Raw genomic sequence first — 144,179 nt, forward strand, 5'->3', positions numbered from 1 at the left:
CATTTTCTCCATTGAGGCAGTCCTTGCACGGGTTAACTTTTGCCGACATTTAAAAAAACACTGAAAATTTTGACCTCTCCAAATTAAATTTAAACTATCAGGTTTGATAGAGTAAGGCTTGCCCTTTTCAATAAGCCTAATTTTGCCATCCTCAGAGCCTCCTGGGCTCAGATATTAATTTTTAAAGTTTTTATTTCTTCTAAAATGGCGGTCGCGACTTTCTGCTTCCCTTAAAAAAATTTCTTTCAAAAGGCTTCTAAAATAATTATCAGTGATAATGTGCAATAGTATTTACCTTATAATTGTCACCTCTGTCAGCTTCACCAATTTATAATGTCCCGAACACTTTAAAAACTTTGTTTAAATTTTGACCTCCTAGCAATGGCCACCAATGTTTTTCTATGATATTATAGTCCTAGAGTAGACTTGCTGCTTCAATGATTTCCCTTTTTCATCTGACACTTCCTGCTTTTTTCCCCACCAAATCCCGTTTTCACTGGTAAAAAGATCTCGGGATGTTTGACGTATTTCCTGTGTTGACTGTGAGAGCTGCAAATCTGTGACAATGGGGCTTTTCCACCAAAACCACAAGTAGACAAAACAATAAATTCCTTTCCACTTTTTAGCACTGTCTTTTGAATTTACAAAATTCAAATTTTGCCCCTTCTCCCCTTCTTCCAAGCTTTTTGAATCTCTATTTCCCACCTTCTGCTTTTATTTTGTTTAACTTTAAATAGTCCCGGAATGAAGTTAGTCATCAGTACCTTTTTCTGCAGTTATCCAGATCCAACACCGGTCTTGTATAGCTTTAGATGTTTAGCAGTCTCAAAGAAGGTTAGGATCTTATGTCAAATAAATGACTCTGGAAACTTCTGCAAATGATGAATATGCAACGTCTTCAGAGACCCTCAAAGGAGCCCCCCCCCCCCCCAGGACTCCCTTTTAGCCAAGGTAAATCTCCTCAGAGTTTCCTGTGCATATCTTGGACTGATCTCTGACTGAGAAAAGTAGGCAGTAGGCATTAAATTGCCCTCCACTACCATGAACAGAAGCCCCAGCCTGCTCCCCTTCTCAGAAGCAATTCAGCTCAGCATTTTCCAACCCCGGAAGTCCAACCTGTTTCTTATCCTTTCGTGTGTGTGTGTGTGTGTTATCCTCTTATCATCTTCCCCTTATGTCCTTATAGCCAGTCATCACCACCACAAATTTTTCACCTTTCCTTCCTTACCTTAACACAAATTTCCTAAAAAAAACCCTTTGCAATCAATTCATCTATGTTAGTTCATTAATTTATCATACTTAACCAAATTCAAATTAATTAGTTAATCCATTGAATAAACAATTCATATAATAATAACTAATTTCAGAAATAAACACGTCTTGCTATCAGTCACTTTGAATCATCCACAGTGTGGGGAGGGGAACCAAAGCATACAACATTTTCCTTTTCCCCCATGTTATCTGAACAACAACCCTGTGAGGCAGGTTAGACTGGAAGTATGTGACTGGTCCAAAATCACCTAGTCAGCTGCCATAGCAAGAACGGGATAGCAGTTGTAATTCTGAGTGATCTCCAGCCCTCACCTGGCAACAGCTGTTCCCAGGAGGAAAGGCCTCTCCCTCAGAGGCCTGTATTGATACCTTAGAAATTTCACACCAACCTGGAAGGCCTCTGGGCGAGTGGCCCCCCCAGCCTTGCTGTCTTCCCACCCAAGTGAAGGCATCAATTCCCTCCCACCCGCACACCTCAAGGGGAGATGATGTCTGCCATCTGGAAATTCCTAACCTGGAGTTGGCAACCTCTACATGGGAAAAGGACAGTCTTTCTCCACAGTGGGGAGGGAGGGACCAAGCACCTGGAGGTTGGCAACAGTGGTTCCCTGGGAGGAAATGGCTGGTAGCATCAAGCAGCTGACACTGTGAAGAAAGCCATTGCAGGCCTCCCTTTTTCTCCCTCTGAAGTGGCTCCTCCCTGCTGTGAAAAAACATTCCTTGTCAGTTGAAGATATGTTAACTGCTACTGTTTGTGTGGATTAAAGGGAGGGAGGTAGACAGAATGAAATAAAAAGACTGAAAGATAGAGAAACAGAGAAAGAATGAGAGAAAAAACAGAAGGGAGGACATAGAAAAAAAGAGGGGGAGAAAGAAAAATGAGAAGAAGGAAGATAGGGCCCTGAGGAGAGGCGGTAGTAATCAGTAAGCTCCCAGCAGAGGTCTCCCTCAGAGATGGTGTTCTTGCCTGACAGGGCTGATGGTGGGTGAGGGAGAGCAGAATCAGCCAATGGCACGGCAGAGATGGATTGTGAGTCAATCCTGCAAAAATGCGGGGGGTGACAGAGCGGCTACTCAATGGTAGCAGAAAGTGTTGACAGAGCGTCAGCCAATACTGCTGCAGTACAGTCCCAGTGACTACAATGAATCAGGACACTGGAATGTGCCACCACGGCTTTGGTTTTATGACTAAAGGATGTCCCATTTCAAATTAGTCCAAGATAGAGTTGCTAGTTAGGAGTCTGGGAGGGGTGCTATCCTGCAACCATGTGACATCACTTTAGGGGGAAACCTGGAAGTGACATTATATGTCTCTTAGAATCACCAGAAACTCTATGGTAAAAAGGTCTCTACCTTCAGGGCCCATTCAGAGTTTATACATTACTCCCTCCTGAGTTTTATGTCATCTTTAATTATGTGGTGGTTTATAATATTATGTATTTTATTATATATTATTTGCGATTGTATTGTATTTGTGTATTAGAAATGTTAATACTAAATTGTCAAATGTTTTTATCAATGATGTTACCTGCTCAGAGCCTGGACATGGGGTATAGTGGGATACAAATATAATAAATCAAATCTGTACCACCATCTACCTGCTAGAATTATTGCTTGTCTTAGGTCTTAATGTAACATTTCTGAGCAAACAAAAAGTAACACCCTGCTTGTTGTGAGCCTTTAGTGCAAATGTAGGGGATCAAACTTGGAACCTGGTAGACACAAAGCCTGTGCTCTAATACTGAGTCATGGTAATAAAGCCATCAAAAATCTTGGGGAGGGGGGAATTATCTGTTTTATGGAAGACCTTATGAAGTGTTATACATCTAGGACTGGGGTGCAAATTTTGTTTGTTTTGCTGCTAATTCAGACTATTTTTTAAAAGACTTTAAAATAAATAATTCTAAAGATCCTGGGCAGGAGGGTAGAATTTAATATTAAATACTGCTTGTCATGGATGAGCAATCCATGAATACTTGTTCATCCATGAACAAAATAACAATCCATTCATTTTAAAAGAGATTCTAACTTTGTTTCTTCATCAACCTACCTGGCATTTTCTTGGTATCTGCAAAGGCACATGGATACCTAAATTAGTAAACTTTAGAACAACCAAGAAATCATGATTTAGTGAGCAAATTTAATTTAGGATTTCTTGCACTATTGACTTGAAGCTTTATGTTTGACCCAAGAAAAATTAATTTCTTCCCAAACATTGTTAATTACTCTTAAGTGCCAATATCAGAGTTTATCACCAAATAACTGCATCTGGCAACAGAGAAGACAAATTAACAATGTCTCTGCAAACGTGGCTATTTGAGAAACAAAAGCAGGGAAAATCTGTTCTGTACATATTGACCACCAGTGATTGAAGATGGATTAAGTTCCTGTCTTTAATACTGGTGCTTAAATTAAAGAAAGAAATTAACTTCAATCTGGATACCAGGTTCCTGGAAGAGGAAGAAAGGGACTTTGATTTGTCTTTATTAGACCTTTGCTCCAAACTTATCCTCTGGTAGATGCTGTCTAGAAGTCTCTGTTCAAACAGCTGCTTTCACTTTGCCCCCCCCCCCAAGTCAGAATGAAGAGTCGGACACAATGCATTGGTATAATTATGGGCCACTTTATTAAACTTAATAATAAGAATGGCAAGGGCACCCAAAAGTGTGGCCTGGTCAGGGCTAGGGGTCTCAACCCCTGCCATCCACGGGCGAGAGACCCAGCCCCCAGCCGGAGCTGTGTGACACAGCTCCCGCCAGGCCGGCCCAGCAAAGAGGCATGCCCCAGAGGGCCCAACCACCAGACGCACGTCTCAATGGACGGCACCCTCTGGTTGAGCCTCCAGGACAGTCTGCATTTTTCCCACCCCAGGTCATCAAATCCAAAGGTTGATTATGCCAGACCCCTAAGGAGGATTCTTCATGGTCCTCCCCTAGCCACATAACCAAAACCCAGTAAAACCTGCCACCACTAAGGCCAAGTCTCTACTTAGAGCTTAGCACCCACTGGGAGGCCCAAGGCCACCCGCAGCCCTTGCTGAAGATCCCTCAAGAAAAGTATATTACCCTTTTCTGAGAGGTGTACCCCATCCCTTCTGTAGAGGTCTGGAAATTCCATAGAAATATCCGAATGAGGCAGGTAGTGGCCCAACCCACCTTCCAATGCCTTCCTAATTTCCTTGTTAGCTTTGTAACGGGCCCTCTCAATGGCTGCAGGGTCCCACACACTGCACCAAACAAGGCGGGGCAACATGGCCGACCAAATTATAGTGGTCCCAGGCTATCTCTCCCTAATATACAAGAAAATCCTCATGGGCCTACAAGACTAACGCCTTGCCTTTTACTAGCCCGAGATCGTTTCCTCCCAGGTGAATAATTAAAACCTGAGGAGACAGGCCCATACTCCCACGGAATAACAAAGGCAGCAGGCCCGGTCACTGAAGACCTCGGTGCCCCTGCCACTTGATACAAACATGTTGGCTGAGTCCCAGCTGAGAGCCGGCTGAAGTTCTCCGAGCCTGATGCGCGGCCCAAAACACATGGCTGTGGCCACAGATGAGAACTCGGCTCCTCTGGCCAGCAACAACAGCATCTAAAAAGAGAAAACAGTCAAACAAGAAACGACAACCAGTAACATCTCAACCCAACAAACGAAGCTAGGAACTGAGCAAAAGTGGTACATAAGATCTGTAGGTCAATGAGAGCCAACAGCCCAGGCGCCGAATGGAGGAAGCAGGATAACCCATGGCAGCAGCTGTAGAGGCTGCCCCAATTCTAAAGGAGTGCATCCCAAACCGCACCCCGGACAACCCCAGCTCACCTAAAGCCCGTGACATCACAGCCCAAAACTGGTGCTTCGTCAATGGGCTACCTTTATTGTGGCAGAACAAAAACCCTTCCTTGGCCCCCCGCGCTGCCAAATAAGCAGCCAAAGCAGCAACTAGGCACAGCTCTGGCTTGGAGCAGGTGCCAAGGTCAAGCACGGTACCTCGCTGACCCTGATAGGTCTTGGAGCAACAGACATTAATGACCACTTTGCCCTCAGCTAACCTCAGGTCCCGTAGCAACAAAGCATTACCAGAAACATCGTTTCTGGACCGTGCCACTAGCTCACTAACTCTAAGAGCTCTGAAAAAGCTACCAAGGACGCAGCATGAAACAAAGAGGCCTCAAAATAAGAAGCACACACTGTGCCCCAAACCCCCTTCAGACCCCTAAAAATCAAAGGGGAAATAGGTTTCCGTGTGTCAATCCTAGGTCCAGCCTCTCCTGCCCACCACTCTAGCATTTTTCAGAGACTAAAATCAGCTGTCTCTTCCATATAGCCCAGCACCTTACTGGCAAAAGCCAATGCAGACGAACGCCCCCTAATGGATCGCACGGCCAATCCCTTACCTCTAAGAGAAACAAAGTAGCAGAGCAACTGCTCCACCGGGAGGGGCCAAACAATGCAATACCCTACCTCAGCCCTAAAGTCCTCAAACTGCTGCACAGCACGTTCGTAAGACTTCCTGGTGCTAGGTGCAATGGCTAGGCCTATCGCTCTGCAAGCCTCGGCTCTCCAATCAGTCATAGGTCCTGGGGCATTGGCGTTGCCTCTCGATTGGCATCTGGGACTAGATGATGAAACCCCTCCATCTGTTTACAAGAGAGAGCATTGGCCATTATTCACCCCAGGAATATGCTTGGCTAAAAACAATATGTTAAGCTGCAGACAACGCAGAGTGAAGGCCCTCACCAACCTCATAACCTGCTGGGATATGGATGAAAGGGAATTAATGACATGGACTACCGCCATATTATCACACTAAAAATGAACTGTGTGATTGGCCATATCCATCCCCACAGCCAGACTGCAACCAGAATGGGAAAGAACTCGAGAAACGTAAGATCTCGGTTCACTCCTGCTTGCATCCAGGATTCTGGCCAACTATCCACGCACCAATGTCCGCGGAAGTAAACTCCAAAACCCAAAGATCCCGCAGCATCAGACATGACCTGGAGCTGAGCTTCAAGCTTCATGTCATCTCTCCAAAAGGAGATCCAATTAAAGGACTCCAAAAATTCTTGTCATGGTAACTCATGTTCTATGCTGGGGCAAGTGCAAACCTGCCATAGCATCACAAAGCCTACGGAGAAAAGCTTGCCCAGGAGCAACCACTTTGCAAGCAAAGTTAAGATGCCCAACCAGTTGCTCCAGCTCAATGAAGGAAACCTTCTGTTTAAGCAGAAAGGAATGAACCCTGCTCCTTAAATCTACAAGCTTTTGAAGAGGTATCCTGGACAGCTGCCCCAGGGTATCCAATTTAATCCACCAAAAAGATCATTTTTGGGGCTGGACCCTCCGTCTTTTCCTGAGCCAAAGGAACCCCCCGTTCTGCAGCCAGCTCCATAAAGCCTGACAGCAGCTGTGCACAACGCCCTGTCCCCACGGGAGCCACAAAAAGGTAGTTATCCAAATAATGAATATCCTGCAAACCCAATTTTCCCGAACAGCCCACTCCAAGAATGTGCTGAAACACTCAAAAGCAGAACACGATATGGAGCAGCCCATTGGCAATGCTCTGTCCATGTAAAATTGGCCCTCAAAAGAAAAAACCAAGAGCGGACTTCCTGTTTGGCTGGAAGACAGTCTGCAGCTCCCTAACAGAGGGGGATTTTATTGTCACTGTTCAGGGTATTAAAGACCCCTGATAAGGTCTATGCTCATTAACCCTAGGCAAGGGTTAATCCAAGACGACTTATCTTCCTTTAATGCTGTTGATATCGAACTGGAGGAGTCAGGAAGCTGGCTCCTTCAGTTCTTGATGTCCGGCAATGGAATTTGTCAACCATCGTCTGCAGTGACTCTAAAGTGACTTCGGTCACTCAAGGCTGTCGGAATCCAAGCACTCTAGAAGGACGGATTTTAATTGCAAGAAAATTGCAGCCGGGGGAGTTGAGAACATCTAAAAGGTACACTCATCATTCTTATCTTCACTCTGAGAGACTTTGAATATAGTTTAAATACTGAGTGGATTAACAACAGACGAAGGCAAAGCATAATTGAATGGAAAAAAAAAACTTTTACCTTGTTAAGCTGAGCTCTGTGGCTTTGGAAGTGAACAACAGCAAAAAATAAAAAAACCCTTCAAGATAAGAGTGAAAATTGGCAGTCGGAGGCTGGTGACGCAGAAGAAAGAAAAGAGAGTTGCCGTGTATATATGCCCATAAACTGCAGAACCTTGAATGAACTGAGCTGAGTGGGGGCATAGTAGGAAAAGAATTCAGCTTGTGAAAATTGAACGCCGTAAAAATAATTGCCTTCAAAGATATTTGGAGAAAAGACATATTGTTGTGGATTCTTGTGGTTGCGGTTTCTTCATGCAGCTCAAAAAACTGCGAGACTAGACACGAGATCAGTCTAAGCTGTGACAGGAAGTGAAACTAAAAGGGGCTGGACAATAAATCAGAGCCTATAAGGATAACAAGAGCTGTGACATCCGACCTTTGAACTAGGAAGGAATTGAGTCCAAGACTCAGACCAAGAAAGACGAAGAGAGACCTCTCTAGGCTGGAACTGTACCATAGAGAAATAACGATTGCCATTTTAAAAGGGAGAAAAACTGTCAAAATTGTTAAAATTCAATATCTTTGCTCAGGAAGAAGGGAGAAAAACGAAACTAGTCTCATCTGAAAGAACTGGCTCTAAGCTATTGGATTGGATGCTAAACTTTATGTGGGGATTTTTTTAAGGTTTGGTGATTTTTTATATGTCAGTAGAAAGAATAACACGTGCAAGAGCCCAATCATTTGACAAGATGCAGTCTCAATTTGACGCTCTGGAGGCAAAAATGTTAAAAGCTATGGACAAATTGCATTTGGCAATAAAAAAGATATTAAAAAAGAAGTTGGGAGACCTTAGGAAGGAGATAGAGAGTTTTAAGGAAGAGACTCAAAATAAAGTGAAAGAGGTAGAGATGAAAGTGGATACACAGGCCTCTGCCTTGCTAAAAATTCAAGAAAAGGTCATAATACACGACTGTAAGTTGCTGGAGTCACAAGTGCGTCTAAGAGGGGTACCTGAAAAAGAAGAGACAGATTTAAAAGGCTATATGGTGGATATCATCACTGAGTACATAGAAGAAGACCCTGACAGATTTAAGAGTATGTTGGAGGGTGCCTATAGAGTCAACTCAGTTTATGCAAAGAATAAAGGCCTGCCAAGAGACATCGTCATAAGATTAAGATCAAAAGAGGTGGCAGAGAAAATCGTGAGAAAAGGGTACCAAAAAGCCTGGGCAATAGAAGGGAGCAGAGTTAAAATAATGAAAGAGCTACCAAGAGAAGTGATCAGCGATAGGAAAAAGTACAAGAAGCTAACTGATCAGTTACGTGCAGAGGGCACAAGATATAGATGGATAATACCAGAGGGTCTTGGATTTGAACAAAATGGCAAAAGGATTACAATAAGAAGCGAACAAGAGATGCATAGCTTTTTTGAAGAAAATAAAGAACCAACATCATAATGGAGTACAAATTACTATCTTGGAATATAAATGGACTAAATTCACCACAGAAAAGAAGGAGAACATTTCATTGGATTAAAAAGCAAAAATGTAATATAATTTGTTTACAGGAAGTTCATATACAACGCAAGGACAGTAAATTTTTGTGGAATAGAAATTTGGGGTTGGAATTTTTTTCACTAGCAGAGCAAAAGAAAAGAGGGGTGGTTTTTTACATTAAAGAACAACTTGACCCAAAATTAATCTTTAAAGATAAAGAAGGAAGATATATTGCTGTTGAGGTGACGATAGAGGCGAAAAAAACGTTACTACTAGGACTTTATGCACCCAATGGAGCGAAAGACAAATTCTTTAAAGACATAAATCGACAAATGGACGAAGAGACCTATGACCAGGTATTGATGATGGGCGATTTTAATGGGACAATACAAAATAACCTTGACAGATCAAGTCCAAAGAAGAATGATAAAGAAGGGAAGCTGCCCAATTCTTTCTTTGAGTTGATTAAACAGGAAAATCTAGAAGACATTTGGAGAAAGTTCAACCCTGAGGTAAGAGACTATACATTTTTCTCAGCAAGGCATAATTCTTTTTCCAGAATTGACATGCTGTGGGGTTCCCAAGGCTTGGGCCTCATAACAAAAAAAATTGAGATTCTTCCAAAGGTTTGGGCGGACCATAATCCAATATGCTGGTCCACAAAATTGCAAAGAAAATCAAGAAGATGGAGAATTAATGAGGATTTACTACAAAATAAAGACACTGTGTCATTCTTAGAAAAGGAGACTGCAGCATTCTTCCAAATAAATGAAACGGATGATATGGAGTATCAAACAGTATGGGACACTTATAAAGCAGTAATGAGGGGTATATTAATTACATTGAATAATAAAGACAAAAGAGCAAGAGAAGAAAGGCTGTCAGCACTGCAAAATGAAATAAATAAAAAAGAAAAGGACTTAAAAAAAAGACCAGGGAAGAAAAAATTAATAAAAGAAATTACGATATTACAATCCCAAGTTAAACATTTGCTGAATAAAGAACTAGAATGGAATTTAAAAAATTTGAAACAGAAATCGTTTGAAAGTGCAAACAAACCTGGTAAATACCTGGCCTGGCAATTAAAAAAGAAGAAAGAAAATAAGACTATAAATAAAATCATGGCAAATGGGAAAACAGTAGTGGACCAAGAAGGAATTAAAAGAGAATTCTTTAAATACTATGCAAATTTATTCAAGGGTGTGAACGTAAGTAAAGAAAAAGTGGAAGAGTATCTACGAAACATTCAGGTGGCACCTTTGACGGAATATATGAAAAAGATATTAAATGACCCAATAGAGAAAATTGAGATAGAAGCAGCAATAAAAGCAATGCAAGAGGGTAAAGCTCCAGGGCCAGATGGATTTACATCAAAATTTTACAAATCTCTTAAGGATGAAATAACACCCAAACTGTTGAAGTTGTTAAACACGATAAGAGAAGAAGGGAAAATCCCAAAGACTTGGAGGGAAGCTGTAATCTCTTTGATTCCTAAGGAAGATAAAGATAGCACAAACGTAAAAAATTATAGACCAATCTCATTGTTGAATAATGACTATAAGATCTATACAAGAATCTTAGCAGAGCGACTGAAACAATACCTGACCAACTTTATAAACAAAGACCAAGCGGGATTTCTTCCTAAAAGACAAATAAGGGACAATGTAAGAGCTGTTATTAATGTCGTGGAATACTATGAAAAGCACCCGGAAAAGGAAGTGGCCTTATTTTTTGTTGACGCAGAGAAAGCCTTTGACAACTTAAATTGGGACTTTATGTTTGCGGTAATGGAAAAAATTAATTTAGGGGAACAATTTATAAAAATGACAACAGCAATATATACAGATCAGCATGCAAAATTGTGTATAAATGCAGACCTTACCAAAGAATTGAAAGTGAGCAAAGGAACAAGGCAAGGATGCCCGCTATCACCATTGTTGTTTATAATGACTCTTGAAATTCTGTTACAACAAATTCAAAAAGATGAAAAAATAGAAGGTCTAAAAATTAGAAGATTCTCTTATAAATACAAAGCTTTTGCAGACGATATAGTGTTCATAATGGAGAATCCGGTTCAAGTGTCACCACTGCTGTTAGCTAAGATAAAAGAGTACGGAGAACTAGCAGGATTATACATAAATAAGGAGAAATCGAAATTCCTCTGTAAAAACATGCAACCAAATAAAACAAAAGAACTACAAAAGGTGACAGGTTGTGAAGTCACAACCAAAGTTAGGTACCTTGGAATAGAGATAACAATGAAGAACATTGATTTATTCAAAAACAATTATGAAAAACTGTGGTGTAAGATGGACAAAGATTTGATGAAATGGAATAAACTCAACTTGTCCTTACTGGGCAGGATAGCTGCAATCAAAATGAATATTTTGCCAAGGATAATGTATTTGTTTCAAACTATCCCGATTGTAAAAGAAGCAAAACAATTCAACAAATGGCAAAGGAAAATTTCTGATTTCATTTGGGCCGGAAAGAAACCATGGATAAAGATGAAGATCTTAACGGATGCCAAAGAGAGAGGAGGTTTTCAACTTCCCGATCTAAGACTATATCACGATGCAGTTTGTTTGACATGGATAAAAGACTGGATAATGCTGTTAGACAAAAAACCTTTGTGGTTAGAAGCTCACGGAAATAGATTCGGCTGGCATGCATACATGTACTATGGGAAGAATAAAATGGATGGTTTTTTCTCTCACCACTATGTCAGAAATACATTACTAAATACTTGGATAAAATACAAGAAATATGGGGACGAGAGAAAACCACTATGGATAGTGCCAGCAGAAGTAATAAAAATAACAGCTGATTCTGAAGAAAAAAGAGAAATGTCATATAACCAACTGCTTAAGATTCAAGGAGATAAAATTGAATTAAAAACCTCAGAAGAGTTAAATAACAATTATGACTGGTTTCAAATGCAACAAATTAAAAGTTTGATGGAAAACGACATAAAATCAGAGGGAATTAGACGAGAACAAACAGAACTGGAAAGGGTCCTGTTAGGTGACAATGAAAAATTGATATCAAAAGTATATAAGTTATTATTGAAATGGTCTACAGAAGAAGAAGTAGTAAAGTCTCAAATGGTCAAATGGGCAATTAATGTGAATAGAGAAATACAAATGGAAACATGGGAGCACCTCTGGAAGAACAAAATGAAGATATCAACTTGTCAAAGCATTAAGGAGAACTGTTTTAAAATGATGTATAGGTGGTATATGACTCCGAAAAAATTGGCTAAGATAAGTAAGAAAATGTCGGATAGATGTTGGAAATGTAAAAAACATGAAGGTTCTTTCTTCCATATGTGGTGGACATGTGAAAAAGCGAAAGAATTCTGGAAGATGATACAACAAGAAATCACCAAAATTTTGGGTTATGATTTTAAGAAAATTGCAGAGACGTTTTTACTTGGATTACAATTAGAAAAATACCCAAAAGAAGATAGGACTTTAATCTGGTACCTGTTATCAGCTGCTAGGACTTTGTACGCGCAGCTTTGGAAGCAAGAAAAAATACCAGAGAAATGGGAATGGACCATGAAAGTTTTATCGTGGTGTGAAATGGACAAATTAACCAGAACACTAAGAGACTATGATCTAGAGATATTCAAAAGGGAGTGGAGAAAATTTAAAGGATACATGGAGAAAACTTGGAAAGTAAAGAAATATTGGACAATTTTTTAGTTGTAAGAATATATATATGGAACTTTGAGCAGTCAGAAGTGCCTTTAGCATGGATTTGAACTTATAACCTCGGGGAAGTCAACATTGGAGGGAGGGGGGATGGAAATGTCATATGGGTTAATGTGAAAAAAGGAAAAAAAATTAAGAAATAGATAAGTTTTGTAACCATATGCTACCAATAAATTGTTTAAAACGAAAAGAAAAAACCAAGAGCTCAAAGTCAGCAGGATGAACTGGTAAAAGGCGAAATGCAGATTTAATATCGCATTTTGCCAACTCAGCCCCCACCCCGCACTGTTGAACCACGGCAACAGCCTGATCGAAGCTGGTATATCTGACAGAGCATAAGTACTTGGGAATCCCATCATGAACTGACCTCCCTTTGGGAAAGGAAAATGGTGAATCAAACGAAATTCACCAGGTGCCTTCTTAGGTACCACGCCCAAGGGGGAAACCCTAAGGTTGTGCACAGGGTCGTGTGAAAATGGGCCTAAAACCCTGCCCTCAGCCAACTCCTTGGCAATCTTATCTTTTACTACCTGCTCTAAACCCTTAACAGAACTAAGATTCCCAGACATAAATGGGACCCGGGGCCCCTGAAAAGGGATCCTAAAACCAAACTTAAAACCTTGTAGCAGGTAAACGCTGTCATCCCTCTGCGGATACCTGGACAGCCAGTGTTCAAGAGGTCCCACCTTTATCAGACTGGGTCCCTTTTCCAGCCTGATAACTGCCTCCCCCTCCTCCTGGTTTCTTCTGGTTCTTACGACCCCGGACGTTCGGGCAGTTATTGAAGGAGTGAGGCCTGCCGCACATGGGGCATTTGTGCTTGAACTGATAAGCCTTTCTATTACACACTCCCTGAGAACCGAACTCCCAACAAAGCAGACGGGGTTGAAGCGCCTGCCCCGCAGAACTGCAGGAAGAGGCTGCCATAGCAGGAGAGGTTGCAGGTGACTTGGCCACCAAATGACCACTGTCAGAGTGATCGCCCAAATTTGACCGCGCAGGAGACATGACCTGCAGCCACAGCTGCTGGTGAATGCAGTCCCACTGCAGGGAAGGGTACAAAGCAGCCCTCATCCTGAATTCGTTGTACTGCATCCAAGCCAGCCCGCTAAACATTGTGTACCCCTTATAAATTATGTCCATGTACTGGATCAGGGCAGTGGCTCTCCAAGGCTGAGCCCATACAATCACCCCCGCGTAGATAAAAAACCCGGGCAACCAATTGGGCCAAGTCCGATCTTTGCGCTTCTTCATCTTTTCCTTTTCTTCCTCATCCAAGTCCTCCTTGTCCTTTTCTTCCAACTCCCGAAAAAGAAGGGAGAAAATATCTACGTAGTCCCCCTTTAAAATCTTGTCTTTTGTCGCTGGCAACAAATGATCCCCCAAGGGCAAGGCGGTGAAAGGGAGAAGGGATGCCCCAACCCCCCACAAAGAAACCTTCAAGACCTTGCTGCCCTACGCCCAGCCAAACTCCGTCCGGGCCACACTGTCCAGTCGGCCAAGCCCAATTTGAAGACAGACCCAAACCTGTGGGGGAAGGAAACCCAGAACTCACCGCAGGAATGCCTTGCCCAGTAGGCAAGGCATGACCCCAAGGCCCCCAAGGCCAAGCCGGCTTGGCATAGCCCTGTGAAGTATCCCCAGCCTTACCAATGGATCCAACAGGCACCAGCGATGACCCAGCTCTAGCTGCTCTAGCCGATGACACCGTCTGGACCGCCGAGACCCATGGCACTGCCAGCACTGAATGAACCAGACCTGCCCTCAAGGATAGACAACCTGGTTAAAACATTCGCTTGGAGCGCCCTATTAGAAACCTTTCCCACTTCAACCCTTTCAGAAGGAGGAAAACCAGATGCCTCCTCCAACACCAAAAGCCTTTGCAGTATTCTAGCATTGACTACCTCGTCACCCTCCTCATCAGAAGACACAGGGGGTGGAGGCCTCTTAGCCGGAGCCTTAGGGACTTTTTGCGCGGGCTGTTTGCCCTTGGATTTATCAGACTCCTTCTTATCTCAGCAGCACCCACTAGGCCGCCGCCCCTGGAGCAATGACCAAAAACGTATCAAAGAGCAGTTAACCTGCCTCTGGCCGACCCACAAAATGGCCTCCTCACTAGGCTTTCTAAAATCGCCACCCTCCTTTGAGGAAGAAGGGAAGCCCAAAATGGCCACCACCACCCACCACCAGTAGGGTAAGCAAAAAATGGCTGACCCAGCCCAACAACTCTCCCCTCCAACCCCTACAGAGTGTCCAAGCACCAAATGCCAAGACCCTCCAGTTCAAAAGGAGGAAGGGAGAGGGCCGACCAACACCAGCAATGTGCTCCTAAGGCTGAAGGGAAGGGAGAGAATACACCCGCCTGAAAAGAGCTGCAGTCGCAGCTCCAAAAAACACGCCACTCCTACTCCACACCGCTCCTTTCGCACCGCAACCGCCCAGCTCCTGTGGAGTACGCCGCTCTCCTTCCTGAAGTTGACGCTGCTGAAGTGGAAGGGCCTCAAGCCAGGGAGTACCACGACGCACACCCACTCGGACCGATCGTCATCCGAGACTGCAACAGGGAGCAGAGCCTTGGCTGTTAGCGTGGCCAAGCCCCGCCCCCTCAGATTTGCACCCAAATAGGCTGACGATCCTCTCTCTCCTCCCCAGGGGGAGCAAAGCTTGCCTGTGCAGCCTAGCAGCGTTGCTGCAGGCAATAAATTAGCTGAAAAGTCTGACAACTGTATACATTTGCATCTTCAAAGTGCATGGATTATTTAAAAAGTCTCTAGTAATACTAGCCCACAGGGAATCACAGAGGTCTAAGTATATTGCTGACTTGAGGAGTCATGAATTCAGGAACTCCAGGGCAAAAAAGAGGTAGGACTTTTTAAATTTAACTTTAATTACCCCCAAATATGAAGTTTTTGGTTTTAGCAAAACAGGAATTCTCAGTTGTAACCTTCTCTAGAAAGCCTATTATTTAGCAAAGGCATATGGTATAGTCCTCATATGAGCGTGCTACTTCTTAATAAACACAGAAGACTCCTAGAGTCTCAAGCCTTCTCTAATGCTTACTTTTTATGCTCTGGAAGTAGAGACTTTCGGTTTACTATGTGTTAACTGACTGGAAGCTCTATGGAATGTCTGAACAAGCCTCAAAGCATTACATCTTAAGTGTAGAATATCCAGACTGACAATGACCCTGAGTATAGAATTCAGTATCTTGAGAATTTCATTTTTGAAAGAAGCAGAGTTCTAGTCTATGGCATGTAGAAAATTGGTTTTGAAGTATGTAAGCAGTGCTTCATGAAATCTGAGAAACTGAGAAAGGAATGGTATATCCCACATAGGTGTGGTGCTCCACGAAGTTCTTTCTCCCTGCTAGCAGTAGCATAATAAATCATGCAAATAGCTGTATACAAATCAGCTTGAATCACAGAAGACACAGAATTCTATTTTTCACACCTCAGAATTTTGATTTGTGAAAAAACTTCCACCACCATCCATAGAAAAGGGAATTGCAAATTCTACCTCTGACAATCAATTTAGGCAACCAATGTGCTGATTTGTTATGGGAAGACTGTGGTTATTAGAATTTTCCCTCCTATGTTTTACCTCTATAGGTAAAGTATGTGCAAGTTTATTCAGAAAACATTTTTATGACCAGGAGCAAAAAGGCAAAGATACAACATCACAGTCATCTAAAGGAAGGATACAAAATCCCACTGTAAAAAAAAGTATTTTGTAGCCCCCCAGGAAATAGGAATATCACAACACTGACATTAGAACACTTATATATATATATATATATTTAGGAAGAGACACGTTATGAACAATTTGCACATTAATTGTTTGACGTTTAAAAATTGAAAGCAGTTCATTTTATCAATCTCCTCTGAACTCTATCTTGAACTCATATGGAGCTATTTTCACCAAGTGATTGTCTTCCAACGTGCACTCATATGAAAAACACAAATATGAAAAAGGCAGATGCAGCCAGCAGCAACTGATTCACAAGAAGCAACACTCTTTTCAGCAACTACAACTGAAGAACCAGAGACATTTCTAAGTATGCACCTGAAGCTAGGCCACACTCCCCACAAGAACTGGCCCTTTCAGCTTGATCCCATTTATTATTACTTAGAAGGTTTTCTCAAGTCAGTTCAATGGGATTTACTTCTAGGTAAGCACAACTATGATTGCTGCCTTAACGACATGAGCATTATGACTGAGAAACATTCATGCATTCCTTGATTTTTCTCACTCACTCTCTGGGAATAACATGAGTTCCTTGATACTCTGTATCATGTAAGAAGGAAATGAAGAAATAGAGCTTTTCAATGTCACATTTGTCTTTCCCTTCAAGCCTGGTAATTTTTTTTAAAGTATTGCAAAATGTCATTATTGGCATATACTTTCAAAAACCAGGACTGGGGCAATGAAGAATGGATAGGCTTGGTTCTTGTTTAGATTTTATGAAGTTTCAAATGTTTTAACTATCGCTCCTTTTTAAAAAAAGTTATTATAAAAATTATTTTTGTAACAGATTGGGACAGGAGTTCAAAACTTTCAGTAGCTAGATGAATATCTAAGTAACTAAGGTCATTTCCATGCACATGTATCAACAATAACTCATACTGGGCATGCTCAAAAGAGTACTGTGGCTTCCTATACTTTTTCTGTGAAGGAAAGAGCTAAAAGAGCATGGCATTTTCCTCTGTTCAGACAAGAAAGAAGGGGAGTCCACAACTGTACCAAACTCTATTTAAAGGTGGAATTGTTAGATGACAGAGGTTTTTTTAAAAAAGAAAAGAAAAGAAAAACAAAAAAGAAAAGCAACTAATGTATAGAATAATCACAAGAATTTGCAGTCTCACCAAATTTTTGTGATTCTTTCATTTGTACATGGTATTAGTTTCTTTTTACTTAAAAAAAGCTTTAGAGTCTTCTATCACTTACTTGGTTTCAGAAAACCATAATGCACATTGAAGAAATTGTATACATAATGAAAACCAGTTGCTGGAGGAGGAATACTAAACTCTACAACAGACCTAGAAGCACTTTTGTGCACATGTCTGATCATCTGATGTGGACCTTTATGTAGTATATTGTTGAAAGACTAGTTTTTAAACAATTTACTTTGTAATTTCTATGGACATAGACCTGGTTGCATTTGTGATTTATTACAGTGCTTCAAATCTACAAGGCAGCCCAATTTATTAAAAGTGATGTGCAAATATGACCATGTCACCTGAAAAATAAAAATGGTGAAAAACAAAGAAATATATATGTTGCTAACAGTTCTGCACCTATTTTCAGTAAAACAAAGACCATTTTAATAAACACCTGAATAGTTATTATTTACACCATTAATTTACAAAAAGTTATTATCTGTTTAAAACAAAGCTATAAAATAATTAGAAACATATATGCTATAAGGACTATATATTTCTTTGAAACTGGACAACATTTTGGCAATAAAATTGTATCTGCATAATTTTTTTTAAAAAAACATAGTTCCACTGAAGAAAAACAACAACTACAAAATGTTTTTGTTTCTTTTCTTTTAAATAACGTCCACTTTGAGGTAGTTAATTTTGTTGGATCATAAATTAGTCTGGGGGCCATTGGCTATGTATCCAGTTCAGAGAACTGAAAAGGAGGAGTCCTCAAGTTTTCAGCAGCCTGTCCATACATACAACTGTCCCCATCAGGAAACGTCCTGCCCCTTCCGTTATCATCCTCAGACTCAGAATTGAAGTCCAGTGATTCATGAGGATGATTATTAGAGGCCTTTGGTTGCCAAACTGATGGCTGCCTGCAGCCTGGGAAGGAATCAAGCTGATGTCTCCATATAGGTTTTCCAAATGTTCCTGAAATAAGAAGAAAAATGTCTATTTTCTACATATTAAAAATGGACAAAAGATCCCATAGCAAACATTTAGTATTCTAAACTAAGGTTTGCCTTTGGTTATCACTTCATGATGCAATTAACGCAGAATTTAATATATGCTAAAATTTCTTTTATTAAAAAAAACTTCCCTGATCGATGCACAAGGCTTTCTTATGCATAGCTCTAAGTGGACAGGGGATTTCATGTGCATTTGGGTACTTCAGGCATAGCTCCTTAGCATGATCAAGCCTCATCTCTGATGGTCTCTGGAGACCCAACACTGAATCCCCACTCTGTTAAGGAGGCTTATTTCGTGGCCTTGGACAGTCGCTCTCCCTGAGCCAGGAGGAAACTTCTTCACTAATGGGACAACTGATTTTTCTTTTGTGTTCTCTTTCCTCAACAGCTCAAGAAGAAAATCAGCTGTCATATGTCATGCCAATGTTCCCTCTAAGCTGCAGAGTCTTGTGAGCAAAAATTCTACTTTGTAAAGGGTATTAAAGTTGTCAGCTACTGGCATTAAAGTTGTGAGCTACTGCATAAATTATTGCGCTCTGTGGTCATCCTTCCTGAGCTAAGACAAAAATTTGTGAGTTGGCGGCTAAAAATCTGTGAGCTAGCTCACACTAAATCAGCTTAGAGGGAAGACTGGTCATGACATAGGATTGTCTTTGGCAGATGAGATCAGAATTTTTATCAGGTGGGTTATGTTATTTCTTTCAGATGAATGATGAAGCAGTCATTATGTGATCACCAGATAATACTACTTCCAATGTTTTGGTAGAACTCAAACAATTGTACGTCAGTTTCCTGCTCATGAACCTTTCCTGCTCATCTATAGCATTTAAACAGTTAAAAACATACCCAGAAAAGTGCTGCTTGTAGCCATAGAAGGTAGTTCCTGGTTTCTGTTAAAGTCACAGCTGTCCATATTAAGATATGAGTTTATTCCACTTCCTTCATTTGAAGTATAAACAGAAGGAAGCAATTTACCACTTGGAGTATGTATTCCAGAAATGCTGATATATTGGTCAAAAAAATCTTCGGGTGGGTGTGGATACAGGTCAAACTCCTTTTTCTTTAAGCAGCTAGCTTCATAAAGGTCTGCACACGTGACTCTTTGCTCTGGGATACAGCCTTAAGTAAATAAATAAACAAATAAAATTTGGGTTAGCCTAAAGCATAAGAAAAAATAAAGCAATTTAAATTCACAAATAAGATATCTTACTTGTATGGTATACTTCATACACATCTGGCCCACATATATTCCCTTGCAGATAACCACTTCCTGAAATTCCCAGATAATGGCATAAAAATGGATCAGTTACAGCTTCCAGGTCATTTTCACTGCAAGTATCTATTTGATAAGATCCTTGAGAACAGAGAATGGCATGTATTAGTGGTTTGCAGTGTTTGCAGATAAAACTTCATTGCACTTACAGCATCTATTAGTATCACACTAATATGGCCGAGGACCTGCCTACCTAAAGGACCGCCTCTCCCATATGTGCCCCAGAGAGCACTGAGGTCTAGTTCTCAGAACTTACTAACAATCCCTGGGCCAAGAGAAGTTAGGTTGAAGGCTACTAGGGAGCAGGCCTTCTCGGTGATAGCCCCTCGTTGGTGGAACGACCTTCCAGAGATGGTGCGAGCCCTGCGGGACCTGAACCAATTCCGCAGGGCTTGCAAAACATTTCTTTTCCAGCTGGCTTTCGAGATAGAACCTGATTAACCCAACGAGTGGACATCTAGCCATCTTGTGTACATTATGATTACAGCATTTAGCACCTATTTTATATATTTTACCTATTTTAAATAACTTATTTGTAATTGATATATTTAAATTGTTCATGTTGTTTTATGTGAATCATGGGACTCCCATGTCTGTTAGCCGCCCTGAGCCCCGCCTGGCGGGGAGGGCGGGATATAAAAATAAAATATTATTATTATTATTATTCAAAAACCTGTGTTGAGAAGCCCTGGACTACAGCTTTTTCAAATCTTAGTAGCTCTCGGCTTTTTAAGTTGTGGATGCAAAGACCACCGGACCCATTTAATTTTGCTGCGATAGACTAACAGGGCTTCCCTGTAAATTTCTTGTGCACATAGAACTGGATATGCGCTGGGAGTAGAGATGGGCATAAACCAGGAAAATGGAGGTTTGTGAAGGTTCGTGGTTTGTGGGGTCTCACAAACAACAAACCTTTTCATTTAACTAAGGTTTGTAATGCAGTGTGGCTTACAAAAGCCATTTAAAGCCACACTGCTGCCATGGGACTTGCAAGTAGAAGGCATTGTGGTGAAATGGCTTGAAAAAACCATTTAAAGGGATCCCTTTAAATAGTTTTTGCAACCCACACCACCACTGGAGTGCAACTCAACAAGTGAACGCAGAAGGTATTTAAATACCTTCTGAGTTCACTCAATAAGTTGAACATATGAAGCTGCCTTATACTGAATCAGACCCTCGGTCCATCAAAGTCAGTATTGTCTACTCAGACTGGCAGCGGCTCTTCTCTAAGCTGTGGCTTAGAAAAGGCATTTAAAGAGACTGATATGCTTTCTCCAAGCGTCACTGCCGATATGAACCATAAGAAACTACCAAAGTTACCTGGGAGTTTCGTGGGAGTTTTGCAGACATGGGATGGCACAGAGGTTCATGAACCATAAACTGGGCCCAGTTCATGATGAATTTTGGTTTTAACTCAGTTCATGCCCATCACTAATTGGGATTTTCAAATCTTCACCAAGTTCCAAAACCAGCTTGTTAATGGTGTGAAAAGACTTCTGATAAGGAAAATTAATCTTAAACTCCACTCTCTAAATTTGGCTTTCCAGGTAGCCCTCTATAGTCTATATTACAGTATCTGCCTGGATCCTGTTACATGTTCCTAGTCTGTAGGTGTTTATTTCATACGCACAAGGATTTCCTCTGTGTATTGCTACTGGGCATGGACAGACTACAAGGAAGTCAGCCAATCCAGAAGCAGCAACCCAGTGAAGCAAAGATGCTCATCTTTAGGGAATAGATGGTAGACAAGCAGAGTGTATGATAGCTGCCTGCCCTGCATTTTGCTTTCAATGGTAGTTTCTGCATTGCTATCAACCTTTCATTCAGTGGCAGAGTTGAACTTGGTTATGCACAGAATAATCAGACATATTGATTCTCCTTGAGAAGACTAGCAATTCAGAGTTGGTCACTAAGCAAGAGGTCTCAAGGAAGTGCAAAAGGGATCAGTGATTGCATGATGAGGTGGGTTAAGAAGAAGAACCAGAACGCCAGCATTCATTTACATTTCAGAGACTGGGTCTATCTGTAAGCCCCACACTATGGCTAGGACCTGGGTCTTAATACTTTCCAGTCTAACATGATGCCATCTGTGGGTGTAGGAGATTTTATTCTTGATTGTTAGGTTGCCATCTTGTGATCTGATCTATTTTAAGTTTTACTGATGTGCTCTTAATTTTGTAGTGGAAGTTTTTATTATGACTAGGGAAGTCTATATTACAGTATCTGCCTGGATCCTGTTACATGTTCATTGGGGTTAAAGCCAGTCACCAAGCAAGGGTCTTCAAAGAAATATGAGAAGGCCAGTGGAAGTTTTTATTATGACCTGGGAGGTACTTACACCTCAAGTGACATACAATGAATTTAATACTGATGAATAGGCCTATAATATATTTCTCTATTTAATCTGCCAAGCGAACAGTTTCTTCCTACTATGTGGGGAGGAATATGTTTTTCACGCTTCCAATTTATGGAGGATGTGAGGACAAACTTAGCTATTTGGATAGTGAAATTTAGGAAGGGCTTAAATTCAGTCAAAGACTTGGTTGTAGATGAAAGAGAATTTTTTTTCAAATGCAGGACTACAAGGATTTTTAAACTATTACATGGAAATATCCCTAATTTGCATATGAAGATTTAGTTATTTATTTATGCAGTCATGCAAAATAGGTAAAATGGTACCCCAATAGTACCTTTGGCCCAATACGCCTTGGTTAACAAATTTCTCCTTCATATAATGAATTTTTTAAAAACTTCAAAGTGTGATTCAAAAAGTAGATTACAAAATCCCCTGTGAGTTAGAGACAAGTTGGCAAAATTGACAGTGGACAAATCTTTTTAATCAGGCCAGGGTGTAGTTGGCATTCCAGCCTAAGCTTTTTAAAAGGTACTACTGACTACCACTATTGCCATCTGGGTAGCATTGGAGAACCCCAAACTGCAAACCTGAGCCTTATAATGGAAGCACACTAATGCTGAGAATAACCAGTACACTTCGTCCTTAGTAGATGACTGGGAGAACACATGATCTATTAACAATTCCATCTCCTCTGGATTAAGGTTTTATTTATTCAGTTGGTAGACTTTGATAATTTGACACATACCATTGCTATCCCTTTGTTGTAAGAAATATCCTCCCATAGATGATGAGGACAATGATACAAAATGTTGTTGGCTTCCATTCTCTGATGACCCATACCCATCTTGCCTTTCTGCTAGAGTACCTTGGGATGACAGATAGCTTGGAATGTCAGCAGGCAAGTTTGTCTCATCTGTGATTAAGCAAACACACACACACAAAGGTATCAGTGTGCTTCAAGATTCTTGGCAGTATTTTTAAGCTAATGAGCTACACCAGGATAGTTTTGAAAAACTATTCACTTCAGAATTTCAGTCAAGACACACAAACATTTCTGGAAGAAAAAAAAATTATTGAGGGTAACCACACACATATTTAAATGTGCTCTTCTAGTGCCAAGTTTCAGTTTACACACCTGTGTTTGTGATGCTGCAATCTTCATTTCTTCTCCTTGTGTGGTAGATGATGACCACCCACACAAGGGAAGTGCCTACCACACAGCAGACCACAGCTATGATCACAACACCCACTGTGGCCCATCCATCGTCATCCAAAGATGGGGCAGCATTCTGAGGAGAATCACAGGTGGGAGTGGAATGACATTAAGGCGAATGTTGCCTCTCTCTGTTCCAAGTGTATTAGACATTTCACATGTGTACTTCCCAGCATCTTCAAAGTCTGCATCCACAATGATAAGCAACTGATTTCCTGCAGCAAAAAAATGCTTTTCAGTCACTACTAAAATACTGTCATCCTTGGTCCAGTTCAGTCGAGGTGGGGGGCTACCACCAGCAATACACTGCAAGACTGCAGTTTCACCTTTTGTCACAGTTCGGTCCATCAAGGGCCGCAAAAATGAAGGTGTTTCTGAAAAGAAAGCAAAGTGATTATTAGCAGTTATATTTACTGACTCAGGATATGCCTGTAAGGCTTTAACCTTCTGTACCAGCTAGCACCGATCCCTGTAAAAGAAAAAAAATGTGAATGGCCAGGACACCTTATCTCTTCCTGTGTTCCTTAGAGTGTTCCCTCTAGTTGAGTTAGTGTGAGCTAGTGAGCTAGCTCACAGTTTTCTTCCCTCCGGCTCACACATTTTTGTCTTAGCTCAGGAAAAATGGCCCCAGAGCAAACTAATTTATGCAGTAACTCACAACTTTAATGCCAGTAACTCACAAAGCAGAGTTTTTGCTCCAAGACTCCACAGCTTAATTTTTAATTTAATTTGCGACTTATACCCCGCACTATCCCACTAGGCGGGCTCAGAGCGCCTCACAACATTAAAACATTGCAATAACAATAAATAAAACATATCCAATTAAACACAACAGATTTAAAATCTCATAAATATAATATCTAAAATAGAGAATCATAACTCCAACAGTAATACAGCCAGAAGCTACAGTTCGGCAGTTGGTATGACTTCAGCTGGTTAACACCACTTAGCACAGCTTCAGGTCATTGATACCACTCAGACCCTGACCAACTCAAGCACAAGGATAGTAAACTGCTGGTCAGTAAGTGGTCAGTTTCAGGGCTACCAGAAACTTGTCAACCTCCTCCTGAGAGAGCGGGCTGAAGTGGTCCAAGGTCGGACCCAAAGATGGACAAGGGGCCTCCAGTTCACATATTGTATCAATCATGGCTGGGAGGTTGTGGCGGAGCGAAGAGATTTTATCTGCAAAATGATTTGCAAAAGCCTCACAGCCAATAGCCAATTCTCTAACATGTGTGCCAGTCTTCCACTAGGCCATCTAATGGGCCGCCAGTGGGAATCAGATCCCACAGGGTCTTTTGGAATGCCTTAGGGTCCATCAGGCTCTGCGGGTGAGCATAAATCACTTGCTGCCTAAACAGGGAGGGCCCGGAATGCATAGCAGGGCCTTCAAGACAAGGTGGTCTGACCATGGCACCACATCTGTGGTGATATGGTCCACCATAATCTCTGAGGCAAAGATGAGATCCAGTGTGTGTCCAGCTTGGTGTGTAGGAGCCAAAACAATCTGGGAGAGCCCTAACGTCGCCATGGATGACATTACGTCCTTAGCCTGCAAAGAGGCCGCATCCTCCACGTGGACATTTAAGTCCCCCAGGGACTAGGAGCCTGGGATATCTCAATGCCCAGGTGAACACGGCCTCCATCAGGCCAGGCAGGACACTGGCTGGGTTGTTAGGCGGACAGTACATCAGAAGTAGGAATCACATTTTGTCTTACCTAATACAGTTAATGTTGCATTGGTTGAAATACTCCCAGCAGTATTTTGAGCTGTGCAGCTGTAAACACCAGTATCCTCGATTTTGACATTCACAATAAAGAACACATCATCTTCAGGCATCACATGCATGCGTCTCTTGCGTGCTGCTGGGAAGTCTGTGCCACCATCTTTCTGCCAAGCAATCTGGGGCACAGGGTGACCTACTGCAGCACATTCTAGTCGTGCTGTTGCTCCTGCCCGAATGGTAATATCCGTGGGCATCTTGGTAAATGAAGGAAGCACTACAGAAAAATACCAGAAATGCAACTGATTGCAAAATCTATTCATACTTTCTTATTGAATTATTTCACCTTCAGTAGTGTGAACAATAACTTCCTAAACTGTGGTCTTCCATATCTTCAGTTTTTAAGGACAGTCAAGAAAAGATGCATTAAGGCTGAAGCTTCATGACTAATACTGTATGTGCATTAATCAATTTTTTGTGATTTTTCTGCATGTGAAATTACATGCGTTCTCCATATGTCCACCCCAATCCAAAATCAGCTAAAAGAACTAAAAATATTTTGTCCTAAAATCTTTCAATGAAATGTTTATCATGCCATATAATGTAGCTTGTACACAAACTCCTTAAGCCCCCCCCTTATCATTTGCATAAAGCTCTAAAGGTGGCTTCCCTGCAATTTTTTTTAAAAACCCAATAATTGCAAACTCAGTATGTCAAAAAGGTTGTGTCAACTCAAGATGCTTACTGTTCACTGTAAGTTTAGCTTTGACAGAATAGGATGAGCCAAAATGATTTGAAATAACACATTGGTATTTCCCTTCATTGCTGAATTCAATGTTGCGTAGCCTGAGAATGGTGGTGTACTCCATCACTTCACCACCCTGTGCCCTGAGATGTGCGTAATTCTCCATTTCCGCATCATTCAGCAGTTCACCGTCCTTCTTCCATGCAAAAGTCATTGGGGAGTCGCTGCTGCTGGCAGCTGAACATATAAAACTTAAATTGGAACCTTTGATTGCTGATTGAGTTTCAGGCTGGACAGTTATCTGTGGCTTTGGAAAATCATCTGCAAATATGAAAAGGGCAATAAAATCACTATTTTTTCAAACAAAAAAGAAGTGAAGGTGAAAGACAGGACTTGTAAGCTTTTGATTTTGTTTGAAAAAGTAATGTATCTAGAAACAACAAACGCTATCTGGAAGTAACATGTGAGACATTTATTTATTTATTTAACTGAGCTCAAGGTGGGTAACAACAAACTACATAACATTAAAAACCAGTTAGTATATTGTACTATCCTAAAGGAGTCTCTAGACAAACAGTTTGGGTGGTAACACTGATGGATGTTGGTGGACCAAATTCCATTTATCAGGTGCTGAACTCATTTGTTATAGGGTCAGATCTGAAATAAGTGGGACTTTGTTGGGCTGCCAATTTCCAGGTGGGTGAGGACCTCCTGGAATTACTACTGACCTCCAGACTACAGAGATTAGCTTTCCTAGAGAAAATGGCTGCTTTGGAGGATGGGGTGTATGGAGTTAAACCATGTTTACGTCCCACCCTGTCCCCTAACTGTGCAATCCCCGGGCTTTGCATCCCCAAGTTTTCTAATATTCACAATCCAGAGTTGGCAAATAAGAGTGCTTTAACATATACTAAATAATGCAGTTCCAGTCCACTTCAGCTACCATGTGCAAGTAGATTTTGCCATTTCATACAATAAAATCCACTTGCAAAGTGGATTGAAAGTGCATTATTAGGTATGTGTAAAAGCACCATTATACAAGTGGGGATCTGCAAAACTTGCAGGGAGGAAATTCCATTCCCCTCCCCCTTTTATGAGCCTCTTCCAGCCTAAGCACCCATTCTGAAGCCTGGCAGCAGCAGTGTCTCAGCTTGTGCAGAGAACACTACTTTACTTTCCCCAACCCATTCTCATGATCAATGCTCTGAGCCTAGGACCCAGGGGAAAACATGAAAAATCTGGGCATTACAAGCTTCTCTCCCCCCCTCCCAGGTCTACTCAGAGTGGCAGCAGCTCTCCAGGGTCTCAGGTTGAAGTCCTTCTCATAATAAATCACAGCCTTGTCCCTTTAACTGGAGCTGCTTGCATGCCCAAGTAGAGGCTCTTCAACTGAGCCATGACCTGGATAGCCCAGGCAAAAATGTGATACTAATTAAACAAACACTACCTCCAAGAAAAATGGAGAACATTGATAATCCAGAACTCTAGCAGACCCACATGGCTGCCTTTAGCTCAATAAACAAAAGAAAAAAAGCCTCTACCTGGATGCACAACAATGCTTATGGCTAAACCCCTCCCCCTCAGCCAGTAAACTTAAACAAATAAACAATTCTAGCAGACCAAAGTGGCTGGGAAGTTGGGCAGCCCTGCCCTTTGCTCCCTGCATTCAGCTGCAATTTGGAAGGGTGAGGATGGGCATGGGAGGGAGCAGGGGGTAGAGGAGAGATCCAAGGGCCAGATTGAAGCACTGGGTGGGTCAGTTCTAGCCCACAGGCCATAGGGTTCACATCCCTGGTTTAGATAGTGAATGTTGGAATTCCATGTCTGAATTTTGTCCTATGAACTATTCCTTGATCATAGAAAACAACCAAATCAGTGACAAGGTTAGGTAAAAACTTTTGACTCCAACTGCTAGATTTTCATGGAAGTGTATGTTCGTAAAAGCCAGTGAAATATAATAGTTAAGACACTAGAAAGACTCAGGTTCAAAGCCTGATTCAGCCATGAATCTTACAGGGTGATTTTGGGCCAGTCCCTCTTTCTCAGCCTAAGCTACATTACATGAAGCCTGCTCACATGTTAAAGTAAACATACATACATCCTGCATGTACATGCATACATCTGTACAAAAGAGCCAACAAACCTTACGGGGTCACCCTCAGTTGGCTGTGACTTCACAGCACTTTCCACTGCTGCCACCACTCACAGCTCAGTGAAATTAACAGGGCTTTTTTTTTAGCAGGAACGCGCTGGCTTGGTGTCAGGGGCGTGGCCTAATATGCAAATGAGTTCCTGCTGGGCTGCTTTCTACAAAAAAAGCTGTGTGAAACAATGATGATGTCAGGGGGCGTGGCCTATGTGTAAATGAATTCCTGCTGGGCTTTTTCTGCAACAAAAATCCTAAAATTATTATTCTATATTTAAAGCGTACAGCATGTTTAAACACCCATTTCCAGTTTATTTTGAGAAACTACCTTGTATACTGAAATTTATCATCTTTTGATAGCTGGGAGCAGTGCAAATGACTTCCATTCTGAATTATAAAGGCAAGAAAACCTATAAGCATACACTTTTATCTTTGTTAAAATTGTCTCTTTTGTGGGGGGGGGGGGGGGAAGGGTTCTCAGCTTCTTTTCCTTCCCCAGTCTCTAACCTGGCATGCTGAATTAGCTTCTAAAACCAAACATACACAACAAGTTGCTTTCATTAAGTTTAGAGAGGCATTTCAGTATTTTTCTCCTGCTATGCAATCATTATAATGAATGCAAGCAAGGGTATTTGAATTATGATCATTCAGATGCAAGAGCTGAGCATTAAGTAGCACACTATTTCTAGACTGCAAATATATCTTTACGCGACACTTCCCATTGAGAATTAAAACGATAACTGGGATACAAAGATCAAAAAATGTTTATTCAATTCTGCAAATTTGCTCAGCTCACTAAAGAAAACTGAATTCTGTTCTATTTCTGGTAGACGCTGTGCAATAAGATTAATTCAAATAATAACTCTCTCAAGTAGACACTGGGGATTTATTTCTTAAACTACCAGAAGCCATATTGTGCAGATGCTATAGTGAATAGAATATCACAGCGGTTGTGATATACTGCACTTCTGCTGCTCACAGCTGAGTATCTTAATTAAAAATATGGCTCTCTTTTCTAAAAGAGATTTTTGTGAGTCAGGCCCAAACGTGACATGACACCTGTTTCTTTAAGAGGCTAAAAGTAACAACAGAGGAGTCAACCCAGACAAATCTTTAGCCTCTCCCAACACAGAGCTACCATTTGCTCTGTGGGGTAAAGCGTACCAATAACTGTTATATTCCAAACCAGGAGGGAATTAGCAACTTTGGAAAAGGGGGCAAATTGCATCAGGAATTATGTTACTTCAGTGTTTGTTTGTTTTTTAAAACTATTGTGGTGGATAATACAATCTCCTTGTTCCTCTTAGGAAGGAAGTTAATTTCTGTATCTCAACAACATTCATAAATAAGACTGTAACCTGGAAGAACAAAAAGAGGTTTCTTACCAACCATTCTCCAGACATTTATCTGGTGTTATGTATGTAATGTCCCAGGGAATATTCTAGAGCTGTCAGGGGGAAGCTATCCCTCCCATTCTCTTTCCTCAAGAGAATATGAAGTATGCACCAGTCTAAACATATCAAACTATGCCAATGTATTCAAAACACTGTTTACCATATTTTAAGCCTAACTGCATATACATATGCCACCACAAGCCACTGATCTTTCCTTTGTACACACTACGTAAGTATGAAATACACGAAACGGAGTCAATAAAATGTCACTCCCCATTTCAAATGAAACCACAAAGTCTAATTAACTGCAGGTTAGAGCTCATATGCTGTGGGAAGAAAGAGAATTTCAACAGAAATATTCAGGTAGAAGACATATAGCTTGTTAAAGCTTTCCTACAACAATCTCTTACTGAAATATTCTGAATTGAATTTTAAAAAGGGTTGTTTTAACTCACCACACACAAAAACATCAAGGCTGACAGCAAAAATATTTCTTCCTTTCAGTATCTGAGGGTGGGCACAAGTGGCATTTACAAAATTCTGGAAGTTATTATCTACCAGCCATTCTGGCAGCCATTTCAGTTGGCAATCACACAAAAGGCTTGATGTGTTTAAATACCTAGGACAAAAAGAAAAAGAGAATAACATCCAGTTCATAGGAAACAGACTGACTTTAGAGAAGTCAACTTTAACACATTAAAACTGACACAGTAGAAAGACAGGTTGCTTACCTGTAACTGTAGATCTTCGAGTGGTCATCTGTGCATTCACACTCGTGGGATAGAGCACCTGCGCCGATCCCCGAATCGGTATCTGAAAAGCCCGGGATTTTTCCGCACTCAGCGCCAATGGGCATGAACAGGCGTCCCAGTACGCATGCTCACCAGCGCCAGTTCCTTCCTGACCGCTGGAAGCCCCTACTGGAGGGAGACCGTCAGCAGTGGGGAAGGAGGGCGGGTAGTGTGAATGCACAGATGACCACTCAAAGCTCTACAGTTACAGGTAAGCAACCTGTCTATCTTCTTCGTGGTCTCTGTGCTTCACACTCGTGGGAGATTAGCAAGCAAGACATACCTGGAGGCAGAAAGACGGTCAACCGAAAGAAACAGTTTGTAGCACCGCAGTTCCCAACCGAGTCCTCTGCTGAGCATGCACATCCAGCGCGTAGTGCTTCATGAAGGCATGCGGAGAAGACCAGGTGGCAGCCTTGCAGACATCAGCCAGGGACACGCCTTTCAGGAATGCCACTGACGTAGCCATCGCTCTTGTGGAGTGTCCACGAATAGGCCCAGGTAACAGCTTCTTTGCCAACAAATAACAAAGTTTAATAGTCTAGGTAAGCCATTTTGAGAGTCTCTGAGACAAAATCCTGGAACCTAACTTGGGAACAGCATATGAAACAAAAAGCTGCTTGTCCTTGCAAAAAATCTTTGAACGGTTCAAATAAAACAGCAGAGCACGCTTTACATCCAAAGCATGCAATCTATGTTCCTCATCCGAGGAAGGTGTAGGAAAAAAGTGGGCAACCAAACTTCTAAGTTGAGGTGGAACTGGGAGACCACCTTAGGAAGAAAAGTAATGTCCGGAGCTAAAGAAACACCAGCCTCCCGAAAAACAAGGTAGGGATAATCACAATGCATCGCCGTGAGCTCCCCTACACGACGTGCTGATGTGATAGCAACTAAAAATGCAGTTTTCCATGATAGGAGCTGCAAAGAGCACGTGGACATCGGCTCAAAGGGGCGACGAGTTAGTTTGTCCAGCACTAAGGTTAAGTCCCACAACTGCGGGGGTGATCTTGATGGTGGATGCAGCCTAAACAAACCCCTCAAAAACTTTTTGGAATGAGGGTGCGCAAAAACAGAATATCCCTCCACTGGGTTATGAAAAGCAGATATTGCTGCCAAATACACCTTAATGGAGGAAAAACAAGACCAGCATCCACTAAGGATAACAAAAAATCCAAAATTAATGACAGCCCCACCCTACTAGGTGAGACTGAAGGGTCAACTATGAACTGAGTGAATTTCCACCACTTCCTGTCATAGGAAGTGCGGGTGGAAGGCTTCCTACAGTTCATAAGGACTTGATGGACCCTGTCAGAGAACCCCAAGGATGGATGAGCCACGCTATCAGCTTCAGGTGGGGAACGTTGTGATGGAGTACGTGGCTGCCCTGAGCTGAGAGCAGGTCCGGTTCTGCCAGGAACTGGTAGAAGACACCCCCCCCCCCCCGACAGTTGAAGCAGGATCGAAAAGCAGTTCTGGCGAGGTCACCAGGGAGTCACCAGGATGCAGCAAGGCCTCTCGCTTGCTATTTTGTTGACCACCTTCATCAACAACGGCAGAGGTGGGAACATGTAGAGGAACCGGCCCTCCCAAGGAAGCAGGAGTCCGTCTCCCAGAGAAGCTGGATCCGCTCCCCCTCTGGAACAGAACATGGGACATTTCTTGTTCTCGGCCGTGGCGAAGACATCCAGCTGCGGGTACCCCCAAAGCTGGAATACAGGCTTCAGAAAATGCCACTGCAGTTCCCCCTCGTGTGGGGAAGCCCCACCCCTGCTGAGGGAGTCTGCCTGTATGTTGAGGACCCCCGGAAGATGTGCCACCTTCACCAAGATGTCTTATTGGAGACACTCCAACCAGAGGTCCATCGCCAATGTGCAGAGCCGACGAGACACTGTCCCTCCCTGCCTGTTGATGTAGCACAGGGCAGTGGTATTGTCCGTAAGTAGCGCTACAGTCTTCCCCGCCACTAAGGGGTGGAAAGAGCATAGGGCAAAGTGAACCACCAGCAATTTTAGGTAGTTTATATGGAACTGAGTCAGTATGGCGGCCACTGGCCCCCCACACACAGGCCTTCCATGTGGGCCCCCCAGCCCCACAAGGAAGCATCTGTTGTGATAGTCACAGTAGGAGTCGGGAGATGGAAGGGAGCTCCCTGACATATGTTGTTCTCTGACTCCCACCACTGTAGCATCTGAAGAGTCCCGGATGGGATGACGAAGCTCTTTCGAGGTGAGTCTGAGTGGGCAAAACTGGCGAAGGAACCAAAACTGTAGGCCTCTCATCCTCAGTTTCGCGAAAAGTAGCACACTTGTCGTCGCCGCCATCAGCCCCAGCATCAACTGAAGCTGCTGCGCTGTGCCCCACTCTCGCCTCTGTAGCAGTCGTACCAGACCGATAATGTCCCTCGCTCTCTACAGAGGCAGGTATGCACGATGCTGGTTCGTATCCAGCAAAGCCCCTATGAACTGCAGTGTCCTTAATGGAGTAAGGTGAGATTTCTCCAAATTGACCTGCAACCCCAAGGTGTCGAGAAGACGTAGAGTGATGGCAATGTGCACTGACAAACTTTCCCTCGACTTCGCCACAAGGAGCCAGTCGTCGATGTATGGAAAAAAACAACTCCCTGGAGACGGAGATGGGCAGCCACAATGCTCATCATCTTCGTGAACATCCGAGGTGCAGTGAACACCCGAGGTGCCGAATGGAAGGGCTTTGAACTGGAAGTGTTGGGAACCCACTGCAAACCGGAGGAAACGCTTGAACGCTGGATGGATGCTGACGTGGAAATAGGCATCCTTGAGGTCTAGGGTTGCCATCCAGTCCCCTTGATTGATGAGAGGCAGGATTGTTTGCAGCGTGGACATTCTGAACTTCTGGTACAGAATAAATTTGTTCAGATTCCGAAGATCCATAATTGATCTTAAGCCCCCGTCCCTCTTGGGGACCAGGAAGTAGCGAGAGTAAAAACCTCCCGTCCTGGCCTCCATCGGAACTCTTTCTATGGCTTGTTTCTGTAGGAGGTTGATCACCTCTGCCAGCAGAGGTGGGGAAGGGGGTGTGGTGATCACCACGGATTGGTTTGGAATCTGAGCAAACTCTATTTTGTAGCCCTCTTCTATGATGGACAGAGCCCACCTGTCTGTAGAGATCAACTCCCAGGCAGGTAGGAAAGGGCGGATAGGTGTTGAACCAGTAGGGACAATGACGCATGCCACGAGAAAGTCAAAAGCCCTGCTTTTGAGGGCGAGCATCCTTGGATTTGCCAGTGGCCTGAGAACCATAACGGTTCCTATTGTTGCCTGAGTACGATGGTCTGTCAGGCTGGGTGGAGCGAGGTCGCCATTGCTGTTCGGGCAAGAACTTTTGATAAGGCTTCTTGGCCCATGGTTTGTGCCACTGCTTCACCTTGGGAGCCCTGGAGATGGCCTACACACCCAGGTTCCTGGAGTTCTTCAGGCTCTTATCGATTTCCTGCAGTGCACTGTCTGTGGTCGTGCTGAAGAGGCCATCCCCCTCAAAGGGCAAGTCCTCAACAAAGGCCCTAGTATCTTGCTGCAGGGCTGTTGACCATAGCCAGGAGTGCCTACGAATGCACACAGCAGACGTGATGGCCTTTGCCGACACATCCACCATGTGCTTTGCTGCACCCAATTGTTGCTTGGCCACAGCAAAGCCTTCTTTCTGCAGCTTCCTAGCAGCAGCCTTTTTGTCCTTGCTCAGGGAAGAGAGGAGAGGGGTGAGTTGTTCCCATACAGAGTATTGGTATCTAGCCATGGAAGCTGCATAGTTAGATACCTTTACTCCTAGGGCCCCTGCGGAGTAGACCTTTCTTCCCATATTGTCCAGCTTTTTCCCCTCCTTGTCCGGTGGGGATGAGTGGACCTTACGTGCTTTGGATGAAGAAGAGACGACCACTGAGTTCGGTTTCGGATGGGTGAAAAGGAACTCAGCCCCCATCTCCTGGACCCTGTACATGTGGTCCAGCGTTCTGGATGACACCGGTGTCGAAGATGGTTTCTTCCAGGGCTCCTTGACTGCCTGCAGAATCACTTTGGTGACCGGCAAAGTGATTGCTGTGGATGTGTCTCTTTGCATAATGTCAAAGACATTATCATCCACGACGGGTTGTGGTTCCGTCACAGGCAGGGAGAGGGAGGTTGTCATCCTCTTCACCAGGTCACCATAGGACTTCAGATCCTCCGATGGCGAGATAGGAAGATCCTCGGCTGTATGGGACCCTGGCGAAGGTTCCAAAGCACCTTCCTGGGTGTCGGTACCGTTCTCCGAGTCCGCCGAGGAAGACTCCCGGTGCACGGCGTGCTCGGAGAGGATCGGCGTCGATTCCCGGATGGGCGAACGGGTCAATGTCGATGGCCGCTGACGAGTCTCAGCCGCTGGGGCGCTGCACCTCTCCGGAGGGATTGATACCGATGCCGCTGCCGATGGTTTTCAAGAATGGTGCAAAAGCCTCGACATGCAGGACGCCTCCGACTGTTGATCCCACTCCGCAAACTCCCTCAGTGGGAACCACTGATATGGAGGGTAAGGATATGGATAGGTGGGCGGCCACTGACGCTGCTCCCATGATGGTAGCGGTGGGAAACAGCGTGGTGCCATGGAGGGCTCTAGCTCCCGTCTGCCTCTAGGTTCCATCGGGGTAGACGGGTCCTTCGGCGCAGATGCCTCGATTTCGGAGATCGAACCACTCCCACTACGACACCTCGACCCGGATGACGAGGATCGCTGAGTGAGGTCAATCTCCTGCTCAGACATCAAGAGATGGGGCTGTTGAGTACTGCCTCTTGATGCCGATGGGCTGTGGCACGGGGACGCCAGGATCTTCCTCGGAGGAGCAGAGGTCATCGGTGCCAAAACGTCGCGAGAAGGCGATGGAGTGCGGGACCTCTTCTGCTTCTCCTTGGACTTGGCCTTCTTCGGAGCAGATGCTTGGGTCCCCGAGTCATCCCGACGCTTCTTGGCGGGCATGTCCACTGATCCTTCATGGGATCATCTTGTGGAGAAGCCTCGCTCGATTGGCATTTCGGTCACGATCGGGGTCACATCGGCCGATGTGACCGTCGGGGTCGGAGTGTCTGCCATGGTTGATGCTGACAGGCCCGATGCCAATTTCTGAGGGCAGAGTGCCGACTCAGTTAAAGCCGCCGAAAGCTGCGTCACCCGGTTCTTCCGCGTTTGCTTGGAGAAGCAGAGACAGTGTGGGCAGGACTCCACGTGGTGCGCTTCACCCAAGCAGAGAAGACACAGAGAATGGCCGTCTGGGGGGGCAATCTTCTTCCCACAAGAGTGGCAGCATTTGAAAAAACACCGTCTTTCCATAGACGCTAGTCACCCAAAAAACCACTCAGAGTCCTCTGAGGGGAAAAAAACTTTTTTGGGAAAACAAACGGGGGGAAAGGCCCCGAAGGGCAGTCCAGCAAACACACACACAAACTTTTTTTTTTACTATCTAAACTAACTATCTATCTACACTAAGAAAACAACAAACGGGCTATATACAATGATAAAGGCGAAAAAACGATATGCACACAGCAGACGGGGACACGAAAGGCCCCGACCGGGGGCCGACCGGGAACACGAAAGGCAAACCTCTCCGCGCAGCGGTCAGAAAGGAACTGGTGGGATCCCCAAGCTGGCGCCAGTGAGCATGCGTACTGGGACGCTTGCGCATGCCCATTGGCGCTGAGCGCGGAAAAATCCCGGGCTTTTCAGATACCGATTCGGGGATCGGTGCAGGCGTTCTATCCCACGAGTGTGAAGCGCAGAGACCACAAAGAAGATTATGAAGGTGCACAAGTTGTTTATTTATTTTCTTCCTTGCAAGGTTAGGAGTAGGGGCATGCATTCGGTTCGGCTGAACCGAATCAACTGCTGAATCACCCCTGATCCGGCTGTATACGGAATCGCATACAGCCAAATCCAATTGGGGCCCATTATGCAGGAGTGGAGTATGGCTCCCCGTATATTTCCATATAGATATTCGGAAGTATACGGAAAACCATGGAAAAGGCGGGAAAGGAGCTTCTGCAGCCTCAGGGGAGCTGCTTGCCTCCTTTCCCGCCTTTGGTAGCCTTTTCCCACCTCTCCCATAGCCACCCTAGGATCAGGGAGGGGGGGAGGGGGGAAAGGAGCCCCAGCAGCCAATCCAAAGCATGCATTTGCAAAATGCATTGCATATGCATGCTTTGCAAGGCTGTTATGTAGCTGATCCCCCAGCCATCAGCAACATTGTTGTTATTTTGATCTTTTGCTTACTTGGGTATCCAAGTAAGCACTGTTGTCTGGCCAATCACAGAGCAGTGCTGTTTTTTGAAACTGCTCTCTGTAAGGCCAGAGAACCTTTTTAAGGAGTCTGCCTGGCTGGACTACTCCATTGCTGCTGTGTTGGTGTGAGAGAGAGATTGTGCTGTGCTGGCCCTTGGCCTCAGCTGCTGCTGCTGCTCTCTCTCAGCTTTACCAGACTTGCCTGGAGTAGAGAAGATGTCTAAGGCAAGACAGTCTTGGGGTTCTTGTTTTTTATTTTAGTTGGTAAAAGGACTTTTTAAGACTCAGAGTCCTTTTACTTATCCAGATTTGGGTGGTGGGTAGCTTATTTGGGGTTAGGGTTAGGGGGTTCTGCTGGGGGAGGGGGCTGGGCTGGGGTTTTTTTTTGCCAATTTGCCCATATCTTACTTTAGTGAGAGGACTTTTAAAAGTGCAGTATCCTTTTACTTTTCCTGATTTGGGTGGTTTGGATTTCTTGGGGTTAGGGTGAAGGGTTTTTTTGGGGGGGGGGGAGGGTTTGGTAAAGTTCCTGTTAAAAGTTAAGTTTTTTACTGTTTTAAAAGGATTCTGTGTTTGATTTGTTGCTGCTGTGTTGTGCTGCTGTTGTTCCTTTTCTCTTCTGGTTCTGGGGGGGGGTGCTGTTTGGCCTAATTTTCATTGTTTAAAAGGCCACTTTTTTAACAGTTGAGTTTGTGTTGGCCTTCTGTTTGGATCTATTCTCTATTGCTGCAGGTTTTGCATCCTCCTGTCCTGTTGTCCCCCTTTCCCTGGTTCTGGTTTTAGGCGGGGGGGGGGGGTGTTGTTGACTGATTTGGCCTGAGGTTTCTTACTGGTGAAAAGGCCACTTTTTTAACAGTTGAGTTTCTTGGCCTTCTCCTTTTGTCCCTTTTCCTGGTTCTGTTTTGTTTGTTTTTTTTGGGGGGGGGGAAGCTGGCACCTGGGTGAGAGACCCAGATCCAGCAGGCTTGTTGTGCTTGGCCAGCTCTCCCTGTATTGTTTGGGGGCAGGACTGGAGAGCTGGCATCTGTAGATTGTGTGTTCTGTGGCAGGGAAGCTGGCACCTGGGTGAGAGACCCAGAACCAGCAGGCTTGTTGTGCTTGGCAAGCACTCCCAGTGTTCTTTGGGGCAGGGCTGGAGAGCTGGCATCTGGGTTTGCTGCAGCCAGGTCTGCACAGCAGACCTTGAGCAGATTGTGTTTTGTGTGGCAGGGTTCATAGATAGATGTATATAGTGCATTTGGGTCCTATAGAGATTCTCTGGTGTGAAGTTAGGTTTGGCTTTGGGTGCCCCAGGAATTGGACCCCCTGGCCCAAACTTTTTGGGACTTGGGGGGTTTGTAGGGGAGGGCTCCCTTTTTTTTAATGCTGTGTACCCTCTGAAAGTACACACAAGGATGCCTACTTATTCAGTTTTGATTTTACTCCTAGGAGTGAATCCAGAGAGTCAAAATCAAGAAGTGGAAAGTCCTTGGTATAGTATTGACCTGCATTGTAAAAAGCTTAATCTGTTGCATCAATTCTGTTGCCATTTTATGAACAAAGATGGCAGATGGATGAATGGGTTGGCAAAAAGACAGTGGGAAAAGAATGTAAGAGATACGATTATATGTTCCCCAAAATATAAGGTTTTGATAACCCAAGTAACATTCTTATTGTTATTAATTGATAAAGGAATCCCAAGATTTCCATCTTTGATATTTCCACCGATAAGGCACATAGCAAATTCACATAACAATTACATGCCAGAACATAATCTCCTCCCTTCCAATCATTCTTTTCATGTTTGACTACAGCTCTAATTTTCCCCCACCCTGAAAACTCACCTCTGAGCTTTTGTGTCTGTCTGTCTTTTCTTATAGAAGGATTTAGTAATTTTGAATATAGATGGATACACTTTCTCTTTTAGTTGTAATGATCTTTTATAAAGTGCTCTTTGTACCATGTTGGATACACAATTCATTTACCTGTCTGTTTGCTTTCATATATTTATCTCAATAAAAACAATTTTTTGTTAAAAAAAAAAAAAGAATTCCCATCTGATGCTGAAAGTAACTTACATTTTAAGACACTACCTAAATGCACAAGATAACTCCAGTTACATATGCCAATTCAAAGCTACACAGGAGTGTACAGACTCAATGGATTCATGGTATTGTCCTCTCCACAAGACCTGAATTACATCATCATACTGAACGTAAGCAAGCTATCAGACTTCTGTGGTTGGACTGCATATACGCAAATGCTATTTAGTCATTTTGTCCAATGCAGGTAGATGAGCTGGGATCAGGAATGGCCCACTATACTCTTGACACCTGCTTTAGGTAGACTTGTGAAGGAATTAAGAAAACTGGCGAGTGTTTCTTTTGAAAAATATTAAAATAGCATATTTGATTTGTCAAACATTACTTTTTAGAAGCATAACTGCTTTTATTATAGCCCTCTCATTTGAAAATAGTTATACCTTTTTGTTACCTGTCTCTGTGACATGGGAAAAATTGCAACAGGCACAATTTTGCAATTACACCTTCATAAAAAAATGCAGAGATATTATTGCTGCTGTCTCTTACTATGGTTAGTTGGGATATTCAAGCATATGAAGACCAAACAAAGGGAATACAGAAACACTTACAGTTCTTTAAGTTTCTTCATTTGTGAAAATGTGTTTCCTTGTACTGACATGATTGCATTGTTACTCAGATCTCTGAAGAAATAAAATGCACACATATAAACCAAGTTAGGTCCTTTCTGCTCTCACAACTTACTGCAGATTATCCAAGCAGTTGAGCCTTTAAACTTTACTTTGGATTTATGTGCCTGCCATCCATACCAGTCTTACATCATCTGGTATATTTAGTCTGCAGCTGAAATCTAAAAACCAAACTTTTAATGATCAGAGTAGAACATCACTTGTGACATGTATGTGTATGTGGAGGGGGGTGGGGTTGTCATCCAATTTTTTTTAATTATGAAATTGCCCAAATGTAGCTTTGCATTAGCATCCACCAACCAAAGACTCCCTGAGAACAGTGGCAGAGGGCAACACAGCCTGCAATAAGGTGGCTGGCTGGGTTGTGCTGAGGTGTTTTTTAAAAACCATTCAGCATTTTTATTCCATTTACTGTAAACAGCTATTTCTGTGTGTCACCAGGAGACCATGATCAGACAGACCTCTGTCAGAGAGGTTGCAGCTGCAACCAAAACCCACATTTTTTTCTTAATTGGGGTCACCAGTTGGGGTCACCAGGTAAATACCCTTTGGTATTTTAGACCCATAGATCCTCAACTTCTTTGCCTCTGGAGACCCCTCCTCTTGGCTTAATTTCATCAGCTGTCCTTACTGAGACTGTCCCTGCTCTTGGTTTCCTAACTTTCCACCCCACCCCAGTGCTAGACCTCCCCCCTCTCCTTTGGCACTTTAGGCCCATGGATACTCAACTTTCTTGCCTCTGGAGACCGCCCCCACCATTGGCTTAACATCATTAGCTGTCCTTGCTGAGTCTGCTCCTAATCTTGGTTTCAAAACTTTTCACTCCCCTCCAGCACTAGATCCCCCCTCTTTGGCACTTCAGACCATCAGAGAGCACCTTTTCCCCTTGTGCTGATTTTAGTGTGTGGGGGGAGGAGGAGAACAAGAGAATGAACAAGTGGGGAGGGGGGGGGCGAGAGAAAAGCATCACTTTTTACCAAGTTCTCAGATGGCTCTAAGAAACCTATCAGCCATTTGGAAGAGACACAAAAAAATCACCTCTTCCCCTTTAACTGCAGCTGAACTGTCAAAGCATTCCCTGCTAATGGTTTCTTTCTCCATCAATCAGTGATTAGTGCTTCAACTTATTGTATCACTAGACTCAAAGTGCTTGTTTTAAACATGACATTAAAAAGATGGGACACCTTGCAATACTGCAGCTGAAGCAGGGAGGAAGGCGGAAGGTGCAGAGTGGGAGGAACAACAAGCCTCAATCTTACCAGTGAGTTTGACAAAAAAAAAAAGAGGGGCAGGAACAGAAGTGGGAGAAGGGCAGAGCTGAAAGATCCAAGGATATGGGTATGCTTGTGAATGACCTTTGGCTTGGAACTGAAAAAGTTTGCTGCAAAACAACTTTCAGAAAAACCAGGGATACAACTGATTGAAAGCGAACTGAGAGATGAATGGGTGAGAAGCAATGCAGAAGGAAGAAAACCCAATGGACATGCAAGGTGAAAGTGGGAGGAAATGCAGAACTAAATTTAAAAGTCAACAGAGATGCACAGAGAAGCAAGGGAAACGACTGGTGTAGAAAGGAGTTTAGTTCAAATTCTCAAAGTCAGTTTCAAAAAGGCAAAAAAAGGAGGTAGCATTTAAAAAAACCATGAGTATATTGCCATTCCTTAAAATATAGCACTCTCAGCATACACATTAAGTAGGAAGAAAAATGCTATGTACAGATTGACCTTCCTATGGTCAATTATTGCAGTTGTTTGTTTTAGTCATTTTTAGTGAAATATAATGTACAACTACTTACAGGTGTTCAAGTGCATCCAGACCAGAAAATGCTTTCTTAGTAATTGACCTAATCCTGTTTCCTTGGAGCAACCTGGAAATATAAATGGATAATGCAGAACAGATGCAGAGCAGGAGGTGCAGCATTTTTGGACCTTGTCATGAAACTCTTACAAATGTTCTTAGGCACTTCAGTGGAAGTCACAAGAACTATCTTCCTAAGCCACTCACCATCACAAGACATTTAATCTCTAAAACACATACACTTGCCCTATTTCAATAACTAGATAGATGAAGGAATGCCCTAATAGCAATCTCTAAAACAGGGGTGTCAAACATATGGTCCGTGGGCCAGATCAGGCCCACAGAGGGCTCTAATCAGGCCCTCCAGCAACTGGCTGTCATCTGATTCATTTTTCCTTGCCTGCTTTTTTCAGTCGCCATTTTGTGTTTCTCCCCCGACAGGCCAGAGCAGCAAAGCAGCTTTTCCCTCTCCCCCGTCCCTTTTCCCAAAGGGAGGAGGAGGGAGGAGCAGCCTCAGCCAATGAGGGAGCTTGGCTCTATAGCTCTGCTGGTTGATTAAGTTTGCCAGGCTCAATTAATCACTCTGCAGAGCTACTGAGACAAGCCTCTCTTCCTTCTAATGAGTGGCTGAAGCTCATCCCCCTTCTCCTGCCCTGGGGAAGGAAAGAAAGACCCAGAGCTTCCTTTGCCCAGTCCCCACCATCTGGAGAGCTACAAAGAATGCTTTTAAGACTAGCAATGTTTTAGTGAAGGTATGACCTTTTTGCCATGCTACACACAGAGAGAGATAGTTTTGTTGGGCTTGTAACTGGGTCCCCCCCCCTCTTTTTCACTGTACTCATGCCCTCCAGTCTTTCTCAATAGGAACTATTTAGAAGAGAAATATCAACATAAGGCTGAGAGTGTGTTCCACCCCAGGTTTACCCAGCAAATTTGCCTTATTTTTTCTTTCACATTTTCCTTTGATTGGGGGTCTTGAATTTATACTTCCAAGATAGTAGGCTGACACTGACCACTGTACATGGCTGTCTCTCTGTTCTTGTAGTTGTTTTTTGGGGAGAAGTATTTTTTTTTTAGTTGTAGTCATTTTTCTGGGGAAAATTATAGTTTTGTAGACAAGCACATAGCCCTCAGTCTGTACTATGGTGCCTTCACATGTTCTTGACTAGTACTTGAAGCAACTTCTGTGCAAAAGCTCACAATGCCCAGTTGCTTCATGTTCATCTGGTTCTTAGGCTCAAAGCATTGACCATGAATGTCTGTAATGAATGTCAATGAATCAAAAGTAGGTTTGCAACTTACAGATGTGCACACCTGAACAGCACATATTCAAGACTAGTACAGCACAGACACTGTCTGCAGTTTTTGATGCAGTAATTCATAGCAAGAGGTGACATTTATCAGAGACTGTAAAACAAAATATTGCAAGCAGGCTAATACTTTAAGCATGTTTTATTTTAAGGGAAAAAAAACCTTTAATTGTGTGCCTTTGCCCTTTATAAAGTTTATATGTCCACTACCCGGCATTACATTTTATGATACACATGGCTCGGCCCGACAAGGTCTCATTTATGTCAGATCCATCTCTCATAACAAATGAGTTCGACACCCCTGCTCTAAAACATCCTAGCATCTCTAGACTTTCTCCAGGATTTAATAGTATACAATGCTTTTGATTCTTTTTCACCTCCACCTTTGCCATCATTTCTAGCCACCAACAGTAAAATAAAGTAGGTATGTTTGATTACTGAGCTTTAACTGACATTAAGTTTTTATACTACAGAGCCTAGCAGAGAAGATGGTCTTAAAGATATTAAACTGATGAGCACATAGTGGCCTGTAGGTCAATTTTACCCACCGGTTACTATCAGTTCCATAATTCTCCACCCTGCTCTTTTTCATGTCCTTTATCTTTTAATTTCATAATTTGTGGACTTCTGAAGCCTCATCTTGCTTATTGTTATTTAGCTCATGGCTGAACTTAGCCTAGGTCTACCATTAATATTCTAAGCTTTACATTTGAAGATACAATGGAAAGCTGTACTTACAACCATCTAAGTTTGTCAAGTCCAGAGAAAGCACCATTCATATCTTCAATTGTCCATGAGATTTCATTATTTTTGATATCTCTGTTTAGAAAGAGCAAGGGGGGGAATAATAAGACCCACTACAAAAAATCACCCTGACCTGGATACCCCAGGCAAGCCCAACCTCATCAGATCTTGGAAACTTAAGCAGGGTCAACTGTGGTTAGTACTTGGATGGGAGACTGTCCTTGAAATACCCAGTGAGGAGGCAGGGACAAGTTTATTCAGCCATCTCCCTGAATATCCTCCAAGCCCTCAGTAGAGGTCGACATGACTTCCAGGTGCAGACACACACAAACAAGAATACCAACAAAAAATCTGAACAAATAATACTTTTTTAAAATCACAAAAATAATTTATTTCCTAGGAAGAAGCACATTATGAACATTATGAAGTTAGTTCCAAGTCTAAATATTTCTCAATTGAAAAAACTGGTAGGTAGATGACAGTGCCATCCTAAACACAGTTATACCTCCTAAACCTGTTGACTTCAGTGGAAGTAGAAATGCTGAACTCTGTTTAGATTGCACTGTGAATAACTACCTCTGCTAAACAATGCTCAGAAGCAAGCGATCAGGTTTTTCAACAAAGAAAGAAAACTGTAACAATGCCACAACAATTGTGTCAAAGTGCATCATTTGCGGAAAAGGTAAAACATTTATGACATGCCAGAAGAACAGCTGGAAGAGCCAACCTATCATCCTCCACCAGTTACAATGTTAGAAAGGTTCCAAGCACTGAACAGAACTGGGGAAGATTTTTTTCAAGGGATCAGAAGATGAGTTTCACATGTCACAGTGTTGGCACAGGCATGTACTCCCGCAGTGGAGCTAGTGGCATTTGAAAATCAGTATCTATGGAATAAGAATACTAATTTTGGGTTAAAGTTAGGAGCCAATTAATTAATGCAGCCTTTAGAGAATGCAACCACTTTATGCATTTTTTATTCAGTATGTCTACTCTGAAGCAGATTCACTTATGTGAGACAGCTACCTAAGAAAGGCTGTCCTGAAATAAATGTAGTCCAAATGACCTGCAGAGCTAATCTCCTGACATACAACTAAGGAATCTTATGTTTTGATAAGGGTCACCTGACAGAATACAAGAAAGAGGAAACATCATATAACTGCCTTTTCCAACAGCATAATAATGGTTACCATTGCCTTTTGGCATGATCTGTCTACATTTTGTTAAAAGCTTCCAAGTTAATTTAGCTCCTCAGCTGCCACCTAACATGACAGCAATTTATAAAAAAACAAAACAAAACTGGAAGCCAATAAAAAAAAACTAAGGCCAATGATGGCCAAGGTGCCATGGAATGTATTATAAGATCTACAGCTATCCCAGCCTCACCATCTAAAAGAATGCATGCTGAAGACCATTTATCATCCATTCTTCCTTCTTATACTTCTTGATCTTGGCAGAGTGAGTACACAGTGACAAGTCACACAAATTGATTAAGGATCAGAACAATTTACTTGGTAACTAACAGAAAGAGAGAATGAGATAACTACATTATGGGTGGGAAGGATGGAGAGTTCTCTTTTGGGGGAAGAAGCAGGAAACAGCCTAGGACCAGCATTCTGGAGACAAATGAGAAAATGACATAGAAGAAGGTGGTACAGGCTCATGACCCTGCCTAGCTTACCATATGTTGCCCAAAGGAAGAACTTATTATCTTGTACACCTGACATTGCATGTTCCAATAAATAACAGCATTTTGTCCTTTACAAGCTACTATGAAACTTACAACATCTGTAAACTGGAGAGTCCTCTGAATGCACAGTCAGCGATGTAGCTCACTTTGTTGTTGCCAATGTTTAGTCTCACTAGTAGGCTTAAGCCAACAAAACTCGAATCCTCTAATCTTGCAAAACGATTATAACTTAAGTCTCTGTGGGTTTGAGAATAGGAAAAGTGGTCATATTCATTAGTGTGACTTTTAAATCTAATACAACTTCAATCCTTGAATATTTTCAGCATTAATATTTTAACATAGTCTTGTATATTATATCCCATTATTTGTAATATTACTTTGTAAAATTTGTATTACTGCTGGATGATATCTCTATCAATTTTAAAAAGATCACAATAGCCAAGTTGAGCAAAATGGCCGCAAAAAAAGGAAGAAAGCCGAGTATCTTCAGTATCTCTCAACAAAACTGCTGCATGGAACACATAACACAGAAAGCTGTTGTCACCTTGGTAAATTTGTTATGAAAAACTCACTGATCGATAGTAAGTGGTTCATGCTTTGGCTGGGGTCCTTCTCTGAAAACTGGATAGACTAAATAGTAATAATAATAATAATAATAAAACTCCTTACAGCTCACTGAGTTTCTGGCAGAACTCCCAGGCATCGGGGCTGATCCTACTGATAGCATTTTGGCTAAGATGAAGTTGTTGCAACATCCTCAGGCCATAAAGCCAGCCCTTAGTAATCTCCGTTAGGTTGTTATGGTCCAGCTGCCTAGACACAAACACACAAAACCCAGAATGATTAAAAGACTTCATATGCAAGCTTCAGCAACTTTTTAAAAAGGTCTGGGATTCTTGATCCTTATTAAAGACAGTGTCTCTTCTTCTTTTTTTTTACTTCACAATCCTGGGGGGTGAAACACTTGTATGCTATTAACATCATCGTCTTTCCACAGTATTCAAAACTTGCATTGACAATGGAATTCAAAAGGTTCTTCCTAAAGACTATGGAAAAATAAATACTTACAGTATTTCCATGTTGCTTAATCCCCAGAAAGCTCCATCCATGAGTCTAACTAGCCCATTTCTCTGTATTCGTAAAGATTTCAAAGCAGAAAGGCCTTGGAAAGTAAGACCATCTATCATTTTAATTTTGTTGCGGTTCATCTCTCTGCAAAATAATAAAAAAAAAAAATTCATACTTTCTTGCCCTTAATCAAAGACATCTTTGATCTGTTGTTATCCATCTGATACAAGTTCTACCAAAGTTGTGCCATAGCCTTGCTTTGTTCATCCTTCCTTAGCTGCTGTTAAAACCTTTGCCTGAACTACAATCATTATCCTTCTAGACTTCTGTGCCCTTCTTTACACCTTGCAGAATGCCTCTACAACCCTCACTTGGATTACTTTCTCTTTCCTTTTAAGTTGCTGCCTTGACTCTTACATTCTAAATCAATGCAAATCTGCACTGGATATCTCTTTTATTCTCCTTCTCCTGTTCTGTTCTTTCATAGGGTAGCCAGCCTCCAGTTGGGACCTGGAAATCTCTCACTTTTACAAGTAATCTCCAGCTGGCAGAGATCAAGTCCCCTGGAGAAAATGGCTGCTTTGAAGGATGGACTTTATGGCATTGTACCATGCTGAGGCCTCTGCCCCTCTCCAAATGCTGCCCTTTCCTGGATCTACTCCCAAAGTCTTCAGGTATTTTGCAACACAGACCTGGAAACCCTACTTTCTTGTTCTCTCTGATCTTCACAAGGACATCAGTAGCCCCTGTTCTTCTGCTATGTTTTTTTTCCTATAGTAGGTCTTCCTATGTATTTTATCCTTTAGACTTTCCTCTTTCACAAAACATTTCCTAAATCACCTCCAGAATTTCACCGTCCCACTAACAATTTACGTCTACATACTCCTCTTGGGCTAAAGTCACTTGGGCAAGTTCATTCAACCAAAGTTACTCAGCAAGTCGTTGTAAGCCAAAATGCCCTCAAAACGAGGTTGGGGAATTGACAGGAGGGCACCTGGCTTAAAAAGGATCTTTCAATCTATGTATACATGATACACGTCCAGAAATTATTGCTTAAAATTACCAGGGACACTAATTAAGTAAAAACAATTAAAATTTATTCCAGAAAAATATAGACACACATACAAGATAATAAATTCATAAAACATACATACAGTCCTAAGAAAAATAGAGAGAGATTCAGAGACAATACAAGGATGGACAAACAGGGTGATAATTACCGATCGTAGTCTTCAAGGAAGGCTCCAATGGTGACGAACAAGGACTAGGGGGAGGGGACCCTCAACTGATCAGGAATCGGGGATGTATCTAGACAATGGAACTGGGGTACTGCTAGATGCACACCTGTGGGGAGCTGGACCATAGGTTATAAGAACTATCTTGAGCCCTTAGGGGACGGGAGGTACAGGGGCGGATGACAGTGGTCAGCTGGTACATGACCTCAAAAAAAGGGGAGGCTCCGCAATGACCATAAGAAGAAGAAGAAGATGAAGAAGCTATTGGATTTATATCCCGCCCTCCACTTTGAAGTCTCAGAGCGGCTCACAATCTCCTTTATCTTCCTCCCCCACAACAGGCACCCTGTGAGGTGGGTGGGGCTGGAGAGGGCTCTCACAGCAGCTGCCCTTTCAAGGACAACCTCTGCCAGAGCTATGGCTGACCCAAGGCCATGCTAGCAGGTGCAAATGGAGGAGTGGGGAATCAAATCCGGTCCTCCCAGATAAGAGTCCACACACTTAACCACTACACCAAACTGGCTCTCCTTTAGTGGTTAAGGGCTGGACTTATGCATTAGCCAATAGCCAGTTTATTGGGGGCACCTGATTGGCTGCCCATATCTGGCCAATGAGCAGGCTTGGCCCTGGTAACCTGATTAGACTTCCAGATAACAATGGGCCAAAGGGGAGGCTCCAGGATGACCATTAAGGGAAAGAATGGGAGAAATTATCGGGGTGGGGGGGTGATTAAAACTATCAAGCTTATCTAAAAATGTGACAATAGATGGCCAAATTGCTACCTAAGGTAACACCCGATCTATACAAAGACACTTGGCTCTAGGTGAAGATGTTCTTCCTCTTCTTTACTCCTCTGCTGGCACCATCCTTTGTCTTGGGTTCCGTTGGACAAAAGCTTAGGCAGTCTGGCAGGATCCACAACTAAGATAAGCTTGATTGCCTTATGCAGAAGTTGAAGCAGCTGTTGGATACATGAGTCTCTTGCTTTGCTGTAATGGAGTCAGGAAAATAAGATGGATTCTGGTGGTGTTAGCCTTTGGTTCATGGAAACAGGCTGGAAACTGTTTGCCTGTACAGTTCATGGCGGTGTGGCTTCTTCCACTGCAATAGCCAAGACTGTGCACGCAAGGAGTGGCTGGAGGCTCGTCTGTAGTTCTGGCTAATACCCATCCAGAGATGTAGAATGCTGCTGCAAAGCTGAGGCTTATAGTATTCACATAAGCCTTAGAAACTGTGGGCAAAGTCCACTTCTTAGAGCAGATGTGTGTGAGTCAAAACTCCAGGCACTCTGGCAACCATACTAGTGATCATGATGTCCATGTGTATGAAAAGATGTCCATGTGTATGAAAAGTAGGGGTTTTGTCTTACATTTTCCCCCCTTCAAGACTTCCATCCCCAAATGAGGACGGTGTCTTGACTAATATCACAGTCCATAGCTGGTCTTGACAGGCGACGTTCTTGCTGGGAGCCAGGTGTAAATCAGGGTGTACCTCCTAACTAAAAGTTGGAGCCACTAAGCTAAACTACTCAAAAATGAAATTTAAAAGTCGGGATCCAATAGGCCATAGGCTACTTCCTCAGAGACTAAGATGTGGGGACAATCAATCGTAACATCATTGTTCAATACCTATGGTTAGTTCAGAACTATTGAAATAAATCTGGAGACAATTCTGTTAAACTTGTTCCCTTAGTTATAAAAACTAACACAACAGAGAAAAACTTATCTAAATTCCTAAAACATATGCCAATGAGAGAAAAAGCAATAATACCGAGCATGTGCAATATGAGACATATGTAGGCAAGTTAGACTATGTAATGAATTAGCTCATGTACCTTTATGGCAAGCAACTTATTGTGGTAGAGGTGATCAGGATGACACATTCAAACATAGATGAGAGCATTGCCAGAGATGGGCAGTCCATACTGGCTACATTGTTTGCATTAGAAAAACCATTTCATTGTTCATTTTTCCATCCCTAGTACCCAGCGAAATCTGTCCTTATTGTTGCCAAAAAGGAATTCTTCTTGTAACCCAGCATGGAATTGGCAATGGTGCTTTTCAGCCTGTATCACCTATGGTCCATAGAGCAACAGTGGACTTGGGGAAAGAACCAAAAAGGAACCAAAAACATTCACATATGACAACATGGAAGATGATTCTGTACCATTGTAGGGAGCAGTGAAAGCAGATCAAAAATGATACATTCAACTATGAAGAAAGGAGTCTTAAAAAGCTATTAGTAAAGTGTCCTCCTGTCCAGGGTATGGCAACCAGTGAGCTTTTACGTCACAAGCTTACACATGTCATGATAGGGGCCTGCATTGGGCAGGTTTACCTATTACACTAAGCATTCAGGACTATAGAAGGCTTTTTCCTTGTCAAGGAAGGAAAAGAACATACACAATTCAGAAAACACAACCCCAAATATACTTTGTTGCAACATAAAACTTAAAATAAAACATTGTGCACAAGGTTGTAGCTTCAGGGAAATGACCAGAGTTGGGGCGTCCCCCATACAATAAAAATAGTCCCACAAGGAGGGACAAAAAATCTTTGCTATAGCTTTGGAATATAATAAATTGTCAAAACAATAGAAAAACTTCAAAAGCAAAAACTGAGGCCTTGATAGAACAATGCTAGCTAGCTTTATATGAGAGGGATCAGACCCAAAATGATAGGTGAGCTAGATCAGAGAAATTAAAAACCTGGACATAAGTGAGGTGATCAAGTCCCATTGAATCCAGTTTTTCTCTGTGCCAAAAACCTCTTGGTATAGATTTCAACAAAACAAGAATTCTGAAAAGCAACATAATGGTTAGACATACATAAAACAATGAGCAAACTTAACAAAACAATGACAAAATCCTAGAAATCAAATTCTGGTTAATACACCTTGACAAACACATAAAACAATTATTAAATCTACATATACTAGCATGATATATATATATATATGTATGTATGTATGTATGTATGTATGTATGTATGTATGAACTTAAGAGAAAAAGTGATAAGGAGCTTGTACAGCCAGGATAAGGCTTGTGTGGCAGTGCAAGGATGTAATTTAAACTTCAGCAGAAAGAGATTTTACATCAAAATTGCAAACATAAAACTTCAACCCATTGTCTCATATAAGACCCACTAGAAATTAAAAAAAAAAATATGAGGGAGAGAAAAACATTATCAGGGTAACTGCAGTTTCTCTTCCTAGGCACCTAGAGGCATGCTGTTGAACAAAGGAGGATTAAGGTGAACTGAACAAGCTGAATTTGGCTGAGTTTATTTCAAGAGGGTCTGCATGAGATTTGTCAAGCAGTACTATATTGGTTGTTGCTGCTCCTACAGCTGGAGGTTTTACTTTCTGTACTTTCAAATTTAAATTACAGACTTTCTCATTTGAGGTTAGCTGTTCTGTGTTGCTGTGACCTTTGAAAAGGAGAGGCAACACCTCTTATGTTACAAACACTGAATTTGATCTCTTCTGAGGCTCTGCAAAAAGCTTTCCTAGCCAGCAATCCACCGGAAGATACTGGAACAAAAAGTTCTTTACAAGAATGGTGGAAAACAAAAACTATTATTACTTAAGGAGACTGAATTAACTTTGGATCAAAGACTAGGCTTACTCTTTCTAAATTTTCTAGAGGAGGGGAATTCAAGATCTGGGTGTTTTCCTATTTGCCTGTGACAAAGGTGGCACCTGGAGTTTTCCATCTCTCAGTCACATGGTTAAGATTTTCAAATGGCCAAATCTCTTCTTACCTCTGACTAAACTTATAGATCTATTTTTATATAAGAAAATGGGGTTGCCTCTCAAAGACACTGAGTTGCTTGTACTTTAAGGAGAGACCTGAGATAAACAAAAAAATAATTTCTCAGGGCAATGCATTTAAAACTCTATTCCTTTGCCTTAGTTACTTATCAAATCTTTACTACTACAGATTTCCATTGAGCAAGAGAGAGAACAATTAGCATTTCTTCCTGATGGAGGAGGAACATGAGTGATGAGCATTTGCAATACTTTAGCCAGCTCTATTTGGGCTAGTCCGCAGGCACTCCGTACAAGCTCAGAGGCTATGCCATTTAAAATCCATGGAACTGAGGCAATAAATATTTTCTGACTTTATAAGCAAGAGAGAAAGATGGACTTGGGAATTTCACAGATTTTCATTCAGCCAAGTTGAAAGTTAAAATGGTCAGTTTCTTACATTTTGCTCTGAATGCTTTCAATTAACAAAAACTAGTTCAACCTCTCTTTCTCAAGTACTTGATTCTGGCATTTTAAAGGGTTAAACTAAAGATATTACATCAAACTCCCATTACCCTGCAGAGAAAACTAACTCTGCAGGCTAGAACCCTTGCTGGGATTCCAGGAGATCTCCAGGCCTCACCTGGAGAACTGGCCTGGTCTAATTGTAGTCCAAATCAGTGCTTTTCTGTTTCCTTATTTAGTCAAGGGAAAAGATGTCTTTGTTACCTTTAAACCTTACAAAACCAGGTTTCTCTATTCTAAGAGACATTCAAGTTTAAAAGTTAAGATTTTCCTGGGGGGGGGGGGGGGGAGGGAAGGTTCAGAGACAAAGGACTCTTGCCTGCCCATGTGGGAATACCATTCTCTGAAGTTCCACAGAATTCTGGCTTTCAAGTTTCCCAAATGGGATGAGCTAAGGATAGAAAATTTCTGGCAAAAAGAACTGAGGTTTGCTCATGTGGGAGTGTCTGGAGCAAGTCCTTGCTAAAAGGAATACCTTGTGCCATGAGTGTGGAACTCTGTATAGGCTCAGAGACTACATTTCCTTCATGATTCTGGGGTAAGAGAACAGAAACAGGGACTGTTTTCTCATTTTCATGGGGGAAAGAAGTCTGGGGCTGCACAGCTGGGTTTGCCCTGCCATATCTCCTCTTATCCAGCACTTCCAGAATTTTCAGTCTCCTCTCTGTGGCCCTGCAAGACTCCAGGACATTTTGCAGGAGACTGGCAGTTTCCTTTTAATACTAGCTTCTAACTTTTGCTGAAATTCCTGATTTTTCTTAGCAAGCTGCTGGATTTCTGAATTCTTTTCATGAGTAGGATTTGTAAGTTTCCCTACCTTTTCCTTATTAGGGAAATCTTCCAAAGCAGTAGCCTTGGGGAAGCTACGTCCATTTTCTGCAAATCCTGTGGCTTTGGGAGCCATGTGCTCTGGTGGCTTCATGGCATCTGAAAGGGCAGTGAGTAGCACATGTGTGGGCTGCTGATCAAAACAGGTCATGTCTGCTCCTGTGGATTTAAGCTGAGACCAAGCTGCCATTCTGACTTTGTCTTGAGGGGTCCGCTGGGCAGAGTGAGGACAGGGTTGTTCTAAGGCTGACTGTGTCTGCCTAGGAGCATAAGCCCGCCTTGGGGAAAGCTGGGGATGGCAAGAAGAGTTGGAACCAAGGCCATTGTTTTGGAACTTCCAGTTCTGGCTTACTTCTCCATGCCCATCTTGTTCTTGAATCCAGTAAGCAGGGTGCCTGCCTCTGCTATTCTTATATTGTGCCTGAGTGAGCTGTGTTTCTAAAACAGCAACTTTCTGTTTAGAGACTTGGGCATGCTTTAAAGCAGTCTCCAGTCTGCATTTGACCTCCTGGAGAGTGTGGGTTAGCTTTTGTTTGTCTACTAGGTACTCATATTTCTCAGCCCTGAACCTTTCTATCTCCTCATAATCACTTAATCTAGCTGTGTAGTCTTCATGAAATATTTCCCTTCTTGCATAGTCAGCTTTCATTTGACTCTTTTTTAACATGAATTTGCCAACTTGGTAGAGATTAGCCTCTAGATCTTTCCAGGTGGTTTCTCTCATGGCTGCTATGCCTAACAACTCCTGAGTGGGTATATTGAGACCTGTGATCACATCAGATATGAAATCTTGATTTTCATAATCTGGTTCCCCACTGTTTTTGGGTAAAATTATTTTAGCTGCTGCTGCTAGGAATTTCTTCCTGGTTAAATATGCAGTGGGAGCTTCGTCAGCACTCTGCACAGTGTGGTAGTAGATGTGCCTTATGGTATCTCCATACCACGTGTAGGATATTACCTCAGCCATCCATTCTAAGATGGTGGTATTAGAAGGGTTCTGGTGATCCATTAAATTTTCTACTATGGCTAGTTCTGGGCCTGAGATGCATAATCTCAGCACCTGGTTTAATTCAGTTATGGAGGCTTCTTTGTAGTGAATTCTAGCTCTGGCCATCCACAACACTGAGGTGTCTATGTTATACGGACCAAGGTAGCTGGCAGTCATTTTAATATTCTCTGATCCCCAAGATCTAGTTTCCCTTACAATATTAATGGTTTCCGACCCATCTCCCTTCGCTGTGGTAATCTTTTTAGTGAGTATGGGTTGAACTGAACAAGATTCCTTAATCTCTTGTGAGTCTGTTTCCTCTTCTTCCTCAGACTCCTTGTCTGAGGAGAAGTCTATAAGCAAGGTTGGGGTAACAGCAGAGATCAGGGCTCCTTTGAGCTCTAGCTTTTTCTTTAATTTCTCTATTTCTTTTCTACACGCTTCATGGCTAACTGCATCACGGGCCTTTTTGTTTTTCTCTGCAAGGTACTCAGCTGCATGTTGCAATTTGCTAACCTGAGCTTGGACTTTTTTCCAGTTTACTCTCAGTTATAGTGAGCTGTTGCTGTGCCCTTTTTAAGGCTAGCATCGTTGAGCTATGGTCATAGCACGTTTTTCCAGCTTCAGCTGATCTATGTTTAGCCTCAACTGCTCATTTTCCTGCATTACTCCCTGCATTTTGGCCTCATGCGCTTTCTCAGAATCAGGGAGTCTGTTCTGTGCTTGTGCTATCTCTACTTAATGAATTTTTTGCAAATTTTCCACCTCGGTCTTATGTGCTTTATGCATTTCTTCTACCTCTTGTTCATGCGTTTTAAGCATGTGTTCTGCTTTCTCATGTTCCCTTTGCGCTAGCTGTTCCTGTAGCTGTTTAATAACGGCAGAGCTATCTCTCAAAGCTATAAATAATCCTCAAAATGCAAAAAGGTCCCGCTTAGTGGGATTAAGTTTTGCCTTTATGCAGTGATCTTGGAAAGTACTTCTGAAGTAGGGATCGGGGCTCTTAAAAGATCCTGCCAGCCACAGATTGTTTCCCTTCTTGGCTAGCCATTTCTCTAGTTTTAGAACTTCTTTATTTTCCTGTGCTAAAAATGCCATGGCTTACACTTTAGTTCCTCTCAAAGTTCTTACTTTACTTGCAGGGCTGGTTTTCCTGCACTAGGTGCCTAGCCACAGGCCACCAAGATTAACTGATGTAGGAGCTTTCCCTGGCACTTTCCTGCCTATTGGAGAGCAAAGAACTTGCAGGAGACCTCTGTGTGTCTCACAAGTGAAGGAGGGAGTTGCAACACTAACAAATGTGTGTGGCATGGGCGTATGGCCTTGCACACATTGCTGGCCTCCTCAGGAGGGGTTTTTCTCTATCCTCTGCTTCTAAACCAATCAAAAATCACTGCCCCTGCACCTTTCCTTAGTGGGGCAGTCCTGAGTTCACCAAAAGGTTTTAAAAGTCTCAGAGCTTGAGCTTTTCCTCAGTTGGCCCTAAGCAAAAAGGAAATTTTTCGGCTGGGAAGGGAGCTTATCTCCTCAGACCCGGGACAAATTAACCCTAAGGGAGAGCTTCTCGCTCCTTTCACTAAATTCTCTTAAAGGCACAGTACCAGAACTTTCTCTCTGGCTGTTGCATGCACATGGCAACAATCACCTCTAATGTGGAAGTCCCTGCATGTACATGCCAGGGATTTATTACTTTACTTTACTCTAGATTTTGCTAAGATGCATTGCTGCTTGGTGCTTGGCTTGCTAAAAACCAAGGGTTAGAAGCCTACACAAGACCTCTATGACTTGTGAGGTAAACTTAAGCTACCTGGGGGAACCAAAGCCCTCAGAGAGCATGGGTAGGGGTGGAAACGAAAGCTCCTGGAGTGGAGCCTATCAAAAGAAAGGTTTCTCTAACCCTGTCCCTGCCAGGAGGGTTCAGGTGCTAAGAGGAAGAAATAGCAGCATATTTCCAGATGCTCTCTGGCTCTTATATGCTATTTTCCTAAGAATTTGGAGGGGGAGATTTGTAAAACTACTTGCTGACTGCAGGGATGTTTTTCCTGCAACTAAGTTTTAGGGTTTGGGGGATGGGCAGTTCTTAGCCCTAAGGTGATGCACTTATAATGTCAATTACAATTGGGAGATGCTGTGTTCTGCAGATCTCTCCCTCTCTAGTTTTTTTCTTTTTGAAGCAATGCCCTACACTAAGGTCACTTGCGGAAGCACAGCAGACCCCGAGACTTTTGGGGGGAATCAATGCCCTAACACTAAGGTCACTTGCAGTTAGCAGGAGCGGACCCCAGAACTTTTTTTGGGGAAGCAATGCCCTACACTAAGGTCGCTTGCAGCTAGCAAAAGTGGACCCTGGGACTTTTGGGGAAAGATGCCCAGTAAAAGCTGATCCATTTAACTTGCCCAGCCCTAGGACTTTTTCAGTGTGTGTGGATGCGTGTGTAATGTGCGTGTGAGTGTGTGTGTATATGATAGATGGTGCTCAAAGTAAAGAGAAAAAGGGGAAGGGGCCCTATCCGATCTTGAAACAGTCCTGACCTATCCTCACATTCCCTCCCCAGATAGATGTGCTGAGAAAGGCCTTGGGACAACAGCCGGACTTCACGAGATTCTCCCCTTGCATTCCAGGCAAGCTCAGCCCCTGTACAGGTGATATCTGGCCCTCTGGGTGCAGCTAGAGAATCTGCGCTGAATGATAGAGCGGGAGCAATCCAACCCACAATACAGAAATGCTCTCTAGAGCTGTTCACACAAGTTCAAAAATCATTCATTCACACAACAGTCTAGCTAGCAAGACTTTCTGGATGGTGTATTCCCATGTCTGGCTGTCTGAAGACACGTGTGTTGACTCACATGTGTTCATACAGTCAGGATTCTGCCCAATGCTTTCTCCACCAATATCTGTAAGCCAAAATGCCCTCAAAACGAGGTTGGGGAATTGACATGGCTTAAAAAGGATCTTTTAACCTATATATACAGGATACACATCCAGAAATTATTGCTTAAAATTACCAGGGACACTAATTAAGTAAAAACAATTAAAATTTATTCCAGAAAAATATAGACACACATACAAGATAATAAATTCATAAAACATACATACAGTCCTAAGAAAAATAGAGAGAGATTCAGAGACAACACAAGGATGGACAAACAGGGTGATAATTACTGATCGTAGTCTTCAAGGAAGGCTCCAATGGCGACGAACGAGGACTAGGGGGAGGGGACCCTCAACTGATCAGGAATCGGGGATGTATCTAGACAGCGGAACTGGGTACTGCTAGATGCACACCTGTGGGGAGCTGGACCACAGGTTATAAGTACTACTTTGAGCCCTTAGAGGATGGGAGGTACAGGGGCAGATGACAGTGGTCAGCTGGTACATGACCTCAGAAAAAGGGGAGGCTCAGCAATGACCACAAGGGCTGGACTTATGCGTTAGTCAATAGCCAGTTTATTGGGGGCACCTGATTGGGTGCCCATATCTGGCGAATGAGCAGGCTTGGCCCTGGTAACCTGATTAGACTTCCAGGTAACAATGGGCCAAAAGGGAGGCTCCAGGATAACCATAAAGAATGGTAGAAATTATTGGGGTGGGGGGTGATTAAAACTATCAAGTTTATTTAAAAAGGTGACAATAGAGGCCAAATTGCTACCTAAGGTAACACCTGGTCTATACAAAGACACTTGGCTCTAGGTGAAGATGTTCTTCCTCTTCTTTACTCCTCTGCTGGCACCATCCTTTGTCTTGGGTTCCGTTGGACAAAAGCTTAGGCAGTCTGGCAGGATCCACGACTAAGATAAGCTTGATTGCCTTATGCAGAAGTTGAAGCAGCTGTTGGATATATGAGTCTCTTGCTTTGCTGTAATGGAGTCAGGAAAATAAGATGGATTCTGGTGGTGTTAGCCTTTGGTTCATGGAAACAGGATGGAAACTGTTTGCCTGTACAGTTCATGGCGGCGTGGTTTCTTCCACTGCAATGGCCAAGATTGCATGCAAGGAGTGGCTGGAGGTTCGTCTGTAGTTCTGGCTAACACCCATCCAGAGATGCAGAATGCTGCTACAAAGCTGAGGCTTATAGTATTCACGTAAGCCTTAGAAACCGTGGGCAAAGTGGGCAAAGTCCACTTCTTAGAACAGATGAGTGTGAATCAAAACTCCAGGCACTCTGGCAACCATACTGGTGATCACGATGTCCATGTGTATGAAAAGTAGGGGGCTTTTTCGTGTCTGCACTGGTATCAGGGAGGCCAAGCTGATGAATGAATAATAATAAAATAATAATAAATTTATTTTTGTATCCCGCCCTCCCCCGCCAAAGGCAGGCTCAGGGCGGCTTATACTAGGGGAGGGAGGGGGGCTCTCACCTTGCGTGCTTTCACACACACTAAATAATACACTTTGCAACTAGATTTCACTGTGCGAAATGGCAAAATCCACTTGCAAACAGTCACTAAAGTGGATTGAAACCATATTATTTAGTATATGTGAAAGTGTCCCTAATGTATCCATTTTCAATCCCACCCTTCCTCCAAGGAGCTCAGAGCAGCATACATAGTTATTTCCTTCTCCAATTTACCTTTCCCAAACCAGTGAGGCAGAACAACTAGTCCAAGGTTGCTCTTTGACCTCATGGACTGGTGAGGATACCAATCTCATTTTTCACAGTCCTGATCTGACATTATATCACACTGGCTTCTTCCCTCTTTGCAGCCAGGCTGTTCTGACACGGTCTGTCAGAAAGTGATATAAAAAACATATCGCTTAGTGATATATTAATATATCACTAGTGGGCACTTAGTGATATAAAGAAAAGCAAGAGGAAATGCTAAATATTTCTGTTACATCATGAATCACATTAGTATAATGGCACTGCAGGGTCCTTATTCCAAGTACAGCAAGATAATATTGATACAAAAATTGAGGAGTATGCAACCCAAGGAGTGGGGTCTCCTTTCTTTCTGCAGGCAGAAAGCTTTATGTAGTTGCTGTGTGAAAGTGTTTGATGTTCAAGCACTGCCAAAGGCCTTCAAAACTAATCTAAAACCATCTGGTGACTAAAAGGTGCACTCACAGATGTTGCAAATGGGAAAGTTTAAACATCTTCTGTGGGATGTATGCAATTCGGTTCTTATTCAGCTTCAGCACTTGAAGTGTGCTAGATAAGTTGTCAAAACTGCCTGGTTCTAGGGAAGCAATTCGATTACTGTTGATATGCCTGTGGAATGACAATGATGTAATGTTAAGAAAGTTAACACAGTATCATGCCCATATTACCTATTAGCAGCTACACACAACAACTTATTCATTGCTTTAACAAGGTCCCATCAGTGGTTAAGTGGCAATCTGAAAGCAAACTGTTCCACTCCCTTCCATCAACTGCTATGGTTCTCAGAAGACAGGAATTAACAATGCTGACCCAACAAATCAGCTCAGTTTCTCAAATAATATTTCAAAGACTGAAAGATGTTCTTCCAAATCAAGTGTAACTTCAGACCAACCAACATTTATCATTTTACAGTTTTGACTCTGTTATTTCTAGCAGCCTAAAACATACATTGCAGGACTCTTTGTGATCCACAAGATCACATAAAAAGCTATACTGGACAAATTAATAAAAGAATTTCAGAAACAGATTAATAATTTGCAAGCCAGCAGAAAACACTCTGTATTAGAACTGAAAGTATTAATCAGTTGGTGCAATTAACAGACCACATGATGGCAGTGGATTTTAAATAAATGATCCACAGTAAATAGTGTCACCCAATAATGATACAGAACAACTGCAGATATTTCTTGATTCATACAACTGTTGCTCTTTGGAGACATTTGTTTTGCAGTAAGTGCTGATGCTGTCCTGATCTCCTACTGTTCTTTCGATGTCCACATTTAATGTTGTATCTGCATAAGGCTTATCTATACATCACAGAACAGAGTGTACCAATCATGTGGTTTGCGCTTAGATGTAGTTCAAGTCTATATTTACATCCATAGGCAAATATGATATCTATTGTGTGGCCATCAGGTGTACCAGGAGAATGGCAGGCCAGTACTATCCCAGTCTCTTACCATGGATAGAAATGAATTAGTGGATAGGACATGTTTTACTTAGCTAAGGGAAACTGTTTTATCCACTACTTTAAAAGTATTACATGTACTAAAGTTCTGTAATCCTCAAATCAGTACAGTAAATAAATTGTTTAAAATTAGAGGAACCTGTCCTAACATTTTTCTGGATAACTGGAAAAAAAATATATTAAACAAAATGTAACTTACAGGTACTTAAGTGGCAGAGGAGGAAACGATGCCATAGTAAGTGCAGAAATATGGTTGTCACTCAAATCTAAAGTTTCTAAAGACTGAAATGGTCTCAGGTGTTCAGGCAAGATGTCAGAAATCTTGTTACTTGTCCTAAATTAGAAATTAGTAGTTATATATCATTTTTTTTTTGTATGGCACTTTTAAAGAACGTATTTACAAAAATATCTTCATTATAAAGCAGAGCTATGCATGAAACATGCTTCTTCTTAAAAACTGCCCCATTTCTTTCCTCAATTACAAATTCAGGAAACTGTTCTGCATTCAAGTTCTAATTGCATATTTCTGGGAATTTGGTACTAAACTTGGATCTCTGGCTATCCTAGTTAAGGCATCTATTGGTCTAATTCCTGCAGCACATATAATGTTTTTAAAAGCATGAAAACACCATGGTTATGCTGCCTTCTGAACATAGGGGGCCCTGCTTACCTTCTATTTCTCTGCCATTTCAGGGTCTTCTTGAAATGTCTACTCTTTCTCCAAAATAAGTTTTTCTTTAAAATAAATAAATACTTATTTTAGAGAAAGGGTTGATATCTCAAGAATATATGACAACAAAATATGTGGCAACTGTGCTGCCAATAAGCACTTAGGTGGAAGTTGGTTGGAAGAGATTATTTTTTTGTTGTTCTGTGGCACAGTCAAGTCCGACTCTTTGCAACCCCCATGAACAAAGTCACGCCAGGCCCTCCTGTCTTCCACCATCCTCTGAAGAGATTATTACTTACTACTAAAAGGCTACAAAAAAGGCTTTAAAAAGTCAGAAATTGTGGATTAACTGGCCTGCATTCCAGATGTGTAAAAAAAGAAACAACACTTTATTACACCTCCAACATTGTTCTCCTTCACTATCAGATTTCACTCTCTCTACCCTTTGGTGCAAGTCATTTTAATTTAACTCTTTGTTGGAAGGTCTAAATATAAACACAGGTTATCTTTAAACAACTACAAATGATCTGGGTGTCAGATTTGCTGGCAACCAAGGCATAGTTAGATAACAGATTAAAGAGTCTTTAGTTTAGACATTAGTTTGCTCATCAGGTAATTACTAACTAGCTACTAAAACTGCCAATTACTTGAGTGACAAATAAAATTTTCCCGCAGTAAAACTATGCTTTGGCATAAACCTGCAATTTCCTGAACTGCACGCCTCCTAAATTGCAGCGTGAAAGCATTCAGTAAGGGAGAGGGCTTACACACTGTGTTCTTTGTGTCAGCGCTGCTTCATGAAATAGAAATTTCTTGCAACTAGAAGAATAATAGTCCTTGTATCATGCATTTAGCTATTTCTAATGAGCCTGAATAACACTGCCTTCCAACCAGACTTTAACTAATTGACAAATTATTTCAGGTAGCATGGTTCACAGAAGACACTCAGTGGGTCATTTCTGACTGGGATTATAGGAAGAGAAAGTATATTCATTTATTGACTATCACTAGACTAGGCATTAATGGTTTACAGTGCATTCCTAAGTAGCGTAATAACTCATCAAAATCCACTGAAGTCAATTATCTTAGAAGGTGTAACTCTATTTAGGATGGCAATCTCATTTACAGTATAACTCAAAAACAGAACTAAGTAATGAAATAGGACTACATTTTGTTGGTGATCCAAAAGATGCACTTGGAAGATATTTAAACACTCACTACAATCCTAAGGGGAGTTACTCCAGTCTAAAACACCTAAAGAGTAAAATCCTAAAGAGAGTTAATCCAGCCTAAGCCATAAAAAGAGTGCAATCCTAAAGAGTGTTACTCCAGGCCATACCATTTGAAATGAATGAGCTTAGACTGGAGCAACCTTGAATAGGATTGCACTGTAAAACTCCAGAGGTCCTTTGAGATTGCACCACCCCTTCCTTAACCAAGTAGCATCACAAGAATTACAGTAGTTTTCTCTAAATGAAAAATATTCATTGTTAACAATTATTAGGCAGTTAGTGCCAATTTTATTTATTCATTACATTTTTAATCCTGCCTTTCCCCCCCCGTTATGGAATTCAAGGATGATTACACAGAATCTGCTGATTACACAGAATCCTTTCCAGCAGTAGTTGATTCCTCCAGTGCACTTCAAAACTCAACACAAATATCAGACCATCTAATGCAATCCAGGGGACAGTCAGCATAATACTCTCTGATTGCAATAACACACACTAGATAATTCACTTTCAGTGTGCTTTGCAATTGTATTTTGCCAGTTCACACAGTAAAATCCAGTTGGAAAAGTGCATTGAAAGTGGATTGGAAGTGCATTATGGAAGTGTATTGGAAGTGTAATATGGCGAAAACCACCACAGAGATATTACCACTTCCTTAATTCTCATATTTTTCAGTGCTCATGCCTGCAGACAGCTGGTCTTGCTGGGCAGAAAGTGTGAACTGAAGCCACTTAGCTATTTGTGGGGAAGAAGGAATCTATCAATCCCGTGTGTTCCAAGACATTAGCTTCTCAGATTAATCACTTATTCAGTTGTATAATTTATGAATTTCACAGAGCATCCTCAAAGCACTGCATAGATAAAATCTAGGAAAGCCTGTAGTTCTCCTGGAATTATGACTATTTCCAGACTATTCAGATCTGTTCCCCTGAAGAAAATGGCAGAGGAGGAAGAGGAGGAGCAGGAGAAGGAGAAGGAGGAGGAGGAAGAAGAGGAGGATTAAATACCGTATATACTTGAGTATAAGCCGACCCGAATATAAGCCGAGGCTTCTAATTTTACCCCAAAAATCTGGGAAAACTTATTGACTCGAGTATAAGCCGAGGGTGGGAAGCGCAGCAGTTACTGGTAAATTACAAAATTAAAATACTGGTAGATACCAATAAAACGACATTAATTGAGGCAGTAAACTATTGTTCTGCAAGTAGAAAAGAGGGTCAACCTAAACAATATGGTATCAACAATAAATAAAAAGTACAAAACCTTAGCTCAATCAGCAACTACGGTAAGCTAAAACACAAGAGTTCAAGGTTCTGGCAATCCCTCGGGTGTTTGCTCAGTATGATTCAATTCAATAAGACTTTATGAGTATAGCAAACTATACACTTCGTGTCAAAACATCTACAAAGGACAGATCCCAGAACTCCCTTGTGAGAGGGGAAATAGAATACAATTCATCGCTGCCCTGAAGTGCTAACGCAACTCGTGTTGGAGCTCGGCTTTTCTCTTGTCATTTAACACCACTCCCACACCCCACACCCCCAAAAATAATAAAACTGGGTTTCCCTTTCACCAGCAGATTCACGTGGGTAGCCATATTGGTTTAAAGCAACAGAACAAAGTTGGAGTCCAGTGGCACCTTTAAGACCAACAAAGTTTTTTTTTCTGGGTACAAGTTTTCGTGTGCACGCAACACTTCTTCAGTATCTGAGGAACCAGTATTTGAAGAAGTATGCAGGCATACGAAAGCTTATACCAAGAATTAAACTTCAAAGGTGCCACTGTATTCAAACTTTGTTCTGCCAGTAGCATGTATCTCTGAAATACCAGGCTGGGAGTAAATCTCTCTCCCTCAATGTTTTAAAAAAGAGGACTAGGAACCTGTCAATGCTATCTAAATCCATCCTCTGAAAATGTCAGACGGACAACAGAAGTAAAGCTCAGAGTTCATTTTATTTATTTAATATCCCTCCTTTCTCCTCAGTAGGGAACCAAAGTGGGTTACATTATTCTTCTATCCTCCATTTTATCACAACGAAGTAGGTTACGCTGAGAGCGTGAGACTGCTGCTGTTGGGGGGGGGAAGCCCCTTCGGAGCGGCGGGATGGGGGGCTGGGAGTCTGGCTGGGGCTGAAGGGGGTGTCTTTTCCTTGGATGGGGGGGATCGGCGGCGCCGAGGCTCAGAAGCAGTCGACGAAGCACTTGAAGGTCAACCTGAAAAACCTCATGTGTTCAACGCGGGACGCGAGAGAAGCGGGAGTCCGGCAGCCGGGGAAGGTCGGATCGGGCGGCCCGGAGGGGGGGAAAGACCCCCGCGGTAGCCCACCTGCAAACGCGCCTGGGGGAAGCGGGCTGTGCGCCCTGGGCGCATGCACCAGCGCGCCAAGTCGAGGCTCGCCTGCCTCCTCCTTGGCCCGGCTGCAGCGAGCTTCTGCCGCTCACCTCTCTCGGCTGGAGGAAAGAGAGAGACTGGGGGGGGAGGGCCCATGACGTCAGCAGCCCTCTCCCTGCCTCCCTTCCCCCTCCCCTCCTCCCCGCCGCTGCTGGCGTCACAGCCGCCGCTTTCCTTTGCAACGCCGGTGATGCCCTGCATGCGTATTGCACGGGCGTGTGCGCGCCTGTATGCCGGGTTGCCAGCGCCAGGTGGGGAAAGTTCCTGGAGATTTGGAGGGGAGGGGGAGAATCAAAGTGGGGAAACTTCGCGCCAACTTGCAGCTGGCGGCAGGTGAGCAGGGATCCCCCTTGGCAATGCGGGGACCCCCCAGACCTGGGGCGACCCTCCCCCCCCCGCCCCCCTCCCTACGCCACTGGGTAAGAAAGATTGCTGAAATGGCCTCACGGCCGCCATCTCCCCGCCCGCCTCACGGCCACCATCTCCCCGCCCGCCTCACGGCCACCATCTCCCCGCCCGTCTCACAGCCGGAGGTTTGCCGCGAATCTGGTTCTGCATTTGCGTTCAGAACCCCGGGGGGGGGAGACCCTGAAAAAGTTACTCCCGCCGCATCTCGGGAAGGGGATTGTAGCTGCCTCACTCACGTAGGCGGAAACGTCTGCAATGCCTTTCGAAACCCTGGCTGCCGAGGAGCTGCCAACGCAAACACCGCCATCTCCCCGCCCGCCTCACGGCCGCCATCTCCCCGCCCGCCTCACGGCCGCCATCTCCCCACCCGCCTCACGCGTGAGTCGAGTATAAGCCGAGGAGGGGGTTTTTCTGCCCAAAATTTGGGCAGAAAAACTCGGCTTATACTAGAGTATATACGGTAATTGGATTTATACCCTGTCCTTCACTCTGAATCTCAGAGCTGCTTACAATCTCCTTTACCTTCCTCCCTCAAGACTCATATAGTATATCACATTCTAGGTGAAATCCTTCTCCAGGCACCACCAAGTCTCCAGGGATTTCCCAGACCAGAGGTGGCAACCCTAACCTTCCTTATGAGCAGGGAAGAGGGAAGAGGATTATCATTTTGTACTGTGCTGAGGCATTCGCTTCCCAAGTTCAGCATGACTGGATACAAAAATCATTTTTAAAAATGGCAGCAGCAGTTTTCATTTTGGTACATATTACATTGATTCATTTTCATTTTTTCTATCAATTTCAGGCTGGATCTAGGTGGACAACCATGTTGGTCTGAAGCAACAGAACAAAGCTGGAGTCCAGTGGCACCTTTAAGACCAACTAAGTTATATTCAAAATGTGAACTAAAAGAACACTTCATCAGAAAATAGTATGGAATTAGCAGTCCTACGTATGGGAAGTGGGCAGTGAATTAATATGCAAAATAATGAAACTGTTTTTAACACATTAAAAGAATAACTAGTTTGGTTCTGGTTATTGTTGGCCCGGTTTCAACTGGGGGAGCAGCAAAGGCAATAAGCATGTCAGAATTGGAGACTGATGTCTATGTCATTAGGTTTCTCAATTGTGAAAAGTAAATACATTTAGAATCTGTTGTAATGTTCCATTGGTCTCCTCTAAAGCATGGGTTAAAATAACATTTTTCTGTCAGAGAGATCTCTACTCTGTTCAAATAATACAAAAACACATGTTGTTACTTCTATGTCTTCCATCCATCTTGAATGACCTTTGCAAGTAACTCTCCTGGAAGGGATCCCCTGCCAAATTTCAGAGGTAAGAAAAAAGGATCCCAGTTTCATAAGGAATTAAAAGCAGCAACAGGTGTTTAACACAGGTAACAAAAACGGCAGGCGCAAGGAGACCTTTGGCATCGCACAAGGTCTGCATCTGACAATCTAAGGGAGCAGGCAGAATCACAGGGTGCGATCAGATGGGAGTTTTGCCCCACCATAGTCTCCCCACTCCCAGATTAAAGAGGCACATTCACATGTGCACATCTGTCCCCTGCCACACAATTGCATCTACCTTGTGCTATGATGCCTCAACTCCATGTTTAATAGCCACTGGGTATCTCCTTGGTGGCAAACTCTTTGCCGTGCCCCTGTGGTACATTTCTGGGGTGTGCCAAGCACGTGCTGCACATGTGCAGGAGCGATGTGAATGCTCCTCTAAGTGTGTATATGGCCCATGTTGGGGACAGTCTGATTGCTGCTGCATGCCTCAAATGGCACCAGCTTTTTTTAAAGCTGAGATACCACCTTGGTAACTTCCTAGTGTGATCCCACCCACAGACAAGGCACCTGGCACCTTAAGAAGGTTGGCATGTTGGTAGTCCAAAGAAGTGCATGAGGAGCCTCTCTGGGCAGTCACTCTTTTTGAATTAAAATTATCGCTATTACTGAGTAAGCAAATCCCTCTGAAGGAAAATACTGTGAAGGTGCAGAAAAACATCTGTGCAGAACTGCATAGTGGGCAGAGGGAGGCCTTTGGTCCATACAGATGCAACGGATAAGGAAACAGTCTTCCCAGCACCTTCAGCAGTAGTCCAGCCCACTAATAAAAAACCCCAACATAATTACCAATGGCATTGTGTGTAGAACAGCCAAGAGACCCTACGATTGTCTGGCAGCCAGAAATTCTTGGTCTTTTAGTATTATGTACCACAGCAACATCACCCCAGAGTCGAAAACAACTAGTGCTTGCACAGGGGACGACCTTTACCTTTCCACCCCTAGGTGGTGAGCTAAACTTGTTTTGAAGGCAAGAGATGTTTCAGCGATGGTTTGCCATTGCCTGCCTCTGCATCACAACCCCGGTATTCCTTGGAGGTTACCCTTCCAAATACTAGCCAAGCCCAACCCTGCTTAGCTTCTGAGATCGGGCTATCCAGGTCAGGGCTTCCACTAAATAAAGACCCATAACAGCCAACAATGATACTGAGGATACCAGAAGCTCTACTTGCACTCCAAGAATCAAAATAACTACTCCAAGAGGCACCGTGACTGCTCCCAAGAGACACCATAATGGTTGGTATGGATAGCTGCTAGATCATGGCAGGTCAGGATATGTGATGGACATAGGCCATTGAGGTGATGGTTAAGAGCAGAGCTATCTGTGCAGCTCTCTGTCAGTATTCTCTACCTCTTTCCTGCCAGGGAAGAGTTGATGCTGCCACTTTGCATCTAGTGCAGCCTGCTTGATCTGTATGTCTAAATACAGAAGATGTTATATAAATGCCATGAATCTACAGTACTACCTGCTGAAAAGAAATAGTACCTATAATCCTGTCCTGTAACTTTCTACTATGATAATAATCAAGGCTGGGATTATCTGGTGCTTAAAATACATTTAATGGTCAGAATAAAATTATTAGGAATATAAAACATTTCACTGGAACCACTGAGCTTCAGCTGTAACACCCCATCAATCCAAATAGAAAACTCAATCTGATGGCAGGCAAGATTCCCATGGGGGCTGCAATTATTTCTCCCTGCAACCAATAAAGTCAGCACACATCATGTCTTAAACTATGAAACTAAAATTCAGCAGAGTAGCAACAAAGCACTGCATTTGCTCATTTTAAGTTGTACTGGTCAAATCCTTGGGACTCCTGCCTGATTCTAAGAGGTCCCCCGTGTTCCTAAATACAAGTTAACTCTGTTCTTTATGAGCTCCCTTCTTGCTTTACTCGTCAGTGTTTTGCTTGGCAGTGTTTCAAATTTGATGTCAGACATTCCTGGCTCTACCTAAGCATTTTATTTTGAGAGGCAGCATTGTGCTGTGATTGAGGACTAGAGTTACAAATGTTGTCCTGCATTTTATTTACTTTCTTTCTGCTTTAAGAAAGCGAGCACCTCCTATTGCTTCGTTGTTAATACCAGCTGATGGCTTCTAAGTATTGCAACAGTGCCAACAGGCAAGTCTGATTCAAATGCACTCCCAAGTTTCTTTCTGTTGCCTTCATTCTTCCCAGTTTGCTTTTTAGCCCTCATTTCTCTAGGACAGGGGTGGCCAAACAGCGGCTTGGGAGCCACATGAGGCTTTTTCAACTCCTGGAAGTCAAGGAGGAACTTAATGTGGGCGTACTCTCAAGTACACATGATTAGCATTGGGACCTCTGTCAGCCTCTGAGCATTGACCCATAGGTAGACAACTATTTCTGCCATGTGTGAAGTGGGGAAGGAGGGGAAAATAGGCAGGCTTGCAAGCTCTTCTCACCACCGCAGAGGTGGCCTGGAGACCTAGAGCAGGGAAAGAGAGCACAAGAGCCAAGGGAGCCACTGGAAGAAGGGACAGAATTAAAGAGGGCTGCACAGGGTTCTCCCTTAGTTTCATAGCTCTTGTAGGAGATGTATTTACTAAACTTGGTGTCAAGGCAGAGACATGCATAATAATGCAAACAGTGGTCAGTGATTTATATGGTGTGTATGTGTTTCCTTCTCCCACTGGTGCCAAAAATCAATTCCCTAACCTTTCCCTATGCTGGTCTTATGGGGACTGTTATTCCCAGCTCTTGTTTTTTTTAAAGTCTCATTCTACCATGGCCATGTTGTAAAGTGTATACATATGTATTTTATCTTTCTGTGCAAAAAAAGTATTAAGAGTTTTAATAAATTATAAAACTCTTATTTTTTAATATATATTTTAATTATAAATATTTTTTTAAAAATTAAGAGTTTTAATAAAGGTGCATGAGTAATATTTGTTCATGTCTTATGGTTCTCAAATATCTGATGTTTATTCTATGTGGCTTTTACATTAAGCAAGTTCAGCCACCCCTGCTCTAGGACTTCAGTTTTCACTTTCTTTGCAATACTGTGCTCTTCTGTGATGTCATTTATTTGATCCACTTCAACCACTGCATGTTTAGTTCCTTTCTGCCTTCTATTCAGACTTTTTTCTCATCTAAGTAGCATTAGACACAATGAAACTTTTAGTTTCACCTTGAACCATGCTGAAGAGCTTGCATGGTTGCCTTCCTTTCTGCTCTAACCCTTTGTTCACTGCCTCTCCCCAAGTGACATTTTACAATTTTCATTCTTGGGTCTTCTTACAAGCAGATTCCAAGAATGAAACCTTGCCTGTAATTCAATATGTTACTCTACCACCTTCTTCTCAAGTTCCCAATTTCCACAATCCTTTTCTTCCCCAAAAGGTTATTATGCCCTCAAATTCACCATAAGCCATTGCAAATTGATGTCAATTTAAACACAATCAAAACTTTTCTGCTTATTTTACACAGAAGATTTTTAATCTTGTGTTCTAAATTTTAAATTATGATTATTTTTCAGTTAGACCAGAAAACCCAACACAGTCAGGGCAAATTCACACTTGTATGTTAATCATGGACAGAAATGTCTATTACTTCAGTCCTCTTCACTAAAATCAGTTCACACATGCATTTCATGCATGCATACTTACAAAGGTCAAGTAATCAAGTAGCTAGAGGCCAAGTAATATGTGTGTGAACATATCCTCAGTTTTTAACTATGCAAACCTAAACTGTTACACCCTTCTAAGTCCACTGACTTCAATTTACACCATGGTAGATTTATGCCAGTTGTGGGGGAAGCAGAGGGCCATTTGGCCTAGGCTTCAAGCTCAAAGGGGGCATCCAACTCAGAGACTTGTTAACTTTTGGGATTCTGACTTCAATGGTCTTAGAAGGGTGTATCTATATTTAGAAGAGAACTGTAAAAACCCCCATGATGCTCATTCCATCCAGTGATTGCTAACATACATGAACACCCATCACATATTAGTCACTTCAGGACTTTTAATTGAAAACTTTAGTTCCTAGCCACCAAACTATGAATTATCATGGAAGAATTCATGTGCATCAGACCTACATTTACTATTATACACAATTATAAGAACTTGACAATCAGTAGGACTGGCCACTGCACAAACAAATTAGTGATTCTGCACCATACTTCCCACTACACAGTAATTCTCATACAAATCACAGAAATCATCCACAATAATCCACATCATCCACAACCAGACAGCAAAGGTAAGCAAGATACTATGTGCTGAATGTGCCTGCAACATTCAAGGAATTATGCAAGAGTTATTATTCAAGGAATTATTCAAAATAAATAATGTATATATTTTGAGGTCTAATGTAAATATTTAGAGGTAAATATTTAGAGCTATATGTTACAGTGAGAAGCAGACTTGCTGAGAGAGTTTTGACAAAAACTGCTCTTGAGAGGAACAGCTCTGTGAGAACTTGTGACTGACTCAAGGTCACATCAGCAGGTGCATGTGAAGGAGTGGGGAATCAAACCTGATTCTCCCAGATAAGAATCTGTGCACAACTGCTGCACCAAACTGGCTCTCAACTGAGTGGCAATGGGGAGCACCTGCTGGGGGCATGGCAACCCTATTAAGAAGGCAAAAGAGAGGGTAAAGCCCTCTAAGGCTTCTACTCACTTTTATAAAACCATTTTGGTGTAATGCCTAGAGTCTCAGACTGGTACTGGATAAAAACAGACTCAAATCCAGTTAACCAAACAGCAAACCAGATTACTTTGGGCCAATTGTCAATTCTCAACATGAAAACAGCAACACAGAGAAGAATACTTCCTGACATTTTAAGGCCTCACAGAAATGTTAAATAAAAACTCAGCGTGTCACTCCCAGAGGCAGCAAAATGAAGGTTCTGAGGCAGCCGGCTGAGGGTACCTATCATTCTCTTTTTCCATTGCAAGAAATAGTTTCTTGAGGGTCTTCAACAGCTTCTTGTAGGACAAATTAATTAAGGCAAATAATATTCTAAGCAGATGACAGACTTCCCAAGGCCAATTAACTGCTCACTTATGTACTATATATGCCCTGTCTAGAACAAAGTTAAAGTGGAATAATAAAGGCACTTACTGCATGGTGCTCTCTTAAAAATTTACACCATGGTAGCATTATGCCAGTGGTGGGGGAGGGGAAATCCATTTGGCCTGGGCTTCAAGCTCAAAGTTGGCCGCCAACACAGATATTCGTTAACTTTTAGGTATTTGATATGTTTATCAACATATTTTACATACATCCCTATTGCATCAAAATGTGACACAACGGCAAAGCTTAGAGCTGGAAATTTAAAGCAAAACAAGATAAATCCTTTCAAGTCAATGTGCTTAAAAGGGTGTAACTATGCAAAAGACTGCACAGTAAATTTACTGCATAGGGTTGCCAATCCCCAGTTAGGGGCAGAAGATCCTCTGATTTAGAGGCCCTCCTCCTCCTTCAGGGTTATCAGAAAGCAGGGGTGGGGGAAAGAAATGTCTGATTGGCACTCCATTATATCCTATGGATACCGATTCCCATAGGTATAATGGAGAATTGATCCGTGGGTCTCTGGGTTTCGGGGGGAGGGGGCTGTTTTTTTGAGATAGAAGCACCAAATTTGCAGCATAGCTTCCAATGCCTCTCCTCAAAACACCCCCCTCCAAGTTTCAAAGAGGTTGGACCAGGGGGTCCAGTTCTATGAACCCCAAAAGAAGGTGCCCCTATCCTTTATTATTTTCAAATGGTGGGAAAGCATTGAAAAGGTGTGCGGTCCCTTTAAATGTGATTGCCACAACTCCCTTCAGAGTTCAATTGTGCTTGTCACACCTTTGCTCCTGGCTCCACCCACAAAGTCCATAGATATTTCCTGAATTGGACCTGGCAACCCTACGCATGGCTGAAGCCAATCCTCTATTTGTTTCAACTCTAGGGTCACCAAGTACCATTACATATATGCACCCATTTCAAAACATATACTTCATCCCACTTATGTCTAGGAGCCAATGGAAGGTTTTATATAAGCCATATGCCCTGCTCTTGACAAGTAACATCATGGCAGGGAATTACAAAGAGCAATAAGACTACAAGGTATGTATTTGCAAGGTGTGTTTTGCAAAATGCTTAAACCCCATGACAGATGTCTCACAGGTGTTTCACTCATCACCTTGCATATTGCAAAACTCCATTTGTGCATAACCTTTGTTCTTTCACCATTATATGCCTGGTACATTTTGTAAGATGTTGGGAAACCAGATCATATTACCGCATACACTTTCATCTGGCTTGGTTAGACTGGACATAAAAACAAGCTGGCTAAAATGCAGTTACAAGCTACACATTGAACTTCTGGAATATCATTTTGCTCCATGACTGAATATAGTTAATGTGACTAATTGTACAACACATGCATTCCCTTCACATTCTCAGTTCTACCTAACAGGTTAGAGTCACAAGTGCATAAGGGGATGCATTGCACAACCTAAACAGTATGCTCTGAACACCCAAGGAAAATGTCCCTGATTTATGAAAGCACTTAAATAGGGATTTAATCAAAGGAACACAAGAAATTTCACCAAAATACAACTTACCAATATCTTTTAAAAATAAGTCTCTTGGCAAACTGCAAAACACAGGCAAAAACAATATTTTGGATGACAAATTATTCATACAGTCCTTTTATATATTCTGGTTAGAAAATCTGTCCCTCTTTTAGGTTTTATTTATGTACCAGGAGTAAGGCCCATTGTGAAGAAAAATACAATGGGCTCTAGAGGGAGGCTCTGGGTGAGTGCCCACCACCCTTGCTGTCTTCCCACCCACCCAAGTGATGGCATTGACTCTCCCCCACCCCCCACACACCTCAAGGGGAGCTGATCTCTGCCATTTAGAGAGCAATTGTAAATCTGAGTGATCTCAAGTAGTTCCCCAGGAGGAAATGGCATTGTGCCTGTCTGAGGTCCTATTCCTCCTCAATCCCCACCCTCTCCAGGCCCCACCCCTTAAATATCCAGGAATTTTCTAACCTGGAGTTGGCAACGTATCTCCTTCCCTTTATCTGCCCCTCTGACTTCAGGTTTCAATTGCCTTCCCCTCCCTGCTGCCTCTACATAGGAAAATGACAGTTTTTCTTCACAGTGAGGGGAGAGGGGACCAAAGCAGTTTATATTATTCTTCTCTCTCCCTGTGTGATCTGAACAACAACCCTGTGAGGCAGGTTAGACTGCATGTCTGTGACTGTTCCAAAATTAACCAGTCAGCTTCCACAGCAAGCATCTGGGTCTGGTAGACCCTGCTCTGATGCCCTAACTCGTATGCCCTCCTCAAACTCCGCCACAGAATCTCCAGGGATTTCCCACCAACCTGGAAAGGTACCACTAAAGGCCTCTGGGTGAGTGCCTCTCCAACCTTACTGTCTTCCTACCCACCAAAGTGAAGGCATTCACTCACCTCCCCCCCACACACACACACCTCAAGGGGAACTGATCTCTGCAATCTGGACAGCAGTTGTAACTTGGAGTGGTCTCACCTGGATATTGGCAACAATGGTTCCCCAGGAGGAAAGGCCTCTCCCTCAGAGGCCTGTAGTGATACCTTAGGAATCTCCCACCAACCTGAAAAGTTACCACTAAAGGCCCCTACCCCTGGGTGAGTGGCCCCCCAGCCTTGCTGTCTTCCCACCCACCCAAGTGAAGGCATTAATTCATCCCACACACACACACGCCTCAAGGGGAGGTGATCTCTGCCATCCAGAATTTCCTAACCTGGAGTTGGCAACCCTGCAGCCTTTATATGGGAAATGGACAGTCTTTCTTCACAGTGGGGGGACCAAGCACCTGGAGGTAGGCAACATGGTTACCTGGAAGGAAATGGCTGGAAGCATCAAGCAGCTGACACTTTGAAGAAAGCCACTGCAAGTCTCTCTTGTTCCGTCTGTTTATCTGCTGGTGTTGGTGGCCCCTCCCTGCTGTGAATGAACATTCCTTGTCAGTTGAAGAGATGTAACTGCTACTGTTCGTGTGAATTAAAGGGAGGAAGGTAGACAGAATTAAATAAAAAGACAGAGAGACAGAGATACAGCAAAAGCATGAGAGAAAGAACAGAAGATGGAAGTAGAAAAACAGGGGGAGAAAGGAGCAAGAGAAAGAAAAATGAGAAAAAGAAAGATAGACAGGGCCCTGAGGAGAGGCAGTAGTGATCAGTAAGCCCCCAGCAGAGAACTGTCTCCCTCAGAGGTCAGTGGCCTTCTGATGGGGTTCTTGCCTTATGGGGCAGTGGTGAGCGGAGGAGAGCAGAATCAGCCAATGGCTTGGCAGAGATGGATTGAGAGCCAAGCCTGCAAGAACCTGGGGAAGGCTGCAGTGAGTGTGTGACAGAGAGGCTACCCAATGGTAGTGGGAAGTGGTGACAGAGTGTCAGTCAATAGTTGGTGCAGTACAGTCCTGGTGCCTGCAATGAATCAGGCCAGAATTCTCTATCTGGGCATTTATATCCCTCTTCTCCCCATCCGGGGCTTCAAAAATTGGCTTCAAAATAAATACAAAAGCAGAATTTTAAAACAGTTTTATACCTTTGCCTTTGGAAATCAGTTCAATCAAACAGCCCTAGCCAAACAGCCTTTCTCATCAATACATTATTGGAGTGACAGTATGTGTGTTTTCAGTGCTAGGGTTGTCAATCTCCAGGTGGTGGCTGGAATTCTACTGGGATGACAACTGATTGCCAGGTGACAGAGATCAGTTCCCCTGGAGAAAATGGGTGGACTCTGGCATTACATCCCAGTGAAGTTTTGCCTCATCCCAAACCCCACCCTCCTCAGCTTTCAGCCCCAAAATCTCCAGGTATTTCCTAATCCGGAGCTGGCAATCCTACTTTACATACAGGCAGGCTGATTCTGTGGTGTGAAGCAATACAAAGTATGCATACTTGAATGCAGATCATGCTGATTTCAGCACAATTTACTTAGGCAACATGCTATCTAGGGAGTAAGTTCCTGTTTAACAAAATGGGATGCTTCCTAGTTAATACACTGAGGCTCAGATTGTAAAATTCATAACCCCAAATATCAGGCCTCACCTTAAACTGCTCAGATGAGTGGGCAGCGAGACAAATGCAAAGAATTTTATTAATGACTGCTAGTAGCCTTTGTTGAACCTATCTCTGTCACTATTTACCCCCAAATCTCCATGTCACATTAAAATTACAGTACTATTCAGCTGTGTAATTACCAAACTATTAACTGATCTGTTCTATTGATCCTGTAGTGGAAGGGCTCTTTCAGAACAATCTTGCAAATAAATCTACAGCACTTATTAACTCAATGGTTTTTAGTGTCCTGTCTGCTGGCACATGTGGTTGTGGTTAAAAGCTAAAAAGAACCAACTTTCGTAAAATATCTCTGTCTGGTCTTCTGGAGGCAATTTTTGCTTCAGAGGTGAGAAGGTGAATGACTCTCTGCCAGCTTGTTCTACAGCAAGGGTAGGTTGAAGCTCTTCTCAGCCTGCTTCCACTGTGTTTGTCATCTGGGCCAGAAATAAGAGCATCAACTCTTGTGTTAATTGTCTACACTGGGAGTGAATGAAGTAGCCTGCCCCCCCCTCCCACCCAAGTAATTGAGTCTGGTACCTGGAGGCATGCCATGAGTACAAGTAACCTGCTTCTATTTGTCCAACAGCATAAAGTGAAAGAAGAAAATAGCCAGCTGAATTTCACTGCCTCTTTTATGTCTATGGACACTCCTATATCTATTCTGTTGACTTAGGAAAAACTAACCATGACAAAGGTTGAACAGTCTTCCCATTTCCAACCACACTTAAAATAAGAAAACATGGAGCAACCTGATCAGTACCAAGTCATCCACTCTTTATTGTTCCACACAGAATAAATCAAAACGAAATCACTAAAAGATCTTTAGTAGAAAATAAACTAATTTTAATTCAATCTCACAAACACCTACTTCCACCGAGCAAAAAATACAAATTACAACCACCAGTTTGTAAAATCAACTAGAAGAAAGAAGCATCATTTCATCATTTATTTATTTATGTGTTTCTTAGATTTTACTTTTAAGCCACCCTTCTCTGAAAAACAGGGTTCAGATTTTACTACTACAACAGTAGTAAAATCTGCGATGATTTCAAAATTAAGAGAACACATAAAATACATTTAACAGGAACCTAAACCAGTCTGATGGCCATGATTTGTAGAGGAGGGAGGCAGAAGAAGAATGCCAGACCATGGGGAGTTATTGCTGTCCTCAGCCAAATGCCTGGGGGAACAACTCTGCTTTACATGCCCTGTGGAATGGCAACACATCCTGCACGGCACAAATGTTGTTTTACAGAAAGTTCCACTAGGTAGGAGCCAGGGTAGAAAAAGCCCAGGCCCTGGTTGAGGACAGCCAGATGTCTCTTGGGCCGTGGACCACCAGTAAGTTCTTATCTCCTGGAGATATACCAGGAGATGCAGTCCCAAAGGTACATGGACCCCAAGTCATTAATGGCCTTAAAGGTGAATACCATAACTTTAAATCTGATGCAGTACTCCACTGGAAGCCAGCACAGCCCGTGCAGCACAGATTGAAGGTGTGCCATACCAGGCCGGGGGGGGCGTAAGGACCTGCATGACCGCATTCTGGATCAATTGTAGCTTCTGGGTCAGCCTCAATGGCAGCCCTACATAGACCATTACAGTAGTCTAGCCAGGAGGTGACCTTTGCATGGATTACCATAGGTAGGTTAGGACGATACTGGTAAGGGGCCAGTTGTCTGACCTGGCACAGTTGAAATAACACCATTCTGGCAACATTTGTGATCTGGGCCTCCATTGACAAGAAGAAGGCATTCAGAATCACAACCTAGACTCTTGACAGCCAGTGCCAGTACTAAAGGCACACCATCAAGAGCCAGGAGTCGGCACCCCAAACCTCTGTCCCCCATCCATCCAGCCATAGAATCTCCATCTTATCAGGATTCAGTGTCAACTAACTTTTCTTTAACCATCTCACTACAGCCTCCAAACCCTCAGCCAAATTTGCAGGAGCAGTATCTGGCCAGCCACTGATCAACAGGTATAGCTGGGTGTCATTAGCGCCCTGGTGGCATCCCAGCCTAAAACTCTGCACCAGTTGGGTGAAAGGGCGAATGTAGATATTAAATAACATCAGAGGGAGAACTGCTCCCTGAGGAAACCCCACATATTAGTGGGTACCTAGTTGGCACTCTCTCTCCCAGCTCCCAGGCCCTGCACGTGGGAGTAGGCAAATTAGGCAAATGCCTAGGGCGCCAGCTTCCAGCAGGGGTGAGGGGTGAGTATCCCCTCCCCACTTGCACCATCCCCAAAGCCTGGAATTCACTTCCCCTCTGCAGCACCCACTGAACTCGGCCAGAGCTGCAGAGGGAAACTGACCAGGAGATGCAAAAAGAAGAGCACAAAGCCCTGCCAAGGGATGGGTGCATTCCAAGGGCTCCCTTAACTCTTCTTTTCACATTGCAAAGGAAGCCAGCAGCTGCTGCAGCTAAGGGGGGGGGGGGGCCAGGGCATGGAAAGCACAACACATGAGGGCGCTGGGTCCAAGTGCTCCTTCACCATCCCACAGCTTCTCCACACCTTTCCCAAAAAAGCGCCCAGAGTCCTCCAGATTCCGATGTCACGCTTCTCACATGCACACATTTTAAAGTGGCAACAACCTTCAAGGCTTCATTCCAACATGGCAACCCAACCTAGATCAATCTTGTTAGAGGCGAACTGTGATTTTATTTCAGCGTGGATTGTGGGACTAGTGGGAGTCGCAGGCTCTAATCCTTACTCATGTTATGGACCAAAGCTTTGCTGGGTGACTTTGGGGCAGGCTCAGACTAACCTACCTCACAGGGCTGTTGTGAGGAAATGGAGGAGAGGAGAATAATGGAAAAGCCGCTTTGGGTCCTCACTGGGGAGAAAGGAGGGTACAGATCAATTAAATACATAATAAATATACAAAATCCCCACATTAGTTTTTTCCATTTCTTTAGCTACGATAAGCAGATCCTCACTTGGGCAGCCATTTTACATCAGAGGAATGCACAGAGTGGTGTTTTGCAAAGCGGACTCTAAGCTGAGGGAGGCATACAGCTCACATTAAAAATTTTATTAAGAGTCTTTAAGGTGCCGCAAGGAGCCCGTGTTTTATTTCTGCTCCCATACACTTAGCGGGTTCTGCCCTCTCTGGAAACAAACTAATACCAGGCTCCGATCTGAAATGCTTTTATATGGAATGTCCCGTCGAACTTTCAACACATAGACTTGGGGCACTTACCAATTCCCCGACATCTATCCTGCTTCCCAGTCATCCCAAAAGATCAAGATCTCAGGACCCCCCACCCTACCCCCATTGTGTTCATACACCATGTCCACGCAAAATCACAATCCACGTGTAAAAACAGACAAACCCCTCCCCCTCCACACGGGAGCCTCTTCTGGGACATCTCAGATGGTCACTTTACACGGCATCCTACTTTCTCCTCTGGACTTGCCCTCCCTGGTGTTTTCCTTGTCTCCAGGCTGTATTTGTTTCTGCTCAACACAAGCTAATTTGAACAGGCCATCACACTGGGCATGCAGCAGCAGCAGCTTCTCCAACCAGTTGCCCCTAAAGCACCCATGGTGCGTGCACCCCTTTGGAAAATGGCAGGTGCCCAGGGCCCCAGCAGATGCCTGCCATGCCACCGCCTTGCTTCCCTCCACCCCTGGTGACTGGGAGGCCACTCCGGGGCTGGGGGAGGACTGACTCGTGTTTTTTCTTGGCTTTAAGGGGTTGGGGGAGTTCCAAGTCAATAAAAAAACAGGTTTCCCCTCTGCAGAGCCCACCAAACTCGGCCAGAGCTGTGGAGGGAAACTGACCAGTGTTTTTTCTTGACTTTAAGGCATCAGGACAGTTCTCCCAACCTTTTAAAGCCAAGAAAAAATGGGGCTTTTCCTCTCCAGTGCCTGCCATACTGGAGGGGGACATACTGGGGGGGGGGGGGCACATATTGGGGTTCTGCCTCTAGCAACAGAACCCCACGCGCCAGGCCTGCCAGCACCACCCTCTGTCCTTGACCATGGAGAAATGAGGTAAGCCACTGCAAGGCTACCACATGAACTCCTACATCAGTAAGGTGGTGGGTCAAACGATTATGATCGACCATGCTGAATGCTGCCATGATATCAAGCAATAACAGCAGCGCCAGTCCACCTCAATCCAACTGTCTGCAGAGCCTGTCTGTAAGGGTGATCAGAGCTGGTTTTGTCCCATGGCTGGGGTGGAAACCAGACTAAAATGGATTCAATACCAATGTGTCATCCAGGAATTTCTGGAGCTCTTTCTGCTGCCACTCTTTCAGATTTAAGACTGGGTGGTAATTGGAAGGATCCAAGGTTGTTGTGTTTTTTTAAGGCACAACCACAGCCTCTTTCAGTCCCTCTAGATAGACCCCTGAACCCAAGGACAGATTGATAATGTCTACCAGAAGACCCCATATTCCTTCACCACTGGCATTCACCAGCCATGAAGGACACAGGCATGTGGTCAGTTTAACGGTACCCAGAATCCTGTCAACATTGGCTTGGGAGAGCTGGCTGAAGCTGTTGAATACTGAATCCAAAGATGGCCAAGGGACCTACAGTTCACATAGGGCAGGGGTGGCCAATGGTAGCTCTCCAGATGTTTTTTTGCCTACAACTCCCATCAGCCCCAGCCATTGGCCATGCTGGCTGGGGCTGATGGGAGTTGTAGGCAAAAAAAAAACATCTAGAGAGCTACCATTGACCACCCCTGACATAGGGTATCAATATTGTCTGGGAGGCTGTGACTTTATCTGAAAAAACCTCACAAAAGCCTCACAACTAATGGACAAATTCCTAACATTTTGAGTTTTCTCAATGAGAGAAGTTACAGATGTAATTACCTGAACTTTCGCATTACCTTGAGGCAAAAAAAAACTAGGGATACATAGAAAATACTGTGAAAGAGTAGGCATTTAAATACAGTGTGGTTCTGATAGAAAGTCAATACCATCTGAAAGTCAAATACTTCTGAGAAATGACAGCTCCATGCAAATTGGAAAACAGTTATATAACAAGACTTTCCATCACTCTTGATATCTTGGTTGACTCTGTCACAGCTCAAGGGTAAATGAAACTGAAACGTATTTGTGTGTGTCCTCTATGTCAAGAAAGAGTGGTATTGGCTGAACAGCAAGTAAAAGTTGTACAAGTGAGGTTGTCAGTACTGTACCTATTTTTCACATTTCATTATTCTCTCTCTAGAACAGTCAATATGGGATCCAATACTTCTGACAAGCATTATTTTTCTTACTAAATAAAGAAGCAAGTTGCTTTCCCTCATAGTTGCAACCCAATTTGTATCTATTTAGATTAATTTATTAGATATTTATATCTCGTTTTTCTCTTTGTGCTGTTGGTACAAGGGTGTTATGTCACTTCCAGAGGAAATCTAGAAATTACATCAGTCCACTTGAGGAGTCACTAGAAACTCTATGGTTTACCACAGCATCAACCCAGCAGTGCCCCTCCATCTGCCCATCTCTTGAGACTCCAGCTGGTTACCAGCCAATGGTTGCCAGCTACTACTTTAGTAAGGTCATTATAACCATTAAAGGGAAGACTTATCTATTTATTTAAAACATTTATTAGCCACCTTTCTATCCTGAAGAACTCAAGGCAGCTTATAAAGTAAATACAACACCAATTATGAAAACAGCTAAAAGATTACAATTGAAAAACTCATTTTGAAAGGTGAATAAATAAAAACTAAATTAGTTAAATGCAGTCCTAATAAAACTGTCTTCAACTGCCTCATGAAAACTGTGAGGGGCCAGACTCACCACTCTGAATAGGTTGTTCCATATCTACTTCTTTAGTGTATGACTGTTGTTGGGGAGTCTGTAGAAAGAGGGAATATCCTGAGGAGAGGAGGTACTAACCCAGGGTGTGCCACAGGGATGTCAACCCAAAAATATGAGCATAACTCAGTATATTTCCTTCAGCTCCTGTTATAGCACTACAGGAAAACATTTTAACCTGCCTTTCATCATGGTTCAAAGTGGTTTACTATAACAGTTTAACAATATGTCCAATTAAAACCAAAATAAAATAACAAACTCCAAACCTCTGCCTCCCGCCCTCCATTTAAATCTTATCAAAAGCCCTAGCAAACAAACAATCCTTACAGCACCTCCTAAAGATATCTAAGGAGAGGGTTCCCGTCTCCTCCTCAGGGAGACCATTCCACAAAGCAGAAGCCACAATGCATAAACCCCAGGCTCTGGTTGATACCAGAATGGCCACTCTAAGTGATGGGGTATACAACAGATGGCTGCCTGATGACCATAGCTGGCAAACAGAGACATATGGAAAGAGAAAATCCTTCAGATTTTAGGTCATTGGGTCTACTAAAGAATTGGGGGGGGGGGTGTCAAGAGATTAATAATTTCATTTAACAGTCCCCTCATCCACGTTTCCACTTATCTGAGCACTAATATTATCTGGATAGCATAATGAGATCATACCTATAGAGCTGTAGAAAGAATCCCTATTGCATTAGTCTGATTCCATGCATAGGCAAAAGTGCCATATTTGGTGAGGATACTGGTGCTCCTTATTGAACATATGAAGCTGCCTTATACTGAATCAGACCCTTGGTCCATCAAAGTCAGTATTGTCTTCTCAGACTGGCAGCGGCTCTCCAGGGTCTCAAGATGAGGTTTTTCACACCTATTTGCCTGGACCCTTTTTTGGAGATGCCAGGGATTGAACCTGGGACCTTCTGCTTCCCAAGCAGATGCTCTAACACTGAGCCACTGTCCCTCCCTTATACCAATATCCAAAAGAAGGGAAGGAGGCAGTCTGAAACTGAAAGGTTTCTTACCCCATTAAGAATCTAATACTGTAAAAGAATATTAATAGTGGTCACTGAATTCTGCTTTGGGGTGGTGAATGACTGTTTCATTTACTAGCTTGGTTCAGCATCTAGATTTTTTTAAAGACTAAAGCATTTACAACTCTGGTAACTCAAGTCTTTATTTACAAATGCGTGTTTATTCCCAAAATTTGTACCTTATCATTCTGCCCTATCAGGACCACCAAGTATCACATACCAAGTGACACTTAACAGTGTCAGGTATGAAGGGTACCAACTTAAAGTCTTGCAGCAGCTAGTGTAAAGAGGAAAAAGATGCCAAACATAAAAAGAAAAAAAAGTTTGTCTTTCAAAACAAGCCAAATGTGTGATGGAGAAGGGAAAATCTGTTACAAAAATGGCTGGCAACTGGCAGGGGAAAGGGAAGGCAGCATGGATGGGAGAGAACAATGTCATGCCAATTGTACAATGTCACTTCTGGCATAAACCTAGAAGTGATATGTACCATGTCTATGTGCTTCGCTCTAGGATCCTCCTGAACTCTATGGATTTACCACAGAATTTTTGAGGATCCTGGAATACCTTAATGAAATCACTTTCAGGTTTGTGCCCTAATGATAGCCCAGTACCCATTTCAAGCAGATGTAACAATGCCCTCTCAGTTCTATGTCACAGCTGTGTTTACTTTCTTCCTGGGCATTATTTAAACAAGACCAGGCTTGTATGATGAAGCTTTGACCAAGGAAACATAAAAGAGCAAGTATATATCCACAACAACCAACATGGGAACTAACACAGAGAGGTCATGCAAGTGCTGTTTTGTAGGAGTTGAAAATGTGGTAACTGGCACAATACTGGCTGAAGCTAGGAACAACTGCTGCTGAGTTCAGAAATGCAGAGCACTGATTTGTCTAACCAGGCAAAAAAGAAAACACTTGGGCAAATTCTGCTCTAGGACATATTTGCACCTCTTGAGTATGGTGCGTTACAAATAAGAGTCAATATTTGCACTGGCAAAGAAAGAGGGATATTTTAAATGAAAAATTAAATGGGAGGCATGTTGATAGGTCAGAGGAAAGATGAAGAACAGTATCTATTAGAAATAGAATAAACCATGAGTTTAAGTTTGTTAACATTATTGTCTATTCTACCAGGTTCTTTTTCTAGCGAGCTCCTCTGCATATTAGGCCATGCCCCCTGATGTAGCCAATCCTCCTGGAGCTTACAGTAGGCCTTGTACTAAGATCCCTCTAAGCTCTTGGAGGATTGGCTACTTCAGGGGGGCATCGCCCAACATGCAGAGGAGCTCCTGAAAGCCCACATATCACATATGAAAAATCTAGCCCCCCACCCACTCTAGACTTTATGACAGACAAGTCCTTAGTCACAACAGCTAAATGAAACCTTCATGTAACTCTCCAAACACCAGTACTAGGAGACAACAACAGTAGGCTTTTGGCCTCTGTACCCTGCATGATGGCTTTCAGAGAACATCTGGTTGGCCACTTAGGGAAGCAGCAGGCTTAACAAGATGTACCATTGCTTTGACCATCACCCCTGCTCTTTATGATAAACTCTATCACTGAGACAAAGTGAGCTAAATAACACATTTTTAAGTACTCTGTTTCTACAATAGTTCCTCCCTAGGTGAGGTGAAATATTTCTGATGGGATGATCAGGGGAAAGTCAATGTTTAGAGTCTATGGATTATAGAAACAGTTTATCAGTAAGAAAAGCTAGCTTTGGGATTTTCTTCCATTCAAGGTTTTTTTTTCGGGGGGGGGGGGGATTAGAAGTACCCGCAAAGGATGCTTTCGTTCCAGTTCATTATTCCAAAATGCTGATTGTAAAAAGTTTCAAAAATAGAACTATTTTGCAATATACAACTCTCATGTAATTTAAGAGGACTCTTTGTGATCCTTCAAATATTTAAGAAATGCAAATAAGCAAATTCCTAAAATATCCCAGTTTAGGGATACAGCATATAACCAGTGCTCCTTCTAAGCTGTTAGTGTGAGCTAGATCACAGTTTTTTTAGCATCCGGCTCACACATTTTTGTCTTAGGAAAAATGGCCCCACAGCAAACTAATTTAAGCAGCAGCTCACAAAACTCCACAGCTTAAGATGGAGTATTGCACATGACTGCTAACTACATTAAAAAAAAAACCCAGTAATTTCAATCCAGAATTTTTAATATTAGAAAGACAGTGTTCACTCTGTTGTAGCACATAGCTGCAAGTTTCCACAAACAAACAAAAAACAACACCATTTTCCATAAGGGTAATAAAAAAAACCTCCACAAAGTTAAAAGCATATAAACTTTAAAAGGCTGTTCAGCCTTTTTCATTGGAGAATTCAAGGTAAATTTTCAGCAAAACAGGGTAACACATATTTTTTACTTATGGCCATAATCTCCATGCAATAATGGGTCCCGATTTGTAGACTTGTTCCTGCCGAACAGAAGGGCAGAACATTCTCTTTTGAAAGTACAGATCCTCTTGGCTGTTGGGTAGGAAAGAAATGAGGCTTGGACTGGGTTATCTCTCAACTGGATTACTGCAGTGCTCTCTACTTGAAATTATCTTCAGCTACTGCAGAACACCATTTTCCTTTTTAACAAGGGTGTCAGGCCATCAGCACATCATGCTGATCTTTCCTTTCCTTTAATCTGATTAAAGCTCCTTGACTAAAAGTCTTGAGCAGTCAACAACCCATCTGTTAAGTAGCACCATATGGACATAACACTAAATCAGGGGTGGCCAAACTGCAGCTCAGGAGCCACATGTGGCTCTTGAAGTTTCCACCACCCTGTTGTCTGATTTGGAGATGGCATTTGTCTCTTGAAACCACTTCTCCAAGCCAAGCCAGCGGGTGGCTTGCAGAATGCATTTAATGTTGCTTTCCTTCCACCTCTTCTCCCTCCTCCCTCCACCAATTTGCCTGCCTTCCTATCTTCTGGCTCTCAAATATCCGACGTTCATGTCTTGTAGCTCTCATACATCCGATGTTTATTCTAAGCAAGTTTGGCCACCCCTGCACTAAACCAATGGAAAAATCTCATAACAGCAAAAGTAAGGTTTGGAAATCTGTCAGCTAAAAGGAGTGAAACTAGCGTGTGATGACACAAAGATGAAAAATGATCTAGCTACTGTGTTAAAAACCTATTTCTAAGGTTAACATTTATTATTTGTTTGTTTAAATTTTTATTCTGCCTCCCCCCTCCCCCAAGCGAGTTCAGGGCAGATCACAGTGACAGTACACACCAATTTAAGCACAATAATGCAATACTTAAAACAGTTTAAAACAAAATAAATTAAACAGATAGCTATTGGTTAAAATACAATATTCTCAGATGCTAAAGCCACTGGGTTGTTAGAGATCTTCTGGGCTGCATGGAAGTGAAGAGCTTCAGCAAGGGAGGCCAACTTGATTGGACGCCCACCATCTCATTCAAAGGCCTGGCAGAACAGCTCCATTTTACAGGCCCCATGGGATAGTATAAGGTCCTGATCTCAAGTGGGAGCATGTTCTAATCTCAAGCAGGAATATGTTCCACCTGGCAGTGGCCAGGGCAGAGAATGCCCTAGCCCTGGTCAACAGATGTGTTTTGGGCCAGGGACAGCTAGTAGATGTTGGTTAGCCAAGCATAAAGCTCTTCAGGGTACACATGGGAACAGACAGTCTGTCAGATATGTTGGTTCCAGGCCACATGGGGCTTTGAATATAAAGAGGACACTCCAACAAAATATGTATTAAAGTACCAGTCTCAAAACAGCTTCATTTGTTGCCTGTGTGTTTCTGGGCTCAATTCAAGATGCTGTTTCTTCTTATTAAAATCCACTTCATGGTCCAGGGCACACAAACTTGCTTCTCCTTATATACCCCAGCTCACCAGCTTGGATTTGACCAGTGATATCTGCAATCACTGACTTTGGTGGGGACTCATTCCTTCATTGCGGAGATCCCAACATTATGCAACTGCTTCCTGGAGAAACTCCAGCTTGCCTCCTCCTTTCTGCTTACCCAATGAACCTATGAAACTATCAGCTTTCAACAGGCTTGTAGCTAAAAGTTCTGTATGCCTGTAGTGGGGAACATTTATTGTTTTATGAGTGTTTTGGATGGTTAACCTTCCAGGCACCTGTCGCATCAACCATCACCAGTGGTCTGACCTAGCCTCAGATCGCAAAGCATGGAGGCACACCATCCACCAGGCTGTCTCTTCTTTTGAGAATGCACGCTTAGCTGGTCTTGAGGACAAAAGGAGATTGAGGAAGAATCGCACTGCTACAGCACCAACCCTAAATTAGACTTTTCCCTGCAGCTACTGTGGCCGGACCTGCCTGTCCCGCATTGGTCTTGTCAGCCACCAGCAAGCCTGCAGCAGACGTGGACTATTGCACCCTTCTTAAATCTTCGTTCGCGAAGCCAAGCCGAGAGAGAGGATGGTTAACACAGTTTTCATCATGGTCTATTGATTTATTACTGGTGTATTATATTTCTGCCAGTTTCCTGCATGTTTAACATGTGTTTATTGTTAGCCACTTTGAAGGGAGTTTTTAAAAAATGGAGTTTATATATTTCTAAGTAAACAAATAGAATTACCTCAAACAAGACATCAGCATTCCAAAACTGACCACGTTAACCATCATCCAGTAACTATATGCACAACAGCAAGAGCTAGATAGTAAAAGGAGGAGATAGTCCATATAGGTCAGGTCCTTGAGAATACAGGAGAGTCAATATTTTTGGAATGCAGTTTGTCCTTGATGGAATGGGGCACAGAAGTGCAATATGTAGTCAAAGCCCAAACCAGAAAAGCTTTTTCCCCATTTTATTAGGCTGCACCTAGGATATCTAGTTATACCATATAATTTTTTTTGTTTCACATGGTCACCTCCCCTTTCCCAGCACATGGTTGTATACTATCTACTTTAAGCTACCTGTGATTTTAAAAACAACTTTTTTTTGGGGGGGGGCAATTTTTGCATACAAATCTCATAGTATTTAGAGTATCTAGAATATAAGAATTTCCTCTGTAGAATTGAGGAAATCTGTGGATGACTGCAGTTCACCCAGAAGTGCAAGAATCCAAAGCGAATAAGGGAAAACTTGTTTCAAATGTAAATGAGTTACTCTTCACTGAAATATAGAGTCTGAGGTGATTTATAATTTGTAGCCAAGCTCGAAGGGGAGGTATAGTTATTTCACAATATCGTCTAGGGTTGCCAACCTCCTTGTGGGTAAAAAATTAGAGAGAAGTGACTCAAGATAGCAACCAGTAAACAACCCAAACAGGTTATAGTGACTCGATGCGGCTCAAGGCCGTATTGAGCTGTTGCCTATTTGAAAAATAAGGAGACTGTTGTCTATTTTTAATGTTCTACAAGAAGTGTAATTTAACTATTGAAGGAGGAAGAGCTTGAAGTTGCCTTCCAATTGGAAGTTCTTAGAATTTATTGGAATGTGTAAGTAATGTAACGAGGCAGAGATTTTTGTGGAAAGTTCCATTGGAGAAAGGAATGTAGAGTGCACCTTTGCTGGAAGAAACTTCGAAGCAAGATATGAAGCTGGCCTCCTGTACATTGGAACTCTACGACTGGAACTGTATCAGGATGTAATGGACTCAGTATTGCATTGAGAGTGTTCCGTTTTGCGATGTACAAGTGTTTATTATTGGTTTTACCTACAAAACTGTTATTGTAGTGCATTATTTTTGTAGTAATTTTGTCACTATAACTTGTTTGGGTTGTTTACTGGTTGCAACCTCCATGTGAGGCCTGGAGATCTCCTAGAGTCACAATTGATCTCTGGATGATAAGAGATCACTTCCCCTGGATGAACTGGCTGCTCTGGAGGGTAGACTCAATGGCATTATAACCTGCTGAAGTCCCTCCCCTCCCCATGCTCTACCCCGCCCCCCCCCCAAATCTCCAGGAATCTACCTACCCAGCACTGGCAACCCTATCCCCAAAGAAGCCTTTAGACAAGGGGTGTCAAATGTCCAGCCCACAGGCCAGACCCCACCCCCTCGCTTTAATCAGGCCCATCAGGCTCTTTTCTCCCCCCTCCTGTATGGTTTTCTTTTGAAGCTCAGAGGCTACTGAAGTTCCCAGCTCCTTCCTCCTTGTCTTTGTAGGCTGAAGCAGGAAGCAATTCTGGGCTTGCAAAGCTGCAAAGAAAATGAGGAATGGACTTTCCATTAAGGTCTCTGTGCTTAGATAGTCTATCTGGGCACTGAAGTAGTCTAACATTCCATATTTTCCTTGCAGCTTTGTCTGTGCTGCAATGTATTTTAATGGAGTGGATCTCAGTTTCACTTTTCAGCATTTATATGACCAATTAAAAGCCGTTCCTTCCTGGAATTGTTGCAAATAAAGGGTTGATGGTTTCAGTCAGCATGTCCCTGCTGAATGGACCTTAGAACTGGTGCTGAGCAATGTCTTCCCAAACTTGTAAGTGGCTTAACAGTGCATCAGGGTAAGGGTTTGGGATGGGCACATGTTAGCATTCAATGTGTGGGCAAGGATAAACAAGGCCAGCGGCAGCCTTTGGTTGAGTTTGGAGCCAGGCTGGATTTGCCAGAACAAAGGCAGCCATGGACATTAATTGATGACATAGATCAGCAGATTTGAATAACCTAATTAAACCCACACTTGTCTCAAGTCTTCATTTGGGTACTGGAGGAAGAGATTTCACTCTGTGTCTTTCATAATTAGGAATCTCTTGGTCTTGTGGAACCCTTTGAAAGGGCAAAAATATTTCCATAATGCTGCCATATTGCTTTGTGATGGATCATATCTAGAGACACTGCCTGCAATTCTCAAAACTAGTTACAAATCTCTAAAATTTCATAATTAAATTTTACAGTGACAAGATCTTCTTTGCTCTCTCATGAGTTTTGAAATTAGTGAGGAATCAGATTACTGAGGCAGCCCAGAGGGATGGATCTGATGTTATTGTGATAGATAACGGTTAGTGTGAGTGAAATGCAGAGTGAACATAAGGCACTACCCATTCAATAGCTCTCTAATGCCTTTTGTGTTCCTCTGCAAGTTGAGCTCCTACTCTGGTGACAAAGAGGGGGGCTTTCATGTCAAAGCACCCATAATGCTTCTTTTTCTAATTCTAACCATTCTCCACAAAGGTCATAAGGTGCATAGCAAACACTTGTAACCTCAACTGAGTTCTGCAGAACACAATACAGGAAACCCTCTGAAACCATTCAGAGGCACTGCAGGAGTTTCAAAGTACAATGGTAACAAGACACCTCTCAGGCAGCCCAATCACGCTACATAATAATTCAATCCTTTTTTCTGGGTGGCATAATAAAGTTTTTTTTTAAAGCAAAATAGCACACAGTGTGTTTTGTCAGCTGAATAAACTAACTCAAGATCCCAAATTCAAGGTAGGGCTTTTAAAAGAAAAGCTTTACACAGCTGCAGAGGAATATTTTTATGTTTCTTGAAACTGAAGTTACATCTCCATGGAAATGAAGACAGCTAAGGATGCTATCAGAAGGTGCAAATGATATTTCTGAAAGTTTGGCAAGGAGGAGTCTTAATAATCAAACCTGTCAACATTTCTTGTTTAACAGTAACCCTTGTCCTTTTACTGTGGCATTCTAGGGTTTGCATCACATGGATTGATCTCTGGAAAGGCTCATTTTACTGACATCCTGGTCCATTCAGGACTCAAGACTGGACATTTCCATGGCTGGGTCTCACAAAGGCTGTTTGAAATGGCTTATCCACCAAAGAGTTCTGCATGCCAGATTTCAACTCCAGCACCACTGATTCCTAACACCCAGTGATGTCTTAGCCACATGGAGAGAAGCAATGGATATTATGTGGATGGAGTGGGAAAGAGCACTAGCCACAGTCAGTGTGACAAAATCAACTTTAGACAGGTCTTAGAAACTGAACTTTCATATTTATATTTGAGATTTTATTTAATTAGTTTTTTCACAGGTTCAGCATCACTGGATCTTGTAGGAGAGGGGGATTCTGCTATATTCCATTTGCTTTTCCTTTTTAATGTTCTCCCCCAGTCAACTTGATCCATAGCAAAACCACACCACTATCAAATGTCACTTAGCTCTTATTCAAACAGAGTGCAGCAGACACAGCGGCTGCACTAAGCTGACTTGGCTGACCCAGAGTTAAAACAATACTATAATAAGTCAGCAGATGTAAGCAACTGAATACTGATTACTTTAATTAACAGAACAGCTTCCCAAAATGTACATATTGTTTTAGCCCTTTAGGCTCCTTTGCCAACAGGCAATATAGAACTTGTATTCACTATTATTTTCAAGTGTTTTCTCTCATTTAAAATATTAAAACTTCTGTGTGAAACTACTATTGTAATTAATATGAAAACAAATTTCCCATCTAAACAGGCTATAATGAAAACTCTCCAAAATTTCATTTCATCAGCTTTCTTTCATTATTGCAGTCTTGACTACTGCAGCCACTTCCACAAGGCAGCAGGCAGTTTCCTAATCAGGGCATGAACAGCATTCCTTAAAAAGAGAGAATGGGCGAGAAAGTTCTGGGCATTCTTTACAGACAGCAACATGTAGCCACTAGAGTTATTCCATTCCTAAAGGATACACAGTCAAGTCAGGCTTTGCCTTCTGCTCTCTTCCCAATGCAATTCCACAGGGCCCGCAGGCTTTTGGTTAAGGACAGCAACACCCCCCCCCCCTCCACACAACACCCCCAACTGCATTTCCTCTCCTCCCTGCCCACAAAGTGGCCAGGCAGTCTACAAATTTGGAACATAAATTTTAGGAATGCGATCTTGGAACTATTTTTAAATTGGTCTTTTTTTTACTTTATTAACTTTCTTATGCTGTATTTAAATGTTTGTGTATCTGTTTTATGGCCTTATGCCCCAGAATAAATAATGACTGCACTGCTGTGTCAAACTTTCCTTTGCAGTCTGCACTCCCGCTTGCCAGACCTTATCCTTTGTTCAAGTAAGTACTCCCTGCTGCCTGCCCAGGTGCCATGCCCTCCTGGTGCCACCAAATGCCTTTGCTTTATCAATCTGCCTCCTCCTCATGCTAGGGATGCCAGTCCCTGGTGGGGGAAGGCTCTCCCAGTTTTGAGGCCTTCCCTCTGATGCCAGCCAGCTGTTGAGTGGGGTAAAGCCCTACCTCCAAAAGTCCTCCATGGCCCCATGAGTGCTGTCCACACCCACCCAGCCACAGTCGCAGCTTCCAGGAAAAGCACACATGGCCAAATGGGGAGCTGCCTACTCTTGCCTTCCAAGCCCCGATCTCAGGGCTTAGATGGCAGGAGTACACGGTGTCCACTTCCCTCCCCCCCAGCCATTTACAGGGAAGGTCCCTTTAAATGCTTGGGGGAAATGGAGGAGGACATGCACACCTGGCACTGCATTCCCAGAGCAATTATGTCATTCCACATGACGTCATCACATTGAGAATGGCCATGCTCCCTCTGGAACACCCCCAAATCCCCCTGCTGGGGACAACTTGGGACCTGGCAACTCTATTGTAGCTGCAGTGCCGAATTCTCTCACTGAATGCCGCTTTCCATGTTACTGTGTGTTTGGAATATTTCCTATCAATTCTTCCATACACTTTAATGTTAAGTATGGGCACCTTTCATTGCCTCAAAAAGAGGGACTCTTTTATTCTATCTGTCTGACATTTGGCAGTGTGCAGGTCCCTGCAAGCGCTGACTTCCCACTCCACCCTGAGTTTTGTCCAGTTTGGACAACCCAAGAAAGGGAATGGGGGCTTCTACTGAAAACAATGGGAAATAATAACAAAACAAAATTCTGAAAATGAACAATAATGAGACAAAATTATACAAAAAACCCAAGAATAATTCTCTTTTTGGAATTAATATCAAAAATGAAAGAAACAAAAGAAATCCCCATGTACACACCTAGAAATTACTATCACTGTTTTAAACTGGATGTTTCCCACAACTAAATATACATTTTTTTTTAATCAGCAAAGAGATTGGTTATAGAGAGAGATTGGTTAGAGAGAGAGATGCACAATTTTATGTTATACTAAGTGGTGATGTATCACAGACAATATATCCTATATCAAAATGGTTCTAGGAAAAAAAACCAAAGAAAAAAAACCCCACAGACATAAATGCTCACAGGAAAAAAGCCCCCATGGAAAAATGCCCACATGGAAATAAACCCACATGGAGAAAAGTCCATACTGAAGGAAGTCCACATGGAAAGAAGCCCCCATGGAAAAATATGTAAAGCACCATAGACGTCTATAATTGTGGAATAGGGTTGCCAAGTCCAATTCAAGAAATATCTGGAAACTTTGGGGATGGAGCCAGAAGCAAGGTTGTGACAAGCACAACTGAACTCCAAAGGGAGTTCTGGCCATCACATCTAAAGGGACCACGCTCCTTTTAAATGCCTTCCCTCCATAAGAAATAATGAAGGATAGGGGAATCTTCTTTTGGGGCTCATAGAATTGGACCCCCTGGTCCAATCCTTTTGAACCTTGGAGGGTATTTTGGGGAGAGGCACTGGATGCTATGCCACAAATTTGGTGCATCTACCTCAAAAAACATCCCCCCCAGAGCCTGAGATACCTGTGGATCAATTCTCCATTATACCATTTTTTAAAATTAATTCCAACTATGTTTATTGATTTCTTCCTTCCAAATACTTGCCAGAGTCAGTCCCACTTAGCTTCTTAGATCTATGAGGCCTTAACTACTTCTGCTATTTAAGAAAAAGAAACTATCACAGAGCAGTCAGTAATTTGCCTAACCCAAAACCCATACTTTTTGACATTCCTGAAAAGTATAGGCAACTGAAACGTCACAATTCTGATGTGGAAAAATCCAGACAGAATTCTGGTTTTAGGTGATAGAGATCTTATGCTTGAATTAAACAAAGATACCATCTATGGAGATGGCACCTTGGATAAAATGTCAAATATGTTTTACCAGCTGTACACATCGCATGCCAAGGTGGGTAATTTTTACTTCAAAAAAAAAACCATGGACATCTATAATAGAATATTTGAAATAATGAAGCTATGGATTCCAGATAAACTATTGTGGGGGCACAATGCTCTTAATTCCTTGTTCCATTTCAGTCACCCCAGTGTGTGGTCTCTATTCAATGGACTGCAGAGGGACTCGGCTTGTCACAAACTAACACTGGCTAATGCACAGGCAGGTCACCTAGAGCAGTGGTCCCCAAACTTTCTGGTCCCACAGGTCCCCAGGTCCGGCCTGTCCACAGCGGCCCCAGGGCCAGCAGCGTGGGGGCACCATATTTACTCCCCGCCCCTCCTCCTCCTCCTGCAGCACCTCCTTCTCCCCGCACATTCAGCTTTCAAAAAGGGGCTGGGGGTGCAACGCGGGGGTCTGCCTCCAATAGCAGAACCCCCTAGCGCTGGCCCTGTCCCCCCACTGCAGCACCTTCTCCTCCCTCCATTCGTACAAATGAAAGCCCAGGGAAGGCAGCGGTGAAGTGCTCCGTGGCTTTTTAAAGGCCGACCCCTCCCCTGTCCCCCTCCCCCTGTCAATCAGATGATAGATGGAAAAACCTGGGGAAAAGTGGAAACGAGGCAAAAGGTAGCGCAGCTTTTTCAGCTGGTCGCTCACGCAGCTGCCACGGTTTTTCCATCAATCATCTGATCGACAGGAGGAGGGGGGACGGGGAGGGGATGGCCTTTAAAGAGCTGCGGAGCACTTCACTGCCGCCTTCCTTGGGCTTTCACTTATACAAACGGAGGGAGGAGGAGAGGCACTGCGGGGTAAGGTGGGTGGTGAGGCTGCGTGTCGCTGCTGGGGGAGGTGTGGCTGCTGGGCTGTGCCGCCCAGTTGCCAACATGCCACAGACCGGGACCGGTCCGTGGCCAGGGGGTTGGGGACCCCTTGCCTAGAGGTAGAAAAGAGGAAATATGAGGCACTACATTACATGATTGCCACTTCTATGCAACAGTATGAGCAGGTGGAAGATAAACTTAGTTGCTAATTTGGCTAATTTGCAATGAAGAATTATAACTGATAGATCCCAGTAGGCAGCCGTGTTGGTCTGAAGCAAGAGAACAAAGCAATAAACAACTGCACCTTTAAGACCAACTAAGTTTTATTTAGAATGTAAGCTTTCGTATGCTCTTAAGCAGACTTCATCAGACAAAATGGGAATGGCAAGCAGCAATACTTAATATAAGTGGGCAGTGAGGAATCATGGGAATGTTTTTAGCAGATTAAAAGAATCACCAATAGGGATCTGTGTTTGTTAGTGTAGGACAAAACAGGGTTAAAAAAACATTGGAGAGTGATAAAAAGCAGACTGCTGTAGTAGCTGCGGATGCCATAAATCTAGGTAACATTGTTTACTAAAGAAAAAAGCCCTGGTAGATCCCCTTTTAAAAATCTGGAATCCAACTAAGCAGATCTTCAGGATGGGCAGTGGGGACTGGAATCAATCCCCTCCACAACTGATCAATGAGATTTTAGCTTCACAGAAAGACCTGAACATGTACAGACTCTACTGTGCCACACACTATGCTGGATTAGAGTCAGCCTCCTCCTCCTCCCATATCTATCATATACCTCTGCAAGCAACCACTCATTCAATAAGGACAAGCATTTTATTCTGGGCAATAAAAGAAGTGGCTGGTTGTTGGAAGACTATCTTACACAGTTAGAAGCATGCTTTGGGATTTATGAGAGCTGAAGTGTTGCTTTCGTTCACTGAAAAGAGTGAGGAGGACAAGGGTATTGGGATTTTGGTACAGTCTGTGCAAGGTGACGAATTTCACACAAAGGTCTGAGCACCAAGAATCATGAAAACATAGTAACACATCAAAGTAAGTATCCTACACTGTCACTTTCTTGGCAACATTTTAATTGCAATAGCTAAGTCAATCTTTCCTGCATTTATGAAGTTAACTTTATATTATTTTTGTATACTCAAGAATTTACACAGATAAATTTTTATATACCAATAAAAATATATATATATAAGCCAACTTACAAAGACAGAAGAGTAATGTTTGCTGAAATAGTCCCCAGATTTGGTATGGCTTTCAATTCATTACCACTCAGTTTTCTGTCAACAACATAAAGAAAGTCAGTTGACCTGTAAACAAGTGATGATTGGTCTCTTCTGAGCTTTTATTCCCGTTATAATAACTGAACACTTCCTAACAAAAATCTTTAATCACCACTAAATTATACACAAAAGCCCCCTTTAAAAAAAAAGTAAAAAATGAACTATAAAATACTATTTTGTGGGATTACACTTGCATATCTGAACAAATATCACCATTCAAAAACAGTAGAGACTTACATTTCTTGCAGGTTATGGAGATGATTCAAAGAACTGGGTTTGATTGAAGACAATCTATTGTAGCTTAAATCTCTACAAGATGATTTTAAAAAAAAGTCAGTACTGCCAATACAATGTAATCTTGAATAACTATAAAAATAACAAGGCCTCAAGATCAACATTTTGCAAGTAATACATCAACCACTACACTTTGATTCTGTTTTCCTTTCCATTTTGTGGAACAGGGAATGCAGTAGATCACCCAAAGACCTTTTATCTGTCCTTTTAATGTGATACATGGACATATGAAAGTTTTACTACATTAAGTGAGGCCTGGGCCTCCATATACAGCATAAAGATATGACTGAATATTGAATGGTCCACTGGATTGAACAACTTGACACTGCAGGAGAAGGACTCCATTTCAATGCTCATTAAATCATTAAAAAGTGATATCCCCATTTTTTTCCCTGTCAAGTTTCAGCTCTATGGTGAACCCACAGGATTTTCAAGGCAAAACACATTCAAATGTCATTTACCACTGCCTGTCTCTGCATAGCAACCCTAGATTTCCATGGAAGTCTCCCATCCAAGAATTAATTAGGGCTGACCCTTCCTGGGCCTTCAAAATCTGATGGGATCAGGCTGGTCTCAGATATCCAGATTAGGGCATCCCTATCTACTACCTGGTGTTATTATCCATTCTAATGGTGGTATCATCCAGTCTGCCTCTGGTGAACTTTATTGTCTCATTCTCCTCTTATTTAAGGTCCACCTTAAAGGCTATTTTCATATCAGCATATTGTTTCAGTAAAAATTTTCTGAGATCAATGTGGCAATTACTGTGTGTGCACAATTCAGCATGAGTGCTTTTTTTAATTCCATGAAATATTAAGTGTTTTAATGTTTGACACATTACACTAACATTATGAACATGCTATTTTCCAGTGCTTTTAAACATCTCATTATTTTCCATTATATAGAATGTTTTATCTTTTTAAAAGTGTTTTCTCTACTGAGTACATTTTTGTCCTACCCAAGGAGCTCAAGGTGGTGTATAGTGTATACACTGTTCTCCCTTCTTCTATTTTATCCTTACAACAATCCTGTGAAATACAAGTCACACAATAAGTTTCATGATGGGGTGGCAACTTGAACTCACACTTCTCATATTCCACCCTGACCATTTAACCACTTAATTATTAAGTGGTTGGTTTTTGTTTGCTTCTTTTCTTGCTTTTTTGTTTTGGTCTTCATTGCATAGGTTATACCACTCCACTAGGCAAAGCCTGAAACCTTTCTCCAACTGAAGTGGCTCTTTCTTGAAACTGAAGAGCCAGTTCAGAAGCCTTCCTTCCACCTAGGAGTTTCCTTCAGTCCAAAATTAGGACACCATCCATTGTTTTATTCTTTCTTTTCTCATTTCTAATTGCTGTAAGACTTACTTATAATTGAAGTCATAGTTTAAAAACACAAAGAGGGGAATACACAAACTGATTTTTCTGTCTATAGTCTGAACAAATGATACTAAACATTCTACCATCTGAAAACTCCACCATCCCACTGTGCCATCAGGTGTGCTGAATGTTTAGACAAAGTCCAGCTCAAATGCTATTTTCACATCAGTTTGTCATTTTAGTAAACAAATTCATTTTCTGAAACCAATGTGGCAACTTTTGTGTGGGTGCAAACCACACATATCAGCCAAACATCCCCCCCGCCACCACCACCACCAAGATAGCCTATGGGATCAAAGAATGTTGTTCCAAACCGGTGCCATCTGGCAACCCTAGCATAAAGTTGGTACTCAAGTTATAGTTTTCCCCTGGGAAACCTGACTTTGCAAAGTTGAAGGGTATGAGGCTGGGTGGCATGCTCTTTCATTCACGTGTCTCTGCACCATTAATTCTCACACATAAAATAGCTTAACATGAACCATATGTAAGTATCAGAATAGGGGCCTGAATAAACACTCCAGCTTCAAGGCATCAATATTTCAATGTAACTGAATGGAAGAGCACTGTCTGCCACAAACGTACATCTGCCATGTGAGCATAAGCCTACCTTCTGCATGTCTTATTTCTCTTGATACATCAGCATACAGGTCTTTAAGCTACGACCTTAACTGGTATAGGTGGTGAGATGCAGTTCAAGCAACCTTAAACATGACTGAAAGTGATCTGAGCTAGCAGATGTTAAAAGAGTGCAAGGACTTCCCCTGTTTTGTATCCGGCTCAATACTTTGGCTTTAGCTCACAGGGACTCAAAGAACTATGCAAAGAACTATGCAACACTTTGAAATCAAGGAGATTAAAGTCAAATATGTTTCTGCACATAAGGCTTAGGCATCAAATGACTGTAACAAAGGGCTTTTAACATTCTGCTATTAAAAATGTGCTCTGAAAAAACCTTCCTTCATTTTACCCGCATTTAAACACACACGCACAGAAACACACTACTCTACAAAGATTTATTTAAAGCATGCTTGCTGTAGGACCCACCAGACAGTAACAGACGTGAGTGGATTTGTTCTGCAGAAGTTATAACATGTGCAAAAAAAAACCTGGCAGAGCTTTAAACTATAAAAATCCTGCAATTACAACCACTGCTGTGCATGATCACCAAACTGGTGCCAGACACTTTCACTCGGAGCTGAAGCTCACCATCCATCTGGAGTCTATCAAGGCAGCCGTGAGCATAACAACTTGCATTACATTTCAGACTAAATCCATGTTTTCTGACACTGCTGATATCTACAGATTTTTCCACGCATTGTCCTGCTGTTTTTTTTGTTTTTTTTTTTAAAAAGAGCACAAATACCTCTCCAAAGCTCACACCAGTTTCCTTAAATCAAATTCAGAAAGTAATGACTCCTCTCCAGAAGTTATATAATGAGTCGTTATTGTGCAGTAGCCCAAATCAAACAACAATTACCAAAACTTTAACAGGGCTGCCATTTATACTGTATCTAATTTTACAGCCTCTGGAAGCAAAAAGGAGGGAGGGATTTCCCTTTCAAAGAGACAGAGTTTCCCACAGAACTGTGAGGAATGGGCTGTGAAAGCTAAAATCCTTGAAATCCTTTTTTTTCTTTTCTTTTTTTTTGGGGGGGAAGAGTTCTGAAGTTCTGATATGATTAGTTTTTAAATACACACCTTTTTATAGTTTTAAAGACAAAAGGAGCCCTAAAAACATCTTGCTACTAGTAGAAAAATAATGTGAACAAATCTCCCCTTATAATTTAGAAGCAGTAGCTGGCATCCCTGTAGTGATGGAAACACAGATTTTCCATTCCCAAACCTCCTCCTTCTCCCTTCTCTTAAACCACAGCACATAGAAAGAAAAATCTCTGCTCACTAGTAGAGCTTTTAAAATGATCCATATATAGGGCTGGCTGGACTGAGTACTTGGTGCATACATCTAAAATTGAGGCACATTTTAACAGGCCTAGCTTCAATAAACTATTTCTGACATAACATGTCCCTCACTATACACCATCACTATACACCATCCTTGTCACACTCCATGATATCCTGGGTTGGGATAGGAAGAGGGCCAACCCAGGAACAGCCCCAACAGAGGCTGCACTTTAGACTCTAGGATGAAGAAAAAGAATAACTGGGCCTAGGGTCGCCACCTATGGATTGAGAAATTCCTCAAGATTGGTGGATGGAGGCTGGGGGAGTGAAGGGGAGGGACTTAAGTGGTATATGATACCATACAGTGCACCCTCCAAAGCAGCTAGTTTCTACAGGGGAACTGATCTCTGCAGTGTGGACACCAGTTGCCATTCTGGAGATCTCCAGGACCCACATGGAAGTTGGCAACCCTACATGGACCCCAAGAGCTCCTTAAGGGAAGGTAATGTTTGCCTCTTTGGGAGCAGAGGCTGCATCCAAAGCTGAGACATTTTCTGGAATAAAGGCTACCTTAAATCTAGGCCAAGACACCCAGGAAGTAGACACAGCAGGAATAAAGGGAATAAAAGGCTAAGGCTTCCCACCTTCCTGGGCAGAAAGTCAGGTAGCTAGCCAAGCCAAGCCATGGGATACCTGCTCTCCATCTAAAAGTAAACATCTTTCTACATAACGTCCAGACAGACAGACTTTTGAGATACAAGATTTCCCTGTGCAGGTAACCTTGGGTATGGTTGCACTTTACAATCAGCGGTGTGGTTTTTGAGATGATTCAGTTCTATAAGAAACAAAACATAATGCACATCTTAATAGCTTACTCCTCAACAGTAATTACACTTGTTACTCGAGTAGAACAAAGAATATTGAAAGTTCATTAGTTCGTATTTGCTTCCATTAACTTGTAACCTGAAGAGAGATATCTATGTATGTTAATAACCACAACCAGCTCAAGGACTGTATTAAAACTGTCAGATAGATGAAGGCATCTTGAATATTAAAAACCTTAACAATTGTGTGTATGTGTGTGTGTGTGTGGGGAGGGGTTGTTTGTCATTTGAAAAGTGAATTTTATTTCATGAAAGAGGTCAATACTCCAATACAGAACAAAAACAAGTAATAAAGGAGCTGGTGAGGTTTTCATTCTCCTTTTACACTTGAAGTTACCTCAGATTTTGAAAGGAGAGAGTTGCAGTGGCAGCCCAGGACAACAGCCAGAAAATGAAACCATAAAAATATAGAACAGAATTAAAGTTGCCCCTTCAGAAACTTTGATAGTTCTTGGACAGGGGTGGTGGGGATTTCCAAAGGCTGCAATTTTTACTAATGTAAGACCTTCCAAGGCTGCATTGTTCACCGCTCACAATGCTTATATCAACTCAAAGTTACTAAAACTTCGTAGTAAAGAAAACAAGGCATTTCTTTGCAAGAATAACTTCAGATCCTAATTCAATCTGCACATCATTTAGGGGCAATCCTCACCTCCTACCTTGAAGAAGCCCAAAACCTAAATCTTGAAATTTGAAATGCAAATCCAACTACAGTTTCTTAATCAATTCCCTGTGGGGCACTTAGACTTGCTAATTCAGCAGAAAGAAGGAAAGCTAAAAAACAAAGAAGCAGCCTGTAGCAGTTTTAAGACATAGATCCAAAGTGACTCATAAATCAGCATGCTATGTTCAAATTTGAGTCTGGAAAATACTGAAGAACAGCTGTGAAAACTATCAGAACTCTTCTTTCTTCCCTGGCAATTCTGGAAAGGGTTAGAAAATGTAAATATTGAGCTGTAAGACAAACATTAGTTGAAACCATCCTTTAGATTTCCCCTTCTGCCTCAGTGACAGCTTTTACATTCCTAGAAAAAACCTGCTAAAATAATCCAGATTTTGAAAAAGAACTGAAAATAGTAAAGTTGTCTGGCAAGTGTTCCTGGTTTTATGCTCCTCTGCTCTTCATCCTAAATTTTCAAACTAATAAAAAGAAAATTCTTGAATACTTAAAAGAGTATTTATTCTTACCCTCTAAGTAAAATCATGCTGCAAAGGTATTTGTTTACAGAGCATCACAAATGTTCACTAGTTGTGATCAGATTTGCTTTTAATCAAATATTTTACTCCTTTATTGAGAGCCTGTAGTAAAATTGTATTAAAACTGGCCAGTTTCCACAAACCAGAGGCTTTTCCCTATGTCAATTACAAGAGAAACCACTGTTTTTACAGTGCATAAAGATAATACAATTTCAGTCTTCCAGCAGTCAGGTCGAAAACAAATTCAGTATTTGTAGGATTTTCTCCCATCAAACATTAAGAATAAAAGAACAAAGTCTGAGTCCAGAGGTACCTTTAAGACTAACAAAGTTTTATTCAATGTCTGAGCTTCCATGTGCATGTACACTTAAATACTTTGGTCTTAAAAGGTGCCACTGGACTCAACCTTTGTTCTTCTGCTTCAGACCAACCTGGCTATCCTCCTGAAAATAAGAATTTAAATTATTTCACTGATAGTTTTAAATCACACACACACTGAACACATGGATCCGTCTTATACTGAATCAGATCACTGGTCCATCAAAGTCAATATTATCTACTCAGACTGGCAGTGGCTCTCCAGCAGAGGTCTTTCAAATCACATACCACCTGTTCTTTTAACTGGAGATGTCAGGTATTGAACCTGGGACCTTCTGCATACCAAGCAGATGCTCTACCACCAAGCCATGGTCCCTCCCCAAAGCAGAAGATGAATCCTCTATCAAGATAAGTCACCTAGCTATCTACCAATGAGTCTTGACTACTTGTCTTAGTGGGAAAAACCAAGAGGACAGATATGGAAGTACAAGCCTTTGTCTTAGTGAAAACCAACCACAATAGCTACAGAACAGTTCTTTGTCTAGCACCTTCAATTCTGCATTTATTTCTCCCAAGCAAGTGGCATTGATTACTGGAGTCCCTAAAGGGTATAGATAGTATACCCTAAACAGGTATACTCAAAAGTAAGCCCATTTTATTCAATGGGGCTTACTTCCAGGAAACTGTCCTTACAATGGCAGACACAATCCTATGCTATTTAGTTAGAACATAGCGTGCACATAGCAAAAGCCTAAGCATGTTAATTCGGAAGTAAGCCCCTGGATTCAATGCATTTACATCCTAATGTACATAGGTATTGCACCTAAGTAAGGTATTTACCACCCAGTGAAAATCAGCAGGATTTACTCCCTAGAAACTTATAGGATCTGGCATTTAGAATTTTAAAGCTTAAAATTTTTATTCAGTCATTGATTATTAACAGTATATTTCTAGCATTAAAAACTTGCAAGAAGTAACAGAAAAATCCCACATTTCACAGCAACCCTTTTTTCAAGAAAACAAGAAAATCAGAATTTCTCAAGGCATTTGACACAAAAAAGGAAACATCTGCACTAAAACTACTAGACCACATGGCTTGGTGACACCTACAACGACATAACCCTGTGAGCTTTAGAGCAAGTGATGCAGCTATCCAATGAGCAATCACAGCAGGGTTCCTTACAAAAAGCCAAGTGCTTATTTATACAAGTGGAGCCCATTTTTCACACTCCTTGTAAAGGAATGTGTGTGTACATATGGACAATTTACATCTACAGGGGAAATCCAATTAGAAAGCCTTCACTGTGGTAACAAAAACAATACAGAATCTGCTTTAGTAGACCTTCACTCAATTGTCACAAAAATGTCTTATTTCTTAAGTCACATTTTAAAAATTTATTGGGATTTACAATTAATACTTTTTTGAACAATTAGCTTGAATTGATTCTGTTTCCACTGGTTTGCTATACTGTAAAATGTATTGCCCAGAAGAAAAGGCAGTTGATTGCTGAGTGGATTTTTTGTTTAAATGCTCATTAGAAACTTGTCAAAAAGGAATGATAAACTTTCAATTACTTTGATTTGCACAAAGTTAAGCAAATCCTGGAACGTATTCATCAGCTACCAACTGTTGTTTCTTAAGTAAAAATGTAGTTTATTTCTACCTTCTTCAGGTACTCACGGATTTATTCATTCCCATTCAAAGTGAGGCCCAGATGTTATTTCAACACTAACACTTTTTTTTGAATGAAGCATATCCCCCTCCTCAGGAGCAAGTGAACAGAATTAGCCACAACTAATTCAAAGCCTTCCTGTTTACTTTAAAGTTCTTATCTCTTTTTGCTTCTGAAGCCAAACAGAAAATTAATATATTTATCTAGTTGTTACTTGAATGACAAAGGATTAGAACCAAACAATACTCCAGTGTACACCAATTATTTTCTTACTTTAGAAAACTTCAAGTTCTTAAAATTTTGCCCTGTGTAGCCACTGAAAGACAGTGAATAGTACAACATGTTACAATGTCAGATTAAGAATTATATCTCATGTGCAGTGTAATTAGTAACACTTTCAGAACAATGGGAATGAGAAAACCAAGCACAAAAGAATGGATGCCTATCACACTGCAGAGAAGATTGTATTCTGTTGATAAATAATGATGTGCATAAAAGTGCAAGAATCTTCAGATTTTTGAAAACGCTCTCAACATGCACGAATGTTGTTCAAGAACCAAGCTAGGCCCAACTCCTGCTTCCACACTATCATCGAACCATTTTCTCAAATACTTAGTTTTAAAAGCTAACTAGTAAAAAGAAAGTGTTCAATTCTTGGAGATAATCAGCAACCCTTATTCTGAAGCATTGTACTCCATATCCATCTAATTGGCAGAAAAATCAGACATTTACTCTCTTGATTACCAGCACCACAGCATTTCAATATTACCATATTTTATTTTCATAGAGCCAGAGACTTGGAGGAGCAATACAGGCCATTTAGTCCGACCTCAAATTATTAATTTTCATTAATCTACCTGTGGAAACATATATCATGAAATTAACAGGCCACAATTTTCCATCAAATGATACATATCAAGCATGTATGAAAATACACAGAACCCAAACACAATTGAGAAAGCCCTGGAAAGTTAGGATCACTGTACACTACTTAGGGCCACTTCACACATGACATTCTTGTGAATTAACATTAGTAATAATTCTATAAGGAGAAATCTTTAAATGAAAACATTATTGGAAAACATGATTGCCTCCACTTCTCAATTATATGCACATGTGGTGCTCTGAATATGCAGGCAGGTCATGGCCTGTGAAGATCTATATGTAACATAAATACATGGAAGTGTCCTCCATGCTCGAGTACCGTAAGCAGTTCAACGAGTGATGGTCTGGAAAAGTATGGGAAAGAGAGTTAACTTCCCCGGTGACAAATTCCAGAATGGCAGCTCTGTTCTTTACATTAAACACACGAAGCGTCTAGTGGCACCTTAAGGATTAACAGATTCATTGGGACCTAATCTATGAAAATGTAAACCACAAGGGTGCCCAAACATTCCTTGAGAGATCATTATGCCCATGTGGCCCAGGGATCCACCATCCCTTCTATAATGTCTAGAGAAAGTAAAGAAATCCGATACTCCGCGGAACAGAAAGCGGAGGACCACATCCATATTTTTATATTTTGCATTGTTTCCAAGTTTTAAGTGTTTTATTACAGTCCCCTCTTACAGATTTTAAGCGGGCGCGGGGAGTGGTGGGGGGAGATGCACGAACTTCTTCCCCATGGCTGCTAGTCCTCAAGCGTTAGAGGCAAAAGGCACGGCGCGCCTCCTAGCGCCAGGTACCATCAGCTGGGTTCCGCGCTCGACCCAGACGCAAAACCTCCGTCCGAAGAGATACTCACAGCTGCTCAATCCACGCCGGAAGCGACTCGGGCACTCGGATCAGCTTGAGGCGGCTGCAGTCCACCAGTTCTCCCAGGCAGCGGCATGGAGCCGGGCAGCCGTCGGCCAGCCACGAGGAAAAGAGGCTATAGCAAAGAAACAGCCACGGCGGCGGCGGCAGCAGCAACTGGTGCGCCGAGAAGCTCATGGCTGGAGCTACCCGCGAGTTCGACGGGAACTCCTCCAGCCGGATGGAGGGAAGACGGCGCGGAACCTCCGTCGCTTTCAGGGAGCTTGGCGGGACCCCACCATACCCCTCCCCCGCTAAATCCACCACCAAGGCTTCCCGCTGCACAGCCAACTCCAGACACTTAGCAAAACTTTTCCACCAACTTCTGCCCGCCTCCCAGCCCCTGCCTGGACCAGCGGAGCCCGCCCCCTGCCATGTGATAACAACTCCTGGAGCAAACGGAGGGAAGGCGCAGCAAGCCCTCCACCGGTCTCGACTGTTACATTTGCAGGCTAGCCGAGGACTGATGCACTAAAACGAATGATAGGATTGCCAATTGGAAACAACGAGAGAGGCTGGATTGCCTGTTGGATATAGTGGGAGCCAAGATTGCCAATTGACTTGCATGGGCTCCATTGAAATACATTGCAAAAAAAAAAATCGGTTGCAAACAAAATGGGGGATGGATTTTGCAGGAAACTCTCTAAACCCAGGTAAACCTACAAGTGTTCTGGGATGGAATTGCCATGGGGTAGAGTGGATTGCTAGCCCCAGGGACTGGCACCGGTGTTCTAGGACTGGAATATCAGCAGGCAGGGTGGATAGCCAGCCCTTGGGACTAGCACAAGTGTTCTGGGACTGAATTGCCAGCCTCTGTGACTACTAGAGGTGTTCTGGGATTGGATTGCCATGGGGCAGGGTGGATTGCCAGCCCCTGGGACTAGATTACCAGTAGGCAGCAGTGGCAGACTGAATCTACAAATATTGCTTGCCAGGAGACAAAGGGGGGCCACCCACAACTGTAAGGCTATAATTTAATTTGTATAAAAAAATAAAATTTTCAAAAAAAAATGTGGAAAAAGGTACAATTAAAACTTTTGCAAAATAAATGTGGAGAGAGAGAGAGATATTAGTAATTACAGTGTGCATATATTGTACATTTTACTGGCAGTGTGCAATAGATATTAAATGTAAACACAGATTGCATTTTCTCCAGGGGAGCTGATCTCTGCCAGCTGGAGATCAGTTGTAAAGGTGGGAGATCCCCAGGCCCCACCTGGAGGCTGGCAACCATAAATGCAATGTAAATTTTAGTTGCATTACAGTAATCATATTAGAACTTCTATTATATTTTCAAGCTACTAAAAGGACATGAACATTTTAACATATTGTTTAATGTTTAAGAAGGCCCACTTCATCAAGGGCCCACTTGCCATCGGGCAAGCTGACACCCTGGCCAGTCCGCCACTGGTGGGCAGGGTGGATAGCCAGCCCACAGTGGATTGCCAACCTCTACAACTACTTACAGGTGTTTGTGGACTGGATTGCCAGGTGATAGGGTGAATTGCCAGCCCCTGGGACTATTACCGGTGTTCTTGGACTGGATTGTCAGGGGGCAGCATGGATTGCCAGCCTCTGGGACAGCCACATGTGTTCTGGGATGGGATTCCCACCTCCTTATTTGTTCCTTATTTGAGACTTATTCATAACTACATACACACACACATATATCTTCTAGGGGACATATGCTGTTTCGTTGCCCGAAGTGCAATCTTGTAATAACTTAATAAAGTGTTCATTTTACAGAGGATGCCATAATGTTAAAAGCAGCATTTTAGGCCTCTCTTTTCTATACAGCATTCTACACTGACCAAGTAAACGATGTGACTAAGAGCCTATATATAGAACTTTGAAAGTATGATTACAGGACGTGAGCAAAAAAAAATGTGGTAGTCCAGTATTTACATGTCATTTTAAAAATTAAAGTCAGAACATTTGACATAAAAAAATGCGGTACTTATTTGATGAGAAGAATGCAATAGACTTGTGTATGCAAGTAATCACAGAGACTCAGCATAAAGCTCTCTAACACTACACCTCAACAGTTCCTGACTAATCATAATTCCCACTCAAGGTTGCTCCAAACTCTTAAAAACGAATTATCATGTAAGAAATGGACAATGCAACATTTATTTAGTATGCCATCAGGTTTGAGGTGTAGTGTGACAACAAGTCATTAGTAACAGTTAAATAGGAATGAAAGCAGAAAGCACTACACAATTCTCCAGTAGGCAATTCAATTTTTTCTAGAAGCACTCCAGCAATTAGTATCAGAGTATAGAATTAGAAAAAGAAAAAACAAAACAAAGCCCATAAAATGCAACTACTTTTAATTTGTGAATGCCTGTATGCAGCATTATGGAGTACTTTCTAGCAAGTCGTTCTCAGTAACAAAAACAGATTAGTACAGTTTATAATCAACATACAATTCAGTAGTAGCCAAGAGATTATCCAGATTTTAGTTTATTAAATCATATATATACAATAGTATGTATGATAGTATCTCCCAGTGGAGCTCAGGTAAATTCTTAGCGATGTTTACCAATCTGAAGGTATTCAGATTTTTTTTTCAAGACCTAATCACAAGTTGGAATGCCTTCTTTTCTGACATTTTCTTCTGTGTACCAAAAAAATCTTTGGACTTTTAAAAACATTGCAAAACGTTACTCCAAGGACTAATCGGGATTACCTAATGCTGTACTTGTTATAAAAGTTCAGCCTGCACTTCAGCAAACTTTGTTCTGCCATTTCAAGTCAGCCTGGCTACCCACCTGGATCCATACTCAGAAGAATTATACCCTTCTAAATTCATTGATTTCAAGGGACTTTGAATTATATAACTCTCTTAGGGTGGCAACTTTATTATTTTTCTTAAACACCAGCCTGGATGAAGCCTTCTCACCTCCTTTGGCAGCCCATTCCACAATGTACATTTAATAACAGAAAAAAAGTGCAAGCTCTGGTAGAAGATCATCATGCTACCTCAGGTGGAGGAATAGTGAGAAGCACCTGACCTGAGGGGATAGCTAGCATAACTTTCCCCCTTCCTTCAAATTACATCTTCATGAAATGCAAAATTAACATGTATATGTTGTCATAACAACTAGTTTGGGTGGCCCTAAAAAGGAGTAAGATAACCCCAAGAAATCTGTGTGATGACTAAATAGAATGATCATATTCAGAGGCAGTATGTCAAGGAATACCAGAGTGTGTGGTAGAGGGGGCACTGGGAGAGGGCTATTTCTTTGCATGGTGACTGCTCAAGGGCATCTGGTTGATGTCTATAGAAATGGGTTGGTGAACTAAATTGACCTTTGGTCCGATCCAGCAAAATATTTTTTATGCTGTAATGAGGACAGAAAATTCAACTTTATACTGAAATATCAGAATACAGCCCACTTTTCCACATATGTATAAGCAACCTTTCAGCTCAACAAATTTATATGAGCAGTTGATAAACTGGGAAGGTGTGTGACAGTTTATGCCACAACAAATGAGTTAGGGCACAGACTCAAGATTGTAGATTATGTAACTCAGTACCTTAAACACTTGGCCAATTAAAAAGATGGGAGAGAAAGGTGAATTTTTGCTATTTCTGGGTAACAGATTCTAATTCACTTTAGTGTATATGAATACGGAACCAGGTGTAGAGTTCTTTTCAGATTCATTAATGCAAAATATAAAACTGATGAGAACATTATGCAGATCTCTAAGGTACTACAGCAGTGTCCTTTTGCTGCTACAGATATATCTACTTACCTGGAATGTAGCAACTGTTTTGCTCTCTCTGAGTTGATATTAATATAGTTGCCTCAGGTTAACAAGCCCTTCATTAGTCATAACTCACATTGTCTCCAAGACCTGTGGAGTGCACATCTCACTTCTGTTTTCTGTTTCCTTTGGGTAATCTAAAATTTTTGTCATCCCCCTGACATAATCAGTATGATATAGACAAGATCATGTGCTGCCCTTCAAAGTAATGATCTCCAATATGGTGCCTCTGAGTTGTCATAGTGTATGTTGAGATGTTTCCTAGTGCCCACTTGCTTCTTTCCCAAAGCAAAATACTAATCTTGACTTTCCTTTCCATCACTGGAATAGGAGGTACTTGAGAGATCCCAGGAGACATCACCTTTAGATCTGAAGCACCATTCGGTAGGGGTCCCCATCATTGGAGCATGCCTGGCTTGGCACCACCCAAGCACCACCCAACATTTTGTATTTGCCTCTCCCATGGCAGCCCGAGGTGTGAGAATGCAGACTGTCCTGGAGACTCGATTGGAGGGTGCCTTTCGCTGAGATGTGCGTCTGGTGGCTGGGGCCCTCCGGTGTGTGGCTCCCTGCTGGGCCTGCCTGACGGGAGCTGTGACACACAGCTCCGGCTGGGGGTCCGGGTCTCTCGCCCGCTAAAGGCAGGGGAACGGTCTGTGAGACCCCTGGCCCTGACCTGGCCGCAGTTCTGGTTGCCCTTGCCGGTTATGTTTCAATTAATAAAGTGGCCCATAGTTTTTACCAACTCATTGTGTCCGCCTCTTTATTCCAACTTGGGGGGAAACAAAACAAAGGAATATTGTGGCACTATAAAGAAGAACCAATTTATTCAAACAATGCATGAAAGCTTTCTTGGAAATGCAGTGACGAGAAAAGCACACATTATGTCTGTTCCTCTCAATGCATGGACTAACCAATTTGTGTAATTTGGGCAACAAATGTATTTTTCCATGCACATATTGCTTTGGTACACATGAACACCTACTTTCAAATATCTGGGACTCTGTTTATCATACCAAAGCCATATACATATGGAAGATATGTATGCTACCTTGTTCACACAAAAATACAACTACACACCATAGGAGGCTGACATAGAGCACACATTATCCCATGATGTGTGGTTGGGAATGCCAGAATCAAATGTCTGAAAAAAAACTAAAACTTGCACATATCCATGTATTAATCTCCACTATGGAGATGTTTTTAAATCAAACACTTTTAATAGTATGTTGCTAAATTAAGCCCTAAACAGAACTTCCATGATTAGCTTTTAATATCTGCTCCCTTTTTAAAGTACCCTAAAGCATAATATTTTAGCCTCAGCTTAACGTAATAATTACCCAAGTTCCCAAATTCACTGTTTCTATTTCTTTGGCTGGGCAGTCCCTTTTCTTGTTTTTGTTGTCTGTCCCACCCAGTTGTTTAAATGTATATAGGTATATACTGACCCAGCCTAGAGAACTGAGGGACTGACTCAAATCCTTTGTTTTTCTTTGTCTGATAATGGTACATGCAGGGCTTTTTTCCCCCTGGTGGAATGCAGAGGAATGGAATTCCAGAACCTACTAGTGGCAACAAAATCCTCAAAAAATATCTAAAAGGTCATGAGGGGCACCAGTGTGTTTCTCCTTCATTTCCCTCTGGAGAGTTCTGGCACCTCTTTTCCAGAAAAAAAAGCCCTAAAGAGGCTAATATTAATTCAAAATTAACAAACTTATTTCACTTTTGAGGGAAAATAGTCAGGTAGGTATCAGGCTTAGGACTTAGAAGGAGAACAGACAACAGGACTGAGATAACTTTGTATAAATATAAACAATAGATAGTTTGTCACAATCAAATAGCTGTTTTGTTATACAGACAGACCTTAAAACTGGAGAGTGATCCTTTGGTAGTCACTGCTTGAATAAGCAAGTGTAAGCTTCTTCATCTCAAAAGTTCCAATTTTCCTTCTTAATCACTTGGTATGAGGAGCTATTTTCCTCAAGGAAGGGTTACTCATCCCATTTCCAGATTCAAGATCCTCCTTCATTTTCTCACTCTGCTTAACTCTCCTTCATTGTTCTCACACCACTCTCAACTTTCATTCCTAACTGCCACTCTCAACTGACATTCTCAGATGTAGAATACTATTTGAATCCTGTCACTCAACATTCTCAGACTGAGTTAAAGCATTAACCATTTACTGCCCATTGCATATCCATGTACTAATCTCTAGTCTTGAGATGCTTTTCAACACCAAACACTTTTAATAGCATGCTGCTAAATGAAGCCCTAAATCGAGAGTGTAATCAGCCTGCCCATGACTTTAATCCAGTCTGTGGCTCTATTCTCCCCCCCCTTCTGTCCTCAGCTTTGAAGATGGAAGCTGCCAAAGTTCCCAGATCCCTTGGCTTTGTTTTTGCCTGCTTCAGCAGGAAGCTCTTCTGGGCTTGCAATGTTGCAAAGAAAATGTGGAATGGATTTTCCATTAAGGTCTCTGTGCCCAGAGTGACTACTTTGGAACTGTTTCTAGCAATAGAAACAGTATTCTGGGACTGAAATGACAGCCCACAGAATAGAATGATGGAATCTGTGTTCTGGGACTGGAATGACAGTGTGCAGAGTGGAATGACAGTCCTCGGGTTTAGCAGCAGTATTCTGGGAATGGAATTCCACTCTGGGGGCCCTCCTTCCTATCCCAGAATGCTTTTGCTACTCCCAGGGACTGTCATTTCACTCTGGGGATTGTCATTCTAGTCCCAGAGTAGTCTATTTGGGCTCAAATAGTTTAAAGGAAAATCTATTTTGAAGTATCCTTGCATCTCTGTCTGTGCTGTGGTATCTTTCAATGGAGTGAAGCTCAAGTAGTTTCACTTTTCAGTTTTGTATGCTGCCGAAGCTGTTGCTTGGCAGAGATGTCTCCTTGCAAAAAAAAAAAAAAAGAGTTGATGTTTCGAGCCAGCTTTTGTCTGTTGAATGGATCTGAGAATAGGTGCCTGAGTGAGTACTCTAACCTGGGAACCCATAGACAAAGGGGGACATTACACTAGAGAACAATGAGGAGACCAGGGAGGGGGAGGGCTTGCAACGCCCATTCATTTCGTATTTTCCTAGGATCAAAACATTTTATATTTTTAGTTTATATTTCTAGTTTCTGCTGTGATCCTTGTGCTTTTTCTTGATGCTTTAATTGAAAAATTGTATTGCCAAATCCCACTATTCCCCACGTTTCCATTTCAGACAGGCATCTTTTAAGGGAGGGGGAAGGTTTGGGAGGTGTCAGTTATCAAAGACTGTTAAATAGACAAAATATTGCAAGTGTTTTATGCATGTATTTTAAGTTAAGTTAAAATAATATCTTTAATTATGTTTGTCTGTATCCTTCATAAAGTTTATATCTCTGCTACCTGGCATTACGTTTTATGAAATGTGTGGCCCAGCCACACAAAGTCCCATTTATGTCAGATCCAGCCCTTGTAGCAAATGAGTTCAACACCCTGTTCTAAATAGAATTACCATGATCAGCTTCTAATGTTTGCTCCTTTTTAAAAAAAGTATCCCAAAATGTGAAGTATAACTTTAACCTTGGTTCAATAAAGAAATGTACGTAAATGAAAAAATGAGACTTGTCCTGTAATAAGCAAGGCTACAATTCATAGAAAACCATGCCCAGGAAAGAGCCACAGCTTCCTTTGCCCAGTTCCCTGGATCCCATGGGAGAAGTACAAAAAAGGCACCTTTAAGAGCAGGGGTGGGAAACCTCCGTCCTGAGGGCCGTATACGGCCCTCGAGATCACTTGATGTGACCCTCGGGGATTGCTGGGCCAAACCAAGCCATGTGGCAGCCTCCCTGGGGCCTGGCTGGCCAGCAAAGATTGTGAGGCCTAGCTGCACTGTGCAGCAGCCTCCCCAGGGCCACAGGGCACAGATGTGCTGTGCGGCAGCCTCCCTGCGGCCTGGCTGGCCGGCCAGAATTGCTGCAGGGCCTGGAAAAGTTGAGGTAAGTTTCTCCGTCATTTCTTTATTTCCCTTTCTTTCCATTTCCCTTTCTTTCACAGTTCAGGTAAGTTTCTCTGTCATTTCTTTCTTTCCCTTTCTTTCCATTTCTTCCCCCCATTTCTTTGTTTCCCTTTCTTTCAATTTCTTCACCATTTTTTTATTTCTCTTTCTTCTCCTCTTTCTTTCCTTTTCTTTCCATTTCTTCTCCCATTTCTATATATCCCTTTCTTTCAATTTCTTCCCCCCTTTGTTTACCTTTATTACCCTTTCTTCCCTCCATGTCATTTCCCTTTCTTCCACCCATTTCTTTATTTTCCTTTCTACCCCCTTTCTCCCTTCCTTTCTCACTCTCTGTGGAGCCTGAGTGGTGGGCATTATGAAGGACTGCTGCTGGGGTATGTGGGTGCCTTTAAAGGTCTGCTGGGAGCAGCTGCGGTTTCTGCATGAAGGGAGGGAGGGGTGGCAGGGGTGGGGGGTGGGAGCCAGCTACCACCAGTTCAATTTGCACTTGATTATCCCAGATGGTGTGGCTTAGTATGCTAATGAGCGAGTGACCTAATATGCTAATATTAGGGGATGTGGTCTAATATGCTACTGAGTTCCTGCTGGGCTTTTTCTACAAAAAGCCCTGGACCTATGCATTTGCCTAGGGCGGCAGGCCGTGTGTGTGTGTGCCAGATTAGGCTCTCCCCACATGACTTCAAATAGAAAAACAATCTTGCATTAATTTTGTTGGGCTGAATCATTCTCTCTCGGTGGAGCACTGTTTTTTAAGTTGATAATTTTTTATGGCCCATGAATGATGTTATAAATATCCATATGGCCCTTGGCAGGAAAAAGGTTTAAGAGCAATAAGAGCTAGCATTTTAATCATGTTTTAAGTTGTTTTAAAAATATATTTAATTGTTGTTGTCTGTGTCCTTTATAAAGTTTATTTCTCTGCTACCTAATCTTAAATAGGTACACACATGGCCCAGCCCGACATGGCTTGGCAAACCCAACATAGCTTGGCCCAACAAGGTCTCATTTATGTCAGATCCGTCCCTCATAACAAATGAGTTTGACACCCCTGCTGTAGCATTTGGTCAGAGGTCTATGATTAAAACATAGAATTTGGGCTGAATGCTGGAGTGTCTCTGGTGATGATTCAATTACATCACCTCTAGTCACCCTGGAAGTGACATAATTGCAGAAGTGGTGATATTGCCTACAAGGTCCCACCAGAGTGTCATTGGTTATCATTATTGTGCTAACAACCCTATGCAGGATGGAGATGGTATTAGTCGCCCTTACAGACAACCTAAGAAGGCATCTGGACCAAGGCGGGTCAGCGCTGCTGATTCTTCTTGACCTATCAGCAGCATTTGATATGGTCAACTACAACCTATTGACCCACTGCCTTGCTGTTGCGGGGGGGGGGGGGGTAGCCTTGCAATGGTTTTCCTCCTTCCTCCAGGGATGGGGACAAAGGGCGATGCTTGGCGAGCAGACCTCCCTGCGGCACCCACTTATATGTGGAGTGCCGCAGAGAGCTATTCTCTTGCCCATATTATTTAACATCTATATGCGCCCCCTTGCCCAGATTGCCTGAGGTTTTGGACAGGGCTGTCACCAGTATGCTGTTGATGGATGGCAGACCGTCTTCTGCCCCTGAACAGCTGTCCGAGGTGTTAGGAGCCATGGCTGGATGGTTACAGCAGAGTTGACTGAAGTTAAATCCAATTAAGACGGAGGTCCTGTACCTGGGTCGAGCGGGGGTGGGTTCGTGCTTCCAGCTCCCAGCCCTGGGCAGTGCTGTTCTGGTACCGGCCCAACAGGTGAAGAGTCTGGGGGTGATTCTGGATGCCTCTCTCTCCATGGTGGCCCAGATCACAGTGGCTGATGGGTCTGCCTTTTTCCATCTACGGCAGATCAGGCAGCTAGCACCATACCTATCCCCCCAAGACCTGGCTACAGTGACCCATGCAATGATGACTTCCAGGCTGGACTACTGTAACTCGCTCTACGCTGGCCTACCCCTGAAACTGATCCAGAAACTGCAGTGGGTGCAGAATGCTGCAGCTCGCCTGCTGATTGTCACCTGTATGGATGAGCATACAGCCAGTGCTCTGTGACCTGCACTGGCTGCTTATAGAGTACCGGATCCATTTCAAGGTGTTAGTTTTGACTTTTAAGGCCTTGCACGGCCTGGGACCAACATACCTACGGGACCGTCTCCTCCCTGGAGGTCGCTTCGTTCAGCCTCCCAAGATCTTCTGATAGTCCCCAGCCCAAGAGATGCCCATCTTGCCTCTACCAGGTCCAGGACTTTCTCATTTCTGGCCCCAACCTGGTGGAATCAGCTCCCTATGGAGATCCAGGCCCTACCTGGCTTGCTGGCCTTTCATAGGGCCTGCAAAACAGAGCTGTTCTGCCAGGTCTTTGGATGAGACAGCAGGCATCTGTTTATCGGTTGGCCTCCCTCCTACTGCTCTGCTGCTCTACTGCATTACTGTACTGTGATGCTGCATTGTGGTACTATTTTGTGCTATACCATCTTGCTATCATATCTTGCTGAATCATCTTGCTGCACTTTGATGAATGTTGTAATTTCTTTTATTATGATTTTATTGTGATTTTATTTCTATTTGCTGTACTCCGCTTTGAGCCCCCAATGGGAGAATGGGCGGAATATAAATAAACAAATAATAATAATAATGCACAACTTACAAACAGACCCAGGGTGTGGCTCATCTTCACAAGCATTGTACAAAATCAATGTGCAATGCAGAAATGAGAAGCTAAGGATCTTGTTTGGAATAGATTGTAAAATAAATAAAAAGGATAATACTGATGAAGGAAAGTACAGCTGATAATTGTTTAAATTAAGAAACCAAATGCAAAGGAAATCTTGTACAGCTTTTCTGTTTCTTGCAGCAGCCAACCAGATGCCCCTACAAAGTCTGTGAATACAATCAGGAGTCAACAACTCTCCTTCACTTTTGCTCATTCCAGAAAATCGTATTTAGTGGCCTAGTACATCTAAATATGGAAGTTCCATTTAGTCAGGATGGCCAAAAACCATAGAGATGTATCTACTATCTAATCTTTTTAAAAAGTAATCTCAATATTTTATGGCGGTAAATTCTATAAATTATTTTAAGGTCTGGAGAGAAACTGTTATCCATATATATCTCCTGGTCAGTATAAGGATACTTTGCTCCTCTTGTTTGAGTTTTTCTCTTCCTCTACCCTTTGAAATTCTTGAGAAACTGAGTGTTTTTTCCTTCCTTAAGGCATAAAAATATCAATTGATAATACTTTTAATTTTATAATAGCACTAAAACTTGATGACCATTTACCACAGTTCCTGTGATTACTCATTGCAATTTCACTTGCCTTTGAGGGGAAAAAACCCCAATAAAATGTATTTAAATAATTCCCTAGTAATTGCAGATTCTTTTCTAGTGTGACATAAGTCCATAGTGAATGCCCTGAAATGCATGTAAAATTCTCCTTTGTGGTAGTAATTATACTTTACTCTATGTGATCCAAGACCCAACCGTGAAAACCAAATTATGCATAATTTGAGCCAGGCTGATTACAGCTAGCAAAACCATATGAACTCTCTCTGAAAGCTTTGCCCAAGGCACCAAATGTTCAGCCATTTGTAGCATTCAATGAAATGTGGAGTGTTTGTCTCCATTACAAATAAACTCAAGCATCCTTCTGGCAATTCATGTTCAGTAACTTTTGCTAATGTCTTTAAGATTTGTCCTTCATATGGTAAATGGGAAGTTAAATGCAGTCTCATATAGGGGAAGGGCAATAATCAAACATGCATCACTACAGATATCGAAAGAAAGAAAGAAAGAAAGAAAGAAAGAAAGAAAGAAAGAAAGAAAGAAAGAAAGAAAGAAAGAAAGAAAGAAAGAAAGAAAGAAAGAAAGAAAGAAAGAAAGAAAGAAAGAAAGCCTTGCGCATAACAGCAGGATGCCACTCTCATAGAGATGCAACTTCAAATTTAGTAAATGTGTTGTCTAAAGGCAGCCTTGTGCTCTATATAAATTGCAAAGGGCAGGGAAGAAAAACAATGCGTTCTGGATTCTATTAATCAGAATGCTAGTTTGTATAGAAGACATTACACAGTTGTGCGATTGTATTTAAAGCTACAGTGACGACAGTATTTGAACATCAGAAAGATAAAAGGAGTCTGTCTTTCTTTCAGCATCCAATATAGAGTCTCATGAAGTCTCTTTGGAAAAATTACTTCTACGAGATCTGACAGAGGATGCCAAAAGAGTGTAGTGATGTGCACTTTAAATAAAGGGAAGTAGGCTGCAGCTGTACAACACCAGAGTGCTATATTGGTAATCAGCATGAGAAGAGATTATTTGTTTCAATGGCACTCTTCATAATCAGAAGACATATCATTAACTTTATGTTTAAAAGTGGTTGCTGTTGTTAATTATTCAGTCACATTCGACTCTTGGCAATTTTGTGGACTAGGTCTCTCTACATCTTCTGATTTTGTACTGTTTCTTTGAATGGTTCCATGCTCAGACTGGTGTCAACTTTTTTGGGGGGGTGTCCTGGTTTCCTTTTGCCACTAACTAGGATTGCCAGGTCTTACCTGGCTGCTGGTGGGGTATGGTTTTCATTTATGCAGCATGATGACATCACCCAGATATTGCCCCGGTTGATGTCATTGTGCCAGGCACATCATTCTGGTACCATAGGGTTTTTACCCAAATGCTGGAGTGTCTCCCCATGTGATGTACCCTGCATGTTGATGTCGTTTCTGGGTGATGTCATTGCTCCGGGCACGTCAGGAGCTATTGGAGCTCTTTGGGAGCTGAAATCCCCACCACCACCACTACCAGCCAGCTCTGTGCCCGGTGGATTGGGGCCCCCAGAACTGGGGGAAAACTCACCCCCAGCAGGAGGCTGGGAACCCTACTGGTAACCTGTCCAATGGTAAGGCTTGCAAATGTGAGTAAAATCTTATTGTGTACAGTTTTGGTTGCTGCATACCAAATATGATTTTGAGTAGGTGGAAAAAGTGCAGAAAAAGAGCCTTCTTGGTTACGGCCCCAATACTTTGGAACACCCTCCCAGAAGCCATCAGGGCCCTGTGGGACTTATTGCAGTTCTGCAGGGCCTGCAAGACTGAACTGTTTTGAGTGGCATATAACATCTAATGGGAAAGGGCTGCCACCACATCTGGATCTATCGCACTTTAGTATTAACTGTCTAGGATCTGTACTCACTGAGAAAGGAAAATATTATATGATCTGCCTGAAGTAGCACCATTGCAATTTATTTGATTGATTGTTTAATTGTCTTAATATTGCTTATTGTTTATTGTGTATTTTATGCTGCTAGCCACCTTGAGTCTGCAAAGAATGGGTGGGATGTAAATATAACGTAAATAAATAAAATAGATATGTAAAAAAAATGCATGGTATAGAGAAAGTGGATAGAAATACATTTTCCCCATGATGCTAGAATTCATGGTTATCCTATGAAACAGACTGAGAGTATATTCAAGACAAACAGAAGAAAGTACTACTTCACACAACAGGAAGTTGACTTATGGAACTCACTGCCACATGATGTGGTGATGGCCACTAGGTGTATTTAAAAGAGGGTTGAATAGATTTGTGGGGGATGGTTATGTGACTGGCTGTGATAGTCAAATGGGACCTTTAGGCTTAGAGGTAGAATGCCTTTGATCAGCTGGGGAGTGTTTGTGGGTCCTGCTTGTGACATTCAACTGAGCACTTTTGGAAACATGATGCTGGACGAAGGACCATTAGTTTGATCTAGCAGAGCTGCTGATGGTTAGTCAAATTGATACCAGAAATTACCTGATCTATCCCATCCAGAAAATATATTTACATTTCATGTATGTTTCTTGACATTAGCAGATGTATTGGCAAGAGCGCTCCTATGTCCTTGATTGTTGCTTGAGATTGTTGCTACAGTCATTAGAGTGTTGGACTAGGATCTGGAAAACCTTTAAATGCTTTTTGTAAGCAGGGGCCATGTGCGCCTGAATTCCAAAAGGAAAATTCACTGCTTGGAGTTCAGGTATGTGGGGCGCCAGCATGCCCATTTGCAAAAAACATTTAAAGGGAAGGTTCCCTTTATGACTTCTGGGTGATGGCTCTTGCAAGCTTCCATGGGATTGTATCCCTAACTTGATGCTGTCACTTATGTGTGATGTCATCATGTTGGAGACATCCCTGTCCCTTCAGGAATGCCCTCCCAAGTCCACTGCCAGCACTAAGTGGTCTAGTTCCGCCTCGATTTTTGGTTTGAGCACAAATGGGACATTCCTGGCCTTCATTCTAATCGGCCTCACTTGGGGGTCTAAGGACACTGACGGCCCTTTGTAAAAGCCCAAGGTACCGTCGAAGACCCTCCCCAAGTCTTTAGGAGTTAAGCTATGCACTCCTGTGACAGCAGATCCCAAAGGCACAAACCATGCCAGACCCAGCAAACTAGTGCATTGGCTTCCCACCACCAGCAAGTCAAAAAGTCCATCAAAATTCCTGTACTGCACCCGGAACTTTCCCCACCCCCTTATTTCTACATCATTCCGTGAAAAGTCTCTGAGGATGAACCCCACAAGCTGGAGGCGCGGCCATCCGTTGGGGCAGATTTCCCTGAGGGTCTCCTCCAAAATAATTGAATGGATGATCCTGTGTCCAATTCCATCAGGCAAGGGGCCCCCTCTAACTTAACAGTCATTTTGATTTTAACTGGGATGTCCAAGGGCAGATGCAGTACCTGTAGTGGTTGGAGTGACGTGGTGGTGTGGCGCTCCATCTCGTGCTTTGACTCTTTGTGCACGGGTAGTCTCCTCCAGGTCTCTTTGGAGCGGCAGACTCAGGCGATGTGGCCGACCTTTCAACAGTTCTGGCAGGTCCTCTGCTTGTGGAGCTCCCTGCAGCTGGCGCAGGGAGTTGCGATGGCAGCCTGAGGTGGCATGGTGGTCAGGCGCAGCGAGTAGATCGGAGCAGCTTCCACATGGTGGGCTGTGGTGGTGGGCCTCCTGGAAACCGGTGGGTTTTGTGGCAGATGGACCTCTGTGGTGAACTGGTCTGATGCTTCAGCGGCGAGGGCCTCTTCCATTACAACCTGGAATGTGGGGTCCTTCTTGGCGAGGAGCCTCTGTTGTATTCTTTCATCCCAGAGGCCACACACTAGCCGGTCCCGAAGGGCTTCCTCCAGATTGCTGAAGTTGCAGTGGCGGGCCACCCTTTGGAGAGCCGTAATGAATGCCGTAATCGACTCTCCCACTGCCTGGTTCCTTCCGTAGAACGTGTGGCGGGCCACTATGATGGAGGGTTTGGGCACGAAATGCTCTTGAAGCTGGTCCAAGATGGTCTGGTACGGCGTGTCTTTGAGGTCGGCCGGAGCCAACAGGGAATGGGCGATCTCGAATGTTGAGTGACTGCAGATGCGGAAGAAAGTGGTCCTCTTCTTCGCATCATCTGTGATGTCTGCAGACTCCAGGAAGAAAGCGAAGTGGGAGGCGTAGAATTTCCAATCCTCGATGGTGGCATCGAACTCATCGAAGTGTCCTGGAGCGCCAGCCATGTCGTCTGGTGGTGGCAATGCGATGCACGGTGCTGGATGCAGGGTTCAGCAATGCGCAGTGCAGTGCTGATGGCCGGGGCTTCTCACTCACCAGGATCCCATCCTCATCACCAGCAAAATGTACTGGGTTCAAAGCATGAGGACACCAGGAGATATTGAATTCAGCTCTTTATTCAGTGATTCAGCATAGTAAAGTAAAAACAGAACTGGCTTGCAGGGCCAACAGCCCTGCTTATATGCATGCAAATAACCCCACCCAAAAACCCATTACAAACAACTATAGGCTAACAGCTGGCTCAACGATCCCTGATAGGCTTCCTTCCTGCATCCAGGTGGCTATTGTTCTGGGGTTTCAAGCTCAGCCAAGTCTCTGCTGGCCCTAAGGCCAAACTCCAGTCCCAATACATAACACTTAGTTAACTATATTTCTGTGGTGTTTCCATTAAATTGAAGGGAGTCACACAAGCATGTGCTGCAGTTAAGAGGCTGAATAATCAGTCTATTATAGGACGCTGTTTCTGGTGATTACTCCTTCAGTCTTCTGGCAACGTATCAGTGTGTTTACTCCTCTGACAAGTTGGGAAATAAATTTGCTTCACTGAGGCATCCACACTCTCTTGGTCTGAGCATCCATCCAAGTAGCAATAAAGGATGTATTATGACTAGATAAACAAGAAATTGGTTAACGAGTTTCAAATTGCTTATTGCCTAAGGAACATTTTAAATAAACCTTCCTTAGATGTTACTTCATTTTTAAGACTCGAAGTTTAGTACACACTTTGAAATGGAGTGAAGAAAGGCTAAAAAGATTTCCTTTGAAGCTTAAAGGACATAGGAAAGCACATTTAAAGACAAATATTTTTCTTTGATTTGCACATTCTTTCATTTTTAAGATGTGAAAAACAATCCTGTGAAACAAAAAGAACAGTCCACCAGCTAGATTTTAAAACCTGCACTGACAACCCAGATCTGCATTCTTCATTCCTTTTCATCTTACGTTCAAACAAATTTCACTCATTTAATCATACTTTTGACTAAATCATATTTTCCCTATTTGCAAACTTGTTAATCCCACTAAATATGGCATTCTTTTAAAAAGAATATTGTCTATAGATAGACTAGTAAGTGATAAATACCACTTGCCAGGAGAAGCAATGTAAGAGAAGAAAAAAGGATGATGATGGTTTGGGTCTAAATATGAGACTGGCTCTAAGAACTGAATGGTTCTGGGGGCAAAGGCACCCTCAGGAGAACCCTTGACACCCTCTTTCCACTCAGTAAGCCTGCACTAAGTTCCTCCTCAACCTCTGGGAGTCTCACAACATGTGTGAAAGAGCTGCATGTGGCTCCTGAGCCACAGTTTGGCTACCCCTGCGTTAGTCACATTGATTTTGCAAGGTCAAAGAAAGGTGCATGGGATTGCAGCCCTAACACAATGTTGAAGAGACAGCAGCTTAACAATGATCGGAGTGGTGTGTTTATGGGATATATTTTATGATAATACCATATTATGTTTTTCCGATAGTTTATTTTTTAGGATTGCCAGCTCCAGGATGTGAAATTCCTGGAGATTTGGCAAGTGGAGGGGGGGTTGGGAAGAAGGGGGACCTCAGCACAGTACAATGCCATTGAATCCACCATCAAAAGAAGCCATTTTATCCAGGGGAACTGATCTCTGTAGTCTGGAGATGACTTGCAATTCTGGGAGATCTGCAGCCTCCACCTGGAAGTTGGCAACCCTATTTCCCTACCATTTTTGGCCTATTAAATAGTATGCACATGAGGTTCCTGTCATTTGCACCTGAAGTTATTGTGGAATGCTAGACACAATCCACAGTCATTAAGACCTGTATGCCATTGAAGCCTACAGAGGCCCTTCTCCTTCCCAAGCTTGCTGTGCTACCTTGATAACTTCCCCGGCAAGGCTTTAGTATTCCACTGATGGTGCCCAGTTTCCCAAATGCCTGTTTGGGTATCACAGTTCTACGTATTGAGTGTACTGCTTGACAAGCACTGGTGCCATATTGTCAGCCAGCAGCCGCAGAATTATTATCCACACTCCTGGCTGTACTTCAGGAGTATTCAGCATGTGCAGGCTTTCCTAGATTTATCATTAATTTCCAGCAAGATGGATGGGGGTAGAAGGAACTCTCCATACATTCCTTCCTTCTTTGGATGATGGCATTCAGTCTATACATATACTGAGGAGACTGCTGGATCAAGACTGTAGAATTTTGTTTAAAATCAACATTTCTTTCTCTGCTTTTCTTTCACTTGAACTGAAACAAGTTATTCCAGAAATACTGATCATTCTCCCTTCTGGCATGGAAAACAACCACTACTGAGCATTTGGTTAAATTCAGACACACTGTGAGATCATATGAAATTGTCTTATAATAAAACAGCAATTTTTATAGCAGAGACTGAATCTGTGAAAACACTTGAAAGATTTAAGCAGTCCAAGATGTCTGGTATATTTAAATGTCTGCTAATGTTTTTGTTTTCTGTGTTTTTATTGTCATTCTTCTTTGGTGCTTTATTTATATGGCTCCCCCCCCCCCCGCCCCTTCTCAGGATGGAATAAAAGTAAACTTTGGAATATCCTAATTCCAGCAGCTTGTAGTCCAATGGTTGAGACTGTATAATACTTTCCCAAACCAGGACTGCGCATGAACATGCAGCAACTTGAGGGAAACTTTTAAATATTCAGGAAACATGTTGCAAGATGGTACAGGATTGATTCTAAGAGGTCTGGCAACAAAGATGATAAAATACAAGTTCCTCCAAACTGCCAGTTTCCCTCAGGCCCAGATATTTGCTGCATAAGTAATTTCAGTTGAGCAGCCCAGGAACATCACTTTGATCAATTGAATAAAAGGCTTGAGAACTTTCTGGAACAACTATAGGATGGGGACCATGCTTGTTTTAGAGAATATGGTGGAGGTGGGGAGGTTATTATATTACCGTCTGAATGCAGTCGTTCACAACGAACTAGATTTTCTAAGGAAATTCTTGAACCTTAAACAGGACAAGGGATGAAATGTGATTTTCAGAGATTCTAAGGCTGCATGAAAATACTTTAGGGGTGATTTGAACACCTAACTGTTTGCAGATAGCAGAATTCTACTCCATTAAAATGCAAGGATGGAGTAGAGCATGTGGAATATATTGCACATCTCATTCTAAGCATAGGCAGGGAGGCCTAGACCAGCAAGACCTCATCACCAATATATGGATGATGGCACCCAGCTCTATCTACTAATGGATGGCCATCTGGGCTCAGCCCCAGAGAAGCTGGGTGGAGTGTTACAAGCCATGGCTGGATGGCTGCAACACAGCCAGCTGAATCTGAATCCATTGAAGACAAAGGTTCTGTACTTGGGCTGTGGGGGACTGGGACTGGAGATCAGGCTCCCATCCTTTGGTGGGGCTCCCTTGGTGCCAATATTGGGGGTGAAGAACTTGGGTGTATTCCTGGATGCCTCTCTGACTATGAAGGCCCAGGTTGCCACCACAGCCAGGTCTGCTTTTTTTCATCTGAGATGGGTCAGGCAGTTGGTCCTGTATTTTGCCTCTCATGACCTGGCTACAGAGGTGGAGGGAAGTTAATGCCTTCACTTAGGTGAATGGGAAGGCAGCAAGGGTGGCAGGCACTTGCCCAGAGCCTCCTTCTAGAGCCCGTTGTATTTTTTTTCCACAACAGGCCTTACTCCTAGTTAACCTAATAATTTCCATTCAGTATTTATAATAAACCATGAGATGTTTCTATATGATCTTCCCCACCCCTTTTGGCTGGACACTTGTCTTGTGTGAATGAGCTTCCTAGTCTGGACTCAGAGCCCCTCAAGATAGTCAAGGATAGGAGAGAAACTTCTCCGTCTTTTACCAAATGATGAGCTGTTGACTTTGGTTTTAACACATGGCCTAATGCTCCCTTCCCAAGTACAAACAATGCCCAAACTTGGACTTCACACAACATCACACTCTGTTTTAATGATCTTTTTTTGCAAAGTGATGGGGCTCCATTGAAGGACTGAAATGAAGACTGGGACGTGGATTTAGCAGACTAAAAGATTTCAGCTAACTGCGGATTTTCACAGTAGTTGAGTTGTGAAGCTTTGATTTGAATTCCATGCTTGTGTTTCACACTTCAAGGGGCAAAACAGAAATGTGATGCATGTAGCAGCTGCTACAATATCACAGCATGGGCAGGTTGAAAGAGATGACTGGGGAAAGCCCACTTCCCACCCCCTTCTCATCTCTGGAGAAAGCAAAGCAAAACAAGGAATAAACTGCCTAACAAATGCAGCCTTTAATCAGTTGCAGCCAGCAAAGTCTCCTGCCCAAGCCCAAGGATGGTTGTGAAAGAGAAGCAGGAGGAGAAAGAGTGAGAAGACAACAGGGATATGGCTCAAGCTGAAAGACCAGCTCTGCCACTGCTAAGGAGGAAGAGGACTGATGTTGCTCAGATCTGAAGTGCTGTTTGGCATCAGAACATGTGATTAGCAGCTCCATGCTGTTTACTTAGCCAAATTCAATTTACAGAAGTCAGCAAAATAGAAGAGCAGATGGTACCAAATAATCATGCACACACAAACAAACACACACACTCACAACTCACCTGCTTTCTAAAGCATCTGCCTTGAAGTTTTAAAAGGACAGATTCTGGCTCTCTTAAGAAGTTATACAAGAAAAGAAGAGATGCCAGAAGAAAAAGATATACAAGGAAAGAAGAGATGCCAAAGGAAAAACTGTGATCCTGTTCTCCTTTACTTGAAAGTAAATCCTGAGTTCAGTGGCTCTTTTATACCAAAATAAATGTACATAGGACTGGTGCAACATTACATTGGGAATTGGCTCCTCAGTCTTGATTAGCATTTTATTGCTAGTCTTGTACTGCTAAAAACAAATTTAAATGGGAAAAATAATTTAAAATGGTGGTTGTATGACAATACAGGAAGGGGGATGGCTGAAGATGGTTGAATGGATGGGATGACTTTGATGTGAGTGGAAAGTGGGTATCAAGGGGCTGCAAAAGGCTGGAGGGGGGACATCCAATGAAATTATTATGCTCTTGGATATGCTTCAACTTGGAAGCAAACAAAAAATAACATCACTGCATAAGTGCTCTCAGAAAAAGCAGGGGGAAAGCAAACAGAAAGTGAAGCAAGCACAAAAGGGAGAAAAATATATGCAGAAAGGATTTTTAAAAGCCCAACAGACATGTACACTAAAAGCAATGGAAAACACTAATGCATAATAGGCCAATGTTTCTCGAGAGAAGCTAAGATATTAAATATTACTTCGCAGTGCAAAAATACAAAGGTTATTATGGATACTTGTTCCCAGCCTCCACATTGTCATAATACTTAAACTCATTCTGAATGTGCATCTCAAAGATCTGAGGTTTAAAGACTGGAGAAAAATGGAAAAGACAATATGGAGATAGGGTGTGTGTAATACTTTCTATCTCTTTTTGTGTTAGAAATGTTTGGAATAGACTATACGCAGGGGTGACCAACGGCAGCTTTCCAGATGTTTTTGCCTACAACTCCCATCAGCCCCAGCCAGCATGGCCAATGACAGGCTGATGGGAGTTGTAGTCAAAAACATCTGGAGAGCTACCATTGGCCACGCCTGGACTATAGAATGTGATGATCAAAGTGGACCTAACCAACTCAAATATTAGGAATCGTAGGAGGGATCCATTGGCAAGGGTGCCAAGTGGGAATCCAAGCAGCAAGCTGGGTAATGATTAAAAGAGGTCTAAAAGATCTGCAATGACAAATAAATCAGTACCTGAGGTACACAGCTAAAGATGAGCTGAGTACAGTATGGAGGGCTGAAGAGCAACTCTTGTGATGTCATGAAGAGTAATAGATACAAAGGTATGATTTTCATGAGTTTTGAAGGTGGCAGGGCATTTGAAGTATGAGGGGAAGACTGGCCATTAAGGATAGTGGGGAAAGTCTCAGCAAACTGATGCCCTAGAGGAATGCTACCCCCCAGCTCTTGCTTTGTGAGAGCAGCCACTCCTCACTCCATGTGGGGTAAGGAAAGAAGAACCCAAACTAAGCCCACTGCAGGGGTGGGAGGAGGAGACACCAAGCCAACCCCAAGAGAGACCAGGGCAAGAGGTCACCTATGTGGTGTGTGGCCCGACTGGGGGGGTTAGCCAGGACATAGGCAGAACCCCTTTCCAGGGCCATTCTTTCCTCTCAATCTGTCCCTCAGAGTAAGCCAAGGAAGTGAGGGAGGGAGACTTGAGGCATGTTCAGGAGGGGTTTTCAAAGATGAAGTCTTTCCAAATACAAAAGTCTAGAGCAGAAAAAGAATTAGGATATCCCTGAAAATTATTTTCTTTAATTACACACTTTGTATCTTCTGTTAGGCTAGATCAAGACCAGGAATATATCTCACAAATTGATTATAGCAACTTTGACCATACTAAAACTAAGAATAATATCTGTGGAGCTAGTTCTGCCTAATTGAATAATCTTTCTAACATCTTTCTGGGCCTTGGCTGCGACTTTCCAAGGCCAAACTAACTTGCATTTACAGTTCCACAATTAACATTTAGGTCGTTTTCGCACTTACCTTATTCCGGAGCGACGTCCCTCTTCACCGCGCAGCGTCTGCGCGGATTTCGCACTACTTGCTCCGCAGAACCCGGAAGTCCCACGGCTTTTGCGTTGCAAATGTAAACTGGTTTTTGGCGGTTTACATTTGTGATGCAAAAGCCGCGGGACTTCCGGGTTCTGCGGAGCAAGTAGTGCGAAATCCGCGCAGACGCTGCGCGGTGAAGAGGGATGTCGCTCCGGAATAAGGTAAGTGCGAAAATGACCTTTGTCATGCATATACTGACTGCTCTTGCCCGTCTCTTGGCCAGTTAAACCTCCTTTGCCTTGCACACACTCCTTTTTGATGGATGCTCATCCAATTATTTTTGCTAAAGAACTCTTTAAACAAAGGAGTTTTTTTTGCCATAGGTGGCAGGACAGGTGGGCTGATCATAAACCAAAGAGAGGTTGAGAATGTAGCCACAAAATGGAGGCAGAATGTCCATGCCAACACTTTTGTTTTATAGCATCCTTAGGATCTGAACAGGATAGTTAGACAGAGATAATATGCAAAGCATTTGGTCTCAGGAATTTTTTCTCATTTTGCTTTTCAAAGGAACTGTATCTAATAATGTTACATTTCCAAGGCTGACTGACTGTAAACTGAAAAACAGCATTGCAAAAATGATGTTGTACTTATATATGTTTCTGATTATCATGTCAGTTTATACATACCTCTTCATCTCTGTTTATATAACCCAGTGTTAATTGCTAGCAGTCAGACCCCTCCTCTCACTGAGGAGCAGTTTATAGCTAGAAAACTATAAACACCCTTCATCCAATATCATCACAAATATAATGAATGCAATACACTGCCTGGCTCAAAACGACAGAAAATGGATGTCAGCCAGAGACAAGCCTGGATATATAACTTAGATGTAAGAATCACCAGCTAATGACCTCCTCCCATCCCAGAGAGACACATAATTCAGGACAGTGGGTCTCCCAAGAATAGTCTTGACAACACCCAGACTCACTTCCCCTTACCTATTTATCCTAATTAAGCAACAACGCTATTCACCAAACCTGGTAACTTTCCCCACCTGGTACTCACAAGGTCATTCCATCGACACCTATAATTAATTTTGGGTAAACTCATCAAGTTTCTCTAAAATCATTGTCTAACCTTGAAAAATCCATTAAGTTATTGTTTCTGGAGCAAACATGTCAGCTTGCCCCAAGGAACATATTACCCCATATTTGGAGTCCCTAGACACCAGTGCGATGTGTCTGTGTTCAGTGACCTTTGTGTATACCCTCAAGTCCATTTCATAGAATCATAAAATCACAGAATTGGAAGGGGCCATACAGGTAATTTAGTCCAATCGCTGTTCAATGCAGGATCAGTTTAGAGCATCCCTGACAAGTGTTTGTTTGGTTAATTTGATTTTTAGCCTGCCCTTCCCGTAGAACAGGCTTAGGGCAGGTTACATCATAAAAACAATCAACAGTTAAAAAACAATTTAAAATATATAAAATCTAAAATTACACAGTTACAGTAGAGACTAAAATGGCAAATTCTGCCTCACTCCAGCCACTGCCTAAAGACTGTCAGTGAGGGAGCTCACCACCTCCCTAGGTAACTCATTCCACTGTTGAACAACTCTTACCATAAAAAAGTTTTTCCTAATATCCAGCTGGTACCTTCCAGCCCTTAATTTAGACCCATTACTGCTAGTCCTATCCTCTGCTGCCAACAGGAATAGCTCCCTGCCCTCCACTAAGTGACAGTCCTTCATACATGAAGAAAGCAATCATGTCCCCCCTCAATCTCCTCTTCTCCATACTGAACATTCCCAAGTCCCACAGCCCTTCCTCATAGGGCTTGGTCTCCACAGCCCTGATATCCTCATCACTCTCCTCTGCACTTGCTCCATTCTGTCCACATCCTTCGTGAAGTGAGGCCTTCAGAACTGCACACAATACTCTAGATAAGGGCTGACCAATGTGGCATACAGCAGGACTATGACATCCTGCAATTTGGATTTTATGTCTCTGTTTTGATACACCCCAAGATTGCATTAGCCTTTTCCGTTGCTGTATTGAAATAACAGCTCATATTTAACTTATGGTCCAGCAGTACTCCAAGATCTTGTTCACATACACTGCTACTCAAAAGTGTATACCCCATCCATTATTCCTTTTCCTCAGTTTTGTTACCCAGATGTAGAATTTGGCACTTACTGTTAAATTGCATCTTTTTCACTTCCACCTACTTGTCCAGTGTATTCAGATCTCATTGAATTCTATACCTTCTGTTGTGTTCGCTACTCTGCCCAGTTTGGTGTCATCTGCAAATTTTAATGAGTAGCCCCTCCACACTCTCATCCAGATCATTTATAAAAATATTGAAAAGTACTGGGCCCAGAACAAAACCCTGTGGCACTCCACTGGACACCTTCATCCAGATGAAATGCCATTGACAACTACTCTTTGAACACTGTTCTCTAATCAGTTCCCTATCCACCAAAGTATCCTATAGTCCAGTCCATAGTCCTCTAGTTTACACATCAGAACATCATGGGGAACCCTATCAAAAGCTGTACTGAAATCCAAGTAAAAGACATTAAAAGCTTTCCCTCAAATTTGGGTTTTCTTCTCTCTATGAAATGTTGGTCATTTTGCTGCTGCCTCCATATACATCCTTCTTCAAGACTAGTACTTATAGCCTTCCCCAAAATTGCTTTCTCCCCTCTCCTCCCTGATTTCCTCTTAGCTAGCTTGTGTGTCTTAAGTGTATTTGTGCATTTTGTCCTTTTATTTCTCTTTTTAATTAAAAACTTTTTTTTGGCTGAACATCTGCCTGGTTTATTTGAGAGTTCTCTTAAGGGAAAGATTCCCATAAATATTGGTGGAGAATCCCAATTACCCTCCTCTTGCTGTCTCCTTAAGCTAATTCTCCCAATTAAATAGAAGTCTGCCTCTTTGGGTAACACAGTGGCTGGCTGCATATGCACTGCATATCTTGGTCACAAATATATATTGCTGCCCATTGTGACACTAATGTTCAGTGGTGCCCTCCACTGCCAAGTTTTCAATGAGCAAAATCTATCATGGCTGGACAACCATAAGTCACAACTGCTGCTTTTTAGCTGCTGATGCAGGGCCAGGCCAGCCTAGCAAATAAGGCTTGTTCCAATACTGTGCATCCAAACTCCAACCCAAATCTCAAAGACTGGTGGTCGCCAAGTCAGTAGGTACGGATACGGCACCACTTCCTATATAATTTTTTTTGTTTTATTTTTATGCCCTAATGCTGTAGATTTTTCTTTTGGTGCAGTAGCAAGTAGTCATCCTAATGAAGCTGGCTGATACAAAATCAGACCACTGGTCCATCTAGCAAGTTATTTTCTACTTAGAGTGGACAGGTTCTCCAGAGTCTTGGGCAAAAGAAGTATTCTAGAAATTCTTTCCCTGGAGATGCCAGAGAGTTAACCAGAGGCCAACTACATAGGAAGTATATCTACACTGAGCTATGGCTCTTCACCTCCAAGGGTGAGTTTTGTCTTTATTTTTTATTTTACAAATCCCCACTTCCTGTCTCCTGTCTCGGTGCTTTATCCCACTAAATTAGTATGGGTTGTGGGCCAAGTCATTGTAATTTTTCCACTTCCCTTTGGAGACCAGCAGACACTTATTAGGAAAGATCCTTGCCATTATAATTTTTTTCTTTCTTCAAGACTAGGGGAGGGAAAGCAGTAGAATGGAAGTATAGCAGGGGTGACAGGTCTCCTGCTATAGTGAGAGATCTCCCATCCCCAGGATCCCCCTCTTGCTTGTTGGAGTAGCAGGAACAATATTAATGGGAAAGCAATGCCACCATGTTGCCATATTGTCCCTTTTGGCTACCTACCTGTAAGTGATGTCATAGTGTCATGACTATGCTCTAGGAATTTCCAAATCTCTATAGCTTTTACTGTATTGATTTGGGAAATTTCTAGAGCATCATTGCAACCTTGCTTCTAGGTGTAGTTTCAGAAGGTAAGCATGTTGGTCTGCAGTAGAACAGCTCGATTGGAGTCCAGTTGCACCCAAACCTAGCACAAGATTTGGAGAGTCTAAGCTTTTGAGAGTCAGAGTTTAGACCAGGGGTGTCAAACTCATTTCTTATGAGGGCCAGATCTGATATAAAAGAGACCTTGTTGGGCCGGGCCATGTCAGGTTGGGCCGGGCCATGTCGGGCCAGGCCATTTGTATACCTATTTAAGATTAGGTAGCAGAGATATAAACTTTATAAAAGGCACAGTCAAACACAAGTAAATTTTTCAGTATGCAGCTGGCAGCCCTCTATATATGTTTTTGCTAGAATTCTTGTTCAGCTTGTTGATCTCCCCTACCAAAGGTTCCTTTCAGAAGGAGAAGGGGTATGTTCTATCTATCTATCTATCTATCTATCTATCTATCTATCTATCTATCTATCTATCTATCTATCTATCTATCTATCTATCTATCTATCTATCTATCTATCCATCCATCCATCCATCCATCCATCCATCCATCCATCCATCCATCCATCCATCCATCCATCCAATGTATAACCCACACTTCTCTCGAAGGCTCAGGGCAGGTGACAACAAGCAATAAATATACAAGTTAAAATTAACACATATAATAAAATAATATAACATTCTAAAAACAGGCTTGAATTTTATAGATGGTGGTATCCAATTTTATCTACTCTCCCAATTGCATCCCTCAGTTGACAGACAGACAATTTAGCAAGTCATTTTCAACAGGGCCATTGCAGCAGGGAGGCCAAATAATGATGAATGCTCACCACCTCAGTCAAAGCCTGGTGGAACAGCTGTCTTACAGGCCTTATGGAACTGCAACAGTCCAAGCAGATCCCTGATCTCCAATGGGAGCCTTGGCCTAGGTTGAGGTTAGGTGGATGTCTTTCAGGCCAGGAATTACCAGCAGATGTTGATCCATAGAGTGAAAAGCTCTCCGGGGGGTATATAGGAAGAGGCGGTCTCACAGATATGCTGGTCCCAGGCTGTTCAGGGCTTTGAAGGTCAAAACCAAAACCTTGAACCAGATTTGGTACTCATTTGGTTGCCAGTACAGCTGGAAGAGCACCAGTGCATGCACTCCCGTATAGGCACTGCAGCAAGCAGGTGCGCTGTCACATTCTGCACTAGCTGGAGTTTCTGGGTCAGATTCAAGGGCAAGCCCAACGTATAGTAAATTGCAGTAATCCAATCTGGAAGTGACCATTGCATGGATCACTGTGACCAGGTCCTGGACGGAAAGGTAGGGAGCTGGAAGTTTTATCTGCCAAAGATAGTAAAAGGCAGATCTGGCCACCACAGTGATCTGGACCTCCATGGAAAGTGAGGCATCCAGAATCACCCCAAGGCTCTATACCTTCAGCACCAGTTACAGTAGTGCCCTACCAAAGGTCAAGGGCCTTATTCCCATATCCAGCCCGCCTTGGGCCAGACACAGGACCTCCGTCTTAAATGGATTTAGTTTCAGCTCTGTTGTAACCACCCCATCATGGCCTCCAGTGCGCAGTGCAGATTTTCTGGTGCACAGTCTGGGTGGCCGTCCATCAACAAAGCTGGGTGTCATTGGCATATTGATGGCACCTCAACCTATGCCTCTGTAGTATCTGGCCAAAGGGGTGCATGAAGATGTTAAACAACATTGGTGACAAGAGTGCTCCATGTGGCACTCCATATTCTAGTGGGTACCATTGGGAGATTGTGTTATCAGTTGCCACTCTCTGTCCCTGACCCTTAAAGAAGGAGGAAAACCATTGTAAGGCACTCCTATGTCCTTCACTCCTTCACTCCTATGTCAACGAGGTGGGAGGTCATAAGATCATAATCGACTGTGTCAAATGCTGCCATCAGATCTAACATCAGCAGCACTGACTCGCTTCAATCCAGGTGCCTTCAGAGGTCATCTTTGAGGGTGACAATGCTGTCTCCACCCCATGGCCAGATTGGAAACCAGACTTGAAGAGTCCACGACAGACGCTTCATCCAGGAAGACCTGGAGCTGTCTGGCAGCCACTCTCTCAACTACCAGGAACGGTAAGTTTGATACTGGGCAGTAGTTGGATGGAACCATAGGTTTCTTCAAGAGTGGTCATACCACAGCCTCTTTTGATCCTGCTGGAAAAACCCCTGACAATAGGGACAAGTTGACAATCTTTTCCAGGGGGACCCAGGCCCCATCCCTGCAGGCTTTGGCCAGCCAAGACAGGCATGGGTCTAGGAGGCATGTGGCAGGCCTCACAGCTGCCAGGACCCTGTCAACATCATTTCGGGAGAGCTGACTTGAATTGGTCCAAACAGGGACTAGAAGGGGACTCCAGTTCTGTGATGGCATCAAATGTGGTCCAAAAGTCCTGGCAGAGCAACATGATTTTATTTGTGAAATATCTCACAAAAGCCTCACAGCCAATGTTCAATTCCTTATTGTTTTGTTTGCTCTGTAGCAAAGTAGTTAACAACTAAATAGAGAAAGAAGAAGAAGATGATGATATTGGGTTTATATCCCACCCTATACTCTGAATCTCAGAGCGGTCACAATCTCCTCTATCTTCCCCCCACAACAGGCACCCTGTGAGGTAGGTGGGGCTGAGAAAGCTTTTTACAGCAGCTGCCCTTTCAAGGACAACTTCTGTGAAAGCTATGGCTGACTCAAGGCCATTCCAGCAGGTGCAAGTGCAGGAGTGTGGAATCAAACCCGGTTCTCCCAGATAAGAGTCCACGCACTTAAACACTACACCAAACTGGCTCTCAAAAAAAATAATTGGGGCAGGTGCAGGTTTGCAGGTGCAATGGAGGCTGCGTAGAAATCTCTCTTTGTGGTCTTCATTGCCACCTCACAGGCTTTCATAAGCATCCTATAAGATGTTCTTGATGCTTCGTCATGAGTACACTGCCATTTTTCCAGCTATGCCAGTTCTCCATCAGCTCATCTAATGAGGTGCCAGATTTTAAATATGGTTATCTATTATGTTATTTTATGCATTTTGTATTGTTTTTTTTTTCTTTTTGCTATGCAATTTTATCTATGTAATTTTTGTTAAATTTTCTACTTCTATTTTAACTGGAGCTTAGCTTGAATACCTGTGTACCTGATAATGTTCTTGTCAGTTGGATCTGGTCACTGACCATAATAAAATTGAACTGAACTGAGATGGAGGGCCCTTCACCTGTTCTGACCTTTTTGGGTATTGAAATTAATACAATTCAGCAGACATCCAATTTGCCTCACCCAAAGTTAGATGACTTGCAATTTTGTTTATCTCCCTTTAAGGATAAGAGAAAGGTCACCTTTTTGGAGCTCCATCAGCTAGTGGAATATTTGAGCTTTGCTGGAAGAGTTGTCACCCCTGGCCGTGCTTTCTTTATGCCATGCTATGGCCAGATTGCATAGCTCACATCACAGGCTTCACATTAATAAGGGGATGTGTAAGGATTTGCTGGTCTGGAGAACTTTTTACAATTGTTTAATGAGGTCTCCTTTTGGCAAGAGGACTTGAGACTGGAAGCCTATTTACAGGGTAATTTTGATGCAGTTGGCTCTGTTAAATTTGGGGCTTACTTCTTTGGTTGTTGCTATGCTGAACAATGGCCAGATGACTGGATCTCAGGTGACATTTGCTGAGACCTTACTTTTTTAGATTTCCCATTTTGGTGTCACTCTGGTTTTGGGGTAATAAGATGGTCAACACCATGGTGCATTTTTGATGTGGTAACTTGGCTGTACTTTGTGTTATCAATTTCCTTACCTCTCGATCAGCTAGAGTTATGGGGCTGGTGTGGTCCTTCATTCTGCATTGCCTCCAGCTGAATATCTTGTTTCCTGTCAGGCATGTCTCTGGGGTTAGTAATGGGATGGCTGATGTTCTGTCCAGGAATCAGATGGAGCGGATCCATCAGCTGCCTCCAGAAGCCAACTTGCAGCTGGCACAAAAGCCCACAGGCTGAGGCATGTAGGGTGATCAGCCTAGCAAAACTACCCAGTACTCAGAAAGCTTATGGTAATGCAGTTTGTCAGTTTGAGGCCTTTAGGGTGGAGGTAGGGTTTCTGAGTGCTTGGTCTGTCCTGGTGGACCATTTAAAGCAATTTGGGGTGATGTTAAAAGATAAGGGATTGACAATTAAGCATCAGGGGTCAACTGGCCACTATGGCTTTTAATAGCAAAGGCCAGGGTTTGACTGAGTTCACTGGGGACTTCTGCCTTTTCAAGATGCTAGAGGGCTGGTCCTGGGAGTTAGGGGCACACAGAGATGACCAGCAACCTCTCTTACCTGCAGTCTTGAAGGCCTGTATAGGGTTTGGTCCAGTTTGTCACTATGAATATGAAACTGTCTTATTCCAGGCAGCAGCTTTGATGGCATTTTTTTTTTTTTAGTCCTGTGGGTCAGTGAGCTGGTAAGGTAATCTCAGTCGGATGGTTCTGATAAAGCCCTCTGGCCCAGTGACATATGACTTGTGGGGGACCAAATGGCCATCAAGGTCTGACAGTCTAAAATGAATCAGAAGGGCAACTGAACTAAGATTTCTCTGGGCACTTGCTCTTCATCAATACATAGGTTACAGTAGCCAGAGTAGGCTTCCCAAATCCCCCGCCTTGCCTGGTGACCCCTGCTTTGGAGCCTTCTTCCCCCGCTAGCCAAAAATCTGGAAAGCGGGGGGGGGGGGGGGGGGAATGGCGGCCCTTCTCACCCAGCCCCGATCTCAGCAGCTTTTCCTTGCCCTGCTATTCCCACCCAGCCCCAATCGCAGCAGCCTTTCTTCAGTTTTCCCAGGCTGCTTCCGGTCCCAATCAGCTGGCTGGCGGGGGAGGGGGGGAGAGAGGGAGCCCCGCCTGCAAAGGACCATGTGCCTTTGCACCTCCAGAGGCTTGACTTGAAAGGCTTCCATTTAGGATGGTGTGTCTGTGTGTGTTTCTGTGAAGAAGCTGGCAGCAAATGGTGAGTAGAGAGGCTGATCCGCTGCTTCAGACTGGCCAGAAAGAGCGGGGGGGGGGGAGAGGGAAACATTTTCATTACTTCCTATGAGATCAATTCTCATAGGGTATAATGGGGAATTGTTCTGGAGGTTTCGGGGGCTCTGGGGGAGCTGATTTTTGAGGTAGAGGCACCAAATTTTCAATATAGTATCTAGTGCCTCTTCCCAAAGTACCCCCCCAAGTTTCAAAACGATTGGACCAGGGGGTCCAATTCTATGAGCCCCAAAAGAAGGTGCCCCTATCCTTCATTATTTCCTATGGAAGGAAGACATTTTAAAAGGTGTGCTGTCCCTTTAAATGTGATGGCCAGAACTCTCTTGGAGTTCAATTATGCTTGTCACACCCTTGTTCCTGGCTCCTCCCCCAGTGTCTCCTGGCTCCACCCCCAAAGTATCCTGGCTCCACCCCCAAAGTCCCCAGATATTTCTTGAATTGGACTTGGCAACCCTAAGCCAGAGGAATGGCCCCTTATTCCTCCATGCTGACAAGACGCCCTTGACATAATACCAGTTTTAGGCGGTGACATCCAGGGCCTTAGCCAAACTGGTATTGGAGGGAACTCAATGTGGCACTCACTCTTTCTGGACTGAGGCAGCCTCTACAGCCACAGGCTTTCCAGGCCCAACTATCCAGAAGGTGAAGAGGTGGCGCTTGTTCACTTACCAGTCACACATCTAGCCTCTGGTTCCCTTGTAGAGTTGTTGGCATTCATTTAATGGTTGTTGTTGTTGAGATTAGGTTCCTTGGGACACAGAGGCTGCGGATACTGACTGCTGGCCGCAGCATGATCTTCTGGGCATCCTACCAGGTGGAACATACAGTGATAAATTCATAACTGTGTCTCAGTGATCAAGCCACAGTAGAGTGGCAGGGCCAGTGTGCCTTCCAATGGTCAGGGCTGATGCCCCTGTTGTTTGTGGGGAGGAGCAGTCTCCCACAGATGTTTTGGTCATTCACCTAGGGGGTAATGACATTGGAATAATCAAGGAAAAGGCCCTGATCCTGCAGGCCCAGGTGAACATGCATGATATTGTGACACATTGGCCTGCAGTAAGCCTTGTGTGGTCTGCCGTCCTTCCATGCAGTTTATGCAGAGGGGCATGGGACCCACATGGAATTGAGTGGGCTCAATGGAAGGCTAACCATGAACTCAAGAAGGCTATGCAAGGGGAGTTGGGGTTCTAAATCCCTCACCCAGGAATAGCCTTGGATTTCCCCATTTGTACAGGGATGACAGGGTCCATCAGTGAGAATTTGACAATAGACTCTTCTTAGATGAACCGTGGCAAGGGCTCAGGACAGGGCTTAAGCAGAGGCTTAACCCTTGTTTGTGGCAGGAATCTGTCTGGCTTTGTTAGGATTGGTGGGTACCAGCATGCAAATTTCCCTTTCCTGGGGGAGTGGGAACATCTGAGAGGAACTGACCATTGGTAGGAGCTTTTGGCAGGGAATACAGACAGCCTGCAGAGTACCCCTTGATAGCGCCTCTGCTCAAGATCTGTGGCTTTGGTTCTGGTCCTTCAAGGGGTAACTCTCATGCTTGGCCACCAGACAATGACAATGCTATGACTGGCTTGCTCCAAGTGCAGGATGGCTCACCCATTACAAAGCAAGGAAAGGGATCATAAGGGGGGGGGGGGAGTCGCTTTCCCTTTGTGTATGTGTATATATATATATATATATATATATATATATATATATATATATATATATATATATATATATAACCAGAAGTGAGGGGGAGAGAAGCCTTCTCCTGTGCGGGCTTCAAAGCATTAGATGGCGTGCTGGCCACATTGAATCTGGTAAGGCCCAGCCTTGATGTGACACGGCTCTGCACACTCTGATGGGGGGGAGGCGATGGGGCCTCCCCCCCATACAGGGGCGGGGGGGGGAAAGGAGAAATAAATTCACATCAGAGAATCTTAAGTCTTGAGTGTCTAACCAGGCATAAAATTTCATCCAATATTTTCTTGCTTCTTCTTTAGATCTCCCAACAGCTGGGATAGAAAGTCCAGCTCTGCTGTTTCCAGAATTTTTCCCACCAAGTCCATTCTCATGGGAATTTCCTGAGATTTCCATCTCTGCGCCAGGAGAATCCTAGCTGCTGTGTTAAAGTGTGCCAACAAATGTCTCATTTCTTTGAAATAGTCCTCAGGAAATATGTTCAATAAAAATAGTTCTGGTTTGAAATGAATCTGTTTCTTCATAATCTTCTGTAATATTTCATGCACCATTTCCCAATAACCCTTCACCATCTCACATGTCCACCACATATGGTAAAAGAACCAACCTGTTTAGTGCATTTCCAACATTTGTTAGTCATAGTAGTATAAATCTTACACAATTTCTGTGGAGTCAGGTACCATATATAAAACATTTTATACAAATTTTCTTTAAAAGCAGCTGACCTAGTTAATTTAACATTAAGCTTCACAATCTCTCCCATTCTTCTAATGTGATATTATGACCAAAATTTTTTGCCCATTGGACCATACAACTTCGTCTTGTGTCTTCATTTGAGTAGATATGCATATAATTTGGAGATTAGTTTTTCCTGTGGACCCAAAAGAATTTTGTCAAATAGATATTGTTCTGTATTGAAACTTGTCACCTTGTCTTTGACATATATGGATTCAACTTGCATTCTCAACCACCAGTTCATTTTAACATCCATATTTTCCAGCTCTTCTCTGGTTTTCAGTTGATTATCTTTTCCCAACAGATCATCATACCTATAATTCTGATTTGATTTTAGGAGATTTGGATGAGTAAATGCTTCTACTGGAGAAACCCATCTTGGAATTTTTTGATAAATTCTAGTCTTTAGCCATGACCACTTATGGTACAAGGATTTTCAAAACCATTGATTCTTAAAATAGGAATGGCCTTCAAGTCTTTGATACTATAAATATGCATGCCACCCCATAGTGAGATCATATCCTTCTAACAACAATTGTCTCTTGTTATTCAGCAGTATCCAGTCTCTTACCCATAGAAGTGCAGAAGCTTTATAATACAATTGCCAGTCTGGAAGTCCCATACCTGCTTTTAATTTAATTCTAGTTTTTTTGCCTTGCCAACCATATTTAGTGAACACCTTGTTCAGTTCTTGGAAAAATCCACTATTTAAAAATATTGGAATAGTTTGAAACAGGAATACTAACCTTGGGAGGATATTCATCTTTATTAAGGCTATTCTTCCCATTGAGGATAGGTTCAAGTCATGCAATTTTTCCAAATCTTTTTTTAATTTTTTTTAAGCAGTTTGTCATAATTATCTGTTTTTAAGTTACTACACTTATTTGAAATAACAACACCTAGATATTTGATTCTTTTTTCATACAAAAACCCTGATCTTTGCTGGAAGGATTGAATTTGTTCCATCATCATATTCTTTGTCAGAAATTTTGTTTTGTGATAATTAATCTTTAATCCTGCTCAGTGACCAAATTGTTTAATCTTATTTATAAGATAGTCTATTGAGTCCATCGGTTGTTCTAGTATAAAGACTAAGTCATCTGCAAAAGCTCTAAGTTTGTATTGTTCATCTTTTATCAGAGCTCCCTTTATACTTGTATCTTCCCTTATTTGATTATTCAATACCTCTAGAGATAAAATAAAAAGTAGAGGTGACAATGGACAGCCTTGTATTCTACCTTTTTGAATGTTAATTACATCTGTTAGTTCGCTGTTCACTGTCACCCTTGCATTTTGTGAAGAATATATTGCTTCCACTTCTCTCAAGAAGTTTTCACCACATTCCATGCCTTTCAGTTGCTGTAGCATAAAATGCCAACGAACATTATCGAGGATCTACTCAGCATCTAAACAAATGAAAGCCATTTGTTTCTCTGGATGAGTCTCATAATATTCCAAGTTATTACAAACTGTTCTGACATTATCTTTCAAATATCTTCTAGGAAGGAATCCTGCTTGATCATAATGTATTATAGACTGTAGAATTTTCTTCAAACGTTGTGCCAGTATTGCAGCAAAAATTTTACAATTCACATTTAAGAGGGAAATTGGACGATAGTTTTTAATATCTTTCAAATCATTATTTTCTTTTGGAATCAAAGATATTGTAGCTTCTTGCCATGAAACTGATATTTGGCCTTCCTCATGAATCTTTTCAATAAGACGCTTAAATGTTAAGAGCAATGACTTTTCATAAGCTTTGTAGAATTCTGCAGGTAATCCATCTGGACCCGGAGTATAACCATTCTTTTGAGATGCCATTGCATCTCCAAGTTCCCTTATTGTTATTGACTCATTGAAAGTTTTTTGTTGTTCTTCTGTAAATTTATTGAGATTATTTTGGTTGATATATTCTTCTAAATCTATTTTATGAACTTGCTTATCTTCATATAATTTTTTATAGAACTGTTCCACAATTTGACACATTTCTTGCTTTTGAGTTTTCTCTTTGTTCTCATCTTTCAGTGTCATAATTATTCTTTTGGCCTTTTCTTTTCTCATCCTATAAGCCAACTGCCTTCCAGGCTTATTGGCATGTTCAAAATTTTTTTGTCTAGCATACCTCCATTTAATCTCCATCTCTTCCATAAGAATTAAATTCAATTTGTGTTGCATTTCTTTCACTTTTTTTAAATCCATGTTTTGTTGGCTGTTTTTCTAAGATTCTTTTCAGCTTCTCCAGCTTGTGGCATTAAGTTTTGAAAGTTTTCATTTCTTTTTTTCTTTTTCTTGATACTATATCTAATTGCAAGGCTCCTATAGTAAGCTTTAGCGGTGCCCCAAACTACTTGCATCTTTACCTCTGGTGTTATGTTCTGTTTAAAAAAAGATTCCATTTCCACCTTAGATTCTTTGAGAAAGTCTTTATCTTTCAAAATTGAAATATTTAGCCTCCATGATCTTCTCATCTGCGGACCTTTGAGCTTTATCATTACAGAGCTATGGTCTGAAATACCTTTTGTTTGAATTTCTGTGTCAACTAAGTCTTTAATCATACTTGCAAAGAGCCAACACATATCAATTCTTGACCAAGTTTGATGGCTAGAGGAATAGTAAGTAAAATCTTTGGAGTTGGGCTATCTTGTTCTCCATACATCAACCAAATCCATCTCTTCTGCTAATTTCCAAAAACTTGTTGGCAACTGAAGACCTTTACTTTTCATATGTTTGCATTTTTTTGTCCAATTGTCTGTCAGAAATTGCATTGAAATCTCCTATTAGACAATATTCTACATATTCCAGATTTGATAATTTAAGACACAAATCTTGAAAGAATTTCTCTTGATGATCATTTGGGGCATAGATATTTGCCAATAATTTTTTTTTATTATCCACTGTAATTTTCACTAATAGAATTCTTCCATCTTCAGAAACATACTGCAATTGTGGGTTAAATTTATCTTTAATATATATTGCCACTCCCCTTTTCTTCTTATTCATGTCTGTTGCCATAAATAAATTACCAAATTTTTTATTTTTCAAAAAATGTTGATCTTTAGTTAAAATATGGGTTTCTTGTAGGCAAATTATGTCCATTTCTATTTTTGTCAAATATCTAAAAGTCTTCCTCCTTTTGGTAGGAGAGTTAAGTCCATTCACATTAATTGAAACTATTGAAGCCATTATGGGTTTTGTTTATCATTATTTTTTAAATCTTTTTTGGAATGCTGTCTTGTATGGTATCTCCGTGGTTCATTTGGATTTTCTTCACCAGAACTTTCTTCCTCCTCCTCCTTCTTTTCCTTGCCTTCTTTTTCCTTCACTCTATCCAGAAAATTCTGAGCTTTAAAAATGGAGTTAATCCTTTATCTGTTATCTTGGTAGGTAAAAAGAAGGCCTTCTGGCATTAGCCACATATAGGATATTTCTCTTCCTCTCAAAAAATCTGTTAGCGCTTGGTATTCTCTCCTCTTTTGTCTCAGTGGCCAAGGTACCTCTCTTAGGATTTTCACCGTATTGCCAGCTATCATCATAGGTCTGTCTCTTACTTGCTTCAAAATGTCATATTTAGTCCTCTTTCTTGTGAGTCTCAAATGAACTTCACTAGGTAATTTGTTTCATCTTGTGTAACTCGATGGCACCCATCTAACTTGATCAAACTCTTTTTCCATCCTCTGAGGAATTACCTGTAAGATCTCAGCCAAGGCTTCATTTTCTGTAAATCTTCATTTTTCTCTTTTGATATATTTTGAAATCTCAACATATAAGCGGCTCTGTCTAGTTCCAGTTGCAAGAGTCTAGAATCGTGTATATTCTATTCTTTTTCCAGATGTTCCACCTTTTGGATATTTTGTCACCTGACCATCTAGTACTTTTAAGGCTTTGTTGGTCTCAGCTGTCTGTCTGCTATTCTCCAGAAGCTCTTGTTTAATCTCAGCCATCTGTTCACCACTGTTGTCTACTTTACTAGTCAACTGTGTTATAGCCATCATTAAGATGTTTTGCATTTCTTTCATATCTCCCTGCATGGTCGTAAATTTTCCTGGCTCAGATGGAATGTTGGGCGAAGGAAATGGTGGCTTTCCTTCTCTGTTATCTTTTTTTTTACTGTTTCTTTGAAACCAATCCCAGCTTTATTTTCCATTCTTATTAGAGTAGGCACACTCACAACCACAAGTTCAATAAGTGCCCCTTGGACGTTTGTTTTGAAACTCTATGTTCCTGTTTATAACAGATAAGTTAATCTCCATCAAGCAATACCTTTATTGTGAAGTTGTTTTTAAAAAGAAAGCAACCTTCTAACTTCTAGCAACAATTTGTGGTAGCCGAAAAATGCTAAGAATAATAATAAACAATTTTTTTTAACCAACCACACTAGATAGTCAATAGGCAAAACAATTCAGTTCACTACAACAATTCACTATTACAAGTCCTCTAGCAATGCTGTTTCAGTTACAATCCAATCATGACAACGTCTTTCAAATAACTTCAAATTTCAGAAACTTCAAGATGTAAATTTGTAATCCAGGGCTGAATGCCCTATTTATAATCCAAGAATGAGATCCAAGATTGAAAATTAAGCCAATAATCCAAACAAAAGGAAAGAAAATCAGGCACTCCCAAAAATAAAGGCAAAAATTAGCAGAAAACAGGAAAAAGTTCCCCTATTTAATGATACAAAAAAAAACACGAAAAATGAAAGGTGGATAGGAAAGAAGGAATCCCAAATCAAAAAATATTTAAACCATGTCAAAAAATATTCCAGCCACTAATAAGAAGAAGGTAAAGAAAAAATAAAAACAAGTTTAAAAGATTATATCCATATCATCCAACAAAAATAGATAAAAATCCACTTTGGAAATTTATAAAGTTATTCTTCTTACAGCCAGGGATCCTTCTATATCTTATAAGTCAATATCAGGTACCCACCAGCCTTTGGAAGTTAATTAAAATTAAAAGTTCATTCAGAGCACTTCAATTTAAGCTTTAAAGTGTTTTTAAGCCAGCTGTCTTTCACATCCATATACACTTGCAAGCAAGCATCTTTCCCAAAATCCAAAACATTTTTCTTCCCCAAAAAGGGTTTAAAGCAGATCAGTTAAATTCAGCCATCAAGTCTCTTACAAACTAAAAGTTGGTGTGGTCTCCTCATGCAGGTATTTTCAGTGTTATCAGGTTAGGCAGAAACTTTTATAAGCCTTGAGAAAGAATGAGGGAGAGTTTCTCTCTCCCCCCCACCCCCGCCTTCTCAGTCTTTAGCCCCACTTGAAATCTGCTTCACTCCTGATTCTCCTTTTTCCTGCTTGTCAGAGACGTTACCATTCAAGAAAATAGTATGGGGGAAAATACACTTACAGTAGTAGAATCTTGTTATTAAAGGCTTTTAAGGTCCAAAATGCAGAGTACTAAAGAAGAAAAGAAGAAGCCGGTGGCTGACCCTCTTGCCATTTAAGAATGACGATTGGAACGATGAGGCTAGAGGCAAGCGGGATCGGGGAGCAGCCGCCTCCGCTGACACCTCCAATCTACCGCTCAAGTCCCCTGCCTTCTGGGACCCTTCCTGGGTCCCAGAGTTGAGTCATCCTTCGGGGGCCAATTTGAAAGCAGCTCTGGACGCATCGGTCCAAGCCACTTCCAGCCGCGCGTCGCCAAAACCGGAAGTCCTTCTGAGGTCACCATTCTCTGAGCATATGTAGAGGGCAGAGTTTCCCAGCTCCCACTTCTCTCTGTGTGTACAGTGAGCTCTTGATGTGTGGAGAGGTATCAGAACATAGCCTGCTATCTTAAATAGAAAAGAACTTTATTTTCTACAGGTTAACAAACTAGAGTACCATACAAGGAAAAACAGGAAAATCACCAGTTCTAGTCTAATCACTAGCTCTAACAATTCTTTACCTCCACATCCCTGGTTTGGATGCATTCTGGAACAAATCCTGATCCTGCTTGTGAGCTGATCCTGGCATTTGAACAAAATTAAAGTTTGTTCAGACCTTTTAACCCTTCCCACCCTAGTTGACAGTGGAAGTTCCTTACACAATCCAGAGTTTGGGAGCCTCCTCAATGGAGCTGTAGGCTCCTACCTCCTGTCACCATAGAGCTTATGTCACACATGCTACATTGCCCAGTTTGTGTTTTGGCAAAAGCCATCAATTTTGCGCTTCCTAGTGGTTTGGTTCCATGGTTATCTTCTCATGGAAACTCACCTCTGCTTTGCTGACACTTTGCACATTTTATGGCCCTGTGAAGGAATGATGTTCCCAGAGCGTTCAGGAGGACCCCATGGGTGAGCTTCAAAGCACCTTATATTTCTGAGGCAAGACAACTAGTATTGCTCCTAGAGTTAATGCTCCCTTTTTGACAGGGATATTGTACCTTCAAAGTTGTTGGATATACAGACATTTGAAACATCTCTATTTTAGAATTGAATTTTAGCCTAGCCTCAGATCTCAGCATTTGGCACTACAGTGAAACTCAGATGCTTACACAAGTGTTTTGAGGTCCAGAGCAAGGTGACCAGTGAACTTCTCATCTTGTCTTGGAGCTCAGCATTCTCATAGCATTGCACTATGGAAAGAAGGGGTGGGAATTCCCCAATTTTGAGATTTCCCTATGATCCTCATGGGTCCCAAGTTGGTTAAGACTGTCCACTAGATGAGGAAACACAACAGCTGCATTCTTTCTTTTCATTTAAGTTCTTCAGTGGGATTTTAGGAATAACTTTTTAACATTAAGGGGAGTTCAGTGGTAGAACTGGTTGCACAGGGATATTCTCCTTCCTTGGAGGTGTTTAAGCAGATTTTGGAAATTCATCTGCCAGAGTTTGGGCATTTATTTGCCAGGGATTTAAGTTATTGTGTTGTCCTCAGGCCATAGCCAGCTGGGGGGGGGCATTGAGGGCAGTACCCCCTTTTGAATTTGCAATGCCCCACCTGCTGCGCCTGACGGATAGTGAGTGGTAGCAGAGAGCCGTCCAAATAGGCTGATAAGAACGATTACGCCGACAAGAAGAGTCTTCACACCAGTTCTTATAGAACTATCAGTGTATTTATAAATATTTACAGATAAGTGCAGTATAATTACAATCCAGAGCTCCAAAGTGCTACGCCAGACAATCATCAATACACAGAGAGAAAAAACCTTGGCACTCAGCACTTTTTATAGTTGAGCCCACCAATCAGCAAATGCTGACTCACTGTGACTACACGCATTGCCAGGCATTGCATCAGCCTGTCCTGTGATCATAGTCACATGACCTCATCATTCTGACAGTACTCTGACAGTAGATGATCTGGGA

General features: G+C 42.5%; 1 protein-coding gene across 1 annotated transcript; it reads right to left on the bottom strand.

The window, feature by feature from the left end:
• Positions 1-17,641: 17,641 nt before the first annotated feature.
• Positions 17,642-103,686, bottom strand: LRIG3 (leucine rich repeats and immunoglobulin like domains 3). The gene is given in 20 exon segments (XM_060244965.1): positions 17,642-18,392; positions 19,277-19,549; positions 19,641-19,784; positions 22,805-22,972; positions 23,195-23,371; positions 23,374-23,646; positions 24,992-25,273; positions 25,742-26,062; positions 29,737-29,900; positions 38,981-39,052; positions 40,854-40,925; positions 42,904-42,984; positions 44,693-44,836; positions 45,269-45,412; positions 45,668-45,811; positions 58,060-58,203; positions 59,262-59,396; positions 94,010-94,084; positions 94,325-94,396; positions 103,479-103,686. Coding segments are annotated over 20 exon segments (3,315 nt in total). The 5' UTR covers positions 103,667-103,686; the 3' UTR covers positions 17,642-18,150.
• Positions 103,687-144,179: the final 40,493 nt, after the last annotated feature.

Source organism: Heteronotia binoei, chromosome 8 (assembly GCF_032191835.1).
Source record: "Heteronotia binoei isolate CCM8104 ecotype False Entrance Well chromosome 8, APGP_CSIRO_Hbin_v1, whole genome shotgun sequence".
NCBI classification, from domain to species: Eukaryota; Metazoa; Chordata; class Lepidosauria; order Squamata; family Gekkonidae; genus Heteronotia; species Heteronotia binoei.